Source organism: Sinohyriopsis cumingii, chromosome 2, assembly GCF_028554795.1.
Source record: "Sinohyriopsis cumingii isolate HCF-2022 chromosome 2, ASM2855479v2, whole genome shotgun sequence".
NCBI lineage: Eukaryota > Metazoa > Mollusca > Bivalvia > Unionida > Unionidae > Sinohyriopsis > Sinohyriopsis cumingii.
In genome coordinates, this window is record NC_142962.1 from 129,082,842 (window position 1) to 129,204,737 (window position 121,896).

The 121,896-nt window shown below is 36.7% G+C and overlaps 2 protein-coding genes across 3 annotated transcripts; one reads left to right on the top strand and one right to left on the bottom strand.

The window, feature by feature from the left end:
* Nucleotides 1–28,364: 28,364 nt before the first annotated feature.
* LOC149805813 (N-acetylneuraminate lyase-like) lies at nt 28,365–70,461 on the top strand. Its single transcript, XM_089950527.1, has 11 exons — nt 28,365–28,513; nt 40,021–40,082; nt 44,185–44,255; nt 53,303–53,390; nt 53,938–53,992; nt 63,754–63,829; nt 64,241–64,333; nt 66,969–67,114; nt 68,028–68,153; nt 68,505–68,544; nt 69,972–70,461. Exons 2-11 carry the CDS (start codon nt 40,021–40,023, stop codon nt 70,130–70,132), a joined length of 918 nt encoding a protein of 305 aa, XP_089806653.1. The 5' UTR covers nt 28,365–28,513; the 3' UTR covers nt 70,133–70,461.
* A 5,086-nt stretch (nt 70,462–75,547) lies between these two features.
* Nucleotides 75,548–121,400, bottom strand: LOC149805814 (uncharacterized). Of its 2 annotated transcripts, none has more exons than XM_089950526.1 (9): nt 121,280–121,400; nt 116,034–116,190; nt 114,126–114,336; nt 102,896–102,985; nt 99,545–99,616; nt 95,173–95,293; nt 94,575–94,687; nt 81,571–81,655; nt 75,548–76,083 (listed from the first exon to the last, which is right to left on the bottom strand). In XM_089950526.1, exons 1-9 carry the CDS (start codon nt 121,299–121,301, stop codon nt 75,863–75,865), a joined length of 1,092 nt encoding a protein of 363 aa, XP_089806652.1. In that variant the 5' UTR covers nt 121,302–121,400; the 3' UTR covers nt 75,548–75,862. The 2 variants fall into 2 exon arrangements, with proteins under 2 accessions (XP_089806652.1, XP_089806650.1); XM_089950524.1 differs by having other exon boundaries at nt 121,238–121,319.
* Between the last annotated feature and the right edge of the window lie 496 nt (nt 121,401–121,896).

Here is a 121,896-nt window from a genome sequence, read left to right on the forward strand (position 1 = left end):
ACATCATTAGAATACTTTTGGTGAAAACCGCATGTCATAGTGTGATCATCCATTCTGTGGAAGTAGTGACAACAAGAATTTTAAGACAGTCGTCGTGGCAGTGATCTTGAATATACGACTGGCACCATTTTCGATTACGAGCAACTATGTATCATACGGTGCACATATTTAAAAGTTCTTGTATACAGAAAGTGTTGGATTTAGGACCTTGGTAGAGCCTTTGTTCTTCTACATTTACCTAGTAACAAACGTTACCCTTGTTCAAAGACTTTTATAGGGAAACACTGAAGTGTTTACACTGCAGCTGTTACTGCCTCTACAGCGTATGTATGTATGTATGTATGTATGTATGTATGTATGTATATGTATGTATGTATGTATGTATGTATGTATGTATGTATGTATGTATGAATAATAAAACCGCATACTTAAAGTGAATACGCCTCTTTTTCTTTAATGTCAGATTAAATCTGTCATCAGTTCTCTAGCATGAATTTAAACAAATATTTTATATTTGCAGGTGACGCCCGTTTTAAAAATCATATCAAAGAAAGAAATCTTCTCTCCTAGAGCAATGTTTAAGTATTCACAAGTTAGTCATCTTAATTAAAAATATAGTTAAGTACAGGGAAACAGTTATATTCTCTCTCTCTCTCTCTCTCTCTCTCTCTCGCAGTCACACACATGAAAACAGTAAATCCGTATGGGCGTGGACACTCCATAAAAATACACTTACGTCATTCTCTCTCTCTCTCTCTCGCAGTCACACACATGAAAACAGTAAATCCGTATGGGCGTGGACACTCCATAAAAATACACTTACGTCATTCTCTCTCTCTTTCTCTCTCTCTCTCTCTCATTCAGTATGGGCGTGGGCTCCCAATAAAATTTACACACTGACGTTGCTATAACTGAAACACGCCTAAAGTGTTTTAGCATTATCGAAAATAAAAACTCTTAAAGTGGTGGCCACAAGTTTCTCAGAATTGTGTCATTTAAAGAATAAAATATTACTATCTTTTAGACATGGTTTCATTTCTTGGGTTATGGAAATACGAGTGATGGATCAATCAGTACATTAATATGTCAATCACAGATTCATTTATTATCCCTGTTTCCCTTACCTACTGCATGTAACTCACTTATTCACTCAAACTGATCATGCTGAACTTGTTGGATTTTCACAAAACTTAATAAACATTTTTTTTTTCTTTTACAATGAGTCTCTGTAAGACGATGGTGAATTCAGATTCATGGATAATGACATCTTGAGGAATCAACTTTGGTTTTATTTGGGCGAGTTTTGGAGACTATGAGTGGAGTTTATATTGAAAATGAGACGTCTCTATTTGTTTCGTACATAAGTTGACCAAGCACAATAAAGGAATAATGATCACTGAAGAATAATTTCCAGCACCGTATTTATTCTTTACGGCACGGAAGTAACACTAGACCTAACGATCAGATATATAAAATGGTCTACTCAGGAAGTAGAAAACGACGAGTGCAGAGAATATTACCATATAACAAGTCTTATTAACGTATGAAACAGAGATGAACCGAATAATAACCAAACTTTCATGTAGTGTCAAAAGCTTTTTCGAAGTCAAAAAGACGACAAGTTTAAGTTATTTCTGCATGAAAGCTTCTCTAATAAATACTGCAAGTCTGCCAAGATGGTCTGTTGTATTTCTAAAGTGTCTGAATCCACATGGAGAGACTGAAGGTAGTAACTTATCTATCACTGTTACTTTTCCCTAAGACAGTCAGAAGTCGCCAATTTTCCAAATTGTATTGAAACTGTTTAGTAGTGTATTAAGAGCCGTGTAGGCAAGTGTTTCAGATGTTGATAGTGAATATCGTCTGGTACTGCTGAAGTCTCATGGGCTCGTTCAAGGGAGTCTTGTAATTATACGAAAAAATAAAGATCTAAGGAAATCTTCGACCATAGCAGACTAGAAGTTTAAAGGAACCTTTAATTTCCGGCTTTTGACACGGTGAACATTTTCTAATATGCTCCCTCCAATGTATTTGAGATTTTTGGCAAGGTCATAATCATTACGCCGGATTTATTATACAGCAGGTGTTTGCAATTGTTGAAGTCCCCGCTGTCGTCATATTGGTTTTGTATAGCGTGACGGTGTTAGCATCGCGCATGTGGTGTGGAACTGCTCCTTCTCTCCAGCAGAAGAGAAGGTGCTATAGGGGGTTTCACAGTTAGTATCTCCCCTTGAAAACATCAGAGGGCATCTCGGTGCAACTCACTTCCGGATAGTTCAATCAGTTAAGATGGCAGATGTAGATAAAGAAAATGTGACAGACCGCTTACATTATGCAAGCAGGATCAACATTTCACTATTTTAAAAAGAAATTCTATCAATATTTGATCAATTATTTTTACATCTTTTATTTTTTTCACTAGCTTGCGTCACTCCCAGCGTTCAAATAAATATTATATGCCGATTTCAGAACTGCATTATCTTTCCATTACTACCTTATGCTCTAGTTTGTATTATTTGATTGTGTGAAAGTGCATCGCTACGTAAAAAGATTTTGCAATTTATCTCGCTTAAAGAATAATGAAAAATAGGTTTACTTTTTACAGCTTCAATCATAGCAGTTAATAGAGGTTGAAAGAAAACGAGAAAAAAATTCAAATTTCTTAAGGTTCTTTTATTTTTGATTTAGACTGTTGCTTTTCTATTAATGCTCATTATATTTTTCATGAAATAACTTTAGTTTTTTTCAAAATGCACAGATGTCAACCACGCTTGAACAGACAGGCGCACGTACGAGTCTCCTTGATGATTATTTTAATTTTATTTCCTTGAACGGTTGGAAATTTTAGAGTATACAATTTGGAGAAATATCGATGTTAGACACACTATGCATGTGTAGGACATTTGTGGCTCTCACCTATATGCCTGTCTGTCTGTATGTATGTCTGTCTCATTTCATCTGATGCATGGGTATATATATATATCCTCGAATGAATGTGTGTTCGCATACGTATATTACATAAACATATTTTTGGTTAAAAACGAGTATAAAATGATGCTACGATAGAAAGAGTGACTGATAGAAAAAAACAACAAATATGAATATTTGTGAGTATCCATTTATTATTGACTTGTAGAGCATGTTCTTACAAGCAGTGTCTTTTGTAAATCATAATATTTGCAATTTCACATCCGGTCACGTGGATCACTACTGATTTAAAGGCGAACCAAAGTAATAGGACGGAATCTGTGAAATAATTGGATCTTTAAAACTTACATATTTGATGCAAGGAAAGTTAAACAGAATTAAACTCATTTTAAGAAGGCTGTTCTAGATGAATTTTCTGGTGGCAATCAGAAATGTTGTCTAAAGACCCCAGCAAATTTGAGAGTTATTACGTGTCAGCATAAGCAAAGAAAAATCATGCTGAAAGTTATTGCATGTACCGACACTTGATGTTTCAAACGTCAAAAAGAAAATGAAAAAAAAAAAAAAACGTCATTGGGCATGTTATTTAATCTGAATATTGTACGACATTTACACCCAAATATGAATAAATATTCCGTCTGCATTAATTACACTCCTTTATCGTTATGATACGTAATGGAATTATTGCTTTGTTAAGTTCCTCTGAATACATTAAAATACTGTGTTCCATTTTTTTTTAAATAAAAAATGTCTTGTTTAAAATATTCAGCATTACAAATCACCTGACGTATCGAATTCGTGTTATAATTTTCTTATCGAACTTGTGTTATAACTTTCTTAACTCGTGTTATAAACGAAGTATTAGCCTTGCGAAAGTAACAGAGAAGAAGGATATATCAACATATGAAGAATGCAAATTGCTGAGATTGTGTTCGTTAAAGTTATATAGCCAAAATTGTGCAATAAATGTTTAAAATCAGAGAGCAAAGTGAAATGTTCCTACAAATGTATCTGAAATTGTGGATAATGAATCTATATTATCAGGTATGGACAGCGTATTTAATTAAATTATTTGATATAATTTAAGTATCGAAAGTAAATATTACTTAAGTATCTTATATAATGGACACTGAATCTAATTATCTGATTTAATGTCTATAATTATTATCTTAGTATGCACAAAAGATGTTTGTCATATGTAATTAATTCATTGGTTTAACCATAATGTTCTGTAGTACAGCTAAGATTCCTTCCTTTGTTGACTATGTTTCGTTAACCAAGTGTAGAACGGTGAACTATCCGGAACTGGAAATTTTTTGAAAGCATGCGCATTGGAGCTAAGGGAGGTAATTTTAGGCGCTACGATCAGTAACTCCGTTGCAACCGTGAAACCCCCTATATATGTGGTAGCAGGCTATACCTTCTGCAATTGAGCATTTTGGCTGGAATTCCGTACTTACCAGGCGCCTTTCCGCTTGACAAGTAATCTATGAATCAGTTGAGCTCGAGCACTGTTGGTTCATCGAGCTCTTCCATTACAGATAACTCTGGCAAAGCTTAAAGTGCTAACTGGGATATGTCCGATTCGCGGGAGTACAGCTCGTGGTAGTGTTCCACACAGATATTTGATTGCTCCAGTCAGTAATCAACTTGCCATTCAGTTCCTTCAAGGAGGCAACTTTGGTGGTAATGAGGTCAAAGGCCTTCTTGACCCCGTCATAGACGTGGTGGATTTTTCCTGTGTTTCATGCGGTATGTATTTCCTGGCATAGATAAGCTAAGTACTGATTTGCGCTGTGTCTCGCTGTCTTATGCACTTTACCCTTTGCCGACTTGAAAGCCTGAAGTGCTTCTGATGTTGGATTTGGGTTGTACTCTAGTAGGCATCATTCTTTGCCTCTTTCACCAACACCATTGTGACTGCGAGGGTCTTAAACCAGTTTCTGTTTTGAATTCTGGTTTTGCCTCATTTGGTGATAGCTGACAGTGATCGGTGTCACAGTGTGCACTGTGATAGTTGTGAGTGTCATGTACACTGGCTAGGTCACGTCTTCTGGCGCTATCACACTTTGTGCCGATACTCTTAAAGAATGTGTTGGTGATGCAAAGTTTGTTGAGCGCAAAGTTAAATTAATATATGTCCGTTCTCATTAACAATGCTGACACCTTAGTGTCTGATACACGATGACCATGATATATGGTAGATCAGACTTTTGCATTGAATTCACAGAGGAGGAACAGCTTCTCGCCCAGAAGTATGTTCAAGGATGTCATGTAAAGCGTCAATGAAGCTATCATTGTCTTAGGGGGTGAATATACAGTTGGAGTATAGGCCCTGAAGACCGCAACAAAGCCTCGAACGAATGACATGCGGAGTGGAATGACGCACGCATATATTGCTAATGGTACCTCGATCCTCTGCATCAATTCGCTGCAAACCCACGCTACGTAAATGGCGTTCGTGAACGATCAGTAGAAGGTGTAGCTGGCCTCGGGTACTGAGCCTATATCAGCAGTATTGCTTCCTTGAGAGCTGCGCTGTCGATGTTCATCTTATGCAGCTCGAGGACAATCACTAATGTCTTTCGGACACCCTCTATCGCTTGCAGGTCATGCATCATTCCAGGGTATAGAGTCCAGACATTCCAGCTTCAAAGAAGGAAAAGTTTGCTTTCTTTTTGCTGGGTATACTCTTGCCGTCTACTTGTCTAAAACAAAGCCAACGCAGCCAATGAGACAGGCAGATTGGGGCGGGTCAGACGTTAGCGGCTGGAAGCTGTCCAGCTTTGTGGAGGGCGAAAACTGGCCAGTTGGATGCAATGATCCTTTTCTCTATTGGAGGCAGTCCGTATCGCCAGTTTTGTACGCCCATTGAGCTGGATACAGCATTTCCTCTGATGGAGTCCGCGCTATCGTCTTCGATAAGAGGTAATCCTGGGAAAATAGACTAATACCCAGTAGGGAATGTTATTGCTATTTACGACAAAATCTGGAATGTCTTTAGGTTTTCGATGAAGAAGTTAATTTTTATCACAGATTCCACGGAGCTGTGACCAACTGTAGGTCAGAAGGCAATGAAGTCCAAAGGTATTCGTTTTCTTATTTCCATAGGTCATGAGAAGCAATTATTTCATACTTGAATTTTTCTTTGTAAAGGTCTGTGAAGAACACCGAGGAACGAGAAGTCTCCGTCCCCTGTTGCAAGTAAATTATTTGTGTTTCTTCTCTAATGGGTCAATGGAGGTGTCTAATAGTCTATCTAGATTTTATACTACTCTTTCAAGAGCGTCTCTTCTGGAATGATTGTCCATACTTCTTCGGGAAAAGTTTCCAAATTTTCTTTTTGAATCATCAGCAAACATAGGTCGTGTTGGCTTTTTACTAGGATGATCAAATGGACAACCATAACAGTGTTATTTGATCTCTGGGTGTGACGTTTTTTTTAGCCAAGTGGTAACCAAAACCAGACTAAGTGTTGTTCTTGTTCTGGCCATCTTTACGTCACTACTATTTCTGAAAGTACCGCCCGTTTATGTTCACCTCAACACTAACAGTGGAGCAGCGCCTTTTACGATTACCTTTTTTTTCACTGCCTGGAAATTTCTTCTCACCTTTTGTCGAAGATGGTGATGATGTCCTAATCGCTGTTTCTTTACTTACGTCAAGGGAAACTTTCTTCTAATAATTCAAAAATTTCTGTTTTCGTTGCAGGAAATTCACTTCGGTTAGCTCTGACAAGACTCCCTAATGCTTGGATAAACGAGGAGAAATAACATGTTTTCCTTGTTTATAGACATCTTAGGAGGTCGTCGATGCTGTGACTGTGGTCTTGTAAATGAAGACATCTTGTTCAGACAAACTTAAGCGACTCTTGTCAAACACGTTCTTTTTAATACTGGAACTTGTGTCCAACGATTGTCGTTACGTAGCACTAATTAGACTTTGGATACCAATGGATTAAGTAGTCAACGGAATAAATCGTGCTAGTTCTTGCCTAGAGAAATGCAGTAACTTTGTAACATTCCGGTTTTGTCTTGCACTTGTTTCTTAGGTGATGAGATCTTTTAGGCCGCCTCAGCATCCAGTGCAGACGATAAATAAAATGAAGGAAGCCTAAAAGTCCCGTTGGAGATGGGTTTCCATTTCTTGATCAGATTGGGAAACGCTCGATTTAAATCAAGCTCAACACTAAAGGAAAAGAAGAAGAGGAGGCAGTCGCATATCGATGGAGTGACAACAGGTTTCCGTGAATGAGTGCGCCATCTAGCTGTATTACTTCTCCGTCTTGAGTTTGAAGTAGTAGTTTTAGGAATTTCTTCTTGGGAGACGAGGATTGAGGGTGTTAACTTGTTGCTTCTCTTTTCTTCTTCGCCCCTCTCTCTCTCTCTCTTGGATCTTTGTTGTTGCTATTGTTGTTGATTTTATAGTTTTAGCTCGGCCAACTGTCAGAAAATTTGCGTTTGATGAGAAATGTGAATAATTTCTTGCAGTATTTGATGTGTCTCCAAGTATGCGATCGCATGTTTTCTTTGTGAAAGGCGTCTAACAGATGTAATTGCAATTGTGCATTTACTTTTGTGATTGATAGCATACAGTGCACGAATCAATCTGGCAAGAGGATGAGATTGAAAGGAAGCCGTGTGAATCATGTCAGAGGATACAAGTGAAATGTGTTTATGAAGAGTTTTTCTTTTTCTTTTTCAAATGGCGATACGAAAACGATGGTGACGAGTAAATCAAATTCACCCACCTTCTCGACACCAACCGTTAAACAAATTTGTACGAAAAGTCAAATAAAATGAAGTAGTAAGTTTTAAATCGACTAGTCTATATACATGTGGCAATCGAGAGGCATCGCATAAAAAGAACCAGAAAGGGTATTCCAAATTGATTAACCAAAACTTGAACTTGATATTTGTCTCAAGGACTTTTAAACAACATGACATAATGAACATTGAGACCGATTGCGCTTCACTTTGTTGACATATATTTTGAGTGATGTCGATAATACCAGAACTATGATGATGTCCTTTTCATGTAAAACAAGGTTTAATTAATTCCTAGTCTTTACCTAACAGATCATCGAAGATGACGATATGCATTTGATTTTTGTTAGAGTCAGATACGATCCCATCATCTTCGCGAGGAATTCCTTCTACAAATGAAATGTATTCTACATGAATTTCTTTCAGTAATGCGTAAATAGATTGCTCCTCTTTGTAACCCCACACGATAACATTGTCATTTGTGTTCCACGGACCATTTGACGAATTTGGCTTTATCTGAACCACTAAGTTCAGCAATCAACACGTTAAAGTGATGGCGAAGATACAATGCCTCCCAAATTTGACGATGAGAACGGATGATGCAGCCCTAACGCAAGAGTGGTTTTGAAAATTCACAAACGATCAAATACTATGCAACATATTATGTACATAGTTATACAGCCATATTTTTTTTCAATTTTTTAAATATCACGACATAATTCAACATTTAAAAAATGTTCATTTTTTATTTCTTATGAATAAGTCACACGCGTTTTTGTCAGATACCTCTTGTTTCCAAGCGTAGAGGAAAAACCTTTCCAGTCAGGTACGTCCTTCAAGCGGTAAATTTCTTGGTATATATCACTAGCCATACTCGCTTCTTGGTACGTTTGAATGATTGATAATGCTGGACGAATATCTTCTTCAGACAGAGGTAGATCGGGATTCATCACTAATAGCAGAAATTTGATCAGAATAAGGTCCTCGTGCACCAAGTTTAGGTGGTCATAAATTGCATAAAATGGTCACGAATTTGCCAAAGAGAATCTGCCGGTAATCCAAGAAATTCAGTCACAAACACACATACGAATCACCTCAACTAGTCGAATCGTCTTGTGGAAATATTATGTTAAAAGCACCTGAAAGTATTTTAAGTTTCTTAACCTTTTCACTAACTTCCTTCCATGGATTTAGTCTATCACTTCAATTATGTGTGCTGAAGTCGTGGTGTCTAAAGTTAGACGTTAATCAATGTCTGACCATTTGAACACTTTCAAAGTATTCGGCCTTTTATAGCTTCAGATACCAATCATTAAAACGTCTTTGCTGCTTCTGGTGCAATTCTTTGCGCTTCACTTGAATCTGTACAAAGTCCCTGTAAATGAGTTCACGCAGTTCCAAAGAGAGATTCTGAATGTGCTCTTTTAAATTTGCCATTCGCCAAAATGTAGTTCGGTGCCACAATGATTGTATAAGTCGTGGGACAGAGAGCCTTATGTACATGTCGAGTTTTGTGTCTTTCCCGAGAATCAGCCTTCAGATAGCTGCTGAAATGTAGAAATGATTAGTCGTTTGCCTTCACTTTAACCTGTATAGTGTAGCAGTAAATTCGTTCTTGTATCTCCAAAGTTATATTCGGAATGTGCACTTCTAAACTATCCATTCACAATAATATCATTTTGATTGAATAGTCATACATATACCAAAGTGAGTCCATCGGTAAACCATATCCAAGTACAAGAGTTATTAACTCCCACGTTTTCTCTTGGAGCAAGGATTCTCGCCTTTGGGTAATATCTTTTAAAAGCACTTTGCAATCCTATACATTTTGAATCTTTTCACTGACTTCCTCTGATTCAGTTCGATGTGATACCTTATTCTGAAATATAACGTTTTATAACGTGTTGGTTGTTGATCAATGGCTGACTATTTGAATACATTCAAGGTAATCAACCTTCGTAGTGCACCAGATATCAATGGTTAAAACGTCTATGCCATTTCTGATGCAATTGTTTTCTGCACTTCATCTGAATTTGTACAAATACGCATTTCCAGAGCTAGATTCTGAATGTGCTTTTCTCAGATATCCGTATGGATTCCTATTCTTCGCCCACCAAGAGAATTCAGCAACAGCACGGAGACAATATAATGTTAACGGAGATGGTCTGCAATGTTCAATGTAAGCTGTGTCTTATTTTCCCATTCCTGGACTTTCGTACTACAACTGAAACACTCTTTTCTGCATTTCATATTATCGAAACACTGTCTCTATCGAAATCACTGCTTCTTCGCAAAGGGCCTATGCTTCTCTTCATTGTTTGATTCTTAACACTCCTTCATGATCCTTTATATTCTAGTGTGTGCGTTTTCTGTGCATAAGTTATGTGTATCACGATCGTGCAGGTTTAGAACATCTGATCTTGGTCGTCATTGATCTTGACGATAGTGATGAGGTGATCCACAGATAACACTTTCATAGCATTTCATTTAATTCAGAACAGGTTTTAAACTATCGGCAGTGACAAAAAGTTGCAAAAGACCATCTTCACAATCTGTTTGAACTCATGTAACATAGACTCCAATAAGTCGGTAATAAATGCGGTTGCCTTCTCTGCAGAGACATGAAACTTGAAAACTCTTTAGATTTGACCATGCAATTACTTTAGCTGTTATTCAAAATTTTCTGGTAGTCACTTTTTGAGTAGCTTGTTTGTGAACGTAATCCTTAAGGGACTGCAAATGATTTTATTTCTTGGATGATCTCGACTCTTTTGGTCGGGGGGTGATGATGATGGCATGAGGTGTCAAAGAACGTCGGTTCACTTTGTTTCTGGGTTTTCCTTGTTATGGTGTGTTCGTCGATTCAAGTTTGATTTGACATGGGCACCTCTCTCTCGTTATATTTAGAGCCCTACCAAAGAGAATTATATCAATCAGTTCCAAGTTCAATCTATTATGATAGAAGAGCAACCCAATGTCATGCTTCTAGACAAGGATTTCCAGAGTGGGAATTTAAAGTACACATTCAACAAAACTTGTAGTTGTTGTTGTAGGGTTTAACGCTATTTTTCAGCACACGATAGGCTATACATTGCGGCCAGTATTAATGGTGGAGGAAGAACTCGGGAAAACCCCGGAAAGAACCACCGACCCACGAGAAGCTACTGGCAAGCTTTCTCACATACCCACATTGGCCGAATCCGAGACTCGAACCCACGCAGACAGAGGTGAGATGGCACTGATCCTTAACGGAGAGCGCTTTAGATCACTCGGCCACTCGGGGCCCCTAAAACTTGTAGCAGATGACATGACAGATTAAGCCAAAACCGTCAACTGCGATGAATACTCGTCACGGGGAGGTTTAAAAGACGAAGATAGCCGGTTATTCGTCCTAAAATATGTTTAGGACGAAGATTGAAAGGGGCCTACAACTCCCATCCCCGACTACAAATATCACAATAGCCCTCCATACTCGTTGTGAAAAGTCCTCAGGGACTGTGACAGCAGCGGACAATAACACTGGTCAACAGTGAAATCATTACTGACTTGAAAAGGCCCTAATCTGTAGTATTTTGGTGTGCCGAACACGAATATAACCGTGAAAAATTTGTATTGGCTCTCGTTTTGAAGATATTCATATACCTCATTTTCTATGTTTCACTGCGTAAATTTCTCCAGTAGGACTGCAGCAACATCCGGAATAATGATGTAACATTGCATAATACCATCATGCTCACATCATCCACAGTTGATTGCATCATTTTCTGATGCAATGCAATACTAATGCCATGCGGCTTGCTGAAGTAAGTTGACGTCAGCAGTGTACTATACATGTGTAGGCCTATTATACTAATGCCAGGCGGCTGCTGAAGCTGACGTAAGCAGTGTACTATATAAAGCCCAATCAGATAGGTTCAGCATTTAAAATATTTTAGACGTTGTGCGAGACAGTTCAAGCTACTGTTACATAAAACTTATTATTTTATCCATTTACGTACAATAAAGAACAGTAATGCCTCGAAAGTGTGTTAATACCGCGGACAATTTTTGCTATATTTGTGGAGAAGTGACATTTGCCAACCAGAAGAAAAGTATCAATTCTCAAGTGAAGAAGGCATATCATCTTTACTTCGGATGCAAGGTTGGTGACCAAGACAAGCCTTGGGCTCCGCATATATGCTGTGCTACATGTACAACACAGCTTTCACAGTGGTTGAATTGCAAAAGGTCATCAATGCCGTTTGCAGTCCCAACGGTGTGGAGAGAGCCAAGCAACCACCTAAATGACTGTTACTTCTGCTTGGTTCCTCCTCTTTCCGGCGGAATAACGAAGCGAAAGAAGTCGAGAATAGTCTACCCAAACATTCCGTCCGCATTGAGACCAGTTCCACATGGTGAGGGACTTCCTATTCCAGAACCTCCAGCAGAATATTCTCTTGATTCATCTGACGAAGACAAAGGTGAGTCGACCTGTTCTTCTCCTGGTTCATCAGCATGCAGTGATCCAGATTTTCACTGTGGTGCATCATCAACCCCACACAGAATAACACAGGAAGAACTAAATGACCTGATTCGTGATTTGGACTTATCAAAGAACAAGGCAGAATTGCTAGGATCAAGACTCCAACAATGGAATCTTCTAGAAGAAGATGTCACAATTACTGCATATCGAAAGCGCCACCAGCAATTGGAGCCTTTCTTCAGAAAGGAAAGTAATCTGATATTCTGTTCCGATATTGAGGGCCTCATGAATGCTTTAAAAATCACTCATGACCCACAAGAATGGAGACTATTTGTGGACTCTTCGAAACTGAGTCTCAAGGCTGTGCTTTTGCACAATGGAAACATTCTTCCATCTATTCCAGTAGCGTATGCTGTCCACATGAAAGAGACATACGATAACTTAAGGCAGCTACTGAATTCCATTGAGTATAACAAGTACAGCTGGCACCTCTGTGGTGATTTGAAGGTAGTTGCCCTTTTAATGGGACTGCAGCAAGGATATACAAAATACATGTGTTTCTTATGCGAGTGGGATAGCCGAGCAAGGGAAATGCACTACATGAGGAAGGAATGGACTCACAGGCAGAATGTAGCCATTGGAGAGAAGAATATCCAACACCCAGCTCTGGTTGAGGCTCAGAAAATCTTGCTACCACCCCTTCACATCAAACTAGGTTTGATGAAGAACTTCGTGAAAGCCATTGACCGGACTTTGCCAGCATTCCGATACCTGCATGAAAAATTCCCTCGACTCAGCGAAGCAAAGATTAAAGAGGGAGTTTTTGTGGGTCCTCAGATTCGAGAGCTTTTCAAAGATGACCGGTTCAACAACTTGCTGGAAGGTGACGCGAAACAAGCATGGAATGCTTTTCGCCTAGTTTCTACAAACTTCCTCGGAAATGTTAGGGCAGAAAACTATAAGGAACTAGTAGAAGACATGTTGATGAAGTATAAGAAACTTGGCTGCAATATGTCTCTAAAGATTCACTTCCTTCATTCCCATTTGGATTTCTTTCCTAGCAACTGTGGTATTGTTAGTGATGAACACGGCGAACGTTTTCATCAAGATATCGCAACAATGGAACAAAGATACCAGGGAAAATGGTCCACTACAATGCTGGCTGACTACTGCTGGACACTCCTCAGAGATGCTCCCGAACAGCTGTACAAGAGACAGGCGAAGAAATCTAAGATGTAGTCAATGACTTGATTTTTTATAGGTAGGCTATTACAGTTGACCTTTTACTATTGGAATGCATTTCGTTATGTAAACATTAATTTCTTGCAGATTACAAAAAAACTAGAGCCAATTTTGCAATTTGACTGTCATATTCGTGTTCAGCACATAAAAATTGATAAGAATTGACTAATTTTATTTCAGTAACATGACTTTTGTACAAATTTGTTGTCCAGTGTAATAATCGTCCTAAAAATCTTTCCTGCGAAAAATATGTCAGCAGACCCGAATATTCCCAGAGGAGGGCTACAGATCAGCCTGGTTCTCACGGCTCACCTGGAAAATTTGCAGTAATGAGGAATGTGCACAGTGTAGAAGCCCGTTATTGGTGGACAGTCGCTGAGTACTGACAAAATTGAGTAGTTGGCCGTTGGAGCAACACCGTCATTCTGGAAAAATATAAAACTACATACGCGAAGATTCAGAGTGAAATTTCGGGTGGTTCAAGACACTGGACATCGATGTGTTTCTGTACCTCCCGTTTACGGGCCGAATCAACTTTAAAATGTCCAAGTGCACTCCGGCTGACGCAGTTTTAAATGTAAGTAGACTGCTTAGTGGGCCGTCATGTCGGCTATGTACACAACAGGCGATAAATCTGATCAGTCGGACAAGTACTGTCAGCATCTGGACGAGTTCTATTCGAGTGATTTGAATTCCCGGCTTATCCCAGCTACAACGTTAGCCAAATGAACATATTAATCATGTACCTCGACACCAACATGTGTAGGCCATCATTCAGAGCCTGCCGATCGGAGATTATCGGTGGGCCGACACCACGGAAAACGGTTCACGGACAGCTTGGCACGGAACGTCACACTGGTCGAAGCATTGGTGGGCTGCATTTAAGAGGTATAAGAGGTCGACACTCACAGTCCCAGAAGCTATAGGCGTACCTTTGGAGTGGCTTAGCACCTATCAAAAGGAAGTCTTCGCTAGAGATGTCAAACGCATGAAGAAAAAAATGAGAAGTACGTGGTCCACTACCGTAACATTTACCTCTACATCCGATTGGAGAGTTCAGGTGTTGAGATTTCCACATGTCCCCACTTTGGCCCAGTACACAGAGATGAATATGAATGTAAGATCCGAGGCAAAGTAAGATTAAGAAAAGAACGTCTTTAGCAACATCATGGGTAGCCTCTAGAAGCGAATCCGGGTGAAGATCGAGCAAAATCTTCGGTAAGAAACCTAGTGGCGGTACATTGCAAAATGTTGAGGCTGAAGTTAAAGTTTCCTATTTAAGTGGGTCTGATTGTGCTTGATCTCATCATATGGCTGATGTACAAGCAAAAAGCTCCGTTACGGGGAGAAGGCGTAGTTCCTATACCCGGATAAGGAAAGCCTAATGTTTTGCTTCCAGATGCATGATGTCTACCACCAGATGGTGGAGGACGCGGTCAACTACGACACCAGCGACTACCACAAGGACCACTTTAACAGATCGCGGTAAACAGAAAAGATCGTAGGTAAATTTAAGGATGAGTGCAACGGGAGCCTGTAGCGACCGCGTGGATAGCCTATTACATATAGATATCAAACCAGATGCTTTACGGCCCGGCCAGCTTAAGCCGCCGTCATTTCAGACAGAGCCCAAATAGTATCAATATGGTTTTTTCTAGTGATTTGGCTCACCTCGTCCTTCTGGGCAGCCAGCTGTCGAGTTCACTCGGTGCTGAACTTCAAATCCTAACTCTCAGAAAGCAACATATCCAGAGTACGGTTGAACCTATCCGCAACGCTGAGAGAAATATGGACGTATACGCACCACCGAATACGCACAGAGTATGAGGCCAAGATTGTCAACACGGCACTCATATACTCCCGGTCTGGTCGACCTTCAACAGTCTGAACCACTTTATACGCAAGAACATCGGCGAACGTAGAAGCCTACATATTAGTTAAGAGCTTGGCTTTCTTGTAACGTCTGGTGACATCAACTGCTGCCAGAATATCGACAGGAACAAGAGGTCATCGTCGTATATCTAACCAGGGGGTCGAAACAACAAACCGGGGCCTCAAGAATTTGCTAGACGCCTTATTGAACCATTCCTTGGCAACATCATGTGGAAACGTAGAGTCGGCCCACCAGCGTGCTGACAGCCACCAATCTCTTTTAGTAATCCTGCTTGTTGTAGAATATTGTAGAGGGCTTGGCAGTCATTAATCATTAAACTGCAGCTATAACTCGATAACGCGAAAAAACAGATCCTCGCAGCAAAGAAGTATTTATAACCAGGTATCCTAAGGATATGAGGCGGATAGCCTGCTGTTCAACCATTTCCGCAGGACGCCATATAGTACTGACGTGCAGATTATGTGATGTGTTGTAAACCTTTTCGGCAAATTACGTGCCCTGAAGATGCACAGCTAGGTAAGTGATATGATCACAACGTAGGAGATGGTACTCGGCCTGTATGGCTTTGAGCTGTTCCGGAATCTTGTTCTATCGGATATTTTCCTCGCTGCTTCCTTTAATTATCTAGCTGCGAGAAGAGGTAGTTGAAGAGGGTCCAGACAACCATGAGAGCGGCCATGGTTATCAGACAGCAGTGATGATATTAACTTGACCGATGCACATTTTAATTAGCTTGTCCTTTATCTAAAGGCTAGGCACATTAATGGTGACAATTGTTGCAGCAGCATCGTACACCCGAGTTTCAAACCGCTGGTAACGGTTCTGAATGAGGCAGCTCAGGTCTTTGGCAAAAGGAGGCGTGGAAATCTTGGTGTGCATTCTATTAAAGCATGTATGGCACATGTCAAATAACGGTCGTCGGTTCTTGTAATATTTCCCTGTCAGCAGAAGGCTCTGCAAAAGAATAAGTGTTGACTGTCCCCCCCCCCCCCAACACACACACACACATCCGGACCTACAACCTTTCATCTTTTCAGCAAGATTTTTTTTTATTATTTTTACTGATTTGTGCGGCTTGTGATTGAGATGCTGTCGCTATGATTGTTTGTTGTCTATCTCTGCATTTTCAGACTTCATGATATCAGAGGCATCGCTGAGGATTTTTCCGATTTTTTTTTCGCCAGCTAGTACGGAGTCAGTGTCGCTGACGGTTATAATTGGTACCGAAGCTGACCCATTCATGTGATTGATGTTATCATCCCAGGCGAATTGGGTGCCAGTTCAGGCCCATAACTAATATAGCGGTGGCTGCTGATGCTTATCAAACAGGTACAATCATTTGTTAGATCGTTCGCAAGGCGCTTGTGTCTGTCTATGGGTACAAAGTGGCTCGCAACTGCAGTGGACAATCTTAGCAGAGACTACCCAGAGAATCAGTCATTTTGACCCGTATTTTATTGTCGTATATACCATAGAGTTTCGGGTCTCTTCGTCGTTCAACTCTGTGACTCTTTTAATGGTAAGATGCCGGCCTATATGTTATTTTGCTAGCCGTCGGAAAAGCCACTATCCAAGACCAGTGGTCACGCTGAGCTGCTAGGAGTTCACCTGCGGCAGCGACCTCAGGTTCACCCAGGCTGAAAAGCGGCTTGCCCCCTCCCACGCGCTTTCTCATGGCCGGCAGGCTCTGTAGTATCTCGTCGACATCTGTGTCGTTGAAAATGAAGGTTTCAGATCTTGTCTGCCTTTCGTCTGACTCTAAGTAGAATGTAGACCAGGGCCGCAAGGATGATGGCATGGCTAGCGGTGAAGAAAACCCCAAAGCAGCTAAGCCACCAGCTGATCTTTTCGCATAAGTATCTAACAGTAACTATCATTTTTGTTGAGATCGTAGGCCTCCGCCTGTCGATCAGATTCAACAACCTCGTTTTGAAGAATATCTCTATAGATATTCTTCGTCCATTCAGAAGAAACGTGGTATCCAAGAGATATCGCGAGGAAGTTCTGGACAACTTATACTTTTGTGTTCTGACTAACACGCTGGTGCAGTCATAATGGCTGATGTCAGTGAGCTTGGTGAGGGTCATTTCCTTGCACCTGCTATCAGAAAGAAAGGCGCTGTCGCCGAGCAGAAAGAAGATTGTAGTTTTTTAGAACCTTCTGGCGAATTTGCAAAATAGGGTGTACAGATGATAGCCCCAGGGGTAGGCGAGAAACACCCTAGCGTCTTCTTTGCAATGGACCTATGGCCTATCGTACGCCATGGTTGGGCACATAACGACGAATGCAATCGAAGCGACCCTTGATAGCAGATTCGAGCATCTCGCAAGCAATTAACGTTTTTGTCTAAGCCACGAGTGAAAACAACATTTGCCCATTGCGACTGCAAGCCAGAAAGTGTGAGCGCGGATGGCGGTCACAAACTGGCCATTCTGTATGTTAAGCTGTGCGTCCGTGACGATGTACAAGTACGTGTTTAACTCCCCGGTCACTTGGACCATCCTTTTGATTTTCAGCGTTACGCCTTTTCTCGCATTTTCGAAGGACCTCAACGATCCGTGGAATGTGAAGTCTTCTGTAGACCTTATATCGATGTCGAGGGCGAACCAGTACTGACAAAAATCACTAACAACTATATTCTGCTGATTCGCGTCTTTCAGAGACTCCCTCGCCACTTTTTTTCAGGACTTCTTGACATTACTGGTATATAACCTTGCTACTGGCGCAGATCTGGTTAGGGACGAGTCAATAGTCACCGATATTTAATGATAATTGTAGCAGAAATAATCAGCATCGCTAGCAAAATCGGCGCATTTTGTTATGTCCTTGAAGAGTCAGACTATCGCTTTGATACTTTTCGTTGGTACAGTTTATGTTTAGTTTCATGTTGTACCTTTTATCGATCTTTTTCACCACCATTCTACGACATAAAATAGCGACGTTTCCAATGTACTGCTGGATCATGCGTGCGAACTCTACGTTGAACACGACGTTAAGCTCCAGAGAAATGTCCTGATTTTTTAGCTAGTACATATGTTGGTGCTTCAGGTCACCACAGCGTAGTAATTAAACGCCAGCTAAAAGCTGAGGAAGTCTGAGAGACTGGCCGGGTAATAGGTCACGTGGTCACTCAGTATCTCGAAGTCGAAGGAGCTGCTTCCAAACGCGTCAATGAATGACGTAGGTGGAGGTGTGTTGGTAACGTTATTACCGGCGCCGACCCGTATGGCAGTGGTGTTGGCGTTCTGGATGCCTTGGTAGACCGCATTTGTCCTCTCAAGAGCTTTAATGGAAAGGCCCCAAGGTGATCCGATTGTGACGCGCCCTGTCTCTTTTACATCCTTGCACTCACAAGGGGCCCAAGGAAACTAGTATTTGCGTACAGGTATATGCTTTTATTTCGCATATATATATATATATATATATATATATATATATATATATATATATATATATATATATATATATATATATATATATATATAGACTGTGCATAATTTGCATCTTTATATAGCTAAGTCCGAGTAGCTTGAGGGGATGTTATCAGGTGACATCCAAATTGACAATATGAGCTCCAGTGACGTTGACTTTTGATCTCTGGATCCGAGAATACAAATTATGTATATCTTTCCAAGTGTAGACTATTTATCAAGTTTTCATGAAAACTGAGCTTGATTTGTCAAGCGGACACAGTTTTCACACACACACACACACACACACACACACATATGAACGCACACGCACGCACGCACGCACAAACACACACTGTTAGCAGCTCTCGTGATCTTGATCTTGATTTTTCGCTTCTCGACCTCATAATAATACGGAAATGCCCTGAAAATTATAGTCTACCAACAAAATTTTAAGAAAAATTAGGCCAAGGAAACTTGATTTAACATGCAGCAGAGAAATCACATTTCAATTTCGATGATTTTCATCTTGGCCCTAGCAATTCCATGACCAACAGGCTATTGCCTCTACCCATGTGTAGTGAAGTGTTAGATATAAATAGGTTACTGCCTCTACCCATGTGTAGTGAAGTGTTAGATATAACTAGGCTAACTTCCTCTATCCATGTGTAGTGGAGTGTTAGATATAAATAGGCTAACTGCATCTACCCATGTGTAGTGAAGTGTTAGATATAAACAGGCTACTGCCTCTACCCATGTGTAGTGAAGTGAAGTGTTAGATATAACTAGGCTAACTTCCTCTACCCATGTGTAGTGAAGTGTTAGATATAAATAGGCTAACTGCATCTACCCATGTGTAGTGAAGTGTTAGATATAAACAGGCTACTGCCTCTACCCATGTGTAGTGAAGTGAAGTGTTAGATATAAATAGGCTACTGCCTCTACCCATGTGTAGTGAAGTGTTAGATATAAATAGGCTAACTGCCTCAACCCATATGTAGTGATGTTTTAGACATAAATAAAAAAGCAGCTTTTATTTGACATTTAACTTTTATTTAGCTTTTATTTAACATTCCGCAACGTCAATAGTATATATTTATGGCAACAGTTTAGATCACATGCAAACACAGATCTAAAGGTACATGCGGGTTGTGCAGAAATCTATATATTTATATTGACAAAAGACGAACTTGTCCAGAAATAGGGTACTCACTACTATATGCAGGCTAAACCTGCATTACTCAACAAAAGTAAGCCGCATTTGTATCCACTGCTCAAGAGCGATCCAGCGTTGTAATGCATCTGGGCCGTTCGTGATTATATTTTCCATTTTGTTTGAACTTGGAGGTTTTTAGGGGGTGGGTGGGTGAGTAAACTCGAGTCCCATGTTGATAAATATTTGAACTCCGCCATTCTATCAACCACTGTTCCATCAGCTCAGCGAAGGACACACGGTACTCATTGTATGGGAACAATTGGAACCAGCCTGAAAATAGAGTATACATGGGTTTGGGTGTCCAGGATTGGTTGATAATGAAAATTATTTTTTAGGAAAAACAATCTTTTGAGAGCTTATCCTAGTTGTAACTGAAAAAAATAGAGACATTATTTTCTTGATGGAATTTCAGTCCTTTAACAGTCTTGAGCATGGAACACTCATTACTGAAATTAGCACCTGACTCTTTGGTGTGGAATTGAAATCACATATCCATTTCCCTACACAAAAGCTGACATCCAGGTTTCATTTATCCTGATAAATATATGTTTGATCATGAGCACTCAGAAATTTAACGTTATTGCATAGGTTTACTATGGAAACTGAATTAGTACCGTGAGTCCTGAAAGACTTCAATAATTTGACTTGGCGTTAACAGGTGAGTACGTTTTTACGTTTGGAATTAGTCAATACATTTACTAGTGGTATTTCTAGGGGACGTTACCACTGGTAAGAAATATAAAATAAGGTTTACTGAATAATTTTTCTTGAATTCGCCGTGAGGAAAAAACTGTTATTTGTATTTAGAAATGAAGATAATCATGCTAAATAATAAGTGATAATTTGGGTTGTGGGTTGTGGGGGCGGTATAATTTAGGGATAGGTATAATTTTATTGTGCATTCTAAAAATGCGGAGGTACACTTCTATGTGTACAAAACTAAAAATAGGTTATACTCAATGCGTCTCAAGTATGAGCTTGATATACTGTTAAATCTTGTTTTGGGATGGAGTAAAATTTAACGGAATATGAATTTTACGGTTATATTTTTCACCCCACCCTGTACTAGCAAGTATTTACTAGTCTTCAAAAGAAAAAACGAAACGAAACGAAAGAGTCAAAATTAATGATAACGTCCCGCCTAAATCGGGTTACGTTACGAATGAATAATTATAGGTCGCATATCCAAAGAAGATCGATTATTACAAATCATAAGTACCACGTGAATCTGTTCCCGTTTCTCGCACCCTGGCAATGGGGCGATACACTGCGGCATTCTGAAAATCTGATTTTCGTAAGAATGGGGTAAAAGATGCTCATAAAACTCAGGAAGGCTTGAAATCACTCATATTTTTGTTATTATGCTTGAGGCATTAGGTACATTAATATAGGCTGCTGCAGATATGTGGTGCTCGTTGCTTTATGCTTTTTATTGCAGTAATCTAAATTTCAAGGCAGAACACACGACTCTTTCTACGATGCACATAACCGCCGAAAGGAACCAAGAAGATAATTTGTATCTATGTGGGAATACATTTTTATGAAGATGAAGATTATAGTCAATCTGCTGCAGATTTTTATATGAAAATCTTATTAAAACAATTCATGAAACGATCCCAAATATTAGGTGGAATTGGCTGAATCGAATCATTACCATCTGCTTTGTACTTTTCTTGGTAATATTGCAAGTAATAATCTTTTCATGTTGTTTTTACAGTCATTTTTTGTAGTCCAGTTTGTCCTAGTCGAATTGCAGAACGTTGTTGTTAACGACTTAAATAAGGGCGGGACCTAAATGTTCGGTCATAAATGACGATGGAAACGTGTTTTTATGAAACAAAGACCACTGGAAATGGATACAATAAACTGGAAACGCAAAATTAGTATTTGAATTTGTTAAATTCGATTGCTTACCGTAAGTGATGCTACATTTATATTTGCACTCAGCACAATACTTTTATCTGGACATTGTGATATTTTGAATTGAATTTACTAATTTGTATTTAATTTTCAATCCCATTAACGAGTAATGATTCCCTCTTATGAACTCCTATACGTATACTTCACATAATGCACATCTCACTCTAACCGTTAGCTGTTTAAGATGAAACTTTACTGTTAAGGAGATTAAATGTCAAAGGAATACTAAAACGTGCGGTGTTTTCAGGATATACCAAAGCGGCTCATGAATGCAACGCGTTGTGATCCAGAAGTCAACGACCCACAAATTTGTCCGGTGCTAACACGAGAAAGCATGTACCCACATGCATGCGTATAATGGAGAAAAGTCGCGGTGGCCGAGAGGTTAAAGTGTTGGATGTAGTCAGAAGTTTTAGAATTGAAATAATGTTAAGAGCCAATTGATATTTTCGTTTTGTGTTCAGGCAAGACGTTTGAAGGTATGGTATCCTTGTACGATAGTAGTACACAATCCTCTTGCTCGTATTGAAGAATTTTGGTAGAAAAATGGTAGCATCTTTTCACAAAGTGTTTCTAATATGTCCATTTTGTGTCTCCAACCAAAATCCATTCTGGATTTAATCACATCTATCATTTCAGGCTGGTCTTTTCTTCAGCACAACAGCGTCCAAGTTCTGCTATTGCTATATTAACGTGCCTAATCCTATTGCCATGTAGCAAGTAATTCGGGTGACCATTGCTTGATTTCACTGAATCATTCTAGTGTCTGTTGGATATTGCCCGATTTCACTATTCATTTTAGTGTTGTCCGTTTGATATTGCTTGATTTCATTGAGTCATTCTAGTGTCTGTTTGATTTCATTAAATTATTATTGTCTGTTGGATATTGTTTGATCTTATTGAATCATTGTATTGTCTGTTGGGTAATGCTTGATCTCGTTGAATGATTCTAGTGTCTGTTGGATATTGCTTGATTTCATTTATTCTTTTAAGTGTCGTCTAATGTATATTGGTTGATTTAATTGAATCATTCTATTGTCTGTTGGCTATTGCTTGATCTCATTGAATTATTCTAGTGTTTGTTGAATATTGCTTGATTTCATTTACTCCTTTTAGTGTTGTCTGTTGGATACTGCTTGATTTCATCGAATCATTCTAGTGTCTGTTAGACATTGCTTGATTTCTTCAATCATTATTGTGTCCTCTGTTGGATATTGAAACATTCTAGTGCCTGCTGACTATTGCTTGATTTCACTGACTCATTCTAGTGTCATCGGTTAGATATTGCTCCTTAAGCTGAAATAATTTTATTATGTTACAACATTACTACTGCGAATTAGTAAGATAAATGAATAATATTGATAAATGCATGACAAGCGCTTTGAAGCCTTCCAGAATCACACTGTTTATGCCACCTGGTATGATTACTCTTACAACCTTTTTCATGAACAGGTATAGGCCTCGTCTGTGTATGCTAATTTCTGATAATTTTGTTATTTTCTTTCATTTAATGTTGGCTTACTTTCGTATTCACAAAAATCAACATGTCACTATCCACACAAAGCTCCATCGGTATACCTGCTAATTTGCCATGCAACCGATTCTATACTCTCGTCACACATGTCGGGATAACAGGATGGTTTCTGTTTCTTAGGAATACAGATTTTTGAGACTTGGCGCAGCAAGGTATACATACGATTCTCTCGAGTCAATGGCTCTTTTTTTCTGCTTCAGAATCCAATATCTGGCCGAAGTTTAGCAAACTCGCTTTGAAAAGTATGAATATAATGATATTTCCATGAAACAATTGAATCTGCCAAAACTCAACTGTCTCTTGTCTGTGTCTTATTTGGGTGTTAGTGTCACACGAAAAACACTCTACAAGACTGAGAACAAGAAGCAAATATTGCCCAGTGGCAAACGATTTTCCACCAACAGTTTGCTCAGTTGTATGTTCAAGCTGAGATGACCCTCGTGGACGCTTCGCGGGTCATGAGGCAGTAATGTCGACTTGTCAATCACTGTAGATGAAATGTTTCTTCTTTATGTGATATTGTCTATTTTTGACTTGCTTCTATGTGGATGCTTGCAGCCTCTTGATTGTATCCTCTGGATGTCAAGTTTTCATATACAAGAAGATACTACAATCCTTTCTTTTGTTCGTGTATTTAATTTCTTCATTTTTGAACGGTTGTCTGCTATGAAAACTAAATTTTCATAAACAACAGTTAATTTGTCTTTGAGAGCGAGAGATGATGGTACGATTCCATTGTGAAGTTCTCTTTGATACCTTTGTTTACCGGTGGCTTCGTCGAGATCCAGCTGTCGATATTTTAAGAAGTCTTTATTATGGGCTTGGGTACAGTTCTGAACTATATATGTCAGCTTCTCTGTTTTGATGCTACAAAACGAGCACAGGGATTGTTCTATTGCTATGAAAGTGTAGAAGTCCATATAAGTAACTATAAAACTGCGGAACTTTTAGCAAGAATTGTTGGAACTAGATTCGAGCAAAATGATCGGTTAGTGTGCCATTGTTACATAAAATCTGCTAAATCATTGAAGCCATACATGAATTTTACAAAATAAATTAAATAATTTATATTGTAACACCCCCTCCCTCCAAAAAATATCATAGAATTTCTTTTTTAAATGTCCAAATGATTAGTATTTAAGCTCCATGTGTACAATATCTACTGTAGCGTAACTCTCCCATGTGCTCAAAAATCAGTCCGAATTAGTCTGTAGTGCATGATCTTTAGCAATTATTATAATAGGGAAAACTAATTTTGCCAGACCAGAGCTAGCAGGTTTATTTTATAGGGGCACATCTGAAATAAGGCCAAGCAAAATAATCTATAATCCGAATTACATCCATCAATAATACAGTAAAATAAATGGAATTAAAACTAGACTTAAGTCATACATCTTCATTATTAATAGCCATTATAATCAGGAAACCCTGGGAATTTCTTTTTCTTAAAAACTCTAACCCTACGTAAAATACGAAACTGTAGAGTGCCACCTTAGACCCCGTTTTATTAAAACAGTATTATCACAGGATGTAGTCGTTACTTAACAAGGACATTCTGCAATTTGATCAGGAACATATCGTATAAACATATAACCGGATAAACATATTTTTTAATGGCAAAACCTTCGATTCTCATTAATATTGTCAATTCTATTCCAGTGTGATTACAGCAGTATTTCTACATAGGTAAAAATAAGTTCCTAAATTTTACGATAATTTTGGGTCACTACGTTCTGCAAATATAGCTTCCAGTTGTATATTTTGTCAAAATCATTACTGTATTCGTACGAAAATGAAGAGAATGTTAGTTGTGTTAACGTATGTCGTGCGTGGATTGATACTGTTTGGGGCGGGTAATGTAGAAATATCATAGAGCGGTTATATCTGACAGACTTCAGAGCGTAACATCTTTAAGTAAAAGGTTTAAATGATTGTGAGTATATTTGAGAGGATTTTTATTTTGCTTATCTCCACATTCAAACGCAATTTTTGCTGGCCTTGTCGAGCTTGCAGTCGGGTAGCAGACGCTGCATCCAATTTTCGATTGTCACTTAATTTCGGTTTGCAATCAACACTAATCAACGCCCGATTAATTAATCCATCGTTTTCAAACGCGATTGTGATGCGAGTTAAACTTGTTACTTATCAATTTTATTCTTTAACATGTGTACCCTTTGTCACAGAGTATTATAGATATACAATACTGTATAGGTGCCACATAACAACAGGTCAAGTAATTCAGTCACTGGCAGTTTCCATAATTCATCTAGAAAATTAGTTACAAGGTCAATACTTTAAATCTACATTTTTTTTTCTGTTTGGAGTTCGTTTTAAGGCATTTCTTGATCGCACCCAATTGACTCATCTATACACCTTGATATGGAGTGAGAGATTGAGAAGAAAGGAGAGAGAGAGAGAGAGAAAAGAAGAAAAATGGAACAGGCCTAATACTGAAACACATGCAGAAGAGCAGATATATTTTGTCAAGGGAAAAAAAGTAGTTCCAAAAGTGATATCTCACTGTGGCGATATAATTTTTCTCGCACTGATATATTTCAATATCTGACTACGAAATGTATAATAAAATGGTTATTGATTAAATTATTAACACGAAAAGTAAGAATCATATGGTAGTTTAGCGATTCAGCCAGTTTCACATAATACTAGTACATTTATTTATTCATGAAGTGTTTCAACAAGATTTTCGTGCAAAAATATGCGACAGGAAAAGGTTTATTTACCAAAAATTTCATTCTTAAAAATGAATTCCAACATAGATAAATATTGATAAATATTTTTTACACTCAGTGCATTCTTTCTCACGCTTTTTTCCGGGTTCTTGGGTCGTCTTTGTGATTTTTGCGTAGGAGAAATGGGAGTGGAGTGTATATACTAACCACAAGCATTGTATAGAGACGCAAGATGAAACCATGGAATGAGTGAGCAGTTGTCAGTCACATCCGGGGTCATATGTGTTATAGCATCAGCGTATTCTTGCTGCTAGTTTTTTTTTTTTCCTTTTATGCCATGATACCTGTGAGGTCTTTCTCGAAGATGTTCATCATATCTGGTTTGTTTCTGTCCATCTAGCCGCAGCATCAGATAAATGGCATACTTTGTTTGTTCGTAGATCTTATATATTTTTTCTGTTTTCGTTTGCACCCTCTCCTGTCCAATAGCTGACGGTGTAAAACATTGTTTTACGAAATGACTGTTCATGGCACTCTGGTGACATGACCGATCCACCTATGTTTTTTGGGACTGCATCTGAGAATATTCAGCTTTATCTTTTAAAAATAGCAATCAGATTTACTTCTTGATATGACCTCTTATAGAATTTATACAGGTTCATATATATGATTCCATAAATGTAAATAATTTTAAATCAGAAATAACCGCATGCTGGGGAAAATAATATTAGAGGACATTGCCTGGGATCAACCATAACTTCTACAGGCGAGCCGATACATGTCTTTGTATCCAAGAGACTTTGTTGATACCGCCGCTGGTCAATTAACTTTTTAAATTCTTGCTCATAACAATGGGTTCTCTTCATGCGAAATTAAAGTATATAAAACGGAACTCTGAGATTGCATGTACTGATGAAAGGTACTATGAACAGTGTCTACAGGTAACACAATCATATTAAAATCGTTATCTACTTACTTTGTTATGACGGTGATCCCGATTTTAATCAGATTACAAGTACGAAGAACACCTTTAATACTGCAGATTGCTTTCAGCTTTCAGTGAGAGATAACATATGTCTATTTCCAGTAAAAGGGATGTTGTTGATGATGTCTCAACCAATGATAGACTCTGGCTATGAAAATGACCTCATTGCGAAACTGACACAAAGGGCGAGGCAGGAAAACCCCGCTGACCTCCTGCAATGCAAACGATCAGACAATGTTTAAGGTGTACCCATCATCCTTCACGCTCCATCCATATTGCACTAGATTAAATTGCATTAGTCATCAGCGCTGGGCCTTTATTGAATCATATTAAGCTTTCAAAATTATTTTCACTAACAAGTCCATCGTAGCTTTCCGATTACGTTAAACTTTAAAAATTATTTTCCCAAACAAATTTGTCGTGATTTCCGAAGAACAAATTATTTAACAGACATTCGTCTTAGGGTGAAACCGAAACCAACCTCAAAGGAAATACCGCCCCCTCCCCCCTTCAGCTCGAATCCTCATCGATGTGAGTAGATGATCAGATATCTGCATTCCATAGTCGCACATTCAACGATATTGTCGTTAAGTGTCCAAAAACCCGAACTTAAGCGTAGACACTAAGAAAGAAAGATAAATTTGATGGATTCACCCACTAAGGACACTCAAACCCAGCAGCCCGATGAGCTGAACACGCTATTTCAAATTCTTCAGGACCAGCCATTACAATTTTTGGGGGTGGGAGGAGTGTGAAGGAACCTGTTTTGTTTGTTTGTTTGGGGTGTGTGTGTTATAAATAAACACAAAAATGCCCGGCGCCGAAATAGCTTGAATAAAAATAGTCTACCTCTGATTTATAGACAGAATAAATAAATACGCCCATTATATTAGCCTAAAACAATAAATTATCTTGAGGTGAAAGAAATAAAACATATCCTGAATCAAAGAAAAGTGCATTAATGCATCCCCTCAAAGTACTCCCAGCGCATCTCTATACACGTGCCTGTCTATCATCCAATTATTACCGGTAAATGCCATTTTTTATTCACTTGTTGATATCAGGGGTTTGTTACAAATAAAATTAGGAGTCGAACCTGTAACAATATAACACAAGGGAAGACACGAGTCCGCACCCCTCGGTAGTTCCAGCCCTGCTAGTTTATCCTCATTGAGTCTTCTAATTTCAAACCTAAGCCAGTCGTAATAGTTCAATTTTCAAAACAGCTCGACACACTTCGTTCAGTTTGTGACAAACTGGAGAAAATGCAATAATTTTTCGCCGATTTTGACGTCTGGATAAGTACCGTCTCCGGCAGTGCCGTTTGCATTCGGATAGCCGTGGATTTCACCATTGAACTACAGACTCGAGGTTGTTTGGATCTTACCTTTCGGTCACAAACTGGCGAGGGTTGGAATTTCCGAGGGGTGCGGACTCGTGTCTTCCCTTGTGTTATATTGCTACAGGTTAGACTCATAATTTTCTTTGTAACGAACCTCTGTGGTTGATCTGGTTCATGCGCTATTAAACAGCGCTTGCAACCACATGGCGGCTTTCAAATCGTCTGAACCTTGGCTAATCGTTGATAAGGAGATCGAGCCACAAAAAAAAAAAAAACAACAAAAAAAACCCCTAAAACAACAACAGGTTGAGTTGATTCAGGCTCGATGGAGGATGTGGCAAAGTTTATATATCTTGCTCTTTCAGGAAGTGTGTCACGACGGCGGATTTATGTGCTTGTGCGTGTAACGTCGAAAATGTGTCACATTAAGAAAGCGTTATAGAAGATAACTCAAGTACACGGTCGTGATTTCAACCATGCTGAGTTGTTTCCCTTGTTATTTGTCTTTGGGTGAGCGTTGAAGTAAAAAAATGACAGCAGCAAGAATGTAGAATTTTTTCTAACAGTTTAGACTATTCTATCCAAAGTTTATCTTCAGTGGACTGTTATTTGGAGACACGTTCAAACGTGGAAGAAAAAGAACGGTCAATTCTGTCTCGAGTTCGAAACCAGTTAGACTGGTCAATGGGTCAAAATTGATATAAATCCGCTTTAAATCCCGTTGAAGAGAACAACGATGGTAATAGGAGATTTTTAGTACCATTATGACAGTCCCCATCGGCAAATACACCAGGTTAAGATATTTTCAGGTTATATGTATGGAGATGCTGCAACATTTTTTATTGAATTTGAATCCTGTCTCCTACTCTGAAATATCGATTCCGAGTCCAAGAAAGCTGTTGCTGCTTTACCGGAATTTTCAAGAGTTAGCCTTTACATGGCTTTACTACTTGCCTGATACGTCCGAGCTGTTTTGTTTTACTCTCCGACACTTGCTTTTTACGAATACGGAATGGAAAGCATAATTTTAATAGAGACAGAACCTACTTTAAACTTCAAGACAATAAGAATTTCATTTACTCGTGTTAGAGAAGGAACAAAAACTTCGTAAAATTTCCAGATAAATCGCAGGGCTTCTAACCCAACCCGCTATTTTTTTGTCGGAGAAAGAAAAGTAAACAGATATCGGGATGCCCTACATGGATTTAAAATAACAGAACCCCAGTTAACAATAAATTGGTTACTAATTGCATATTCCAAATTGTAATAAGGAATAAGTAACCATTCGTGTATTCCCGATTCAAAACTTTTCACATCGACTTGGCATCTTATTTCTTATTCAATATTCAGTTAGGAATAGGTTATCACTTACTTATTTCCGATCAAAATAATGTTACACAAATATGGATGCTCTTAAGGGTATTCAAAGCTATCACTCTAACCACATTGGAGAAATACCAGTATTCTTTTTTATATCAGCTGCATGAAACCGATTATGTGAATATTTTCAAAGACGCGATTCCTTCCTCAAAGTATTTCATCTCTACCCCTCACTGACATCTCCTTGTTAGGGATTTCCTCCAGCAGAAGAAGCGTTTATAGACAATTTCTTGAGGCGATTTCGAGTAATAGATCTTTAAATATACTAGAGTTATCATTCAGAATTTATTTCTATTGGTGGACATTTATGATAGAATCGGTCAACTATCCACCTCCCATACATTACCAGTACAGATAAGGACACTCCTATTTCTTTGATTCCTCTCCACTAATTTCGTCAAGACTTCGTTTGTGGGTCGCGAATATCGCTTGAGATAAAACCTGAAGGATGGGTAAATATCAAATTCGTTTATGGATAGGTTGCTCCATGTGTGAACTTAAGAGTTAATCTCTTTATGAGCTTTCTTATAGCTTTCGTATATTTATACAAATATTTCTCGAAATCGGCTCAACGATTTTTTTTTTAAAATACAGAGTTTCATTATTTTGGAGGAGATCCCTAACAAGAAACTGTCAAAAGGGGGCCTAATGAAAATACCCGTAATTGAAAAATTTCATATAATTGGTGATCTCTCTCTATCTGGTTTTCCGTAACTGGTGCCAAAAGAACACTTTCTCAAACTGGGTTAGACTAATAGCTTTGAATGCCATGAAGAGTGCCAATATTTGATGTAGCAATGTTTTGATCGGCAAATAAAAGTGGCAACCTATTCCTTAATGAATAGAGAATAATGAATAAGTAACGAACGGGAAGCGAAAATTTTCTAATCGGGCAAAATAAACTGGTTACTTATTCCTTATTGAATTGGTAACTGGTTACTAATTGAATCAGGAATAGGGAATAAGTAACCATCTTGATACCAGTAGACGTCAATAGATACAGATCACAGTTCGAGGTATAAGTTGCTGTAGTTTTCAGTCTTTCTCGATCAGGAATGTGGAAACTTCATAGACGAATTTATATTTAACTGACAGGTTAAAAGATTGCTTTTTTTATAAGTGTCTATGCAAAGTCTATTAAAATCAGGGTGTAATTGGTTGGGTAACGGCAGCAGTCAACCAGATGCAGTGTCATCTATGTCAACGGATTGGCCATCAGGCCAAAGACAGCGCACAGTTAAACAAGACACCATCAACTGAGATAACAGTGTCATCATCATGACTTTCAAGTGAAGCATGTGCAGTCTTACTCCACTTTAAACCAGGATGGCCCGCGACAGATGCGCGCTTCTCAGGCCATGTCAACGCTTCAGCAGGGGAAACTAGATATTTTGCATTGCATTGGTATCATATGGTAACAATTTCTAGCATCTGATAATGATAATGGTTGCCAATTCTGTAAAGGCGTTGTTAGATTCTGCCAGTAATATAAATATTATATCAAAACCATTTTATGACAATTTCAACATCATTGTGCATATTCAATCAAAATCAGACCAGTTATGGGCACTACTGTATTAACAACAGATGAGGTATGGTCACTACTATATCAAAAACAAGATAACGTATGGTCACTACTGTATGAAAAACAAACAACATATGGCCACTGCTGTATCAAATACAGACAATTCTACAATTCTGTATCAGATACAAAAATTCTACAATTCTGACAATTCTACAACAGTCACTGCAATATCAAAAAACAGATGAGGTTCCTATAAATATTCAGAATATGCTTGTTGATAAACATAATAAGCCCAAAACAGATGTCATTAATAATACAAGAGAGAGTAGTCTTTGTTCGTACAGGTTCTGTTGTGATTTCAGAATTTTTTTAAAATTCCAAAACTCAAGTCTTCACGTATTTCTATTCCTGATCTACACAATTTTGCGGAATCCCGCTCAGAACGTACACTTAGTTTCATAATATCTCTAGACCCAGACCGGTGTCTTTTTCAGATGAGTATTTCTCCATGGTCAACAAAAATTACTTGTTATGAGGTTGTTTTGTTTGACTTCCCATGGATTTACGAACGACTTCGAATTATATTCAGTTACTTGTGGATAAGAGTTTAAAATGTTCGACATAATTCAGTATTGTATCACTTGGATGATACTTGTATTATATTAGAAACTTTAGAGCAACGTCTAGCTCGATCTTCCTGCCGTTTTGAGCAGGATTGAGAGCTCGAACTTGATGATATGATCCCAAAAGTGTAGGTTTTCCCAATCAGAATGCGTACTTTTAGGACAAGAAGTTTAAAAAGCAAATATCATACCACTCAGTTGAACAATCTCCTATACCAAACAATAGATTGCAACTTCAACATTCTCAGAGGTTATTTAGCTGGGTTTTTTTTTTTGGTTACTTTATTTCAGACTTAAGTGCTTTATATTTCGTTAAAGAAATGTCTGTTACAAAAATGGAATCTTGAGTGTAATCTTATGTTTCAGAATTTAAAACATGTTCTACTGAACTCGCAAGCTTTAACCTTTCCATTGTTGATTTGGAATTTCGCTTAGATAGTATTGCTATATGAAATTCACGTGGAAGGAACACATAGGAGTAATTCTTTTGGTTCTAGTTGGCTACCAAAATGGCAGCAGTTATATGGAGCAACAAAAATGGAACTGCCTAGACTAGTTACTAGTGTCCTTGATTGTGCATCATACAAACGCAGTCTACATCTCGTTGCTGAATGTGATCATTAAGAATTAAAAGCCATGTCATGAACAAAACTGAAAGGAGCGATATATGAACTCTACAACAGTTTGGCATGTATATTGTGCACTAAACCAGCAACACAGAGATATGTACCAGTCTAGAAGAAGACGATTCATATTTTCAATATGTACCAGATACCCAGAACTGTGCGTCTTGTTTGGAGTGACCTACCTTGGGAGAGCTCTTGAGCAGGAGAAATGCGAACAGGAAGAACGTAGACAAATCAAAGAAAGAAGTACAATGTCGGCTATTTTTTTTATATACATACTTGGACCAATCGAACATCGGCAACGACCCCGCCAGCCAGCAGATTTTCTACAGGGTGGTTCAGTAATGTTTTACAACTTTTGGCAACACTTTGGAGGCATAAAAATATCCAGTGACACTAGCAGCGTCAGGCACAGGTACCTGGGCTACCGAACCTTGTGCATCCAAAAATAAACTCTTTTGACAGTACGATTCGTCGAGTGATTTGTGGACTCTACTCGCTGTCTCCGATCCAAGTTTTATTATTTTCTCTGAGTCAGGTTCAGGAAAGTAAATCCATGTTTCATTAACTATGACAATCGCTCTTTTCATATTTTGCGAGTGACTGTTTGGCTATTTAAACCCAAGGCTGTGTTTCATCAGTCGTCAACAAATATTGTCTTCATCCTGCACAAGCCTTTCTGAGCTTCAGGTCCTTCCATACAGTACAAACAGCTGACGAATTAATTCCTGTGATAATAGGAGTTTATTTCACTGTGTATTGAATATCTTCATGAATTGCCCCCTTTCAGAACAGACACTTTCCGCTCGCCAATCGCACACAACCGTCTTCAAAAACGTGGGTCGTCTTCAGGGAAATTCGCAACCATCTTTAAAACGATGCACCACCTCAGAATTGTAGGATGCGACAAAGAGCATTCGTAAACTTCATCATCATTGAAATCAGGCGTAGAATACCATAAGAGCGCATGAAGTTTACAGTATGCTGTTTTCTCAGTAGCAAAATTGTTCTCTTTATCCGACATTTTACGCCATTGTCATCTGAGTATGCTACGTCACACGCATGTATCTGCAAGTGTCTGGCATGTGCACTTGCAGCTGCATAGTTATTTTCTCAATTGATTGGCATTAAATTTATTGGCAGGTTCAAATAACAAAAGGTTACAGCAGAATATTTATAACTTTTCAAATACCCCTTGTATAATGGTAATTTAATGCATTTTTTTAAATACCAAACTTACGTATGCCTACACAGTTAAAAGACGCATCAAATTTGTGTCGGATTTGGACGTATTTATAATGAAGATTGGAAACCGCGGTTACTGAGTAGGGTCAAAGTCTTCTATTCCCTATAACTCTGACCTCGCTGCACACACCAATGAACCCACGAGGAATTCTCGTAGATATACAAACACGGGATCGTTTGACTTTGCTCACGGGGTAACTTTTGCAAAAGGTCACAAACTCGGTCGCGTATCATTTGCTTATTTTTGGGGCAATTCAGATTCCAATGTCCGTTTTTTTTTTCTTCTCTGTTTCTTGGTTGCATATTTGTGCACGGAGTCGTCAGAACTTTTCCATTTCCGTCAAGACGAAATGGTACCGAGCCACTGAGCACAGCTTGACAATCGTGCTGAGACTGATTTGTACCGCCGTGAGAATTTCCGAATAGACGCATATTCATTTGTGCAGTAGTAATGAAATTATTTTCCAGCGCCGCCCATGACACCGGTTACCATTGATATGGCCTCGAGAACATGTCGACTGGCGTGCCTATGATGATTGATGTCGTTATGATTTCAGCAACACCAAGGCATCAGTTGTCGCGAAGGGTGAGTCCACATAGCATCTACGACGTTATACATGCGTTTGCATCTCGCAAATATATCGATTTTCTCGTGGATTTCATATATCAGCTGTTGTTTACCGATCCATTGTTTGAAACGTCACAAACACGTATCTTGCTGCGATGATACTTTTCGAGTAAGACCTTAGAAGCTTGTATAGGAAATTCTTTGTTACCAAAGATAAGTTCATCCAGGTGCTGTTTGTATTTTCAAGGCTGGTGTGTATGATCACTCGCGTGAAGCAAAGCAGACAAAGTCGCCTATTCGAAACACCGGTTGTCGTCGTCTTACACGTTTAATACTGGCTGCGGTGAATTCCACGTTGGTGTTGGAATAAAGCTCCACCCGCGAAAATGCTTGTGCAGGGAAGCCTTAAATTTCATTATTTATGGCAAAATCTTCACAGTTCCAGATTGCAAAAGCATCACTCCAAAAGCATGCTTGTAGTGTAATAGATGGTGGAAAACCTTCTCCATTTAAAGAATCAGGGATGGTACCTTGTGTACGGAAAATAATAGTCAAATTATACCAATACGCGAGTGATGTTGCGCACGCGTGCTGTATAGTTGATATGATTCCCAGACTCAGAGAGAAGCAGCGTATTGCCTACTTTGTATGCGTGTGGAATGATGGCCTGTTAATCTTCGAAATCACCAACGCGTTTGTTGCAACTTGAACACTGGGACTTGGGTCAGTCAGATGACGACCATACGCGACATTCTCAGCAACAATAGTAGCAGTGGCACAACATGATGAAGTGAATGTGGTCATACTTTGAATTTATAAACATGTACCTTGTTAAGAGGAATGTAGCTGACATTTTGTACGACAATACATTTGCTATAGAAGAATTAGGCCTCCAGAAGTTAAGATCTTCGGCCTATCACAATGAAAGTCGGGGGTTTGGAAAGATTTCATCAAACTTGGAAGAACCGATTCTGTCACATTGCTTTGATACGGGAAAGGATTGGAATGAGGTGCTTATTTGATGTTGTTTGCTGTTAGGGAATCAGTTTTAGTAATATGGAACTAGTATTTGAACATACTGTCGTGGACCATTGAAGTTATTAAAAGAGAACTTTCAAATGAAGATTCATAGATTAATCTTGCTGATTATGTCCTGATTTCAAATAAAATTTGTCAAAGGCTTATGAAGCGGCAAGAACAAAATCATCTTCGGGCTAAATTGTATGGTCCTTATACACTTGAAAAGAAAAAAAATTGACCTAATTCATCAGTGGTTCCGAAAGCGGGCGGTGGGATTACCGATGGGGGGGGGGGGCGCTAATGCTGAGTAATGCTTTTTACGGGGTAATATGGGGGAACTGAGGATAACAAAGGGAGCGGTGGTCCGAAAAAGTTTGGGATCCACTGACTTAAATTATATTATTAATATTCCTGGGACGCGGAAATATAAACGACTTTGTCATATAAATATATTAAAGAAGTATATTGATAGAGACAACACAATTAATTATTCAGTCAGTTTAGTTGTACCTATCCCAAACAATGAGGATATAACGATGGAATGCAATCTGATTGTTATAACTTTTGGTTTATCCAATCTTCGGAATTATGAAATTTTAAACAATCTGGCCCAGAAACTTTCTCATCTACAACTACAGGAAAGGAGTGGACAAAAACAGCTATTATATGAATATGAACACTTAGTTTCATGATGTTCCAACAGGAACAAATAAAATCTGCCATGACATTAACACAGTAGATTCTACGCCTGTGAAACAGCATCCTTACAAGAATATTATTAAAAAGAATTTCAATATTTACAAGAGAATTATTTTAAAGGACCAAGTAAACGTAAGCCAGAGTTCACTATGTATTCTTGTGCCTAAACTAAATAATACATTCCGCATTTGTACTGACCAGATAAAGGTAAACAGTGTAACCAAAATAGATTCATTTCAAATGCCAAAAATGGATGATTACATCGACAAAATTAATATTTCAAAATATATCAGGAAGTTTAACCATTTTAAAGTAGTCTGGCAAATTCCACTCACGGAAAGAGCAAAAGAATTTTGTCATTGCAACTCCAGATGGGTTTTATCAGCATAGATTAATGTCCTATGCAATGAAAAATTCTCCAGTTGTTGTATTCAGTGATCACAATGCACTTACTCTCATTAAAAAAATGAAAAATAGAAATCAGAGATTGTTTTGAGGTAGAGTTTAATACTGAAAGAATACAACATTGACAGTAGGGGGAAGAGATAATATGATTGAAGATGCACGCTTACGTGTATGGAAGCATTATATTGCTTTGTGTTTATTTTGTGTAGTTAAGCTGAGTGCTATTCATAAGACATCTTTATATGTAATTTTATTTATGATCGTTGAACGCAAAATTTGACAAATATGTAAAACAGAACTTTATTGTATAATCTTTTTCTTTACGAGAGGAGGTGTTGTGTATATTTTGTTTATACTGTGTGCAATATTATACGCTGTAAACAGAAATGTTTAACTTAGCTAACCTTTGTCCTTGATTGCAAGTTCTGGATTGCATCGTTGTGTTATAACTGGATAGTCAAGAGTACTGAAATTCATTCAGAACATTCTTTTATTGTCGGACTTGTGATATGATATTTAAGATTTTTTGGAATTTATATATTGTAAGTGTCTCTTAAATTTTAAATTTTCTCTTTGTATTGTAGAGAAATAAATTGCTTCACGATTTTACTTAAACTGTTGCTTTCACTTTCTGTTTTATACTTTAAGACCTAGAGTCGTAACACAATTAATTTCCTGCATTTGATCAGTGCTTAAATTAAAACGGTCTTAATGGTAGATAAACTGCAATCCTTCACGCACTACAAAATGAGTCCGACCTCTTTGCTCAGAATATCCACTGCAACTGCTGTACAAACTGGACAAATCCTAGGGTTTTTGGAGATATTTAGCACGTTTGTACTGTACGGAAGTACATGTGAGAGTGAAGTGCTTTCTGTCTTCTGATTCTCCCCTACAGACTGGGCAGACAGGGGAGACGCGTGTTGATTGAACTGGTGTCGGCTGGACGGCAGTGTGTATGAGCTTGTTAGAACCCTTGTTTTGATGTATGCTTCCATTTTACCGTTTTTTGGTTAGCTGAGGGAGATATCCGCAGATGGTGTGCCTGCAGCAGAGGGTTGTATTGGATGTGGAAGAATCTGAATAACGGTTTGTTTAATTAGCCACTTCCCACGTTTTTGGCTAACATGAGTTAAATACTTGCTTGACCAAGTATTACCATCGTTGTTTGCCAGGAGGGTTGTATATCAAGACGAAGTCTGATATGAGGGAGTATTTATGAAGGGTTTTACCGATGTAAGTCAACCAATTGTTGCTTTATCATCTATAATGCAAGCTACCTGCATGCGATCTGAAACTCCACATATTCCAGCCGACCACTGATGTTGCCAAAGAGTGCCATGACTTTCATTTATACGTGGGCGTCTATGGGGATTGTGCCTATAAGTATACTTCGGGAGTAGCACATCTCTCTTGAAGTTACTGTATCTGACGAAAAATGTATAGTTCAGACTTTTTCAGTCCTCCAGGTGTACTCTGATCCGTGTCACTCTAGGCCGTAGACAACTCGTGGGTTTGAGAAGATGCGATACATATTGTAAGATAGAAAAGGGTTCACTGCATTCTTTCATTGTTGGCCTGCTCCCATGATGGAATACATTGCTCTTCTCCCTTTTGTGTCCTATCCTCTTCATCTGACATCGTGCTCTCGTCGAAGTACTAGAGTTATTGAATCTGTTTCCTTCGTTATCACTTATCTCAGTATTGTACTGTTCTATATTTGGGGCCGTTGAAGATCACGATGTCGCTTCTAAGTGGGTTGATTGAAAGCAGATGAATCCATGAAGGTGGTCCAAATTGATGACACCTGATTATTCCGTTGGATTGTGTGTATCGGGTTACCTATAGGGGGTAGGAGATAGATTAGTGACATGCTTATTTCCCTGTGCAACTTGGAAGTGGTTGCTGAGTTGGTCTCACCCAGTGGTTCCCAAAGTGGCCAGTACCGTCCCCCAGACTTCAGGGGGCGGTACCGACTAACCAGGGGGCGGTGGGATTACAGAGGGAGGCGCTAATGTTGAGTAATGCTTTTTACGGGGTAAGGTATGGGGGCGGTGAGGATAACCAAGGGGGCGATGGTCCGAAAAAGTTTAGAAACCAATGGTTTAACCAGTTAACTTTGCTAGCTGATGCTGTCTGCAAGTCTTTAAAAGGAACCAGAGACTGAATGTGATACCTTTTGTATATAGCTTCCTCCGGAGGCTTTCATGCCATATGACATCAAAAGCTTTTTCGGCATCGAGGATTGTTAGGGAGAGCGTCTTGTTTGTATATCCTGCCTCGTTGGTTGCTTCAGATACCAGTAGATCTGCATTGTAAGGGGAGGTGTTTTTTTAATAATAAAAAAACCTTTGTAGTTTATTTTGGGTAGGGGTCAGCTTACTAAGTAGGGTTGAGTTAATGTTTACATTAGTTTACTAAAGACGGTTGTCGCTGTGCTGCCCCTATAGTTATTGGGTAAAGCATGGTCCTTCGCCTTTTTCGCACTGGTGTAATGATTCCTATTTTTAACACTTCTCGATGATGTTGTTCAGAAATTTGGTGAAGTATATAGCCATGGGCAGGCCACCATATAAGATGTTCAAAATCATGACAAGATGATCTGGAGCCTTATTATTCCACAACTTCTTGATGGCATGATCCATTTCTGATACTTTCAGTGTAGGGACGGGTTTAGAATGGGTATTACTCGCATTTTTAAGCAGATGATCGTTGTATAACATTTCATAATGCAATTCATCGTAGTTCTCTTTACTGTGTGGGGTTCCAAGGCGCTCAAAATGGCGTCTCCATCACTGTAATATTTCTTCTATTTATATGAATGTGTCATCCTCCATGCGGATGAGCTATGTCTGTACATAACGTTATTTACTCTGCTTATTGGCCAGAATTAAACATGATTGCATAAATAACTGGTCTTTACTCCGGAACTCCTGTCTTAGTTGTCGCTTAGTAATTAGAACAGCTGACATTATATGTCACATTATAGATATATTTTTCTATCCAAAAATAAGTAATAACTTGTATATACATTTTAAGTTTGTTTTAAAGTTAATGGTCATATATACATGACCCCGATATAATGACATACCTGCATCACGGTGTAACGAGGGACATACTGGGACATTTGCTTCGTGTACATGTGCTTATAAAAGTGCTACGTGATTTGGGCCAAGAACTAGGATTAGCTTGGTGACCGATAGTGACTGACTAGGCAAACCGACATTGGCAACGACGGTACATCTCTCTCTCTCTCTCTCTCTCATGTATTTTTGTTTCATTTTACGTGCAGCTTGTACAATGTTAACATCTTTACTTTTTATCTTTCTTCTTTTAGTACTTCGTGTTTACCTTTGCTTGGAAGAGTTTGTATTCTTATAATGTTCATTTCTTTATATTAGCAGAACTTCACCTTCAATCAGTACCTTACACACTGTATTATGCTGACGTGCCGTTAAATCCTAGAATATACTCTCTCTCTCTCTCTCTCTCTCTCTCTCTCTGATGGACATAATTTTATATGGATATTTTGTTTTTCAGATGGAAAAGGTGAAAATCACTGGACTAATTGCTGCCCCTTTTACACCATTCGACGACAAAGGGTATGCATCACATAACATCTAATCACTAAGAAAATTCTTTTCTTTTTGCAATTTGCTGTGTCTAGTCCTTTCAAGTTAGGTACTATACGTTTCACAAGGGCCGCATTTTGTGAAAAATCAGTCCTTTGATATCTTCCGCAAGGCTATGTGTTCGTTCATACTGAGAAGGTGTACCCTGCATCAGATTACTGTTTAAAGACTAAACTACTTTTGTACGAGTAGAATTATATATATATATATATATATATATATATATATATATATATATATATATATATATATATATATATATATATAACGAAATGTTATTTGGGTAATATTTGGGAGTTTCGGAATAATATTTGTGTACCAACTGACTCGTATCCTAACAGAGAAAATACGAAAACACAAAAATGCTAACTTTATAGCTACTGGCGTCACACATTTGCCCATTCATATGGGGGGATATGACAGCACTAAAATACAAAACAATATTCACTAGCGCAGTCAGACAAGAGCGTTTTTTTTTTCTTCGCAAAACTCTATATCATTTAGCCAAGCTGCTTACACTCGAGCGTGTGCAAGTGTAGCGAAAAGGTAAATGAGGCAAGATGAAATCAAAATAATAAATTTCAGTGTATTATGCATCGTAAATAATAGCGCGGAACTCAAATTTATTGAATTAAACAGTGTTCAAAGAGGTGATAAAAAATATTTCACTAGAACAAGATGACAACAATATCGGTATTTAAAGAAGATTTAAATTTGAACGTGATAAAAGTGTGGTAAATTTAGAATGCTTAAAATACAGTTCAATATAATAATGTGTTCATTGTTGATTTCAAGCGTCATAAACGATATATACGCAGTATCCATCAAATATTTAGACTTGCAACTTGAATTTAATAATGACAGTATTGAAATAATCAGCATATCGTAAAGACATTGCAGTGTAAAGAAGAATACAACAACAACAAAAATCGTCGGGCTAGTTCATTGAAAATTGTACATTGCTTAGTGTCACGTTTGCTCAACCCACGTTCGTAAGTCGTGTATAACCTAAGTTATTAGTACAAGATATGGTTGCTGTCTAAACATGCCGCAGGCTAGAGTTAACCTTTTACGCAAGGTTACCGTGATCAGAGAGAAGATCCGACATCTTGAATCGGCACAAGCGTTAAATAGCGCAACTTCCCACCTTGGTGTTACAGCTTTGTTCCAAGATCAGAGGAACCGCGAGGGACCGGGGCGTGTTCTAATCCGTCCTCACGTGGACAGACAGTGAGAAGGACATTGTCTGCTAAGTTTGATTGGATCGAATCAAAGAGACATCCAGTTGGAATTGAGACGGAGGGTGTGATAACAATTTCGATCCGAATTATAGCTTCTAACTAGCAAGCGTAAATTTAGTTCTCCTGGGAAGATTGCTGAGCAAATAGGTTTACTTCGAGAAAGCCACTCGTTATTTGGCGGGAAAACTTAGAAACAGATTTTAAGGAAAGACAAAGCTTCGTAAAGGAAGCTTTTTGGGGGACAGAACTTCCGGTTCAGTGAGTTCCGAGTCTTTAAGAGGGGAGACGGAAGTAAGACTAGCAGAGCAGCTTGAGTCGACAAGTATAGTCGGTATAGAATCGAGGAGGAGGAGGAAAAGCAGTTGAAGAGGAGAAAGTGGCAAAGGAGGAGAAGTATAGAGAAGTCGAGGAGGGGAAGGAATTTGGAGAAAGTCGGGAGGAAGAGGAGAAGGAATTGGAGGGATATGAGAGAAAATACACAGATGAGTAGAATACAAGGACAGGTGGAAAGCTATCTCACACTACAAATCAAATGATGCAATAGGCTATCACAGGGACGGGCGGAAGGAGAGTACTTGGGAAATATTAATCATTTGATTATTGATTTGTCATTAAATTAGTTGAATTTCACTTTTTTATATATTCATCATTTAACCGTCGACATTGCTGACTGGGGCTCGGAGCTTTACATCTATCTTTCACTAATTTAACTTCCAATCAAAATCGAGCCTGGGTGGGACTTCTATAATAATTTAAATAAATATTAGAAGCACCCCATCCCACACCTGTCACAGTGACGACATCACAAACCCGGACACGCCACATGAGTGTTGGTCAAGAAATCTCTTAATGCAGTGAGTGCCATCTCCTCCTACTATCAAACCACTTAATGGCAAAGGTTATACCATATCCATTACCACAGCACTTACGGTAAAAATTATTGCATATCTGTTACCACACACTTTCGGTAGTGCTAATGCCATCTCTACTACTACAGCACTTATGGTAAAGGTTATGACATTTGTGTTACCACACCACTTACGGTAAACGTTGTGTACCTGATTATAAAGCATGCACAACTAATGAAGCAACCGCTTGCAATAAAAGAAAAGAAATAGAATAATCATAAACTACTTGCACTAACGAAATAAGCTGGCTGAGCTATTAATACATATATACGTCTTGTCTCGCACGGTTATGCTAGATCAGGACACGACAGTGATAGGACATGCAATAGGCTTATGTACATGTACTTCCTTATGCCCGTATTTAAAGCTAGAAGCTATTTTTCTTCCCTTTTTACCTGCTGAAAGTGCCCTTTATTCTCAACATTTCTTTTACGAATACTTGCTACGAGTACCTTTTTCCCAACGTTTTTTTTACTCGCCTAATTTTGTTTTCTTTGGTTATATCTTGACAATAAATACATATATACATACATACATACATACATACATATTTATTTAAATTTTTTTGCTACAAAATGCCACTTTCTCTCCAAATGTGCTGAATCAAAATAGAATTTATACTTTTTTTAATAAACTTGATCCCAAACATTTCTCTCACGCCCTTATTTTCACAACCGGTTTAATTAACCCTTCAAACTTACAATTTGTGGAATATTCCCACTCACCATGCATATTACTGTCAGCTTTAAGGGAGGTGTTTAGTGTAAAAAAAGACCTCTGACCGTCTGCTCTTGTAAGACAGACTGTTTTGTGCGACTTTCTTTGTGGTTGACTGGCCAGTGTATGCTTGTGGCATTTGAAAATATACGAGTGAACGAATACTAGTGTAATATCAAACCAATCAAATATATACATAAAATAATAGCTATGAAGTGAAACAATTTTAATGGATTCGGGAGAAAAACCGTGTAACTATGTTTAACTGTATGCATACACAATGTGCTGGTGGATATACCATAAATAGTTCATTTGAATTTATAAATCTTTACAGTTTTCAAAGCGCCCTTAATTCAAACTAATTTTGTTTTATATCTGGAGTGCAGAGCGCAAAATGTCTGTGTGTAAAGAATACAATTCATATGACGAATAACAATCCTTTCAAGTGCAAACTATCTTCTAAGTAGCCCAAGCACTTTCAACTATTAGTTTAGTATATATATATATATATATATATATATATATATATATATATATATATATATATATATATATATATATATATATATATATATATAATACTATCATATAGGTTAAAGAATTTTGTATTCGTACTCTACGGAGATTCGAACCCAGGTCCGCGAGTAAACTGCACCGATCGCATTGCCTGCACACACGAGCCTATATTCCCTCACGACTAAACACACATCACTAAAAAATGATACTACTCAATCGGTGCTATATGCACTCGTGTGTAGCAGACACACTCGCATGACGATCTGGTAATTAATTCTCATCTATCTACACAGTCATTCCGGATTCCTATGAAAGAAATCAAGGTATATTGAATTAATTATAGAGAATTATAAATTTACACCAGACAGAACCTGTATGATAGTATTATTTGTACTCAAATATTCATTCTGCCTGCTAGTATCAAGCAATCTTCTATAGGAACGAAGGGATAGCACTTTCCGTTCTGTCTGATGTATTTTATAACTCTCTCTGTCTCTCTCTGTCTGTCTGTCTGTCTGTCTGTCTGTCTGTCTGTCTCTCTCTCTCTCTCTCTCTCTCTCTCTCTCTCTCTCTCTCTATATATATATATATATATATATATATATATATATATATATATATATATATATATATATATATATATATATATATATATATATATATATATATATTGTCATTTTGTCCAATCAGTGAAGTGGACCACAGTCTCTTCAAGAAATATGCGGACTTTCTGGCCGATACCCATTTCGAGTATGTATTTGGTAAGTAAACCACTTCTACTACCTGCGAAATAGTTTAGTGGCTGCATTTTGGCACGCCTGTGAATCCCTCGAAGACAGGATAAGTCAAAATGAAATGATAATACATTGTAAGTATTTGTGTGTTCCGGTTCATTGATATTGCATATTTGGTGCGTCTTATGAAACAGTCATAAACTCTGAAGAAACGGTATTAGCTGGCCTGAATTTATTTTTTCAGAGCTGATATCGCACGTGCTTCTTGAAGTAATGTACGAATAGACGGCCTTCTGCAACACTCCAAGATATGACGAAATGTGGAGGTCATAGTTCTAGGGTGTTAGGAATGTTACATGATCCACATACTTAGTATTTACAGCAAGTTTCTTGGAGGCACGGGTGTTTGAAAGGGTCTCTGTATTTATGAACCTTAATAAGTGATGGAACATGGAAGTTACACAAATTCATTCTTACTGACTCATGATTCTTACCATATCGATGAAAATCTATTTACATGGTTTGAATACGTGCCTTTAGGGTTCCTGGACCTGCTTTTAAGAGCCTATAACCTGAATAAAACACGTAAATGTCTCCACCAAGATTAGTCTTGAATATTCTCTTATTTCAAGTGGTGGTGTAAAGCTGATTCAAAATAATCTGATATTAGTAGGAAATTAAGTCAAAAAGTAAAATATCGTTGTGGCGTTTGGTAGGGTTGGGATGGGGTGCTCCCAATATATTGTTTAAATTACCACAGAAGTCCCACCCCGGGCTCGATTTCGAAGGGAGTGAAATTAGTGATAGAGAGAGGCAATGCTCTGAGCCCCCTATCAGCAATGCCGACAATTAAATTATTGAGAACAAAAAAAGTGAAATTCAAAAGAATAACAATTTTATACAATTCAATGTTCAAATATCCATATTAGCTAATGTTACACACTGCAGCCATTTTCCAAAGTTACAATTCAATTCAACATTTGCAAATCTAGAATATCACATGAATAAATGCACTAGTTTACTACGAAGTAACCAAATAGCGAATTACAATATTAATTCTAACCACGAGCTTGCAATCAACATAATTCTTTACATAATCATAGTTTATTTCTCAAATACGCATGTAAATTAAACAATACAAAGGTAATTCTACGTACTAACGATTCTAGTAATGAAGTATACATACTGCACATAATTACAATGCCGTAATATTCTGCTACAATCGAGCAAAAACTCACTGACCTTTACGAAGCTTTGTCTTTCCTTAGATTTTTTCTTAAGTTTTCTTCTTTGTATGGGGGGCGGGGGGACCAGACAGATGCCCCCCCCCCCCCTTGTCGGAAAAAATGAAAAGGTGTTTTATGTGTAAGCGTTTCCCCCAGGGTGTGTTTTCTGTTCATTTTTATAGAAGGATTTTGATCAAAAATTTATTTTAAGTAAAACTTTTGACGGGGTATTTGTTAATATCCCTAGTGTTATCTATAGGGTTGTTCATCCGAGCAGGTTTCGTTCACCTTACTCGAAAACCCTTCCCTTATTTTTTTGTGTGACCTTTGCCAGAGGTCTCCTAAGTCCCGTGTTTGCTATGTATTATATGCTACATTCTGTCTGAGATATATAGATTTTGTGTAGTGACAGCAAGACTTTGTCAAATATACCAGTTGTTTTAGTGTATTTTTATATATGGATATACACATCCATTTGATAATTTTGATATGAATTTTATATTTAAATTTGATTATATAATTGTGAATTTTGGTGAGTGAAGTTCCTAAGTTTTCCTCTTTTTTTGGAGGGGAACTCTCCGTTTGATCTTTCCAGACCATTTGGAAAACCCTTCTGCCCTAATATTATAAATTGTTTGTGTGTGCTATAGTTTTGAAAATAACTTTGTATTTTATTTGGAAAAATTTGAAAAAAAATGTTTTCCTTTTTTTGTAATTTTTATTATAAAATATTGTTTTTATTTTAAAATTCTGTTATAATTTTTTTTAATGTTTTTTGCTGTTGACTTTATTTTGTTGTTGATTTTTAAAAAAAATTTAAAAATCCGAATCAGTTTTCTCTCCTAGGCATTCGTCATCTTGCATAAAGAAGTATTCGTCTGCCATTCGGGATTCTTCTTCCTCTCTTAGCTTATTTTTTTTCCTTTCTTCTACTTCTATCTCTATCTTTATCTTTATCCGTCATTGGTGATTGTGCTTTTGTCGGGGTTTTCAATTTTATTAATGTTGCCTTCTCTTGTTTTTGCTTTTGCTTTTTTGTCCCTTGCTTCTCTTTTTCTTGCTGTTTGTGTACTCTTGATTGTGGTTTTGGGCATTGTTCTTCCTGTTCTTGCATTTCTTGCTTCTTTCCCTGTTGTTGTTGTTGGTGTCTCACATCTTTCTGTTGTGGATCAGCGTTTTGTTTTTCCGTCATAATTGATTGTACTGTTGTGGAACTTTTCGAATTTGTTAATTTTACTTCCTGCTCCTGCATTTCTTGGTGCTGTTGAGGTTAATTTGGTCTTGTTTGTTGTTGATGTTGTTGTTGATGTCTCACTTCTTTTGGTTGTTGGTTAGTGCGTTGATTAACTTCTGGTTGCTGGTGTTTCTGACTTTGTTGTTGTTGTTATTGTTGCTGCTGTTGCTGTTGTCGCTTCCTGATTTGGGGATCTCCAGTCTCTGCTTGTATTGCCTGATTTGTTGGACATTTGAAGGGTGTATGTCCTGTGTTTCCACACGTGTTATATTTTCTGTCGTAGATACACCCTCGGTACCATGATTTAGCTAATAATCAAATATAAAGAATGCTCTCTGTATGTCCTTCAATTTATTTTTCTCGATTTCTAGTATTTGTATTCCATTGTAAATTGTTGTTAAGGGGTTAGTTGCCAATCTGGATGAAATCACTTGGATGTTGAATTGTTTTCTTCAAATTGTGCTGCTACATCCTCCAGTGGAATTTCTAGTGGAATGTCTGACAGGTATAGTTCTCCAGTTTGTTTCTTTACTTTCCTTAATATGGGTGTTGTTGGTTTTTTACTATAACTTTCTCTTTCCCTATGCTCATCTCTCCATTCGGTAAAATTGGATGTTTCCCTCTGGGTCTGATTATATATCCTTTATATCCTTTGGGGTTAATTGGGTACAAGTTTTTGATGTAATCTGGGTTCTGTACTTTCATTGCAACCATCACTGCTGCTGTTCCCGGTATTCTGTCTCTTGGTATATAAGACATGTCTAGCTCTTGTGTTCCATCTTTGTAAGCGCATTCAATAAAACTTCCCTCACTAGTTTCAATTCTCTTGATTTGGAAAATTTTCCTAAGTTCTTCAGTTCTCTCCTAGCTGCCGCCATTTTAGCTCCTGCTGAGTTAACCATGTAAGATTTCTTTGTAGTTTTATATTTTCAGTGTTTTGTTTTAAAGTATTGTTTACCGTTTTACATACTCCAATGTTGAGTTGTTAGTCTTTTCCCTGGCTACATAAGTGCTATGACAACACTGTTCGATCTATCTTCTCTCAGTTTCGACTGTTTGGTTGGTTGAGTCATTTTTTTGTATTTAGCGCCTTGGACAAAGACTGGAAAGTTTTCCCGCCAATTTACGAGTCGCTTTCCCGGAGTTATTGCTTTAACTTTCTAGCACGATGTTTCACAATTACTGAAGTTTCTAGTCTAAATTACTCAATTAAAGTCGGATTGAAATGGTGACCACCCCCTCTCTCAGTTCTGATTGTTTTCGATTCTACCCTGTTCTATTCGACTTAGCAGACAATGATCCGTCCGTTTGTAAACGTGGTGAGATCTACGACGCCAATAAGGGTCCTTTTTTCTTGAACAAAGCTTTCAACGTCCACATGTGATTTTTGACTCCCAACAAAGCTAGCTCTCGTAACAATTACGAACAGGACCACTACAGCCGCAGGGTCTAACATACATACATGGCTTCTAACCAATTCCTTTGTTCTTGACTTACGTAATCGCGGGCGGGCAACATGACAACAATAGCAAACTTTTAAAAATTTAATAGCAACATTTTCATTTTTACAAAAACAAGAAATGTTAACACGTCAGAGCTAATAACTACAACAAAACAATGTTAAAATTAAATGATACATCGTCCGGGTAGTCATTAATAATTATAATAAATTCCTCAGTTGAAAATGTAAGGTTGGAGAGAGAGAGTGAGAGAGGGAGAGAATGCTTTATGTTCGGCAATTTATACGACTATGATTACTTTTATTTAGTATATGTACCACTTGTTTGTATCTCATAATGCCTGCGAATTCTTTAATTTATCGATCCTTTTTATGACGATACGCACTTAAAGTTTGTCACTCGCACGTTATTGTTCAGGTCAAGGTCAGTCTCATATTTTCCCGGCACAGAAAGGATAATGTTTGACATTTTAAGCACGTTTTGATAAAGAGTGAACCAATATTTCAAGTTTAATCTGGTATCGGTTACATTTGAATAGTAATATCTGCAAGTATGTTGGAATTCCGCCACCATTTCGTCCTAACTTAGACACGGGCAGTGTGCGCTCCTCCAAAATTATTTTTTACCTTCAGTGCAAATTGAATGTGCTGAACTGGCCGACTCTCAAAAGTGGGATTGTCAAAGACTGCTTTGAGGCATGTCGTCAATCTCACGGTGACTAGGCGATACTTTCTAACTACATAACTCAAGAGATTTAATTGACAGGTTTGTTTGGTAAATAATATACCCATCTCTAATAATTAGCTATTTGGGTTTCTCTACAAGCGCGATCGATGCACCGAAAAATCTTTCAACCGGAAGCGGTGTTTATCAGCCATTATTCACGTAGTAATTAAGGAGTTAAATGCACAGTGTGACAAATGATAACATGGACGAAAATATGTGTTCTCAAATCATTCAAGTATTTAAATAAATGAATAACTGCAACCAACTCTCATTTGGAATATCAGTAACAAAGCAAAATGGAAATTTGACATGGTTTCCACAAAGAAATATAGTGAATGTTTTGCAAGTAAAAAAAAAAAAGCTACGACTACTCTACGAAACTTGCAAGAAAGTTCCAGTAGCATTAATTGTGTATCCGTGGCTAGAGTACGACTCAAGAAAGTTCCAGTAGCATTAATTGGGTATCCGTGGCTAGAGTACGACTCAAGAAAGTGCCAGTAATCGTGGATTAATTGGGTATCCGTGGCTAGAGTACGACTCAAGAAAGTGCCAGTAGTCGTGGATTAATTGGGTATCCGTGGCTAGAGTATGGCACAAGAAAGTTCCAGTAGTCGTGGATTAATTGGGTATCCGTGGCTAGAGTATGGCACAAGAAAGTTCCAGTCGTCGTGATCAATGAGCATCAGCGGCTAGTGTATAATTCAGAAATATGATCTAATGATCTGCTGACACTGGAGAAAATATCTGTATAAATTTGTGTTTATCTGTCTGTCTTGCGTCATCTTTGTTTGCATTATATTCTCCAGCTGTACGATTAAACCCCACATATCTGCCTGTATGTAGCATTAAATATATCATTCTCTGAATAACGTTAAGGTATATCATCTCATGCGCAGAAGATAAAAGGTAAACAAAATAAGCCGTTTAATTGTAAAATTAAAATAACACAATTTCAGGAAAGAAAAAAAAATCCATACTTTAAAACCATATTTTTAAAAAGATTCATTTTGTCATAACATTTGACAAGCTTCAAATATGCAAAGGCACGTTCAGTTTTCTATTCAGCTGTCGGCAGCGTGACGATTCGATACGCCTGGAAACAATGTATTTTAGTGGCGCCTTGTAAGGGGCAATGGTCTTTAGCGGCTCCCCTACTTTGCCACAAAGGTTTTAAGTCAGTTGCCAACCTCCATCCCCTTCTCCAAATCTAAATATACGTTTTGCGAAGACTTGTCCCCGCGTGTGTGTGATTTAGATTTGTTGTTGTTGTTGTTGTTGTGGGGTTTAACGCCATTTTTCAGCACACGATAGGCTATGCATGGCGGCCAGTATTAATGGTGGATTTAGATTTGTAACGTAGCATTAAGAAATTTTCAGTCATATCACTACGATGTTTGCAGTGCGGCAGTTTATAGTGATATCTAGTACTGGGGCATCATGCCGCAGACACGTAGCATGATGTCCCACCCATATACATTATCCAGGCAACAGGCCGACCAGTCCTAACACTAACCTCTTAATGCTGAGTACCTAGTGAGGCAGCTATTAGTGACATTTTTTTAAAGCATTTGATATGCCGGGGTTCGAATACGCGACCTCCCGCATTCGAGGCGGACGCTCTAACCACTAGGCCACCGGAGCGGTGAAATATACTTTGAAAATTTTAGCTGCAAGAAAAATGCTCCTGTCGGTATTCCCGCCCCACCCCACCCCACCCCACCCCTTTCGCCTGGCGCCCGGAGGTATTTGCCGCCACTGCAGTCAGTAAGTTTGGGGAAAACTCACTTTTCACTTTGATAAAAAATGTACCCAGCATGGAGGTTAAATTTAAAGAATATAATTTCTAACCTAAAAATACATGCCGAGGAAGTTATTGTACAGGGAGCAGTTTCCAATCTAAAACTACACGTAGAAAATAAGATGTACAATGGGTAAGAGCTAGTAAATGCATTGCATAAAGAGAATAGACATAAAGACAAGAATGTACATTCCACATAACTGACAAAATTTAAGGACAGGTGCAAGTACATAAGAGCATCAAACAAATAAATTCTTTGAATTCTTGTGACGAATACTTTCATGAAATGTACAATAAACGAAAAACAGCCTCCAGTGTTTTGTTCTTTGTTTAGTACAACATACTTGATAACAAAATGGCAGATGACATATTTATCGTATGACATCGGTATTGTCGTATGAATTTCCCGTGTTCAGGCCGTGCGAGATTGATAACGACGTCAGACACTCTCTCCATCCTCCAATAATTGTGTGTGTGTGTGTGTGTGTGTGTGTGTGTGAGAGAGAGAGAGAGAGAGAGAGAGAGAGAGAGAGAGAGAGAGATTCTAAACTGGTTAATATAGCACACAAGTTAGAGGGTAGACACTGACAATTGCTTGTATTGCCATAACATATAAAAACAAGGAAAGAAAACATGAAATCGTTGTTGTTGTGGGGTTTAACGCCATTTTTCAGCACAAGATAGGCTATACATGGCGGCCAGTATTAATGGTGGAGGAAGAACCCGGGAAAACCCCGGAAAGAACCACCGACCCTCGAGAAGCTACTGGCAAGCTTTCTCACATACCCACATTGGCTGAATCTTAGACTCCAACCGCCGCAGACAGAGGTGAGATGGCAGTGATCCGTAACGAAGAGCGCTTTAGACCACTCGGCCACTCGGGGCCCCCATGAAATCGTTAAAAGACGAAAATTAATAAATAAGAGCTAAAAATCGAGTATAGATCAGTTCAGCAAATAAAATTAAAAGGAAGACATCGAAATTTATTTGTGCCGTCCGGTATGTGAAGAATGAAACAAGTCATCATTAAATTGCAAAAGAAGAAGATAAATTAACGCATGGAAACATAAATCTTGTAACCATTGCTCAAAGGATTAAATCCTGCAATGAATAGCATTCGGTTTGACAATTGTTCTCTATATTCTGCAAGAAAAACTAACTCTTTCTAATACAATAAGAATATTTCTTAGAAAATAAAGGAATATAATATTTCCCAGTAAATAAAAAACGTGTTGCATTTTTAAGGACAATTTTCCTTCGTGAGATGATACACAGATTTTCCTCAGCAGCTGAAACTTATCAAGAAGCAGTCAGATTTACATGCCAAACTCTAAAAATCTTCCATGGATACCGTGTACATTTCCATTATATCCCAAAGGATTTTCTTGACCATGATCCGTAAATGTAGATGTCCGCCTTCGGAATGGTCACCAAAAAAAAAAAGGGTGACAAATGATGCAGACTATTAAAAAAACGCGTCACATCGTACATATTCAAATCGTACATATACAAATGACGATGTTGAGGAGTTCGGAAGCTACACGAGTGCGATCACGTGAGCAAACATAAATGATGGACTGTTATCTTGATAGCTTACACAACATTAAAGAAAAAGAAAAGGAACAAAAATATGGGAAAGAGGCACAAAAAGGAAACCACAGTGACTCGGGGGAAACAAAGAGAACTGATGGTATAAAAATCGGAAAGAAAACCAGCATCATAATAAATTAGTCTGACAGTATTCTCTTGTATAATACCAAGGATATCGTAGGGTGGAAACTCGAAAGGGATTGATAAAGAAAACTCGGAAGCTTTATTATCCTTGATTTTTCTATCAATACCCTTTTTGTCGCCCCACTCTCCAATGCATATTGCATCCCACTTCAGCATATCGTTGAACTAATACGTCTCGATAAACCGTTCAAAGCTGAGGAATAATATCAATTTATCCTTTGCTAAGTTGGCAACTGTTCATACAAAAGATATACAGTATCTAGATCCGATTAAAATTGATAGCTGATTGTTTGTGATCATCAATCTCTACATTTCAGCTGATTCCCAACACTAATTTCAATGCAGTAATTTAAACTTTGCTTACGCTATAGTGATAAATCTTTTTTCACCATGGTAATGCGAACTAGTACCTATTCACTACTGCAAAAGAGCGGTCTAAAATAGCTGAATATTAATTATTCTAGAGCAGTTCTTTTTATATTATTAGTACGATTAACCGATTTGACAATTTATAAATCTTTAGAAGTTTGGGTGGCATAACAAGACCATGCTTTAAATGCCCAAATTTGACTTGTAATAAATGGTGTAATGACTTGCTATTTTTTATAGTAATATTTGCTCCCACCGCAACTGAGATAAGTTAATTTTTGTATTTAAAAAATGAGAATGGCAAGCAAGATCGAAGAAAGAATATTAAAAAAGTAACAGAGCAGCGAAGTTGTGTTACAGTGACCTGCTTTTGATGCACCTTTAAATGGTATTATTCATCCTGACAACCATTTTAAATGGTCGCATTTGGAAAACATTTGTCTTGAACACAGTTAAATTAATTATGTAATTCTAAGAATTCAATTGATAAACGATATTTTGACATTGTTCTTGTATCATTTCTGCAGTCAATGGTACCCTGGCGGAGGGCATGTCAATGACAGTAGCTGAGAGAAAAGCTACGGCCAAGGCCTGGGTAAATTCTGGCAAGGGGAGGTAAGTTTCTGTCAATTTTTTTGTAGAAAACATGCAAGTGTTATCAGAAATGCTTATGTAGTATACATAACATAAAAACTTACTTCTTTAAAAGGATTTTAACTTTATTTTCTGTTTTATTTTTTTAAGTTAAGCAAGCGAGGATTCACGTAAAATACTGTAACAAGGGAATATTTAAAAGTTTGAAAGCTGAAACGAGATTACCAAAGTTATGGTTCCTTTTCAACTTTTTATACGCGTGAAAAGTCGTGAAGCAGAAGACGGTAACCTCTGAAGAATACATGTAGTAAAGCCACTGACGCAACATAATTCGACGAATTTTTTTTTATCGGATGAGCAAAAGTAACCAATAACAATTTAACATTAAAACGTAATTTTTGTTAACAACATTGAATTGTGCATTTCAAACATTGTTACTAACAGTTTATTTCCACATTTAGATGAATCACTTTATATTTAAATAGTCTATTTTGCACCCCACCCCCACTCACGTAATTTTGCAACAATTTTGAGCTGCCAATACATTTCATTGTTGAACATTTTTCAGGTTGAAAGTTATTGTTCATGTCGGGACTAACTGTTTAAAAGACAGCCAGGAGCTCGTAAGTAATTTTTCATTTGATATGCTAATTTATTGAATGATGTTAAATAATGACAAGTCTTTGACAGATTAGATTCTGCTGTTTATATCAATGGTTTGCTTAGTCATATTTCTTACGTTTGTGTATATATATATATATATATATATATATATATATATATATATATATATATATATACACACACACACACAAAATTAGAAACCGATGTGGCTCAGTGGTTAGCTTGCCGGACTTGCTGTCAGAAGGATGCGGGTTCGAATTCTGCCCAAACCAGGTTGGGTCATCCACTGTTGTATGTCTGTGGTCAAAAATCGTGTTTTGTGGTCTAATTACATCAGCACGACATAATTTTTTAAGTTGTTGATATGCCGTTAAATAATAAATCAATAATTTTACAATTATCATTACATAAGAGCAATCATTTGACTTTTTCCCCTGTCGATAATGAATTACAATATGATGTCTAGGACCAGGTTGATAAATAATGTTGTTTAATGCAATTTCTGAATCTATGATATAAAGTAAAATTGATGATATAATTGACATTACGAAGAAAATGTAATAGTTTTAAATGAGAATTAAAAATGCATATGTATTGGAGGGGGGGGGACTGGATCCAAAGAAGTTGATGATCTCAGATGGGCAACAAGCCATCTGTAGTGATTAATCCTCAATCATCTATTATCAATCACTACAAACTGCTATCAAATCACCGTTTCTAGTAACCAGTACACCACATTTACACTCCAACATACCGTGTTTAGTGACCAATGCCTGGTCAGATACTATCCAATACCCAATATATACTCTCCAGCACGCCGTGTGCAGTAGAGACTAAAGTAATACTAAAATCTATAGGCTACCACGCACGGAATATAACAGAGATTAAAATCGGTTAAAAATAAATCTCCACCCATATATAAAAATGTTACACATTTTGTTTTACCAATTGAAGAAGAAAAAAATGAAGATTTAAAAATCTATTTCTTTTGCTAATAAAATCATATACAAATTATACCGAACTTAGTGAGACAAAATATATATATATATATATATATATATATATATATATATATATATATATATATATATATATATATATACATACATATATATATATATATATATATATATATATATATATATATATATATATATATATATATATATATATATATATATATATATAGATAGATAGATAGATAGATAGATAGATAATTGTACGCCGTTTTGAGTGACCAACATCCATAACCAACGAAAACTCGACGATAACTACGTTTCTGTGCTAAAGAAATTAGATAGCCATAATGCTCACAAAACTCTTTTATTTTTTCGTCGTTTCTAGTGAGCTCATTTTCAAAACAAGTCGGTACATGTTCTAAGAGAAATCCAAGACTGCGTTGATGAAGAAAATGCGCACGATAGTGTCCACATACAATGTAATCTGATCATCAGATTACTGAATTGAGTAGTATAGCATTTTTTCATAGAGTCAGTGATGTGGTCTATTAGAGGAGACAATCAATGAGAATCAAATATTACACGCTGTGGTAATTCGGTATGTAGATGGCTATCTAATGGGTTCCTACTCGATCACTTCGATTGTTTTGATGACTTAGGCTATAACGTTTCAATGATTTTGATGAGGAAGTTCATGTTTAGAACAGACAACAGGATTTCAAGAAGCAGTGTATGAACTGTGAGTCAGAAGGTAACGAAGTTCCCAAGTATTTTTTCCTCGTCTTCTTCACAAGAAATAAGAAGCACAAGTTCACACGGAGCATTTTCATTGAAAATACCTGTCAAGTAAGTCATTGAACTGGTATTCTCCATACAATGTGGCAAAGAACTTCAATTCGTTTCATTTTCAAAGAAACCAGTGAAGGTAAGGATTGGTTACTCAAGTCTTTATAATACCCTTTCAAAATCTTCTCTTCTGAGACGAGGACCCATGCATTTTATAGATATTCTTCCAGCTTGACTTCTGGACTCATTATGAAACATTTGTGTTGTTTTTGACTAGGATCATGATCGATTTGACAGCCATGCCCATGTTTTCTGGTAAGTTGTGTATTCTTTCAGCTAAGTGATAAGCAAATCAGCAGAAGTGTTCTTCTTGTTATAGCTATTTTGACGGTCTGTGACTGCTGCTGTTGTTCTTGGTAGAAAACATCCTCTCCGCTTATCTCCATAGGTTCGTGTTTCATTTTTATTTTTAACAGTCTAGAATCACTTCTCTCTAACAGTTGATTTCCAGAGTAGTGTCGAGTTCTGCATACAAGATAGTTTTCAGTGTTCTTACGAACTAGCGCAAACTGAAGTTTGGATCTTTCGTACGAAGTAGGCTCGATTCTATAATGTAAAAGTGTAATCTCTATCTTGGTCTGAGGTGAAATCAAAGCTTCATAAAGCATATCGTTCTGCATAATCCTTGCACGAAATACGGTGTTTACTGTTGGTTCCTGATTGTCATGTGGCCTCAGAGTCACGTAATATTTCCAGTAATATTTCTGGGGGAAGTTAGATTCAAAGGTTCTGGTACTCAGCGTCTGGCCATTTTGGGTGACTTCTATCTTTGACACGCTGTCGTGTTGGAATTTCAAATGATTTTGATTGATACCTCCGTTGCGGGCTGCATTGCTGACGACGGCACGATTTACCCAAATACTGCCCAAATATACCAAAATACCGTCCAGAAACAAGCACGTGATGCATTTACAACTAAAGAGATTTTTAAATTCATTGCAAAGTTAAATTCTGGGTTAAAAACGAAATACGTTAAGTTACTAAGCAATTAAAAGTTCTTTGTACGAAGCGTAAGGAACATCTCCAATTATCATTTCCTCTGAAATTATCGACAGAGTCCGGGATGACTGTCCCTAAATTGCATACTTAAATACAGATATTCTAGAATGATTTTAATTTTTATTTGTGTGTACACCATCGAAATTTAGATATAATTAGCTATTTGCCTCGAGTGTGTCTTCCCCCCATGGTTCTTTGTTCGAAACATTCAAAGGCTTTTATGTGTTCGTGTTCCCACCCTCCGATATTTATGTGTTGTTTTTTCTTCGTAAAAATTCAAAAGGAAGTTTGAAAAGGAAATGTATTTATTTGATCGTTTTCGTTGCGATGGTTTCTCTTAATTTAATACTTTCGTGGATGAGTCGTTCTCTGAGGTTCCTGTAGATACAGGCTCCTTGTTTCCTCCTCTCCCAATGCTTGATAGCTCTATTCTGTAAAATTAATGACTTGTTATATGTTTTGTACTATCACCCATTGACATATATGTATGTGGATAAGTACATAAGATGATCCCTAGTTCCAGTGATCGTGGCCAACGATCTTCCATGTTTGCTATGTATATGCTATGTTTTGTCTGCTGTATCAATTCTGTGTCTGGACTGGCCTCTGTGTGGTAAAAAAAATTTCTTTTGGTAATTTGGTTTTTTTTTCTCCTAGAAAAGATATCGACTCTGATGATGATGATGATGATGATGATGATGATGATATATATATATATATATATATATATATATATATATCGTTACCTTTGGCTTTAATCCTTGGATGCATGCATATGTATATAAAAAGTACTGCCAAATATACCCGAATACTTCCGGAATTAATGCAGATTTTGAGTTTGTTGAGGTACTGGTAATATACAAATTAGGTCAAGAATAACGCGCATAGACAGGTAAAGCCGGCACAGACAATTTAAAATGACAACAGCGTCTTCGTTGTTTTCTTTAAATACCTATTTGTACCAAACATTGTAATGAATTATGTTAAATATTCAATAAAGCAGTTTGTCAAAACAATGGAATATCATCATTATTTGTAAAATTTTTATGTCATTTAAAACATCTGCAGAAAGTTCCTTCTGAGTATATATTTTATATGTATATGGTAAGTACTAGAAAAACTAATTACTCAAAGGCGGCGCAGAGATTTTATATATTTACAATACTGGAAAATACTTACAGTTGGTACAAAATTAAGACTTAGAAATATTTGATTTGTATAAATGTTGATCGTTATAGTTTATTTCTTTACTTTATTAAATATTTGCAAATGGGGAAATTACTTTTCTATCCTTTTTTCGTACTGACCATGAAATGTCTTCGTGTAACATTCAAAACATATCTAATTAAATGTTGAGAGAATGAATAGGACACACATAGATATCGAATTTATATCAATAAAAACTGTTTACTATTGATACAACATTTAAGGTATAGGGTAGTGAAGTGCTACTGTAATCAGATTGACACGTGTTATTGCGTGTTACAATCACAAGTAGCCGAGTACATACGCGCCACCTCAGTTAGCATTGTGGCGCTACAAAGACAGTTCAAATGATTTTCAACAACTAATATGTAAAATTTAGGCTGTCCCATGCTGTTTATTTGGCAAAATCGTCTTGCGAGAAAGCCTAACCAATATACTCTTTGAAAAGCCACAATGTTGACTTTAAAACTCTTGGGACGGGGCAGCGCACATTTGTGGACTGATTTGTATATAAATTGTATATGTATCTTATTTAGATGCAAAGAAAAGAAAATTAAACTAAATCTATTATATCCTTTTATCTCTTTATCTGTTTTATGTTAGTTCTACGTTTAAATGTTGAAAGAAAAGAATTAAAGAGATTTTAATCTATTTTTTCTTCACTTTGTTTATGTAAATATTAAAAGAGTTTTGATATTCTGTATCAATTTATTCGTTTGTCATCTCTTTATACTTAACATGCCTTAAATTGTGGATTCATATATTAATAGCTAAGTAATATGCATTGGGAAATTAAAAGTACTTTCATCCATGTAAAACCGATATGTATTAAATTCAAAATTGTGGGACTTTAAAAGCAGGATCCACGTACCTAGTCCCGGGTCGACAAATGTGTAGCGAACCCTTAGCAAGCTATACTAATGAAAATAGTCCAGTACAATACTAGCCAATAACTTTTTTGAATTTTCTTTGCGCGTCTTTGTATGTGTTTACCTTTAAGAACCAATTTTCTGCAATATATATATATATATATATATATATATATATATATATATATATATATATATATATATATATATATATGTGTGTGTGTGTGTGTGTGTGTGTGTGTGTGTGTGTGTGTGTAGATCGTCAAAGACTATCCTTTTTTTTAAGGAGATACAAACATCAAATAACTATGTATATACAAATTTGACCACGCAAAGGCCAGTACAGACACTGCAACTATATAGCAGACAAAACATTATAGCATATACATAGCAAACATGGAAGATTGTTGGCCACGATCACTGGAAATAGGGATCATCTTATCTAATTATCCATATATATATATATATATATATATATATATATATATATATATATATATGTCAACGGGTGATAGCACAAAACATATAAAAAGTTATTAATTTTAAAGAATAGAAATATCAGATATTGGTAGAGTAGGAAATAAGGGGCCTGTATATACAGGAACCTCAGAAAACAACTCATCCAAGATAATATTAAATAAAGAGAAACCATCGCAACAAAATCGATGATATAAATACATTTTCTTTTCAAAACTCTTGGATTTTTTTTACGGAAAAAAACAACACGTAGATATCAGAGGGTGGGAACACGAACATATAAAAGTCTTTAAATATTTATTTAGTAGTAAATGTATCACGTGCTTGTTTCTGGACAGTATTTGAGAGTATTTTGAGCAGTATTTCGGTGTAGTTGGTTAAATCGTGCCACCCCATTGCTGATGATGTCGATTAGTAAAAGATATGGTAGTTTACCTCGCAAAACACGATCTTCAATCCTGGATCCAAGTTCAGCGGCAATGGCGAAGATTTTGACTTCCACTCGTCATAGAAGATACTTACCAGTCGTTCTACTCAGAGTTTGATTTCGTTTCCCACTTTAAGTAGGCCTTCCACAAATCACAAGTAGAGTCTGTTTTCATCGGTTTTCGTCTTGTACTTATGAGCATTAGCCATCACACGGAACATGGCAAAAATCTGATTCATTCTCAGGCATACATCTACACCATTCATTAAATAGTTCTTTTGCAGTGGCATGACCAATGCAAACGACCAATAATTTTTAACTTCGTCCTTGTTTGATTTTCTTGAGGCATATGTTGCTGAAAGGCTGGTGTATCTAACTGCATCTACAACTGCATTTGTCTCATCCGCTGGTCATAGTGTTGTTTTCCGGTTTTGGGCGTGTATGTGTGTGTGTGGACTCCAGTAGCATCCCCCACGAGTAATTGTCTTCTTGAATGATGCCTCTAATGTTCGAAACAACCACATTACTTAAACACACTATACTCACAAACATGTGTATGGTTTAAGGTTTAGTTTTTTGTGCAAGACATAGACATACACGATCTTTTCCACAATCACTTAAATCTCACGGAAAAAAGACACTACTCCAATGATTGCCAAATGAAACATAAACCTAATCTGATTAATATCGGATCTCCGCTGTCCTACGTGAAGATCTGACGACGATCACTTAAGGGTCATGTTCTGGTGACCTTTGAATTAGCCAATGGAAATGCAGCTTTCCAAAATCTGAAAGTAAATCAAATCGTTCTGTACACATACATGCTCTTCATCCACAGTAATCTGTCTCCAAACGTGAAGATATTAGACTTCATATGATTGCCTGATAAAATTAACGATTATGGTAATAACATAGGTTACCAGAACATGGCCCCTAATTGGTCGCTGTCAGGTCTTCATGTATAACAGTGGCGATCTGATTTTAATCAGATTGAACAAATACCAAATCCCTCTTTTGAGGTCAATGACTTCTAACAAAGTAACAATTTGAGGTCAACCGATTCTAACAATGTTAGCATTTACTCCAGCTCTATAAATGTTTGATCCTTTTTAACATAGGATTGCCGTTTGGGTCTATGTTACAATTGGCTCCAGAAATATTGAGGTCAACACATATGTTACTGAAAGGTAACAACGTAATATCCATTGAGGTCACCCACTTCTAACAATGTTGCCATTTTACCCTTGTAATACAAGTTGTTTGTGTTGCCTTTTCAACGTAGCTTTAACAATTTTTCAGTTATATCCCAACGATGTCTGCAGTACGGCATTTTATAATGATGTCTGGCACTGGGGCATCATGACGCGGACATAGAGCTTGATGTCCAAACCAGTCAGATTACACTGGTCAACAGTGAAATCATTACTGACTTGAAAAGGCCCTAATCTGTAGTATTTTGGTGTGCCGAACACGAATATAACCGTGAAAAATTTGTATTGGCTCTCGTTTTGAAGATATTCATATACCTCATTTTCTATGTTTCACTGTGTAAATTTCTCCAGTAGGACTGCAGCAACATCCGGAATAATGATGTAACATTGCATAATACCATCATGCTCACATCATCCACAGTTGATTGCATCATTTTCTGATGCAATGCAATACTAATGCCATGCGGCTGCTGAAGTAAGTTGACGTCAGCAGTGTACTATACATGTGTAGGCCTATTATACTAATGCCAGGCGGCTGCTGAAGCTGACGTAAGCAGTGTACTATAAAAAGCCCAATCAGATAGGTTCAGCATTTAAAATATTTTAGACGTTGTGCGAGACAGTTCAAGCTACTGTTACATAAAACTTATTATTTTATCCATTTACGTACAATAAAGAACAGTAATGCCTCGAAAGTGTGTTAATACCGCGGACAATTTTTGCTATATTTGTGGGGAAGTGACATTTGCCAACCAGAAGAAAAGTATCAATTCTCAAGTGAAGAAGGCATATCATCTTTACTTCGGATGCAAGGTTGGTGACCAAGACAAGCCTTGGGCTCCGCATATATGCTGTGCTACATATACAACACAGCTTTCACAGTGGTTGAATTGCAAAAGGTCATCAATGCCGTTTGCAGTCCCAATGGTGTGGAGAGAGCCAAGCAACCACCTAAATGACTGTTACTTCTGCTTGGTTCCTCCTCTTTCCGGCGGAATAACGAAGCGAAAGAAGTCGAGAATAGTCTACCCAAACATTCCGTCTGCATTGAAACCAGTTCCACATGGTGAGGGACTTCCTATTCCAGAACCTCCAGCAGAATATTCTCTTGATTCATCTGACGAAGACAAAGGTGAGTCGACCTGTTCTTCTCCTGGTCCATCAGCATGCAGTGATCCAGATTTTCACTGTGGTGCATCATCAACCCCACACAGAATAACACAGGAAGAACTAAATGACCTGATTCGTGATTTGGACTTATCAAAGAACAAGGCAGAATTGCTAGGATCAAGACTCCAACTATGGAATCTTCTAGAAGAAGATGTCACAATTACTGCATATCGAAAGCGCCACCAGCAATTGGAGCCTTTCTTCAGAAAGGAAAGTAATCTGATATTCTGTTCCGATATTGAGGGCCTCATGAATGCTTTAAAAATCACTCATGACCCACAAGAATGGAGACTATTTGTGGACTCTTCGAAACTGAGTCTCAAGGCTGTGCTTTTGCACAATGGAAACATTCTTCCATCTATTCCAGTAGCGTATGCTGTCCACATGAAAGAGACATACGATAACTTAAGGCAGCTACTGAATTCCATTGAGTATAACAAGTACAGCTGGCACCTCTGTGGTGATTTGAAGGTAGTTGCCCTTTTAATGGGACTGCAGCAAGGATATACAAAATACATGTGTTTCTTATGCGAGTGGGATAGCCGAGCAAGGGAAATGCACTACATGAGGAAGGAATGGACTCACAGGCAGAATGTAGCCATTGGAGAGAAGAATATCCAACACCCAGCTCTGGTTGAGGCTCAGAAAATCTTGCTACCACCCCTTCACATCAAACTAGGTTTGATGAAGAACTTCGTGAAAGCCATTGACCGGACTTTGCCAGCATTCCGATACCTGCATGAAAAATTCCCTCGACTCAGCGAAGCAAAGATTAAAGAGGGAGTTTTTGTGGGTCCTCAGATTCGAGAGCTTTTCAAAGATGACCGGTTCAACAACTTGCTGGAAGGTGACGCGAAACAAGCATGGAATGCTTTTCGCCTAGTTTCTACAAACTTCCTCGGAAATGTTAGGGCAGAAAACTATAAGGAACTAGTAGAAGACATGTTGATGAAGTATAAGAAACTTGGCTGCAATATGTCTCTAAAGATTCACTTCCTTCATTCCCATTTGGATTTCTTTCCTAGCAACTGTGGTCTTGTTAGTGATGAACACGGCGAACGTTTTCATCAAGATATCGCAACAATGGAACAAAGATACCAGGGAAAATGGTCCACTACAATGCTGGCTGACTACTGCTGGACACTCCTCAGAGATGCTCCCGAACAGCTGTACAAGAGACAGGCGAAGAAATCTAAGATGTAGTCAATGACTTGATTTTTTATAGGTAGGCTATTACAGTTGACCTTTTACTATTGGAATGCATTTCGTTATGTAAACATTAATTTCTTGCAGATTACAAAAAAACTAGAGCCAATTTTGCAATTTGACTGTCATATTCGTGTTCAGCACATAAAAATTGATAAGAATTGACTAATTTTATTTCAGTAACATGACTTTTGTAAAAATTTGTTGTCCAGTGTTATCCTGACACCAAGCCGACCAGTCCTAACACTAACCTCTTAATGCTAGCGAGGCAGCTGTTAGTACCATTTTTATAAATTTTTGTTATGACCCGAGACCTTCTGCATCCGAGGCGAACACTTTAAAGACTAGGCCACCGGAGCGGTCTGTAATACAAGCATTTTTCTTTTACAGGCAAAACATGCAGAGGAAATCGGGGCATTTGCTATCGCTGCCTTGACACCTTCCTATAACAAGCCTGAGAATGAAGGTGGTCTAAAACAAATATTAACATCACAATAGAACCCTTTTTTAAAATAAATGCAGACTGTACTTTGATATTCCTTTCTTTAAGATGTATATCACTGATTATAAAGATTGAATATATATATATATATATATATATATATATATATATATATATATATATATATATATATATATATATATATATCTTTGAGCTATAAATAAATAAATTTTGGTAATGTTAGTTATGTACTCTGTGTTTATTAGAACTGAAAATTTATGAATACATTGTAAAATTCTAATAATTTTTGTATAAGCAACTTGTTTCTTGTAAAACTTGGCAGTGAACTCCTCTCCTAAACCCACTTGAAACCTATAATACATGTACCAGCCAAAAGTCTTCAAAGCACTGATGCATTATTTGCTTCTGTTCCAGACTGCCTGGTGGAGTACATGGCCCAGTTGGCAGCAATGGCTCCTAACACACCATTCTACTATTATGACATCAATTTTGCCACAGGAGTCTACAGTGAGTAGGTTGCAATCAGTAGGTTGGAGCAAATGGCATATAAATGTGTAAACAGTTGCTTGGGGCTTTGTGTAATGTAAAAAAAATCTGGAATATTTGGCATTTTTTTAGTGCAGCCAAGTTATGAAAGTTTGCATTGAAATTTTATCTGCTGGGAATGATGAAGAGAATTAACTGGTTATCTAATTTATAAAAACCAATAACCAACATCACAACAATCACAATCATTTTGATAATAACTTGTAGCATAAATAGCTACCCCCACCCCATGTATACAGAACATATTTAGGGAAATTACAGTTAAAGCTAATGCACAATTTATTTTACCCAAAACCCAGAAGCAGTTTTAAGGAAACGAAAGTTGCATTAGCTACATGAAGTATTCATTACAGTACATTCTATGCATGCATTTTATGCATTACAATACATTCTATGCATACATTTTATACATTACGATACATTCTATGCATTACAATACATTCTATGCATACATTTTATGTATTATAATACATTCTATGCATTACAATACATTCTATGCACACATTTTATGCATTATAATACATTCTATGCATTACAGTACATTCTATGCGTTACATTCTATGCATACATTTTATGCATTATAATACATTCTATGCATTACAATACATTCTGTGCATTACAATACATTCTGTGCATACAATTTATGCATTATAATACATTCTATGCATTACAGTACATTCTATGCATACATTTTATGCATTATAATACATTCTATGCATTACAATACATTCTATGCATTACAATACATTCTATGCATACATTTTATGCATTATAATACATTCTATGCATTACAATACATTCTATGCATTACAATACATTCTATGCATACATTTTATGCATTATAATACATTCTATGCATTACAATACATTTTATGCATTACAATACATTCTATGCATACATTTTATGCATTATAATACATTCTATGCATTACAGTACATTCTATGCATTACAATACATTCTGTGCATACATGTTATGCATTATAATACATTCTATGCATTACAGTACATTCTATGCATACATTTTATGCATTATAATACATTCTATGCATTACAATACATTCTGTGCATTACAATACATTCTATGCATACAATTTATGCATTATAATACATTCTATGCATTACAGTACATTCTATGCATACAATTTATGCATTACAGTACATTCTATGCATATATTATCTTTTATGCATGACAATACGTTCTATGCATACATTTTTATGCATACATTTCATGCATTACAATACATTCTATGCATACATTTTATGCATTACAATACGTTCGGGCCCCGAGTGGCCGAGTGGTCTAAAGCGCTCTCCGTTATGGATCACTGCCATCGCACCTCTGTCTGCATCGGTTCGAGAGTAGGATTCGGCCAATGTGGATATGTGAGAAATCTTGCCAGTAGCTTCTTGTGGGTCAGTGGTTCTTCCCAGGGTTTTCCCGGGTTCTTCCTCCACCATTAATACTGGCGGCCATACATAGCCTATTGTGTGCTGAAAAATGGCGTTAAACCCCAAAACAACAACAACAACAACAACAACAACAACACGTTCTATGCATACATTTTTATGCATACATTTTATGCATTACAATACATTCTATGCATACATTTTATGCATTACAATACATTCTAGACCACTCCGTTGGCCTAGTGGTTAGAGCGCCCGCCTCAGATGCAGGAGGTTGTGGGTTTGATGCCTGGTTGAGTCATACCAAAGACTTACAAAAATAGTACTAACAGCTGCCTCGCTTGGCGCTCAGCATTAAGAGGGTAGTGTTAGGACTGGTCAGTCTGGTGTCAGGATATTTTTAGTGGGTGGGACATCATGCTACATGTCTGCAGCATGATGCCCCAGTGCTAGACCTCACTATAAACTGCCACACTGCAGACATTGTAGTGATATGACTGAAAAATTGTTAAAGCTATGTTAAAAACCTGAAACACACACACACACACACACAATACATTCTATACATACATTTTATGCATTACAATACAGTCTATGCATACATTTTATGCATTACAATATATTCTATGCATACATTTTATGCATTACAATAGTTTCTATGCATACATTTTATGCATTACAATACAGTCTATGCATACATTTTATGCATTACAATATATTCTGTGCATACATTTTATGCATTACAATACATTCTATACATACATTTTATGCATTACGATACATTCTATGCATACATTTTATGCATTACAATACATTCTATGCATACATTTTATCCATTACATAACATTCTTTTCATACATTTTATGCATTACAGTATGTTCTATGCATACATTTTATGCATTATAATACATTCTATGCATACATTTTATGCATTACTGTACATTCTATGCATACATTTTATGCATTACTGTACATTCTATGCATACATTTTATACATTACAGTACATTCTATGCATACATTTTATGATTACAATATATTCTATGCATACATTTTATTCATTACAATACATTCTATGCATACATTTTATGCATTACAATACATTCTATGCATACATTGTATGCATTACAATAAAGTCTATGCATACATTTTATGCTTTACAATACATTCTAACTTTTTTATCATTACAGTTAATTGTTCCAAGTTTTTGAAGCTGGCCAAGGACAGAATCCCAACACTTTGTGGCTTGAAACATTCCTCCAGAGAACTGCCATCTGCTCATGGTTGTACCTTGGTGGAGGGAGGGAAATACCAGGTTTTGTTTGGAACAGATGTGGTAAGGCCATCATGAAGATTACAATGATTTACAATAAAAAATTTAAAAAGAAAAGAGATTCAACCAGGAAACAAATGTTGACTTTGAAATCTCATGAAAGTACATGTACATGCATGAATACTGCCTTTACTTGCATATAAGATGAGCCCAACTGCAAACTACACAGTCCCAGATATACCATTGCACATTGTGCTGGCAGATCTGGGTCTGTGCAGTTTGTTAGGAGTAATCAGTAGAACAAACAACATAGACCCTGATCTGCTGTTACATTAGGCTGTGGAAGATCAGGATATTTGTTGTTTGCAGTTTGACTCAACTTATAAGCTAGTGCATATAGTAAATAACAAATAGAATTATATAGAAATTTAGAAATGTGGACTCGCATGTAGATAATGAAATGACAATAAAATGTGTGTTGGGTAAATGATCTAGAACCATAGGGGCACATGCCAAAGGTTCCCTTCAAACTTCAACTAATGCTAATAATTTTTAGTGATGCCTTCATTGTCTACTATTTAAACAGTCTGTGTAAGAAATCTTGGTAAGTAGAGGATTTAAATTGGGGCCAGTACCAAACATCCCTGTTAGAACTAGAAACATACATTTTGTTCAAATGTTAAAACACATCTCTCGAAGCCTTAACCTTCCAAAGTATATAAATAATCAGATTCCATTACTGGTAATGAAATTTTACCTTAGACAAACTAGTTTTATGTGCCATGCACATTAATTACCTTTCCACTTCACCACTCCACTCCCATCTTATTCTCCATAAATACCACAGCACTATGTAATTAAAGGTGGAGATGCAGTAAAAGTCTTTGTATGTATTTAGACCCAACCCCTTGTTTTGAGGCACTTATGAGTCACTCATTTTATTATTGTTACTATTATTTTTATTATTATTTGTTAGCAATACTTGTCGTGCCTTGTCCTGGGGATGAGTGAGGTTGTAGCAGCACCTGTGTTGGGGAACCTCTTTTATGATATAAAGAAAGCATTTGACAACAGCGACTTGGAAACTGCAAGATCACTTCAGGTGTTGTGTATAATATTTCTACCTTGCTTTTGCTGAATACTACAGTGACCCCCTATTATGAGCCTACCCTTTTTTGCAATGAAAAGATGTCTATACTTTTTATTTTTTATTTTACAATTTGAAAGCTAAGCTTCCATTAATAAAAAATGTCAAAAAAAACTTTCACTTAGTAAATATAAATAATATAATACGTGAAGGTTTTCTCACCTCACAAGCATGTGCTATTAAATGACTCATACAGTTCTTAAATATGTTAGGGATGATTTGATCTTTTGTTATTTCATGTTTTATCAATGTGCTTTGATACAAGATTCATTACAAAATATAAGTAACTAGATAATCTGTTTTCAGTGTAAAGCACAGAGGCTGAATGAAATCAAGGACAAGCATGGTGAGTATTATATGTCTCCTTTTGTTAGAAAACAGCATCTATGCTTGTGTGTATTCTAATAAAATAAAATCTGTTCATAATAGAAAGCACCATAAAAACATCACTTATGTGTGATTATCATTAATTTAGAGGTTAAAAATGTTAATGTTATAAGGGACACATAAAAGTCTTTTCATAGCAGGCATCTGTTATAAATAGGTGTCTGCTGAGACAGGTTTCACTGTAATTACATAAATTTTCAAAAGACTATCATAAATGATCCATTATATGCCTGCCATATGATAAGTAGTATTAGACTGTACTTCTTTTATATAAAATCCTCTTTCATTGGTTGGTTACTTGACCATTTGAAATCAAAATCAATCAGTATCTTCTGTTCGTTAAATGCAGGTGTCAGCCACAATATTTTATCAGAGTAAAAGACACATAACTAAAGCCATTTACAGAAATTATCATCATCTTTCAGTCTTCGTGACACTGACATTTGATTTATTGACCCTAAATCATTAAATGCTTTTCACATCTTAAATGCAAGCCATCGACAAAGTTTGGTAATGGTTTGAGTCATAGGACACAAGTTATTTTCTGGAAACTGTTTGCCTTCTTGGGGTTCCTCTTAAATTGACATTTGATCTTTTAACCATAATATCTTTGATACCTGACCATGCCAGCCTGGATCGGCTTCCTTGGAAGGCACTTTGCTTCCATTTCCACAGCATGTTACAGCCACTAACATAAAAGATGCTACTAGAACCAACAAAGCAACAAATTAACCATAAATTCAACAGGTGTCTTCCTTGACTAAAAATGCAATCCATCTGCAAAGCTTCAAAAGGAAAAAGAAACCTTGTACAGGTTGTCTATTACTCTTGCACATGCCAAGCTGCTCTAGGTATTTTACCCAAGGGGTGGTACCCAAGACTGAAGTGTAAGCAAATACATAATTATTGCACTATCCAAGGCTCTTTCACACCATCAGATGTATCTAACTATACACTATAACAACATATTTTTATATATTTTCTGGAAATAATTTATGCATTTATAATTGTCCTCATCTTTAGTGAAATCACAAAATATTCATGTAGTAGTCTGTATGCTTCATGTTCCAGGTTGAGTAAATTAAAATTTAAGAATTCTTCAAGTGTGGCCCTTTGCATCTCATTGGCACTATAGACAAGTACATGTATAAACTGTTTGTTAGACTCATTAGATAATATAAAATGTCATATTTTAGATTAATAGAATTTGTGAGGATTCAGAACATTCACATTTTATATGACCATGTTACAGTTACTTTACGTACTTTTTTGACTGAAAGCAACAGTGTTGCTTTTATTTGAAAAGCTTGGCTTTACTGTCCAAATATTAGCAATGTCTACGTTATTTTTGAAATGTTTTAATGTTAATGTGCACTAACATTTAAGGTGGAGGCATCAATGTTGCCAAGTCCATGTTCACAATTCTCAGTGGTCTGGAGATGGGTTCTGTGAGACTGCCACTAAGGGGGTTAACTCCTGATGAGAAGATGAGACTGAAAACAGATCTGGAGACAGCTGGATTCCTTGACATAGCAAAACCCAAGTAATGAGAAATGTTATAGGCAGTGAGACAATCTCCAATAGATCAAAGACAACTTTGATGAATTCTGTGAGAGGAACTCATTTGTTTACAAAAATGCTATGATAATCAGAACAGGAAAATGTGTACAGATATGTTTACTTCAGTACTCTTTCAGACCCTTCATAAATCTGAAACCATATAAGGAAATGTGTAAAAGTAAAGTATGGTTTGCATCTGTTTTCTTTCACTGAATAAATGGAAGTTATATGTGTCAAGTCTAGAAAATAAAATCAGTCATGCATGATTTTACTTGGATTATATATTGTACAGTCAATAAACATATATAAAATATTATTGATATACAATTGACAATATTTCCTACATGTTTCTCCTTTAATATCACCTAGGAAATGTTCATCTGTTCATCAGTCATACCGTTTGGAGGAGAAATGACAAAGTGGAGGGTGTTTTAAATATTTTTATATATAGCAGAAACATTAAAAATGAGTTGTTTTCACCTTGGCTTGGAAGAAATAAGTAATTCATACATGTAGACATAATTGCAATGCCAGTAGCTGGTACAGGAAAGTAACATTTCCATTGGTCAGAATGTTACCACGTGATCAAAACGAATTGCGTTCATTTCTGTATGAACTGTAAGGAGAACTACTTTTCCACTTCTATAAATAGAGTCATGTGTACAGCATAAGATAAACACCGCCAGTTAAGGCAGACATGAAGTAAGCATTAAAGAAATACAACATTCTAACAAACAAACAAAAAATAATTGAAAACATTTGGCTTCCATTGGTTGAAGGACTGGTATTATGATGACCTTACTGCGATCAAGCTGGACATCCCAAGTGCTATAAATATCTACGTAACAGAAAAACCACAACCATGTATTACTACGCTCAATTAAGATTTCTGTTTTTTAATGATGCAAACAAAATAACATAACAAATAATTAAAATTTCAATTATAAGAATTTAACGTTTTTTCTGAGTTCATCGTGGTATAAACTGTCAGTTGCCGACTCACACAGCTTACATAACACCCTTCGGGCGTTATTTGCCGTGTGAGTCAGCAACTGACAGTTTATACCACGATGAACTCAGAAAAAACAACATTAAACTCTTACTTGTTTCTTTCATTCTTCGTAATGCATATAAACCAGAATGTTCTGAATGTTATATTTATGCAATGCATTCAGAAGTCTCTAGGGGACATTATGAATCTGTAATATTATGCAGAAAATAAATTCGGACTAGACTGACACTGACATTTTCCCATTGACCATTAAATCCGTAGGAACACTTTCAGGGGGATTTTTTTCAAAGCAATTTTATTAACACTAATAAATTCAAGTCTAAGATATCTAGCAGAAACATAGATTTATTCGTTTATTCAGAAAATATGACCTTTGACTTTTGGACAACAGAGATCTTTCTTTCCTAGTTCATGAAAATTTACTACAACAGCTCAGTTTAATAAGTTCAGAATTGTATACTTTTTCAGAAAAGTACACAGAATTAGGATATATGTCAGAAATACAATACAGATAAAATGTGTCCAAATTTTTTGTTGCCAAAATTAGATAGTCTTTATAGTGATGCAGTATACATGTAGCAAAGGTAAGGATAGTGATGCAGTATACATGTAGCAAAGGTAAGGATAGTGATGCAGTATACATGTGGCAAAGGTAAGGATAGTGATGTGGTATACATGTGGCATGCGGAGCAACTTTCTTAAGCCTCTCATTAAATATGCTCAGATTTATTGGTTCCACCTTATCCAAATTTTCAATTTTGCACTTTGGAGTTTCATAAATGTTTTCAGGTAAGTCACCATATTTTAGTTTCTTAAACACAATATTTTGAGATTTCTTAGGACTGAGTTTCCTTTTTCCGGGTTGGTTCCATTTGCATTTTGTTCAGTACAAGATAATTGTACAAATCTTCTGTTATGAACAATGGCAAATGAGTCAAATCACTATCCCATAAGCCATGGCTCCAGAATCTTTTCTCCGAGGGGCGTACAAAATATTTCTGCATGACGTTTGTTGTCATTCTCATTGTCGTCTATTTGTATTTCATGTAGCATACGCGTGCCTAAATTGACAAGTCCTTGAGCACGCTTGATCAATTCAGATTTATTCCCTGACACATGTGCACCTCTATCTCTTAAATAAACCTTCAATTCACCAACTGATAGCTTGTCAAAAGAGCACGGGTCAGCGATTCCTTTGTTAGACGTCATTTCATCTGATTTTTTGCTCACCGGAAGTAGATTTAACAAATAACGATAACTCGGGCAAGAAAGGTAAGAACCCTTCTTAAACAGGACTATACATGTGGCAAATGTAAGGATAGTGATGCAGTATACATGTGGCAAAGGTAAGGATAGTGATGCAGTATACATGTGGCAATGGTAAGGATAGTGATGTGGTATACATGTGGCAAAGGTAAGAATAGTGATGCAGTATACATGTAGCAAAGGTAAGGATAGTGATGTGGTATACATGTGGCAAAGGTAAGGATAGTGATGCAGTATACATGTAGCAAAGGTAAGGATAGTGATGTGGTATACATGTGGCAAAGGTAAGGATAGTGATGCAGTATACATGTGGCAATGGTAAGGATAGTGATGTGGTATACATGTGGCAAAGGTAAGGATAGTGATGCAGTATACATGTAGCAAAGGTAATGAGTTGCAAGAGAAATTAACTTCAACAAATGAATCTACTAAATTGCTAATCCTTAATTAAAGGTTTGCAATATTTGTATATTTTAATTCATTCACATTTTAATCTAAAATAAATAATAAAGTGTGTCATGAAGTTCTTAATATCACTTACACTCGATACAGGCAAACAATACTGTGACTAAAATAACAATTTGTGTATAATTTCCATGACAACAGATGATCTGAAGCTAATCAATAAATTAACACTAAAAAAATAACAATTATTCCTTCACTTTAGTTTACCTATACAAATAAATAATTTAACACTGAAAAAATAACAATTATTCCTTCACTTTTGTTTCACCTATACAATTCAATAAATTAACACTGAAAAAATAACAATTATTCCTTTGCTTTAGTTTAACTTATACAATTTAATCAACTAACACTGAAAAAATAACAATTATTCCTTCATTTTAGTTTAACCTATACAATTCAATAAATTAACACTGAAAAAATAACAATTATTACTTCACTTTAGTTTAACCTATACAGTTAAATAAATTCTTTTGAAATTGTTGATTTCTTTTGTTATGGAATCGTTTTTGCATTTGTTTTCTTTCATCACATGCATCAACTCTCATGCCTTCAAAAATTGTATGGGGATAATCCTGGAGACAGTGACTTGCAGAGCTAGAAAAGGTGTAGAACTAATGCATTTAATCACCCAATTTTCTGACTCTACCATGCCAAATGACTGAGCAATGGACCTGATTTTAAAAATGTCCAAAGACTTTTAAGACTAAAATACAAGTCACTGTGATCTATTGGTCATACAAGTATAGTGCATCCCATCAGGTTTCTCAATTTTAACAGTACCTGTGAGATGACCTTAATAACAATTAAATGATGTCTGTCAAGCCTGACATTTAGATAACAGCTACCTACTTTGTCACATGGGTGTAGTACTGAGAGATGTTTTCAGTCATCAAGTATCACAAAACAATGTATGTATGTGTGTATGTATGTATGTATGTATGTATGTATGTTTAATAACGTATCAGCACAGTCCTGGTTATGTCGTGCCATCTAGGTTTAGGCATCACCAAAACAGACATAAAAAACCAAGATAAAGGCACAAAAGTGCGAAATCCTAAAAATTGAAACTGCACTTTTTTAAAACATTCAAGACCTTCCCTGCTGGAACATCATCACCTAACGCATCCCACTGCAAAAAGGTTGCCTCCATTAGTTGTCTCTTACAACAGACATGAGGACTCTCATCCAACTTATTTTACATCCAGGGCAAAAAGTTTACCTCCATTAATCATCTCTTAAAAGAGACATGAGAATTCTCATAAGATCTACTCTACATCCCAGGGCAAAATGGTTGCCTTCATTAAGTGCCTCTTACAACATATGGGAGGGCACATCAGGCCTCTTCTAAATCACAAAACAAATAAATAAAAAAACAAAATGTGCAACAATCAATGGACAAATTAAAGTACATGTAGTTGCATTAAGGGTTTAATACTCACAGAGATGCATCCTCTAAGTTTCAGGAATGTTTATGGAATAGTAAATGTATATTAATATTTAGTCATAATTTAACCACGCAGACGTTGTTACTGAAGTCATGTACAAAATTACCAATCTTGCCCCTTCCGATTGGGTAGAATTGATGAAACCTCCTCCATAATGCAGTATTGAAACTGACAGAACAGTAGAGAGAACATAACCATACATATACATGCTCATACACTGGTGCTTGCCAATTCAGATACCTCAAGTAGTACAACAGCTCAGCTCTATTTCCCAAAAGCCAGCAAAAAAAGGGAATTCTGAAGGAATTCAGTGCAAATCATCATACCTAAACTGGATGCCAGAATTGTGGATTATTTTGTGAATAAGACTTCCAATTTTCCTTAGAAACACAAAACACACAGAGCTCCCTTGAACTTTTAAGTCGTTTGAGTTGATGATACAAAATTATTGTGTTTTGCATAGAATGCTTACTGAACTACTTAATAAGGTAAGGATCCCACAGAATGTGGTATGCTACTAAACTACTCAGTAAGGATCCCACAGAATGTGGTACGCTACTAAACTACTTAATAAGGATCGCACAGAATGTGGTATGCTACGAAACTACTTAATAAGGATCCCACAGAATGTGGTATGCTACTAAACTACTGATAATAAGGACCACAATTAATGTTGTATGCTACTCAACTACTTAATAAGGATCCCACAGAATGTGGTATGCTAACCATGCTACAGTATACCCTTATTGCACCTGAACTGCTAAAACTCTAACATGGGCTCATAACATTAACCATGTAACTGAACTGTAAAAGCTCTAACATGTGGTCATAACATTACCATACTATCCGAACAGCTAAAGTTCTGAAACAGGGTCATAACATTAACCATGCTATCTGAAATGCTACAGCTCTGAAACAGGGTCATAACATTAACTATGCTATCTGAAATGCTACAGCTCTGAAACAGGGTCATAACATTAACCATGCTATCTGAAATGCTACAGCTCTGAAACAGGGTCATAACATTAATCAGGGCTGTAGACTGTGTAGGACAACTAGGAAAATACTGCTAAAGTTCTAATACAGGGCCACAACATTAACACACCCACTACTTTCAGAAAAGCAATACATAGGCGTTACAATCAAGATTGTTCACACAACCCAATACGTTCTGTTTGCCAGCCTGCAGGTGAAATACAATTACAAAACTATTATGTATTCATCTTTTATTCACAAAAAATCTTGCAAAAAAAGATTGGTTTTTCACCATGCATCATTTTCTTAAATGTATTTAAAAAAATGTATCTGTGTCAGTTTTACAGAGGGCAGTGGAAAGAATGACCCTATATTTTGCATTCTGGTCTCTCAATAACTCTTCACAACAAATCATTAAAAAAGTCATCATTTTTACAATTTATTTGACTTTACAAGCAGCACCAGTCATACTTGAACATCTGTATCTCTTCTGATGACAAAGTGTGCATTAGTTCTTCTCCTCTTCCAGTTTTATGCAGAATGGCTATGTGTCACCTAGACTTTGTAATTTTCCTTTCACTTTCAATATCACTGTCTTCCTCATCTTCATCTTCTTTTTTCATTTTCTTTTTCTCCTCCTGGACTAGCTGTTCTTTTTTCTCTGCCTTAGCACTTTTCTGATGGTTTGCTTTCTGCATTACTGTATGCATATCCACAATGAACACTTCTGGAGATGGGGGTGCCACTATGTCCATGTAATGAACCATGGACCCTGTTAGAATATAAACACATGATACATAAGTGGTATGTGCTGATTAAGGTGTATGTCATTAAAGTGTCTGTAAAGTTCCAGGTGTATTTTTTCATACCTGCCATAGAAACCCAAATGACCATAAATTCACTCACTGAGATGACTTCTACCTAGAAGTTAAATGCAAGGGCAGCTTGCTAAGAACTTAGGTTAGTATGACATTTAAAGGTGTTCAAGTTTTTAAGAAAGGTAGCCATATAGGATGGCAGATCAGCATCATTGGTGTAAACTTAAAAGGCATTAAGCCTGGTTGCTTTCTTTTAAATCTGAACAACTTCTCTTGAACAGTTCTTTTTTAGAAGCCATGTAATGGGTTTTCTGTTTGTAGTTACAATGACCACTTCAAATACTACATCAGCATGCAAAACTGAAAGGCCTTCATACCAAGATGCTTCTAGTCAACTATGGTCAAATTCACTTGAGCAGTTTTTATGCAGAAGTCACTTTAGGTCATGTTTTCTATTTTTAGTGATACAGCCAAACCTGACTGCAGATTAGCATCAGTTGTACAAACTTGAAAAAGGCCTTCATGTGTGGGTGAATTTGAGATTTTCTACTTTTGTAACAGAGGTTGTGTTTGAAGACAGATAAATGTCATTTAGCCATATGTCAGGATGCTTTTTTGTCAAATATTTTCATAAATTGTTTTAAAAAATGGGGGTATTTTTATTATTTGTAACCATATTTGATGGCAGACTTCAACTTTGGCTTAATCCTGTCCAACAGTTACAGAAGTCATTTAAATGGGATGTTCTTTTTTCTTTAATTTAGTAATGGTGGCCAAATCTGATGACCAATCAGCAACATCTGTATAAATCTCAACCAAGATGCTGCCAAATTTAGTGAATTCTGTATAGCAGTTTCTGACCAGTAATTTTTTAAAAAAATTCTTTTTATTAATGTAGCCATATTTGATGGCATATTGGCATCATTTGCAATTTAAAAAAAAAAATTCGTGCATGGATGCTTTTTTTGTGTTAAATTAAGTCAAATTCTATTTAGCGTATTCTTGAGAAGAAGCCATTGAAAAGGTTTCTTTTTTAAGTAATGGTGGACCTATGATGTATGACAGGCATAATTTCTACAAACTTGTAAAGACCATGGTATCACTAATCAGTTTCATTTGACTAGCCATGAAGTAAATGTTTAATCAAAGAGACATTGAAACTTTATCTCCATGTTTCTCCCTCATTAACAGTTGCGTCAAGAATGCATGATTTCACAATGAATGCACAAGGAGAGATTCTATTGCAGAAAAAGCAAGTCTTCAAGTAAATTAAGTTTCTCTGAGAATATTTACTCAATCACATTACATTAGGAATATTAGCCTGCTAGCTCATGAATCCAGCCCTACAAAAAGACGAAAATCATTTTCTCTCATATAGACAAAGGGCAATAACTCTTGCCCCATTACCTCTCCTTGCCACCACAAGGTTGATAGTTTTTAGTTTAGTGATATACTAATGAGGATGCTCGCATGATGGGGCAGTTGGGAGGGTTTCTAAGTAATGTCATTGGTTAAGTATTCTTGGAGAAATACAATATACTTAAAAATTTGCTTTCTCCTTCAAATACGTTCCCCAATCACATTATATTACGAGAATAGGTAATAAGAGGAGGAAATGCTGAGCAACCTATACCATGAGTATCCTTCGTGGGAATGATGGCTGGATTCCCCATGGAAATGATAACCTATTCTCCTAATTACATATGCAACACAGCCTAGGGTCACTTGACCTGTGACCCCTACATACGGTTAAGATGATTATTGAAATCTTCTCACTGACAAAATTTTACTGGTGAAGCTAGCAAAGCTGATAGGCTGTGTTGATTATTTGAATTCGGTCTGGTGGTCATCTAGGCAGCTGCCACCATACCTACCAGATTCAAGCTTTGCCTATGCGAAGCTAAATATCTGGGATAAAAGCTTGAGAAGGTTGACTGCATGCCAATCAACAGCTTCTGTTATAACTTGGATTGAAACCTTATGTTTAAATGCAAGGCTTGCAGAGATTGCTCTAATCCGATGAGCAGTAATCTTCATGAGGCAACTCAGATCTTGTGAGATCTCTTTGTAAGCCAAGATTTATCCCATTTTAGCCATGAAGCACGGGTTTGAGGGGTGATATCCTGTTTCCTGGCTTTCAGCAGAAGAAAGAGTTGTTTTCACATGCCATGGCTTGACTTGGTGAGTTTCAAGTAGTGCTTGAGTGCATGAACAGGATCATGCATGTCTACTGTTCACATTCTATCTAAGGAAAAGAGCAAGCTAATGACTCTTTGGTTACTGACAGACAGTAACCTGTTTTTGGCAATGAAACCTTGTTGTGTCATGATGACCAATGAATCACCCGATCTGGACTGAAGACAGTTTGGGTTGATGGCAAGGACATGTAGCTCATTCACCCTGCATGAGAAGTGTGGGCTAAAGGCTTGAATTGAGCCATGTTAAAACCCAGGATATATTGCATTCTGGAAACAGTGAAAGATTTTGATTGAATGAAATCAAATTTGGCTAAAAGATCCAATAAATCTTTATCATGCCCAACATCATGTCTACCGTAATGCTGCAATCTGTCTGATATCATGAAGCGGTAACCTTTGATAATAATTGGGGCCAACTATTTATCTTTGAAGAACAAGGGAAAAAAGTCTACCAGTTGAGGGATTGAGACACTCAGAGGGATGATGTTATTGATATTGCACCAGTCCCTGAAAACATGCCAATTTCCCTCATGAGCCTTCAGAGTGGAGGGCTTTCTTTCTCTTGAGATTCTCTCCACAATCAACGGTTTAAATTGTCTCGCAATGCTGTCCAGACAAGAACCAAGTGTGAAGAAGAACACAGTCTGGGCAGAGATGGAACATGTGACCATGGTTGCTTGAGAAGATTTGGGGTGGCTTGAATCTTCCTGGCAGTATTATTGTTAGATCAAGCAGATCGGTAACCCAGGACCTGTCCCATCTCAGAGAGGCTATCAGAATCATTTTGATTTCTGATCCCGTAACTTATGGATTATTTTTGGTATCAAGACTGGGAGGGTCAGCAATTACCCACAATGTCTCCCAGATGATTGACAGAACATCCACGGCTCAAACTTCTGGGTCTAGAACTGGAGAAACAAAGGAGGGCAACTTTTTGATTCCACCTTGTCACAAAAAAATATATCACTGGATGCCACAGAGCACAAACTTGAGTAAGGAACAGGATCATGCATGGCTGATTGATGGAGACTACATGTGAAGAACTTGACCTTTACCAGAAAAAGTGTTGACCAAGATGTTGAGTCTAATGTGTCTGATTTGTAACCTGAAATGGAGATTGTCACACCAATGCAGAAACTGCCAAATCAGAACACACAGGTTGGGTGATTTGTTGCCCCCGTTTGAGGAGGTAGGACACCACTACAGAGTTGTCAAACAAAATTCTGAGTTGATCCTATCCCAAATGAAATATGTTGATGATAGCCTTCATGTCTAAAAGATTGACGTGTAGAGGTTGCTCTCCTGGCTAATGATGGTAGTGAAGTCGGGCAACAAGTGCGCACCCCAGCTATACATACTGGCATCAATACATACCATTATTTCCGCTTGGGGCTTCTCCACTGGCATCTCCATGGTCAGCCAAAATGGGTTGCACCACTGATGAAGGAATGATCATATCTTGGGCATTATCATAAATGTTTGATTGAGGGGATTTGAAAAGGGGTGCCACAATGCTCACAACAACATCTGTAAGAGGTTCATAAAGAAATGACTGAGTGGGATCACGTCCACTGCTGCACTGAATAATGAAAGGAGTTGCAAGAACTCTCTTGATGAAACCTATGTCATGTTGGAAACTGACTCATCAAGTTTGATGATCCTGATTATGTGAACACAAGGAAGCCATACCATATTCAGGTTGATGATAGACTCCATACCCAGATGATAAAAAGTTTGGATGGATGGAGGTACGACATTTCCCATTTCACTAGAAAGTCAAGATGATCTAAAAGTGAGAGAAGAACATTTCTGCCTTGGAGCAGAATAGAATTTACCATATGTTCCTGGAGGATCTCATTCAGGTAGGTTGCCATTGTTGTAGATGAAGTTGATTGCAACATGGTGACAATGCAATCCATAACCTTGGTAAAAACCAAAGGGCTGATATTGAGGTGATAGGGTAGGACCTTGAACTGCTCAACCATGACATGGTAATCAAAATGGAGAAATTCCTGTGATGTAGGGACAAGAAAATGTATGTTGGTCAGAATGAGACTGATGGCATACTTGTCCTGTCTGATGGAAAGATGGATTGATCTCACTGTCTCCATGTTGAATTTTGGTGGCAAAATGAATTGGCTGACACAACTCAGGTCTAGGATTGGCCTCAACTTGCAGTTTGCTATCTGAATAAGAAACAGCCTTGAATAAAACCTCGTTGACTGTGTTCTTTGCACAATCTCCACTAACATTTCTCCAGTTGTAGATAGGCATCCTTCTCCCAATTGGAAGGTACATATCGTTTTAATATTCTTACATAGAAGTGCATTCCCCAAGCATGTATAGCATAGAGAAATTAGACAGGGATGAGAAATAAAGCATGGTAGGGAAATAAAACTGGGCAAAGAAATAAGACAAGAAAGAGAAATAAGACAAGCTAGAGAAATAAGATAGAGTAGAAAATAAGATAGGGTAGAGAAATAAGATAGGGTAGAGAAATAAGAAAGTGTAGAAAATAGGATAGAGATAGGATACAGAAATAAGACAGGGTAGAGAAATAAGATAGGGTATAGAAATAAGACAGGGTAGAGAAACAAGGTACAGAAACAAGATAGGGTTTAGGAATAAGAGAGGGTAGAGAAATAAATAAGAGGCATTCTCTTGCCATATTACACCTGATTCACTCAGAACCATCAAAATAATGACACATGCAAAGTGGAGTTTTAATTCATCTGCTCCACAGTAACTGGTGTGTATTCTCATTTGTGTTATCAATCAAATTTTAGAATTGGTGTAAGCTCACATATTTACTGCCAAACATTTGGTAGTTTCCTTATTCCTCAGATGTGACAGGCACAGCTAAATGATTTAATGCCCTGGACAAAGCTTAAGTTAAGCCAACATACTGGATTGACGATTCACTAAAAGAACTTTAAAATGGCAGCTGAAAATTCCAAAATTATTTAACTTGTATGTAACAATAGCAATTGTACATTTTTTTTTCTGGTAGCAACATTTGCCAAATTCTTCATGGATGTTGGAAACCTCACCCTCTTGGGCCTGTGCTTCAATGACCCACTTGGGATTCAGTCAATGCCAATACCATAAAAAAAATTGTATGATCCCTATATTAGTCAGTGAAGATAGCTTTCTTGTTTTGTCTTTCCTTCTGATAATGTGTGTGAAGAAATATCTGAAGCAGATGTACATGCAATCAGCAGAAATAGAAACTTTGAAGACTACCTGGTAAGGTTTTGGGCCTCTCCTTATTTATACCATCTATCAAACACTGTAGGTTCTGTTCTAGCTGTTCATTCTCCATATTAAGCTGAAAATAAACACATAAAGACATTACCAGCCTTGCTATAAAATAAACACATAAAGACATTACCAGCCTTGCTATAAAATAAACACATAAAGACATTACCAGCCTTGCTATAAAAATTTCATTATCTCACACCCACACTGGATATATTTAAGTGTTTTCTCTAACCTCAGTGCATCAATATTCGTGGATGCACCAAAATGAAGTTTAAAACATTTGTTTTGATTTTCACTCACTTTGTATAGTTAGAAATATTTGGAAACCATAAAAGAGTCTGTATTATAAATGCACACCACATTTATATTTTGCTCTTATTCCAAAGAAAAGAGTCCATTTGATATGGCATGTGAATACATCATTATTCCAACTCGAAACAAAATGCTTGTGTAGTTTTGTGCTTATTTAAACTTATAATCGATAATGGTAGATGACGGGCAAGGGGATACTGCAATTATTACTTCTGTGTTCTTTCAAGACAAAGAAACAAAAACGACTTCTTTTTAGAAAATTCCTTATTACATACAAATATAATCTTAACAGCTTTTAACTGATGTATGTCTGCAATACAATAACTTCTATAAATCCTAAAAGAGTACCACTAAAAGTGTTTAGAAAGAATAAAAAGAAGGGAAAGCAATTAAATAAAAATACATATTTATGTTTTTCCCCATGTCAAGTGAGATAACTTCTTTGACCAGATGGCCTCAATATATCCTTAGGTGATATCAAACTCGCTCTTTTTTAGACTTGGAATAAAACATGCATATTGTGTTTTTGTTATAGATCTCAGCGTGTTCTCAAAGTTTTTTCATGAAAGGATTATATAAAAATCCCTCATCTGTATCAGAAATATGATGGCACAAACATGATACATGGAGAGGAATCAAATCTACATCTTTTAATAATAAATCAAGCAGTGACAGTTTGACAACAAAATAGAGTTCCTTCTAACCAGGTCATGCAGCGGTTGGAGCATTCACAATTGTGTGGTGTGCTGCCCTTTTTATCACCTTGGAGAAATGGCTAACAGCATCCCAAGCGTGGCAATTCCCTGCTTTTTCTGATAAGCAATAAATGTCCAAAAATGCCAAATCAAGAAGAGAAGAGATGAAATTGAAATGATGCTCCTAAAGAAGCAGCATTAGAAACTTGCCTTATATAAGAGTGGTACTGATATATAAATGGTTTTAAGATCCTTATACATTTTTGGAACTTCTATATAATAAATATTGGTATGCATCCTATGTCAATTTGTAAAAAAAATTACTCGTAGCTGACTGCCTGAAAAACAAAAACCTTGCTACTGCCTGGATTGCACGTCTTGTCAGAAAGGCATCCATAAGTTTTTATGATTTTGGAAGATTGTCAGAAAAATCAGAATGGCTGCATCTTAAGCATCCATGGAAGTTCTCACTTTGTTAGCTTTGTTCACCACTGTTAGCTTTGTTCAGCACTGGTAGCTTTGTTCACCACTGGAGGTGGAAGATATTCGATAGGAGATAGTATTCTATTTATCACCTTGACTGCTGCTTGGAAACTAAATTCTGTGCACTCCATAGTGGGGTCATAATTTTCAAGTAGGTTAGAGTAGAAAGGGTTCCCAGGCTTTTCTAAAGATTCATTTCCAGGGTTTGTCCAGGATAAAATTACTTTTTTCAAGATTCACATATGACCATTACTAAATGGAATTAAAGAACATTTTAGATTATAAAACATGCATTTTCTAAATCTAAAGATGTTTCTGTTTCAAAACTCTACAAAAACAATGAAGTCAGAAAAGATGATCATGTACAAAACCATAAAATGTATCCCACAAAACAAGTTTGATTATATTCATATAAATTGGTATGTAAAGTCATTTCAATGTACAGAATAAAAATTCTAACTTTATTTTGCTGACCTGCATTGTGTTGCTAAGTGGGAACAACATAATGAACACAAATTAGTTTTGTTTCCTTTCAAACCTTTAATTCTAAAAAATTATATAGCAATATATATTTGCATCTTATAGAAAGTAAACATTTCCTATTACAGTATAAAAATTACAATAAATGCAAATAATTAGAATCTTGTAACAAAAAGAGTGTAACCCTGAATTTATCTGTGCCAATAAAATCCCAACAAGATTTTTCAAACAACCTAATCTCCTTAAGACAATCTGGTTAAAAATCTATCATTTAAAAAACATTTTCAAAAGGTTTGATTTAAATTTGACAAAAGACCTTCAAAGGTATATACTGTTTTATAAACATGGACTGAATTATCTGTAAAATCAACTTTTCTTCTTGTAATTCATCAAACCAGTCCCCAAAACTGTATTGATACAGGGGCTTGTATTGTATTTTTTAATATATTATATATGGGACGACAATTTCTCATTTCAACTCTGAGATTCAACAATTTTGGGCTACAAACTTGACTTAAAATGAATAGCAGTCCATTTTCTAATCCGAGTTTCCTCCGAATATTCCCACCCCATTTTTCATATTTGGACATTTAGGTTGGGGTGTGGGGTCATTGCAATTGCATATAAAACATTTGGAATTTGCTGCCACTGTGCCGTAATGACATATGGTAGGTGCTAAGCAGCGGGCCTAGAAAATTTAAACTTATGATATATCAACTTATACCTGCATGAAATCGGTAGGAAAATTATTTATTTTCTTAGAAATGGCAAGTATTATAATCGTTATGTCTTTAATCCACTGACAGACTAAACGAAACTAAGGCATAGATGAAATCTGACCTGGTACTCGCCATTTGCATTACTACTCACATAACTTTACAAATCTCAAACGATGACATCGGAAATCCAATAGTTAGGTGATATCAACAACAAACTCCTTTTTAATGTTGTACAGAAATTCAATTATATTAAATGATTTGTAAAAACCAGCAATCTGGCCAGTTTGATTTATCAAGGAGAGAGCACATGTCAACATGGTAGTCATGTGATACAACAAAATTCCAGAAGTTGTTCTCGGAATCATACATATAAAAAAAAATTGTTGTTTCGTTTTTGTATTTTCATTACAACTTGTATACATCTTTCAATTAATATTTTTAAAATTTTTTTTCTCTACAACATTTGAAATTGTGGATTGTTAGATTTGTGTACTCATAAGACTAGGCCAATAAATCAGCCCTTCACCCGTGATGATATTGATTTTTGGGTGAGGGGCCAATATCACCTATTCATTAAAAGGTGCAATTATCTGCATCCATATATGGCTGCACACATCGGTGTACATTTCATACACTTACCAGTACTTCTCGTAGCTGTGCAGCTACCATCGGCTGAAGGGTTCTTTTGGTGACATGTAGATTATATTTCCTGAGCAAATCACATGTTTGGTGACTTGTAAATCCACCTGGAATAGCACAACCATCTGTCCTGTGGCCATTTTGAATTCTGCGCTTGATATGGCTATTACCAATTAACGGTATGTGTCTAAAGTGTACACGGGTTTGTTCCAGAATGATCTGCATGCAGCAGAATTGCACATTAATGAACAGGTTACATCAGACCCACAACATCGTCCATCAGTATCAACATAGATTTGTGGGGTTGATTTATCGGACTATCATAAGACTAGGAATGCAAATCGAGAGTACCAGGTCACATTTCATCAATGCCATAATTTCATCTTGTATTTCAGACGATTAAAGAAATAACGATTTTAATGCTCACAATTTCTGAGAAAATAAGTAATTTTCATATCGATTTCATACATGTACCACTTGATCTAACAATGTTTATAGTTTGCTTGGCCATCCAGGAAGCGGCTACGCTTTGCCACCACCATGTTGGCCTCTTGTGATGCAAGACTGGTTTTCATACCTTCCACGTAAGGAAAGATACAGATATCGAGCTGACTTTGAAAATAAAAGTCTACTAGACAAATCTAATCCACTGAGCATTTGGATTGACTCAGCATATATGTTTATTGCAAGAACCCAAATGATCCAAACTGTACCCTCCAAATATTCTGCTTAGAACTCGATAAATTTAACTCATGATCAGTTTAGCTACAACTCAATTACATGATTGTTTTGGGCATCAAGTGGTGGTGGAAAATTCCTTGGTTTTTCCAGACTTTCATCAATATTTGTGAAATTCCAGGACTTTTCAAGGTCTGCAAAAAAATTATCATTCCTCCTGACTTTTTCCCCGATTTCCCAGAAGTGTGGTGTGGGAACCCGGAGTCGAGTGGTCTTACACCTGTGGAAGGTCCTCCTCCAATGCCAAAGTCCAGGGGTAGTACATACTGCATGGTAATGACAATGCTGTATTTTCAGCTGGTGTTATAAATTACTGGCCTGTGAAACTGGCCAGCAAAGGTAGCCTAGAAGCATTCCAAACAGGGCTTGCAGTTAATAGGTGTTGCCATGCTGGGTGGTCTGGTATGGCTGTTTGGCTCTGTTAGGTCAGTGAGGTCAGTTCAAACATTGTGGTTGGCTCTAATGGTGCAGCTGCCTAGGTCAGTTGGGATGCAAGAATGCCATATATATAGACGGATTGGATAAAGCTGGTTCAGCTGGATGGATGGACTGCCAATATACTGGTTAATGTAGCCCATACATTCACTATATGACATCATCGTAAGTCTGCTGGCAATGATTCACATATCTGTATCTGGATGACTGGGATATCAGGTATTGCGGTAGTAAACTTTAGCTGGCGATGTTGGCCAGCAATGTCAGAATATATCCCTAAATGCCCTATGCTATCATCTGCATCGAACAAGGGTAGGGGATGCGGGGCTGGACTTGGACTCAAAGGGTTGTTCAACATTCTAGTTGACAGAGACTTATTGATAATACTGAGCATGCGAATCTCCATCACTGTTGCATGAGTAAGGTCTTCACAGGTGCAGGTGTCTCAAGGATGGGGTGGGGAGGAAGTGTAGACTTTTTAGCAGGTGGAAAGGGAGGCATCTCCACATCACCAAAGCTATTTTTAGAGTCTGAGTCAGGGCTTAAGATGTCTGGGTTGGAAGATTTACATCCACCTTTCTTTTCCCTCCCATTGAGCTATTGTAAGATGTCTGGGTTAGAAGATTGAGATCCTCTCTCTTTTTTCTCCCACTGAGCTATTGTAAGATGTCTGGGTGGAAGATTTAGCTGCATCTCTCTTTTCTCTCAAATTGAGCTACTGTAAGATATCTGGGTTGGAAGATTTAGATCCTCTCTCTTTTCTCTCCCATTGAGCTATTGTAATGTCTGGGTTGAAAGATTTAGCTCAATCTGTCTTTTCTCTCCCACTGAGCTATTGTAAAATTTTGCAACTTTGTTTTAAAGAAATCAGTAATAAAGCCATTAACTACTTTGACACAAAATGAAAATCCATGAATGTTGACAGTTTTCGCCTTCAATAAAATGAATATGAACATTGTTGCGAATATATAAAAGAAAATATTTCACTTGTGAAGTTGAAACATTCTATTCTGTCACAAGAAGTCATTTGTGAGAATATGAAATGTTTCCACTTCACGAGTTAACTTTTTTTTGTATTTACTCAAAATACTTAGCTATCATCCATTTATTTAAAAAAAATTGACATGGTTCACTGAACATATACCTAACCATAAAATCACAAAAATATCTGGTGTGTATGTGTTTTTAAATGACATAAATGTTCAAAAATATTTTAAATTCTAAATGTCTAAATTTCATTAAAAAAAGTTTCTTTTCTAATGAGAGAAATTCTTGAGTCATCATCCATTAAACTTGCCATTTTATAACCTTGCAGAAAATGTACATGTACAGTTTTACAGAATTATCAAGGGAGAGAGGCTATTATAAGGCAAAGTTGTCTCAAATCTTCAATTACCCATCCTTCTTTCCTTGAAGTATAATTATATAACAAAAGAATATCTACTGTATATACTCACTTATTAGCCTATTTCAAGTGCAATCAAAATCTAGTGTTTCTTAGGATTAATAAGTTGTTGTTGTTGTTGTGGGGTTTAACGCCATTTTTCAATACACGATAGGCTATACATGGCGGCCAGTATTAATGGTGGAGGAAGAACCTGGAAAATCCCGGAAAGAACCACCGACCCACGAGAAGCTACTGGCAAGCTTTCTCACATGCCCACATTGGCTGAATGGATTAATCAGTAGAACAAACAAACACTAGCAAGTGCATTAAACAACAGCAGCTGAGATTAAATAAACAACACTAGCAGGTGCATTAAACAACAGCAGCTGATTAAATAAACAACATTAGCAAGTGCATTAAACAACAGCAGCTGATTAAAAAAAAACACTAGCAGGTGCATTAAACAACACTAGCAAGTACATTAAACAACAGCAGCTGATTAAATAAACAACACTAGCAGGTGCATTAAACAACACTATCAAGTGCATTAAACAATAGCAGCTGATTAAATAAACAACACTAGCAGGTGCGTTAAACAACACTAGCAGGTGCATTAAACAACACTAGCAAGTGCATTAAACAACACTAGCAAGTGCATTAAACAACAGCAGCTGATTAAATAAACAACACTAGCAGGTGCATTAAACAACACTAGCAAGTGCATTAAACAACAGCAGTTGATTAAATAAACAACACTAGCAGGTGCATTAAACAACACTAGCAAGTACATTAAACAACAGCAGCTGATTAAATAAACAACACTAGCAGGTGCATTAAACAACACTATCAAGTGCATTAAACAACAGCAGCTGATTAAATAAACAACACTAGCAGGTGCGTTAAACAACACTAGCAGGTGCATTAAACAACACTAGCAAGTGCATTAAACAACACTAGCAAGTGCATTAAACAACAGCAGCTGATTAAATAAACAACACTAGCAGGTGCATTAAACAACACTAGCAAGTGCATTAAACAACAGCAGTTGATTAAATAAACAACACTAGCAGGTGCATTAAACAACACTAGCAAGTGCATTAAACAACAGCAGCTGATTAAATAAACAACACTAGCAGGTGCGTTAAACAACACTAGCAGGTGCATTAAACAACACTAGCAAGTGCATTAAACAACACTAGCAAGTGCATTAAACAACAGCAGCTGATTAAATAAACAACACTAGCAGGTGCATTAAACAACACTAGCAAGTGCATTAAACAACAGCAGTTGATTAAATAAACAACACTAGCAAGTGCATTAAACAACAGCAGCTGATTAAATAAACAACACTAGCAGGTGCATTAAACAACAGCAGCTGATTAAATAAACAACACTAGCAGGTGCATTATGTAATGATGACAAATCACATGGACATCACTAACTTCTCAATCAACAGATAATGATAGGATTATGAAACTAACTTTTTCTAGTAAAATGTTTCTTCATGAATACTTACCCAATCATAATACCATAGAAGAACTACTACTGCCTTGCTAATCCAGTACTACTGATAACATTTTAGCTAAAAGGAAGCTAAAAGTTATCTGCCCACCTAGGTCTCGGTTGGGCAGAGTGATCTCACCTTGGTACAGGGATTGGTGCCAAATCCCATAAATATCTCAGTTATTACAGGAGCAGAACGCACACTCTCTATATGGATGCAACTGTGGGGAGGCTGGGAGAGTGCATGTGTATTATGATTGGGTAAGTATTCACGAAGAAACAAATATTTTACTAGAAAAAATGAGTTTTTCTTTTAATACGTTACCCAATCATAATAACTTAGGAGAACAGGCAGGAGGTGGAGGGAGACACATCCTCTTACCCTGGAGATGCCATTTCCAGCCACCTAAGGTATGTAAGACAGCTTCTAGATAACCTGATTGGAGAAGACTCCATCCGTCATGGAGCAGCTTCAAAGTGGGAACATTTTACCTCCTGTATATGCAGTGCAAGTCACTATGCAGCATCTTATGAAGTTATTGAACATATTGGAAATGTGATATGTTGCCCCATGGCTATAGGTCCTACCAGACTGAGTTGAGCCCTTTGGGAAAAGATTTATAAGATACAAACTGAAGAATGTCAACTTCAATCTTCATCCCATGCTTAATGTCAGAGAACAGTTCTAGTCAGATGCCAAGCTTGCAGTAACTGCCTTAATCTCATGAGCTGGAATATGAGATTGGAGATGTAGTCATTTCTCTATATGTAGAGCTGATAACCGACTTAAAGCACGATGAAAGGGTCTGTGCTGAGATATATTCCTGTTCCTGTTTGAGACGTAAAAATAAGTGCTATCTCCCTCGATGCAACGGCTCATTTATTTTAATATACCATATGGATCTTATAGGTGGTCTTGAGCGGAAATGTCCAGAATAGACAGGGATTTCATTACAATAGTCTTGTTACCCATGGACAGGGGCCTGTTCTTTGCAATGAAAGAGGTACCATCCCGACTGAAATGACATGTCTTGTCGGAACTGTATGTAATTTGGGTCCACTGATATGAAAATGAGGATTTTTGTTGTAGGGTTTAACGCCATTTTTCAGCACATGATAGGCTATGTATGGTGGTAAGTATTAATGGTGGAGGAAGAACCCGGGGAAAACCCCGGGAAGAACCACCGACCCACGAGAAGCTACTGGCAAGCTTTCTCACATACCCACATTGGTCGAATCCTAGACTCGAACCCACGCAGACAGAGGTGAGATGGCAGTGATCCGTAAAGGAGAGTGCTTTAGACCACTCGGGGCCCCCCGAAAATGAGGAAGCAGGTCTTGTATGACAGGTGAGTCAATGATGCCCTTGAAAGTTGAGGCTTCATGAATGATACTGATCAATCATGTTGGAACTGTAAGTAGATGGGTCCACCAAGAAATGCATTGCTGACTTTGCCTGCTGAATGCCAAAGTAGTGAGGAGGCAGGAATTGTATGATAAGTGAACTAATTAAGCTCTTGAGAGTTGTTCTATTGGCGCCTTGTTCAGCCAGGTTAATCGCCATGAAAAGTTCAGTTGGGCAAGGGTCCCATGCCTCTGACCAGGTGAAATCGAAATGAATAGAAGATCAGACAGGTATTTGATTCATGCAATATCCTCTTCTTTATGACAGCACAGTGTACTAGTGATCATGAAATAGTTAAGTTTAACTATGATCTCACTGAAGAGCTTAGAAAGTTAGCTATTGTGGTATGGATGTCTCCATTGGAATAAAGTACTCTGGTAGGGATCACTGAAATTATATTCCACTGCCTACCTATTCTGGCCCGATTGGTACTGTATTAGTGGAGTAATCAGAAAGAAGAGACACTGAGACACTTTTGGTTCTTGTATCAAGTTCATAATACTAGGTGTTTAGATATGTGTACACTTGACCATTCCAATTTATTGGAAGCAGCAGTTAGCCAGGCCAGGACTGGTGTGACAAGGGCTGGGACTGTTGGTATTCCACCGAGTTGATCCATCGAGCATGTATCATATGAAAATGAGGGATGAAATGGCCATTCCATTTGTATGAGATCCTGCATGCAGAAAAATGACTCTGCCAATACATTAGCCAGCTTGGATATGTCAAAATGAAACCTGGATTGTTGTTGATGACACTACTATAAAAAAATCCCTAATAAGAATACAAAGGTCCAGTTACTTATTCTGCTCTGCTGTTGGAGATCAGTCATCACAGTGAAGTTATCAGACAGAATGAGAACTCAATTCCCATGTATGTTTGCCAGCCAGAAATGACAGTTTTTTAAAAATATCATCCATTTCGATGATATGATATATAAAAAAACGATACTAGAGGCCACACTCTCAAATGGTTGCCAATTGAGAGTTGGTCCAATTGTTATGGTTAGATCTACACTTTGACTATATAGCCACTGTTATGAGAGTTCATAAAGTGACCAAGGACTAAGTCATCCGCTGCTGTAATAAGCAAAACTCAGCTAGTGAATGAATACTCTAGCAGCTGCGAATTTCATCAATCTGTTTCATTTAAAAGGAGAATAGATGATGAAGGCTGCAAGTGTATCTTCGGCCATGATTGGCCTGTAAGGTGGAGGTAGAAAGCATTGCATTTTTTCCCACCTGTTGTAAGTTTATACCTGCTATTATGGTTATAGGGTGCTGCATCTTAATTATGAAGCAGACCATTCTATAAATATGCCCTGCTTATTCACTGACTAAACTTGTGGGGCACCTTGAATTTATACTGTGACTTGTCAAAGATATATTGTGGTCAAGGACCCAATGATCTCTTGTATATGGCCTAATCCTGTTGTATATGGCCTAGTCCTGTTGTATATGGCCTAGTCCTGTTGTATATGGCCTAATCCTGTTGTATATGGCCTAATCCTGTTGTATATGGCCTAGTCCTGTTGTATATGGCCTAGTCCTGTTGTACATGGCCTAATCCTGTTGTATATGGCCTAATCCTGTTGTATATGGCCTAATCCTGTTGTATATGGCCTAGTCCTGCTGCAGGTCATGCAGCTGCTGTGCAAAAGGATACTGTAGCTATTTGCTTAGCTCTTTCCCTCACTGTATAGCAACATAAATAGAGCTGAGCCCTGAGGTGTCAAGGTATATAATTCTCATTGTCAAAGCAATTGAAAGTAGAATCTTCTGTAGATAAGTTTCAACAAATGTCAGAACTGTAGACCTGGCAGGTGGTGTCGAGAAAAGATGACCAAAGCTGGATGGGAATGGGCGGGAAACATCAGTTCAATCCTGTAGGCAAAGATTCACTCATCCAAGAAAGATCTAGTAACGACAAGGGAACTTGAATGTCAGTACTGTCATTTATAGAGTTACGGCAGTAAAGTCAACATCTCCTGTGCTACCTGCAATGTAGTTGAAGAGAACTGTTGATGATGGTGGCCCACTAAACATGCAGCACTTATGAGTTAGATCCCATTACCTCGAAGTAAAGTCTCTAGGATGGCAGAGGTTTGGGGGTGAGTTAAGAGATATCTCTTGAAAACTGAGGCCCCAAACTGGACAACATGCGTCAGAAGTGTTTCAGGTACCATGCGGTAAGATAGATCCATGAGGTTGTCCATATAAACTGTACGTCTTCCACAGGAAGTGCCTAGCAACACTATGCAGTTGGACTGAACCATGAGAGAGCCTGTATAGACTGGGTGTTGTCCATAGGAAGTATCCAATTATGAAGAGCTTATAGCATTATGTAATTCATGGAACTGGACAACTTCATTTTGACTGATGCTGCATGACTGAATTGTGGTCATGGCCCATTACGATCAGAGTTATATGGTCAAGTCCAGTCATAGAGGAACATGGCCATCTTTTCCTAAGGTTGTGATAGGATAAAGGATGTTTGATCCATGTATATGGTCAATAATTTTGATACAAAAAACTGTAAGTGATGCTTGTTGCTGCTCTCCATCTCTCTGCTCTTGTGTGCAATCAGATGTTTTTGTTCCCCAATCTATGACTGACTTCTGTCCATAATATTCAAGTCTGACATGTATTCAAGGGGTTACAACCAGAGAATCTACATATGCTGAGTTGTTGTCCGACTGGTCTCACCCATGATCTAAATCTGCAAGACAAAACAGAAGACCCTCTATAGACGTTGTGTCGTGACTGTCCTGTTTTATGAGCAAGTAAGTATCCATGCAGTGTTAACCACGAAGATAACTACCTGTAAAGGGGCACATATACAGGTAAATTAAAGCATAGCTATGAATATTTAGAAAGCGGATATTAAACAAATTCTAGCTCAATAACCCAAAGGCAGTTGAATTTGACTGCCTGTACAGGTAGAATCACCAGAGCATTGCAAATAGTACTAACATGTGTGAAGAGGAAGAGAAAAAAAATCAATTCTAGTCATAGTTTACCTGTAGGAAAGCACTCAAGTGTCACTTAGAGTAACATGAATGAGCTGGACATTACTGAGTAAACCTACCTGTTCTTATCCAACCAGAGCGGAAGTACAGTAATATAAAAAAGATTCTATATTACACACAAAGCCTGCACATAAAAAGGAACTGAAGCCCCATTACTGATTGTTACTTAAGAAGTAAATGTAAAAGTATCCATTAGGAGACAATTTTACCCATAGGAAAAGGCCCCATAACGTTCAATACATGTAAAATCAATAAGGTGTCATGAATACAACAAGTAGAGTCAATACACCATATCAAGTTACAATACTACCTGTAGAAAGGCTCAATGATGGCCTTTACAAATCAATTCAATGCACCTGTCTTTTGAACACAGGGTGGCTGCAGAGTTATATGATATAATATTTTACCTGGAAGTTAGTGATAACAGATGATCTAATTAAGAAATTAAACTTGGCGCTTGGACATTATGAATGCCTTAGTATAGAAAACTCACCTGCATGTACCCTGTCATAATGGAATTATACATATATAAAGTTTTCTATAGACATAGCGACTTGCATGCATATAAAACAATAATTATAACCTGAACTTATGGAAAAGTCACACAGGCTACCCATGCAAGTAACTAAGTGCTATTAAATTTTAGAAGATGATAAAGTGTTAGAAAGTGGTAAAGACAGAACTTTGTTGGCATAGGAAAAGAGAAAAGTTGGAAATACAGATGGAGTATACTTTCCGTAGAAGTGAAAGGATTCCTCCAACTTGTAATGGTTTATCTTCCAAAAACCGATTCTGACTTTTGCGAGGTCTCATGGTGAGAACATGCTACTTCATATAAGCGGAAGTAGCAACCATGATATTCATGGGATTTGGTACCAATTCTTGCAGAAAGGATAGATCACTCTGTGCCACTGCCACCTAGGTGGGCAGATAACTTTTAGCTTCTGTTAAGTGTTATCTGGCAGGACAGGATCTGCAAGGTAGTAGTAGTTTTCCTGAGGTATTATCAATGGGTAACTTACTAATTGTGAAAACTGCAATACCTACTGTGATGTGAGAGAGCAAATAATACCCTGCTCTAAAGTAAAGACAGTGGAATCTGTTTATCATGAGTTCAGATTTAGAAAATCTTAAAAATCTGATTTATAATGTCCTACTTTACCTTGCCGAATGGGACCTGGATCTTGGAATGGGTTTCACTGATTTTTGTAGTGGTGAATGTGATCCCTTTGGTAAAATGTTTGATCATGGACTCTATATTGTTCCCAAGAGTTCCTAAAAATTAAAGTGCAGAAAGTCATTATTTCAGTACATTTAGTAAATTTGTAAAATTTCAATAATGTTTAATGACAGGTCCCTATTTTTAATACATCAGTAAATATTTTAATGTTTTACTGACATCATGCTACCCTTAGTACAAACTGAATACAAGTTTTTGTTTAATGGTAAGCTGAATATAGGTTGTAATGGTTTTATTTTAGGACATTGTGGTAAAACGAGTTGTTGGTAAAATGTACATCAGTAAAACTTAGTAGAAACCTTTTACCTATGTAAACGTACAACATCAGTAAAACTAATTAGAAGCACTCCTTTGCCTATATTATATATTACATAACTTAAAAAAAACAAAGCTCTGAATTAATCTGCTCTTTGTTTGTCATCCAAATGCCAAATGTTTTTTTCATTAAATGGTGATGATTATGTGACCTCATATTTCTGGATGCATATAAATAGTAAGTGCAGTTAAAGGAATGAGGTACCTGCTTGAATGTTAGGGAACTTTGTTCTGAGCACTGGTCGAAGTGGCAAAATATCCTGGATTGTTTCTGGAGTACACAGGGCAAAGTCAAAATCCGTCTTACCAAGAGTTCCTTCTATAATCTATCCATCAAAAATTAGAAATTCAGAACATACATATATATATATATATATATATATATATATATATATATATATATGCACACACACACACACACAGACAGACATTATAAATCATGCAAAGTATAACCCATCTATTATCAATCATTTGGGACTGTGATTATTGCTCATGATGAGAATCTGTCATGAACAGTGGGTTTTGTGGAACTAACAAATTCAGCAAACTTCTGTCCCCAGCCTACCATGATAACATAATAAAAACTGTATAATAATAATTCTGACCAGTATCTCTGTGACAGAGCTGTAGAGTTTCTGAGTAGCCATGTAACGTAACAGTGAATGTAACTTTGTTCCAGAAGTAATGTAACAGTGACTGTAACCTTGATCCAGAAGTAACAGTGAGTGTAACCTTGATTAAAAAGCAAAGTAAATGTAACTGTAACCTTGATCCAGAAGTAACAGTGACTGTAACCTTGATCCAGAAGTAAAGTGACAGTGACTGTAACCCTGATACAAAAGCAAAGTAACTGTGACTGTAACATTGATCCAGAAGTAACAATGACTGTAACCTTGATCCAAGAGCAAAGTAACAGTGACCGTAACCTTGATCCAAAAACAAAATAACTTTGACTGTAACCTTGATCCAGAAGTAAAATAACTGTGATTGTAACCTTGATTCAAAAACGAAGTAACAGTGACTGTAACCTTCATCCAAAAGCAAAGTAACTAAGACTGTAACCTTGATCCAGAAGTAAAGTAATAGTGACTGTAACCTTGATCCAGAAGATACAACTCTTGTGGTATCCAACACATTTTTAATATAAATCAGCATACTAAGTTCCATTTCTCTCCTCCAATGACTGCTGAGTTAAAAGCCGAAACAATGTTAACCTTTGACCATGACACTCACAATATAATCCTGAATGTGGTGTCCAACATATAGTTTAACATTTACATCCAGTGTAATATTTTTCATCTTTCTATCTAGAAAAATTTGTGGTCAGTAAAAACAAAAGTGATCCTAATATCTGATCTTTTAAAAAAAGTAATATACAACACATTCTCTTGTGATTCAAAAACTACCAACTTTCAGACCTCTATCTCCACATGTTAAAGCAATAAAGAAATGGACTAGATATGTGTCAACAGAACAAGGATACCCTTGCCATGGTTTGAAAAAGACTGATGGTTCTTGTATAAAATGCAAAATAAGATTTAAAAAGAGGTATAACTCTAAAAATATATCCTCAGGGAGTGATGATAAAATGATATACATCTGTTTACATCATGTCAATAATGTCTGCTGTTTAAGGATAGTCCTGCAATTAGCAGCACACAAGAATAATCATATTTAGCACCCACATGTAACACAAAAAGGGGACATAACTCTGGAAAACGAGTACTGTGAAAGGCACAATTTACATCATAATCCTCTATGTAGGCACTCATATGGTATAAGTAGTTGCTACTGACCTGTGGGTTTCAATGACTTTTACCTTTGGTCAAAGTACTTTCTTATCAGACTTACCATGACCATAATATCTAACCTTTAAACCCCAAATCTACATTTGTTTTACATCTTATGTGCAAGCCCTTCATAAAGCTTGGTCAAGAAGCAAACATTATTGTGCAAAACCATATTTTTCTTAAAGACACAATGACCTTGGCCTTTAAAAACAAATCAACAGCATCTTTACTTTCTTAAATGAAAGTACTCCAAACTTTGATCAAGATATGCAGTCTACATATAACAATTTATTAAAGCTTGAGAGAACAAAATGGACATCTATGTGTGTGTGTGATTTAGATTTTTAATGTAGCTTAATTTTTTTTAGTCACATCTCAGTGTGGCAGTTTATAGTGATGTCTAGCACTGGGGCATAATGCTGCAGACATGTAGCATCATGTCCCACCCAGTCACATTTACTTAACAGCAGGCCAACCAGTCCTAACACTAACCTCTTAAAGCTAAGTGCCATGCGAGGCAGCTGCTAGTACCATTTTTATAGATCTTTGGTATAAGACGGCCAGGGTTCAAACTTGCGATGTGATAGCCTTCATCTGAGGCAGATGCTCTATCGACTCAGGTATTAAAAAGTGGTTTACCTAACATCTAGCAAAATTTAAAGGTAATTCATCAAAGGCTCTGAACTAGCTGCACATAGAAGAATAATATTGCAAAATATGCAAGACAACCAAATGTCAACAACAACAGAATCTTATCATTAGATTTCTATTTGCTACAATTTTTGATTTGGGTTTCTTTCTTGGCACAGCAACACAGGTACAGAGGAAATCTGAGTAAAGTGTTTTGCCCAAGGACAAGCCACCATATCCAACCTGGGGTGATCTAATGGTAAGATCTGAACCAGCACCCTTTAAATCAGTTTTGTATAACTACTGCACCCATTAATCCTAACAACACCTTACATTTGACAACCTGTTAATATTCTATCACACAACTTGGAAAGAATATCCTGCCTTGTTGGCTGCCCAGTCACACTAAAGGTTATGAAAGTGCAGATAAAGTAGCCAAAGCTACCCCGCAGTTACCCATTTCTGAATTGAATATTAAATACACAAACTTTAAATATACATTAGAATGTTCTATATACTTGGCAAAAACTATGGAATGAAGTGTCCTCAAACAAGCTTTGTAACATCAAACCAACCATTGGAGAGTTGTATCCCTCATACAGAGCAAATCACAGAGATGAGGTGGTATTGTGAATATCATATCATATATAGGACACCCATACCTAATTCAAGTAAACATCCTGAATGGCAAACCTTCACCAGAGTGCATACTTTGCCAATGTTTACTGACACTGAACACATCTTCTTGTCAAGTGTATCTACAACCACCCAATGTGACAAAAGTTATTTTTTTTAATGTTAACTCAATTAAGGACCTTGACAAATGATATTGCACTAGCAGACAAAATCTTGGATATCTTTAGGGAATGCAGTTTATAAAATATATATTTACCTTATATTTTAAGGATTTTATATTTTTTTACATTTATATTTTATTTGACACATATAATTTCAAAATTTTTTAATCTTGTCCCATTTCATCTTGTAGTACTAGATCTTTAGATTTATTTGGAAGGGTTTATTTTCCTAAAGTTTTGTGCAATCCATTTTTACATTTTCAGAACTTACCTTTTAATTGGTATTGGCACCAGACAGCCATTATTCTGATGCACCATTAAATTCTAATACTTATATATTAAACTAATATTAAGTTGGTTACAAGAAATGTTCCATGTTAAGATATGAAATTAGCTGTCAAGGGCCTTAACTCCATCCAAAATGAAACTGACTAGAGAAAATCCATAAAAAGAATAACCAGATGTATGGTTTTGGGTTTTGTGGGTATAAAGCCAGTTTTCAGCACATGATAGGCTATACATGAAGGCCAGTATATTTTGGTGGAGGAAGAAGCCAGGGAAACCCCAGGAAGAACCAATGACCCATGAAAAGCTACTGGCAAGCTTTCCCACATACTGACACTGGCCAAGCCAAAACTTGAACCCATGCAGACAGAGGTGACATGTCAGTGATCTGTAAAGTTGAGTGCCTTTGACCACTCAGCCACCTGGGGCCCCAACAAAGTGAATGAGAGAATGCTAATACCAAACTGCTATAGAATAACTTAAATGGTTTTTGACCTGTAGTGGTAACGAGCAACAACCCAATGTGATGATATAAAGTTAATTGTCCAGGGCCATAGCTCTATCAAAGTTTTCCATTATCAACCTATCAAGTTTTCCATATTCAAACTATCAAGTTTTCCATTTTCATACTATCAAGTTTTCCATTTTCATACTGTCTATTATTTGGACTAGAATTTGGTAATTTTCTAATGTTTAACTGTAGATTATTCTGTCTTTAAGAGAAAAAGAAATTCTCCATTAAAAAAAATTTACCATTGTATAACCTAACCATTTTGTCCAGGTTTGTACTTGCCATTAGAGTGGTTAAATGTTTCTACTGCTATGCAAACCAATTTGATTTCTTGAAACAATATCAGGGTACCAGTTTTTGTTCATGGGGGTTTAGTGATTGATTCCTAAACTATAAAGATGAAAAAAGAACATCCAAAGTGCTCATTGGGTCAAAATTTTGAGGCCATCAAATAAACAATTGTTGGAAAGCGCAATATCCTGCACTCAATGTGCAACAATGAGTACAATATGTAACTTAATTAAGAGTAAACATACAAGCCATAATTCACATCTCAATACATGCCATTTTTACTAGTCCTGAACTTCCGGCATGGAGTGCTCCCAGGCTTAATGCTTTTTCTTGCTCTTCCTGGGTCTGAAATTTTGAACCAAAAGCAAAATATATAATTTAACAATATAGTGACTGTGTGGAAACCATTTTTTTTCATTCAATCAGTGACCTTTGTCGTTTTGACCATAATGGTTCTTTCTTAACCAAGTGCAAATCACTGACAAAGTTTGGCAACTGTGGAATGGTGAACAACTTGTGCTATTGCACAGAAACAAAATTAGTAACAGATGAATGAATGGACAAGATCATATGCTCCAAATGTATAAAAATATTATTTAAAAACAAGACTATATGCTGTAAAGGCACGAAAGTCTAATCAGATCATCTATATAGTTACAAATATGTCACCAAAATACAGCTGTGAATGCATACCCTGGTACTCGGGTACCTGCCTGTTCATAATAACCCTTGTAATAAATTAAGCCACTAGGCCACTGGAGTGGTTGTATTTGTTATGTATTTGAAGAATGCAGTACATATAAATGTTAAATAAAGGTGCTGATATAGGAACTGTGGCAAAATTGCAGATTATAAAACTTGCAGAACAGAAAGCACTCTCTCTCTTTCCAAACTGAATCTGAGAAAATGTTGGCTAGACATCTTAATCTGTCTTTCTTGACTGAATAAGAGGGTCTGTGCCTTCATTATGATTATAAAAACTGAAACATTTCCACAAAATGTATGACTGTTACACTAATTCAAAAGGTTGAGAAAACATTACAGAATTAACTGTCTTAGTTTTTATAATGATGATTCATTCTAAGTATGAAAAAATCCATCATGGGGTTTAGTAGATATAAGCAAATGACAAACTTATAACATTTTTATATGACCATGACCATTTTTATATGACCATGACCATTGACCTCAGTGTCAAAGGGGTAAGCTAGCAAATAACAAATCTGTCATAGTTTAATAATGATTCACGCAAAGTTAGGGAAATCTATCGGTGTTTAGGATAGATAGCTACATCTAATTTTAATTATGCAATACTTACCTATCATTGTTTTTTTTATAGCTTTATGTTTTTCTTGTGCTGAAAAACCATTCACCATTCTGTTGGAGGATGTATTCACACTGAACCAGTGTAAATACATCCTCCCACAGAATGGAGACTTGTCAGTATGATGCACTCAACTCGTGCACCTAGCTTGGGTCTTGCACAGAACTGTCATCTTTTTCAACAAAAAAAACCAATTACACCAGGAAAAGAGAGCAGGGTGGGAGGAGGACATTTGACAACAGCAACAGGAAAGTATTGCATAATTAAAATTAGTTTTACAAACCACCAAAAAGTACATTCTGATAGCAACTATTACTGGTCCGTCACTATTGAGAAGTTGAATTTGTCAGTTAGGTAGGTAGGCTGATGATCTTGTTTAACTGATCAGAAACAGAAAATGGAATGCACTAACTGTTCAGGAGAGGTCCACGTAATAGAATATTGGTGTCTCTCTGGGCCCAATGTTGTTGATGCAACAATAGGTCCCAGATATAAAAAAATCCTGTGCTTATTGTGTGTGGTGCACTACCTTCCTAACAGGAAGTGCAATATGTTATGCAGGGCACAAGGACAGTACACCACGTATCTCTCAGGAGGGACCACATGATTGCCTGAACATGAAAAGTGAGCAAGATCTCCCTTCAGGGGGAAGCAATTAATTCCTAGAACATTCAGCCCTTCCTTTTGAAGGGGTCCCATGGGTCTCCAAAGAAGGTAACAAATGGAGGTAACATGAGGAGAAAGACTACCAAATTGCTATCACTCTGAAGTCCTCCAAGGAGAAGTGATTAAGTCAGGCCCATCAGGCAGCAATGGACTGAACCTCATGAACTCTAAAAATCCCCACTGACAAATGAGAAAAATGGACTTGTGATCTCAATTAAACCCTAGACAGCATGCATCAGTAGACAAAAAACAAATCTTGCTGTATCTTCTTGCGAACTCTAGAGTGAGTAAAAAACAGTCTTAAGTGGGAGGTCCTGAAGATCGTTGAACCATGATTGTAGAGTGTCACAAGAACCCGTCTTGTGGTCACACTGACCCATTAACTTTCATGACATTATTCTCAAAAAATAAATAATGACAATAACTGTACTGCATATCCGACCTATTTGTTTACAGTGTATACTACATATACCCTTTTTGTATACAAGCAGTAAACAAATGATGACCCATTTTACTTGTCTTTTCCGTTGTTCAGTAAAGACGTTTACGGTTGTAACTTTTATTGAGGAAAACAAATGAAAATATACTGTTGAGAATGAGGGCTCTGATATTATCAATATAAAAATTGTTGGAGAAACAATGATAATAGCAACCAGAAGATTTTTTTGCTGTGTCAATCTTTTTCTACCCAAGAGAGAGAGGAATACACTAGTCTCCCATGGCTCTTTAATGTTGGGAAGGTTGCTGCTGTTATTTTATTGACTCTTCTGTACCTTAGTTGTATATTTTACGGTGTACCAAAATCACAACAGGGTGCAATAAAAGAGGCATCTTTATGTCCCTTAATGAATTGCAATTCTAAAAGGAGCAAAAAGGTTACTGACACAGAACTTCTTAAATACAGAATGGATAGTTGTAACACTGAGATATTTCTCTTTGAAAAACTGTAGAAGGAAGACTGTTAGTGTGGTACATACTGGAGATTTGTGCATAATGTCCATACAGCATGGCATTCTCAAAAAAGATGGCAAGTTCTAAACATGCCCGAAGACAGATGTCATACTGACAATTCTCTGCTCTGTGGGAGGATTGAGTCACATCAAACAGACAATGGTATTTTATCACGATAAAGCATAAAACTACACAATAGCAACAGATAAGTAATTGATCCCATTAAAAAGCTTTAACCAAAAAATTTTTAAAAAACTGCTGACACCACTGCCACAGCCAAGCATGAAGAAAGGTGACTATGTTTTGCTTTCCCACTAACTAGGGCTCGACAGAAGTGGTGTCCACTCCTGTACATTTGATATGCAAAATTTCATGCAAATATATTGTGGTATTAAATGCACCTTTTGAACATGTCTCCTCTCAGAGACCCTAGATGCAGTAATCAAAACCAGAAACAAAGTATGTGTCTTTCTACTGTACATGGAACTTTTGCACCTTGTTTCATTAAGTACCCTCTAGAATTGACAGGAGTTAGCATGATGGCTGGACAGGCAGAGGTAATCACAAACATCTCCAAAACAAGCATGGGAATAATAAATCTTTACAACCCTGATATTTTTTAAAAGAGTATTGGGGATAATAGATCTCAAATTAATTTTCTAGAGTGTGTTTACAAGAATTACCTTGCAGAAGACAATAATGTTCTTAGATTTTCCATACTCAAACTGATGTGGTAACAGGACTGTAAGCTCAAAATCACTGCGGAATTTAGTCTGCAAAGAAACAATATACAAAATAACAACTGGTTTAAAATTGAAAAGAAATGATTTGGTGTTTTGAAGTAATCCAACAAGTTTTTTTTGCATCAAGACAAATTAAGAGCCTTGCTCAAAAATATGCTACTGTATGGATGATCCAAATGAACCCATACCCTTCTAGTCATATGTCCAATGCCCTTAACAAATGAGCCACTATGACTCTACAGAAAAGAATGAGACTCGTAAAAGAGTCATGCCACTAATAAGTTTGTGAAAAGAGTAAGAAGACCAGGACCTACATGTTTGAAGAATTGATGTGTAACACATAATGGGACCCTGGGTGGCCAAATGGCCTAAGGCACTCACCTTTACAGGTTCTGACATCTTACCTGTCTGCAAGGGTTCGACTCCCAAGTTCAGTCAATGTGGGAATGTTAGAAAGCTTGCCAGTAGCATCCTGTGAATAGATGGTTCTTCCTGGAGTTTTATGATTCTTCCTCCTGCAGATATACTGGCTGCCATGTATTTATGTGCTGAAAAATGTGTTAATTCCAACAACAGCAACATGTAGCCTTGATACCAAAATCAACAGGTTAAATGAGCATGTACCTGAATGAACTGCCTTAGCTTCATAATGATTCATTGGTCCAAAATCAAAGCATGTTACAGAATGAACTGCCATAGCTTCATAATGATTCATTGGTGAAAAATCAAAGCGTGTTACAGAATGAACTGCCATAGCTTCATAATGATTCATTGGTCCAAAGTCAAAGCATGTTACAGAATGAACTGCCATAGCTTCATAATGATTCATTGGTCCAAAATCAAAGCGTGTTACAGAATGAACTGCCTAAACTTCATAATGATTCACTAGTTCAAAATCAAAGCCGGTTACAGAATGAACTGCCTAAACTTCATAATGATTCATTGGTCCAAAATCAAAGCCGGTTACAGAATGAACTGCCTTAGCTTCATAATGATTCATTGGTCCAAAATCAAAGCATGTCACAGAATGAACTGCCTTAGCTTCATAATGATTCGTTGGTCCAAAATCAAAGCCGGTTACAGAATGAACTGCCTTAGCTTCATAATGATTCATTGGTCCAAAATCAAAGCATGTCACAGAATGAACTGCCTTAGCTTCATAATGATTCATTGGTCCAAAATCAAAGCCGGTTACAGAATGAACTGCCTTAGCTTCATAATTATTCATTGGTCCAAAATCAAAGCGTGTTACAGAATGAACTGCCTTAGCTTCATAATGATTCATTGGTCCAAAGTCAAAGCCGGTTACAGAATGAACTGCCTTAGCTTCATAATGATTCATTGGTCCAAAGTCAAAGCCGGTTACAGAATGAACTGCTTTAGCTTCATAATGATTCGTTGGTCCAAAATCAAAGCGTGTTACAGAATGAACTGCCTCAGCTTCATAATGATTCTTTGGTCCAAAGTCAAAGCATGTTACAGAATGAACTGCCTTAGCTTCATAATGATTCACTGGTCCAAAGTCAAAGCCTGTTACAGAATGAACTGCCTTAGCTTCATAATGATTCACTGGTCCAAAGTCAAAGCCGGTTACAGAATGAACTGCCATAGCTTCATAATGATTTGTTGGTCCAAAATCAAAGTGTGTTACAGAATGAACTGCGTTAGCTTCATAATGATTCATTGGTCCAAAGTCAAAGCATGTTACAGAATGAACTGCCTTAGCTTCATAATGATTCATTGGTCCAAAGTCAAAGTCGGTTACAGAATGAACTGCCTTAGCTTCATAATGATTCACTGGTCCAAAGTCAAAGCATGTTACAGAATGAACTGCCTTAGCTTCATAATGATTCACTGGTCCAAAGTCAAAGCCGGTTATAGAATGAACTGCCATAGCTTCATAATGATTTGTTGGTCCAAAATCAAAGCGTGTTACAGAATGAACTGCCTTAGCTTCATAATGATTCACTGGTCCAAAGTCAAAGCATGTTACAGAATGAACTGCCTTAGCTTCATAATGATTCATTGGTCCAAAGTCAAAGCCGGTTACAGAATGAACTGCCTTAGCTTCATAATGATTCGTTGGTCCAAAGTCAAAGCGTGTTACAGAATGAACTGCCTTAGCTTCATAATGATTCACTGGTCCAAAGTCAAAGCGTGTTACAGAATGAACTGCCTTAGCTTCATAATGATTCACTGGTCCAAAATCAAAGCGTGTTACAGAATGAACTGCCTTAGTTTCATAATGATTCATTGGTCCAAAATCAAAGCGTGTTACAGAATGAACTGCCTTAGCTTCATAATGATTCGTTGGTCCAAAATCAAAGCGTGTTACAGAATGAACTGCCTTATCTTCATAATGATGCATTGGTCCAAAGTCAAAGCGTGTTACAGAATGAACTGCCTTAGCTTCATAATGATGCATTGGTCCAGAGTAGCGTGTTACAGAATGAACTGCCTTAGCTTCATAATGATTCATTGGTCCAAAGTCAAACCCATGATTTCCCGCATCTGAGGCGGGCACTCTAACCACTAGGCCACTGGAGTGGTCCTAAGGATTATTAACTTACTGAGGTTATTGGTGTGAATCTTTGCTGACACAGCCAACACCCAATTTGAGTGGGCAAAAACTATGGATTTTGTCTTTTGCTAAAGGACACAGTACAGCAAATTCATTTACAAGACTGCACACTCACCATTCTTTTCACAACTAATATCCTAAATTTATTTCACCTACTTTGAGTTACTGTTATATTTCTATTTTATATTTTTCTACAGTTTAAATTACAGATTAATTATCATTAAAAGGACCTCGGGATAAATCTGTGTGTGTAAAGTTTCTTGACTAAGTAGTTTAGGAACATCAATAACAAACGCGTACTAATGGACTGACAGACAACAGGCCATCCTATAAGCTCTTCTGGTCTAAGATAAGCAGCGCTAAATTGGAAGTGATAACTTTTATATTTGTTTTTATATATTATGCTATATATATCCATACTGTGTGTTTAACTTTCATCCATAACTGTAGATTTAAAGGGTCATTTGTAAACAACATATTACGTAGCTAACTTCTGCCCATGACTGTAGATTATACTTTAAGATGATAATCATTTGTAAAGTATATGTTTACTTGAATTTGACTTGAGGGCCTTAGTTTCCCTTTGGAAGTTTTCTAGTCTACCTGATTTGTGTCAGGTTCTTTCCAAAACTTGAATTAAACAGACCTGACCTTGTTTATGAATTTGATAGAAATTTCCACTGAAAATTAACAGGTGCAATGCATTTTGCTGTGTCATAAATGAGGTGACCATCTGTATATAAAGAAGACCAAGTGAACAATTATTCATTCCTATTTAAGTATAAGTTTTTGTGGAATCACTTTTAGTTGTGTTCCAATAGAATTTGAGAGAAATTATTTATTAAGTTATTCATTGGAATTACGAAGTGCTCATTAACATTTTGGACATACATCAAGACTATTGATATATCAGCATATTCAAGCCTATTCAAACATCAGCAGATTCAAGACCTGTATTTCATTTGGAACACACTATACATTTGGGAATGTGATAGAACTTTTAGGACTATTTGGGAATTAATTCAGAATATGGTAAGTTCCTTTTAAATTTTCTCTTTGTATTCAAAGGAAGTAAATTATTTGTTGAATTTTACTAAACTTGTTGGTTTTACTTTTTCTCTTACTTAGTTTCAGACCACGTAGTCATAATGATTTAAAATTTCACAAGTGCACTTCTAGAAAATAGTAATTCATACACTGTACAAATTCACTTCTATATTTCAATGTCATGTTAATTTGTGTATTTTGCTATTACAGCAAACAGACAGTCATTTTCATTAGCAGCCAGCTTCATATAGCATATATAGCTTTCCTAACAGCAATTTAAACCAAATATCCATCAAAGTGGGTGAAAGAATTATAACTGAATACAAAGCTTGCCATGTACCTTGTGGAACTAATACTAAAGATATCATAAATACTAAAGATACTGTTCCTACTACAGATATAATAAATACCAAATATGCTGTAAATACTACATATATCATCAATACCAAAGACACCATTAATACTACAGATATCATAAATACTAAAGATACTGTTCCTACTACAGCAGGGATCGTCCTGGGCTTCGCCAATGTCGCAAATTGCGATTTTTTTCCTTATTGGCGACAAAAATATCCCATCTGGCGATTTTTTTGGCGACATACTTTTTGGTTATTTAATCTGTACATACAATCATGGATTTGGACTGGATAAATTAAAAGGCAGAACGAAAGGAAGCCACAAACTTGACTAAGCAATGCATTGGAATCAATCTGTTACACAAACGATCCTTTGTTCTTATTGACAACCCCATCTTTACAGTGCATTGTTACATCATAATCTGCTTATGCTGATATCTGGGCTGAGGACTGTATGCTGCGATACAGTCAATCATGCTACCGCACTAAACCTACAACTGACCGACTTCTGAAGACGCGAATAGAACAGATACAATTAATTGTATGGCTAATCCTTCTGTTTTTTTTATACATATATCAATACAACAGTTTTGCTGAACCTTCATAGAAAACTGATAACCTTTGAAGTACCGACTACTGTGTATAAATACAAAGCAAATGGAAAAAATCTCAATCACAATTACATCTGTCTCCAGTGCAGCATTTTACTCATTGATATTTTCCTTTTGCCATCAGTCCCGTGTTACGGCTGCAGAGGCTTAAACTCCGCAACAAGAAATAGCAAAAAAAAAAAAAACAAAAAAAAAAAAACAAAAAAAAAAAAACAAAAGTTTTGCATAATTAATAATAATTATTTATTTCTCAAAATACAGGAGTGAAAGAATCCCTAAATTGGGTGTGAATTTATGCTTATATATACGGTCCAGTATTGCCAGGTGTTGACTCGTGTAAGTTTCATTCGTGGGAATGGAGATCCTATTTTTCTTGTCGAGAAAATTTATACAGCATTCAGTGATCATTCTTGGGAGTTAGGAAGCAATTCGCTACAAACTTTGTGAAGCTAGCCGGCCGGGGGGGGGGGGGGGGGGTGTGTGTGTGCTGCTGAGAGACTACTGGTGTCACCTGTCAGCACTGTAGACTGTGAACGTGGATTCCGTATGATGAACCTCATAAAAATTGACATCAGAAATAAGTTCTGCATCTCATCTCTCGAGAATTTAATGAGAATCAGCATGTACAGATGTGAAAAATTAGACTTTGAAACTGCATTCAACAAGTGGGCAGCCCTAAAATCGCGACGGATCTTCATGTAACACTTTGTAACATTTTGTTAATGCTTCTTGTAATTAAAGTATTAACTAACCCATCTTTTGTAATTTTCTTTGCCTGTTACATTAATAGACTAAATTAACACTTGGAAAAATGTACACTACTTGTTTTGGCGACACTTTTTGAAAATTGGCAACAAAATATTGAGGTTGGCGATTTTTTTTGCGACAGCTTTTTAAAAGCCAGGACCATCCCTGCTACAGATATCATAAATACTAAAGATACTGTTCGTACTACAGCTATCATAAATACTAAAGATACTGTTAATACTACAGATATCATAAATACTAAAGATGCTGTAAATACTATAGATATCATCAATACTAAAGACTCCATTAATACTACAGATATCATAAATACTAAAGATACTGTTCCTACTACAGATATCATAAATACTAAAGATGCTGTAAATACTACATATATCATCAATACCAAAGACACCATTAATACTACAGATATCATAAATACTAAAGATACTGTTCCTACTACAGATATCATAAATACTAAAGATGCTGTAAATACTACAGATATCATAAATACTAAAGATACTGTTAATATTACAGATATCATAAATACTAAAGATACTGTTAATACTACATATATCATAAATACTAAAGATACTGAATATACTACATATATCATAAATACTAAAGATACTGAATATACTACAGCTACCATAAATACTAAAGATACTGAATATACTACAGATATCACAAATACTAAAGATAATGTTAACGTTACCATAGCTGCCAACCCTCCAGGATCGCAATTAGTGAAAAATAGGGATAAGAAGTTGTGAATTTGGACATGAATTAGTGAAAAATACCACGACCGTCAGTACTACACTATATCAACATCACAAAAAAAACTAAAACACTACATATATGCAGAAATATATCTGCATTTCTATTTATTATGGTATTCACAAACTTCACTTATTCTTGTGGTTATTTATCAAGACATGATACTGTGGCAGACTTGAACTTCCTCAACTGCTTGATCGTAAATTTGTTTTTGAAACAGTTCAGACTTCTTGCATGCTGGTTGATCTTGGTGACTAAAACTGCTGACAAATTTACTGCACCTAAGGAGTCGCTAAAGTCTTATTTTTCCTCACTAGAGAAAATACACTTTCACTGTCACTGTTGCGGTGAGGAATGCACAGGAGCTGCATCATGAATTTAGACAGAGAGGCATGTTTATGGCTTCCATCTGATGCTAGACTCTCCCCAACTTTCACCCAGTGTTGGGCCACTCTTTCCACTCCTGTTAAAATTAAAGTCACTGAGGAATCCATCTGAAATTAGAAATAGGAACACAAGTAGGATAAACACACACAGACACACAAATGCATATATCAGACATGATTTAGGTCTTCCACAAAAAACGAAGCTGAAATATTTTGAAGGGGAGCTTGGGGACTCTCCCCCAACGGGGTCTTGAGGCGCAGCACCCCTGATCTGGGGGTCCAGAGGCCCACTTCCAAAAACGCATTTTACATTCATAAAAAACTGCTCCTGGTGCAACTTATGATCATTAAATAAACCAAAATAATCATTTGAAAAACTAATAAACTTACCAAAAATGTTCAACTTGACTTCAATAATTTCACAATATTTATAGTCACATGAATTTGTTCTCCAATACTATTGATGCTGAAATTATATCATGTGTATGTCAGTGTATGTCGTAATTAAGTCACAATAATTTCTAAATTTTTGCAGCAAATATATTATACTTCTCTTTTCATAACAAATCTGTAAAATAAACATCCAAGTACATCAACTATATACAAAAAATCCCATACATTCACTTGTCTTTTTCTCCAATGGACACAACCTGTTGATATGCCAGTCGAGCTCTTTTTGTGGCTATGGCAAAGATTTCTCTAGCAGTCCTTTTTGTCACCACTGACTTTTTGGCTCAATGTGCAATGATTTCTTTTCCTTCTCAATTAGAGCCTTTTTCCTTTCAAGCTGGTGCTTGTATTGTCAACATGCTGTGTGCATATTCAGACAGAGGGCTACATCTGTTCTCTCATGCAAGAAATCTTTATTCTTATAGTAATTAGTTGCACTTTTTCCAGATGCCTTTTGAGCTTCAATTTTTCCGTATGTAGCTTCTTTAGTAGCTGCTGTTTCAAACTCTTCCAACCGCGACTACCACAGAGCAGAGGTCATAAAATGTCAGTCCTCTAGCGTTCAGTTTTCTTATAAAATGACCAACTAAATTTCCATAAACTTTTTGCTCCAGCCATTCCCATTTCCGTACATTTTTAAAAACCATTATTTAAACGTTTCGTGTCATGGTCTCTCTCAACAATTCGGGATGATATGTTTTGCAAGCATGCTTCTTCTTTCCACTGCCATCAGTTTCCATTACATGAAGATTCATTGGATGAACTTAAACCTTTGACCAACCAGAATACTCTTTACGAGAGTCGTGTGCTAATATATGGAACGAATAATTTACAAGAGTCGTTGCGGAATGGGAGCAGACAGACCATTTTTTTTTATAAAACTGGATCGAAGATAATATAAAAAAATGGACTATATCAAGAAAAATCTGATTCAAGTCTGGAAAAAAGTGGAATTCCGCTTTAAAATGGAGAAAAATCATGTCTGATATATTCGCAAGCAAATGGCCTTATCTTTTCAGTTGTGTAACATAATCCTTAAAAAGTTAAACGTTAACAAAAAGAAAATGTGTGCCTCATTTTGCAAATGGTGACATACTGAAAAAAACAGCTTTATCCTGAAACTTCAAAAATTCAGTGCAGAGTTGGTCCTTTTCTACTGGTGGTGATAGGTGCGGAAACCTCTTTACAAAGTACTCTGTGCTGTCTATCGTTGCTTCCATTTTCATGCTGACATCAAGTATCTCTGCATGCTTGAGGAGTTCACAGTCAATAGGAAATTTCTTTAATATGTAGTCAATATGCTTGTCTGTAGAAGTGTCTTACAGCTGGAAAGATGGATAAAAGAAGATAAATCAATGGAAAAAATCTCTACAGCTGGTAACAAATTCAATACTGCACTGCTGAAAGTGATGGAAGACAATATAAAACTATTATTGTCAAACAAAATTCAGGAAACATCAGCTCACCAGCATGAAAAACAGCAACAGATGCTGACAACAGCAGCCCAGCTTCTTTGGCATCTGACATATATGCCCTGGCTGCTTGGCCGATGACAAGTCTTGTTATGCTGTTCTCTCTGGTGTTGCTCCTCTTGAGGTAATCCGAAGACTTCCATGAGAGAGGCAGCCTTAGCTACAGCTTCTGGATTTAAAAAGCAGCCTTAGCTACAGCTTCTGGCTTGAGAAAGCAGCAATGCAGTTCCATCAGCAATTCTTCTAGTATCTTTCTCATTTTGTGCACAAGTGATGCCTCTTGTTTCAGCACAAGGTTGGTTTTTGAAAACAATGGTAGAATGAATTTAAGGAACAAGCAATATAGCTTTGAAGATGGGTTTTAAAAAAAGGTTACCACTTTCTCAACCCTCTTTCCTGGCTTTTCAGTCTGGCTTCCATTTGCAGCAGCATTTGCAGGTCCCTGTTTTGATGCTGGAAGTAATCCAGATAAGAAGAAGCATTTACGAGCCTCCCACTGCTCAATAATGCAGGTAATTGTGAGAAGCAAGGACAGCCAGCGAGTGGGTCCATATTTAAAATCTTCCAGACCTTGACTCCACATTCTACCTAGACTCTTTTCAGCTCCTGACATCTCTTGGAAGACTTATCCAAATACAAATAAATATCTGTAAAGATAAAGAACCAGTTTAATGTTGTTACCATAGAAGTTGAAGCCCATATAAATGCCAAAAGAAAATGTAGTTATTACACGAGTGGCACTAGGACTATTAAAACTGGTACAGAAAATAACCATAAAATATTTGTAACTGATGAACTTAAGGTTTATCTCAAATACCTATTACTGAAAGAGCTAACATTGGCTGAGAAAAAGCAGGCTGCAAAGAAGACACAAGTTAAACATGGTTACCTGTAAAGATTTCCTTTAGGTCTATGGGAAGTTCAACAGCAGCTTTCTTTGCAGCAAGATGCTACAGGTGACATGGGCAGCCTTGGTTAAAAGTACCAGGAATTTTCACGTTAATGAATGCTGCAACTTCTTTCTTGGAGACAGTCATGACCGCAGCATTATCTGAGCCAAAGCATAAGCAACAATTCTTCTAAGGAATCTCATACCTTCTGAAGGCTGCATCAATCAATTTGAAGATATTTTCCCCTGCAAAATGATACGTTATAAACTGCAATAAAATAAATAAAGCAAGACAATCCCACGATACAAAATTAGGCAAAAGCAATAAATATGAGTAAATAATATTAGGAAATGGACAGTGGGAATCTTCTAAATTAAGAGAGGTATAAATGATAATTTTTGAGAATATTAAATTTTGTACTTGGATTTAGAATCAAACCAGGAAATTACTGGCGGGGGGGGGGGGGTATCTGATACAGTTATTTTGTACATTTTATTCAATTACATAAATTCTATACTTGAAAAATTATGATTATGGTTGCTAGACATACACTACTGATGATAAGCTATTTATTATATAAGTCAAAGTAAATAAATTACCTGTGGAAGCTTCGTTGCATGCTTCTATGGATAGCAGCTCTGCTGTAACCCTGCCTAATTCAGGACTGAAACATTTAACCACCAGTGGTTGAAGTTGTGTGGCTCTTCTATCATTACTGCCATCAGTTACAATAGAAAATGAAGACAAATTCATGCAAAGCACCAAGTTTTCTGTGGTGTCTTCTGACATTGCTTTAACTAGTGCAGCACTTTTGGTTCTTCTACAGGAAAATCTGGAAGCGATCTTCGACTCTGGGAATATTTGTCAGAATAAATGTTTAGGATGGTCTCCAGCTGATAAAGGTAGATTGTGTTCAACAAGAAAACTCACAAACAATACTTCAGCATTGGTAGCTTGCAGGTCTTCCGTCGATGGCGTAAAATATTTCAGAGCTGAAATCTGCTGCGAGTTTTTAATTTTTCAAACCTCTATGTGTTTTTTGCTACCAATGTGCTTCCTCACATAGTTTCTGCCATCATGCCCAATATTAAAATTTGTGGCATACTGTGTGCAAAAAGCATGATGTATATCAATGTTTGATGGCTGAATGCATGGCCAATTTGTGGTAAATTCCAAACTAAACTTCACTTTTTATATAATACATTTGTTTTTCCTTGGTGGTGAAGCAATTTTCAAGATGCGATGCTGAACGGTAATTCAAATCAGTGTTGGCGATGCATGCACAGAGCAAAATTCCAGTTAGGCCCCAGTTTCTCTCAAAAGCGATTGCAAAACCACTCTGATACATACAGATTAAAATAGGCTAAAATGCTTGCTACTGGGCCAACTGTACCAATTGGCTGTAGTTCTACTAATATCAAGACCAGCAGTACCCGACTGTTTCAGCAACTGCCAATATCACGACTAGCACTTAACGAGAAATCGGTTATTTTATTAAAGATTTAAAATAATTGAGAACTGGGGGAATTCTTGATTTTTCTGCATGCAGCATGAATCCATGAATCGCTGAATAAGCCATGAAATTCATGCTAAAATTGTGAGGGTTGGCAGCTATGCATTACAGATATCGTAAATACTAAAGATATATTGTAAATACTAAATATATTGTTAATTCACTATTATCCATGGGGTGCATTTTAAAGTGGATTTTGTGGTGATACAAACCACAAATTCAAAGATTCAACAAACAATGGTCCTTCTGTGAAAACAGTCTGATTCATTCTCCAATCTGTGAATTCAAGTGCAGGTGAACTTTTGTTGTTTGAATATAAATGAATTGACAGTAAGAAACTGACCTTTTTCTTGGTAGCCATGTCCAGTTCCATGTTGGCATGTATAAAGCCATCCATATTGTCCAGCATGCTTAGGTCAGCATACTCTTTGTGTCGCATAATACATTCACTGATCGAAAATTTGGGTTTGGGGTAAAATTTGTGAATCCAGATGTCATCTTCTGGTTTCTTGGCTAAGAATTTCTCTGACTCTTTAACTTTCTGCACAGGAGCACTATCAAAGGCAAGATAAAATTGTTATTTACGCAAAAAACAAAATTATCACATTATATTAAAGACTCAAAAGAAATTTTTTAAATTATCAAACTCCAATCGCTAATTTCCTCACTGTTAAAATGAATGGGATAAAATGAGGCAACAGCCATTCAATAAGAACACCAGCTAATACAGCAACTGTTACAATTAATGGGATAAAAATGAGACAGGATCCAGTGAAGTGGAACACCAGCTAATACAGCCATTGTTACAAGGAATGGGATAAAAGTGAGACAACATCCATTCAACAGGAACACCAGCTAATACTGCAACTGTTACAATGAAGAGGATAAAAATGAGACAGCATCCATTCAACAGGAACACCAGCTAATACTGCAACTGTTACAATGAATAGGATAAAAATGAGACAGCGTCCATTCAACAGGAACACCAGCTAATACAACCAGTGCAAGGTTAATTAATGAAAAGAACTGAAATATGCACACACAAGGCTTTATCATGTATAAAACTCTGTTTTGGCCAAAGTATATTGAGGAAATTAGAACAATGGAAGACGACATGGAAACAAACTTGTAAGAGAACCCTCATACTAACTAGTTCCCTTTTTTTGAAACGTTATCCATGTCATTACTACATATGCTTTCTCTATGCAAGAATAAACAATATGCATTCCTTCCTATTGGTTCCAAAAACCAAACTCACCACCAGAATTCTACTTAATATAAATCTGAAATAAAGTAATTCTGAGGGTGATGAAACAAGATAAAAGGTCTGCTATAACCAATATATCGAGCCTGTTACAAACAAGACAAAAAGATACCTGCTATTAAAACAGGCTGATGATAGCATGGATCGTTTAATGAAGAGGGGTAGACTTTAATGCACTTGCATGGCAGAAAACTTCAATGTTCAGTCATGGGCATATAATCTTTAAGATATGAATTGGAGACGAAAAAAATGTACCTGTATATGCTTCTCAATAAAGGTTTTCTAGTGAACTTTTGTGATGAAAGCCCCATCAAGACTTTTTTTGTTATTTTTTTAAGACTTTTCAAAAAGTTATTTCCATGATTTTCTGCCATTTCTGAGATTCTCATTAGTATCACTACTACTACTACTATCCTTCTCATCTACACCATCATCTGAAGACAATAGTTTCAATATTAAACTACTAACATGGAAAAGAGTTTGGGAAAAACAGTCACCAAAAGTTTTAATTTTGTATCTGATGCCACAGTGGTTAAAACATCTGACTTATGACCAGAAGGTTGCTGGTTTGATTCCCACCACTGCAGGATAAGCCCAGATTAGCTGACATGGTATATTCTTGTGCAAGGAACATTACCTGTCTTAGTAAGATATAACTGTCATAAAAAGTTGCAGTGCCTCAAAAAAATAACCAAACATCCTAGTTCTTCAAAAAATTGGGACATTAATATCAAAGTTTAGTTGCACAACAATGATTTTCAGTTTCAAGGCTACCTGAATATAGGAATTCTCAATGATGGATATGATGCATCTCTTTCTCTCATTCTGATTTTGAACTGACTATAATTATGCTTACACAGATGACCCAAAAACACAAAATTCAAACTCTAATAAAATTTATGCATAAATAAAAATGATGACATAATTTGAAATAACTCTCATATGTGCATACTTTAACTAGCAACCATATCTATTGACACTTCTTACACTTTTTTAGGCTGTCGTACAAAGGCTTTCTTTTCTTTGGGTTCTGGTGGTTGCCTTACTCTGCGCTGATTTTTCTTTTTGTGTCGGACTTGAGTCACTAACACAGCTCCTGAAAATTGATTGTCAACAGCTCCCCATAATCGAGGCCTTGACAAACCTGAAATTAAGGCATGATGAATTCTCAGACAATATCAATACTAGAATCAGCATTTAATTTAAATTTTTGAAATGTCAAACTATAATTAACTACTGTAATTTGTGTAATTATGTATGCATTCTTTCTTCCTCTTTTTTCTGTTAATACTTCCTTGCCTGTAATTTTTCCTGATCTTATTCTACATACACCAACAACCCATAAAATTACATTAATTCTTACATCTAATTTTTTAATAAAAAAAACCCAAACTTTTTTCATTTAAAATATTGCACATTTAGGTATCTCCCCCAAAAATTATTTCTTTTATCTATAACTACTTTTACATAAAAATAAAACCATAAAAAGTGTGAAAACATTACAGACAACTGAGTGAAGTCTTGTGCATATAACAATCCATTCTAATTAATTATGTACATATTTTATATGCATGTTCCGATGGACCTAAGAGATCTACATCAGTACCATGGGTATCTGATTGTCTGACCCACAGTGGTTTTGTTCTGCGACATTCAATGCCTCTAGACACATTAAAATGGTTGGTTAAATGATCACATGTATTTATTTTTCAACAATCTTTTGAAAAATCATATTCATGTGAATTTCACTTCAATAATGATAATAATAAAACTATTCATTTAAGATTTAGGTAAAAAGGCAATGAAGCCATATGAATACAGCAGATGTTGCCAATCATAAATTTTTTGATATAATAGACTTCTTTGACAAGGTGATGCAGAACTTATCAGGATGTATGCTTATATCCACTTTGACAACTACAAGCGAAAGGGTACGAGAATACACATTTTCACTAGCCAAGGTTCCGATAAGTAAAGCCTATCTACACCTTGGCAGATCATACTTTAGTGCTTTGTCCTAGTGACATCTATTGGATTCATGGGTTGCCTACCTTAGTATGTAATACCGACTAACCAACAGCATATAACAGCAATACATTGTATATTGGCTGAAACCGGCGGAGGCAATTGACTTTAAATGGATACTTTGTAAATTTAACATTGAAAGTGTGACTACGTACCAGAAAGAAGCTATTAAAGGTGTATTTGAGTGAAAGGTATTTGTACAAACACAGACTGGCAGTGGAAAATTGCTTATTTATGAATTCATTTAAGTTGTTGTGTTCCCCTTGTCTTGATTATGTAGGAACAGTGTTCAAATCAGAATAACTTAATTTCATTAGATGCAGTGTCTTGCTGCCACATCCAATGAAATTCCCACACCCAAAGCACAGAAATATCTGCTTGATCTTCCATGGTGTAAATATGGTTAACATATTGAAACCTTGGCTAGCAAGTGCATACACTGAGCAACTGCATTTCATTATTTGTCAATTGTTTTGTCAGCCATTTTTTTAACTTTATTTTTGGCTACTTATTCATTTTTTTTGTTATACCTAACAAACATGCCAAAATGTACCTAAGTCAAAATGAAGATAAATCAAAACATACTCAAGTCAAAATGTACACATGTTAAAACATACCCAAGTCAAAACATGCTCATGTCAAAACTCATATCCATTTCAAAATGTACCCAAACTAAAAGTCTGAATTCATTGAGGTTCAGAGATTTGCTGCTGTTTTTCAGTTGTCTATTTGAAATTTCCATATATCAGTAAATACAACTTCTCTGTAAATTGTGAATATGCATTGCTGGCTTTAGATTGCTTTTGTCTGATAGCTGTAGAAAAGATAATTTAATAATCTAAGAATTTCCCTTGATATTGAGACCCCTTTAAAAAATATAATTTAATTTTACTAGTAAACACAAGGATAAACAGCACTAATGAACATTTCATTTTGCTGTGATTAAAATTTAATGGTATATTTTCAAATTATTACAATCCAAAAAATGCAGATACAAGCATTGCATAATGAATACTGTAATTTTAAAAAAAAAATGCATATCATATATGCATTTCTGGATCTGAATAGTTCATGATAATTATTGTAACATTATTTTAATTTACCATTGTTTTGTATCACTAAAAACATACAAAACTTCCAATAATGCTCCTAAATTTATTAAAATGTTAGTATGTTATGCTTGTAACCTCACCCCTGCTCTGCATGATGAACTGTACTTTCAGCATTAAAAAAAAGTTGACTTGTAGGCAAGAATACAAAGTAGCTGAATTTTTTAACAAAGTTTCTGTACTTAAATGAACCAATTTAGAAAATATCCGTTCATAAATAACAGGCATGCTACCCTTGGAGATTTGTTTTCCCCTGGTTAACAGTAACATTTTTAAGGACGTATTGTAATGATAACTAGCTTTGAAACACAAAGATCAATGCAATGCACATGTAGAAGTTATGATACAGTAAAACCTGTCATGAGCGACCTCTGCAATGAGCGACCACCTGTCATTTCTGACCACAATCGTAATGCACGGATCGATTTTACTATATAAACGCTCTGTTATGAACGACCACCTGCTGAACGCGGCCAACGACTGCGATTTCTTGGCAAAATATGCATTTTGACACTGCTATGAATGACCGCATCGCCAAAAAATCAAAACAGATTGACACCACTGACCTTAACTTAATCCTTTGTAAACACTAGAGCTCGGGATAAATGTAGTATGCAAACAAAGTGCACATTAAATAACACTATAGTTGAACAACCATATATCGGGATAAACACCTCTAACCATCATTTAATCCTTTGTAAGAAAGACTGCATAAATAGCAAAGATTGCTCTAATAAAGTATTTAAAAATAATTTGTCTTGCTACAGTACTGGTTTTGTGAAATTTACAACTCCAGCGTACGGTGTCACTTGTAAACTGCAGTAAACCAGACTAAAGTACATGTCACTAACCGCCATTGTAGTGCCGAAGTCATGTGAATAGCCAGTAAGAGTAACATCAAAGCGAGTAATGATGGATATACGCAGTCAATTTAGAGGTTTGTATTTTTTCTTTATCTGTATGAAAACTCACAAAACGCCGGTAGTCCTTATGTCCAAGTGAGAAATCGTTTGAAAGGGCTTCAGTGTTGGTTTGAGTACGTCGTTTGCTTTCCAGTTAATCCATAATGCCTGGAGGGTGAATGAGCTCATTGTCTTTAATACTAGTAAGTGAGAATCATCTCCGGATTTTTTTAAAATTATTTTTTATTTCTTTTGTTAGTGTTTCACCAAGCCACAATCTGTTTACATGGGTGCAGATGGTCGGAACATTTGTTTATCGAGCTATAACGCTGTTGATTTAAACTTCGTCTCAGAATAAATGTACAGTATTGTTTCCTGATGAGTTAATTATGTCTTTTGGTTTCATTCATTGGTACATAATATATATTTATTCCACAATTCCCCAAAACCTGATCAAAACCGATAGTCTTTATAACGTCAACACTAATAACAACGACAGAATCTCCGCTGAAAAAAAAGAAAAATTTTAACACTGGAAGAAAGGATTAATGTCATTGAAAGAAATGAAAAAGGCAAGACCACTCGCAAAATAGCAGTCAGCTTAAGCGTCGGTACAACGCAAATTCAAAATGTAATCAAAGACAAGAAGTCCATTAGAAACGAATGGCAGAAAGGTGCACAAGCACAGAGGAAATATGCCACGGCACGACGGACAGTTTACGGAGATCTGAACGAGCGAGCATGGGAGTGGTTTTGTGTTGCAAGGAGTAAAAACATACCAGTAAGTGGAAAGTTGATTCAGGAAAAGGCAATAATTGAGATACATGTTCAGACCAAATAGCTGAGTAAAACATGTCAACAAAGAAGTATAATGGATTTCTTTTAAAAAAAACAAGTGAATAAGTGTATAAAATAAGATATATATATCATATCTAACTGTTCATTTTTTGTACATATTAATGTGATGTTGAAATATAAATTTTATTCTCGTTGTTTGATAGATGTATATCTTTATTATATAAAGATATTTTGAGAGGAATGCATGCATTATTTAACAAGATTCATGAATAAAGTTTATGATACATGTCAAGTGAGTATGGGTGTTATTTATTTTTCAACAATGCTAACTATTGACCCTGAAAACCAGTCCATTTTCACACACCTCTTATGAGAGACCACCTGTCTTTAGAGACCGCTTTTGGTTGGCAGAAGGGGCAGTCTCTCATAACAGGTTTTACTGTACTGACAACATCAGGTATATGTGGCTTGGTTACTGTGACAATTAACTGCTCAAAATGACGAAAAGATTGAGAAAGGAGAAAGCACCACATATTAAATTAGATTTAGGTGGGATTCTGCAGGTCTGTCAGTATACATTTCTGGTTCACTTGTCAGTAAGTGCTATTGCTCTAAATCAGATTAACATAAAAATTTAGTTTTATTGATCTACTATGCAAACATCTGCAAGAGCACCTATTGCAAGACAACTATCAATTAGCTTTTTTTAAATGATATTTAGAATTCCCTCAAAAAGTTATGGTATTGACAACATCATGTAATTGCTGCTCATGATCAAAAGTTGCTGAAAGTTAATTTGGAATAAGGTGGATTATGGTCTGTATGTAATCACTTTTTTCCAATTCATTTTACTGCCATGCGCTTGATCTGATTAATGTAAATGTGTAATTTTGTCGGAATAAGTGTTATTTATTTTAATGAGCCAAACATTTTCTATTACTCCTTAAAATCTCTAGTATTTAACAAAAAGAGACATAGAAGAAAATCATCACGGATGATTAAAGTCAATCAGCTGCATTGTTTCCACAGAATCAAGTGCCTGTGCATGGATGCCAGTAATAATTTTCTTTTTTTTAAAATTTGATCTGTGAACTGCAAAAAAAAAAATTTGATTTTGGTACGGTAAGGTTTTTGCCCTGTGTGTACGTTTAGACTTGGGTACGCTTCGGCGTTCACAGGTACACTTTGACTCTGGTCCGCTTCGGTTGGAGTACGTTTCGACTGTAACTCAAAGAAACCATGTGCTAATCCTTGTTCATTCAAGTTTTGTGATGCTGTTGGGTAGTGCGAGAATAAAAACTAAGAAAGGTTTTAATGTTTCCTAGCTTAGCTATGTAATTCATGCAATAGCACGGACTGTATTTTGTAGAGTCAGCAAAAATTAACTGTGTTCCTTTACCTAGAAGTAAGCGAGCTGCCATTTTGTCTGTTCATTTGGAACCAATCGGAAATTGTCCTTGCCCTATAACTTCAGGTCACACCGGATAATTTCGTATTTCGACCACCCACCCCGATTTTAAGGACGAGGGCATGAGTCCGAAAACATAAGTTTTATATTTAAAATTTACACAGAAACGATATCTGACAAAAATGGATTTACATTACTATGAATTATACTTGAAAATGGGTTGGATATTTTGGTGACTGCCTGTCCTTATTTAGACTACCAGCGGAGAAATAATGCGTAGTTTTGGCTGCAAATGAATAGCCAACTTGGTTTACGTATATATGCATGTCTACTACATCCATAAATATCTCGAAGTCGACATGATCAACCTCAATGACGCCATTTATCACAAATATCACCATTCTTCCAATATAAAGAAAGTTTGTAATTAAAGAAATGGTTTGTGTAAAAAGCTATAAATGACATAAACCGTTCTTTCAAATAATCAAGATGTTAGGTTTAAACGACGTTCAAATATTCTGTTTAGAATTAAGAAGTACCACCCTTTAATTTAGTTAAGGAAATCGCTCGTAATTCCGTTCTTTTTCGGAAGTACTTCAAAACTAGCA

Coding starts and splice junctions, on each gene's coding strand:
- LOC149805813 (XM_089950527.1), top strand. CDS start 40,021: ATGGAAAAGGTGAAAATCACTGGACTAATTGCTGCCCCTTTTACACCA. Junction 63,830..64,240: donor TAACAAGCCTGAGAATGAAG/GTGGTCTAAAAC, acceptor CTTCTGTTCCAG/ACTGCCTGGTGGAGTACATG. Junction 68,545..69,971: donor TGAAATCAAGGACAAGCATG/GTGAGTATTATA, acceptor CTAACATTTAAG/GTGGAGGCATCAATGTTGCC.
- LOC149805814 (XM_089950524.1), bottom strand. CDS start 121,301: ATGGCAGCTCGCTTACTTCTAGGTAAAGGAACACAGTTAATTTTTGCT. Junction 116,191..121,237: donor TGCTGACTCTACAAAATACA/GTCCGTGCTATT, acceptor CCTTAATTTCAG/GTTTGTCAAGGCCTCGATTA. Junction 76,084..81,570: donor GAGGCCCAAAACCTTACCAG/GTAGTCTTCAAA, acceptor ATATTCTAACAG/GGTCCATGGTTCATTACATG.